Source organism: Spermophilus citellus (assembly GCF_964194105.1).
Source record: "Spermophilus citellus genome assembly, chromosome: 9".
Lineage (NCBI taxonomy): Eukaryota > Metazoa > Chordata > Mammalia > Rodentia > Sciuridae > Spermophilus > Spermophilus citellus.
The window spans coordinates 128,477,138-128,617,361 of NC_138191.1; the positions used below are offsets into that span (position 1 = coordinate 128,477,138).

The 140,224-nt window shown below is 50.9% G+C and overlaps 5 protein-coding genes across 27 annotated transcripts in view; all 5 read right to left on the reverse strand.

Moving 5' to 3' along the window:
• Positions 1-7,782: 7,782 nt before the first annotated feature.
• FBLIM1 (filamin binding LIM protein 1) lies at positions 7,783-29,238 on the reverse strand. Of its 11 annotated transcripts, none has more exons than XM_081308696.1 (9): positions 29,148-29,237; positions 24,371-24,428; positions 23,792-24,102; positions 17,591-17,769; positions 16,954-17,071; positions 15,821-15,990; positions 14,378-14,556; positions 13,567-13,684; positions 7,783-10,443 (listed from the first exon to the last, which is right to left on the reverse strand). In XM_081308696.1, exons 3-9 carry the CDS (start codon positions 24,039-24,041, stop codon positions 10,330-10,332), a joined length of 1,128 nt encoding a protein of 375 aa, XP_081164822.1. In that variant the 5' UTR covers positions 24,042-24,102; positions 24,371-24,428; positions 29,148-29,237; the 3' UTR covers positions 7,783-10,329. The 11 variants fall into 11 exon arrangements, with proteins under 11 accessions (XP_081164822.1, XP_081164832.1, XP_081164828.1 ...); XM_081308706.1 differs by having other exon boundaries at positions 23,792-24,061; positions 29,148-29,221; XM_081308702.1 differs by having other exon boundaries at positions 23,792-24,086; positions 29,148-29,213.
• Positions 29,239-37,411: 8,173 nt separating this feature from the next.
• Positions 37,412-41,897, reverse strand: TMEM82 (transmembrane protein 82). Of its 5 annotated transcripts, none has more exons than XM_081305173.1 (6): positions 41,171-41,897; positions 40,994-41,029; positions 40,692-40,866; positions 39,847-40,264; positions 38,141-38,331; positions 37,412-37,803 (listed from the first exon to the last, which is right to left on the reverse strand). In XM_081305173.1, exons 1-6 carry the CDS (start codon positions 41,329-41,331, stop codon positions 37,714-37,716), a joined length of 1,071 nt encoding a protein of 356 aa, XP_081161299.1. In that variant the 5' UTR covers positions 41,332-41,897; the 3' UTR covers positions 37,412-37,713. The 5 variants fall into 5 exon arrangements, with proteins under 5 accessions (XP_081161299.1, XP_081161298.1, XP_081161302.1 ...); XM_081305172.1 differs by having other exon boundaries at positions 39,847-40,267; XM_081305176.1 differs by having other exon boundaries at positions 40,994-41,066.
• Positions 41,898-42,045: 148 nt separating this feature from the next.
• SLC25A34 (solute carrier family 25 member 34) lies at positions 42,046-45,918 on the reverse strand. Its single transcript, XM_081305177.1, has 5 exons — positions 45,298-45,918; positions 44,677-44,742; positions 44,438-44,590; positions 43,979-44,113; positions 42,046-43,429 (listed from the first exon to the last, which is right to left on the reverse strand). The coding sequence occupies exons 1-5, from the start codon at positions 45,724-45,726 to the stop codon at positions 43,244-43,246; spliced, it is 969 nt and encodes a 322-aa protein (XP_081161303.1). The 5' UTR covers positions 45,727-45,918; the 3' UTR covers positions 42,046-43,243.
• A 1,425-nt stretch (positions 45,919-47,343) lies between these two features.
• PLEKHM2 (pleckstrin homology and RUN domain containing M2) lies at positions 47,344-87,493 on the reverse strand. The gene is made up of 20 exons (XM_081305171.1): positions 87,285-87,493; positions 64,294-64,400; positions 63,926-64,035; positions 63,378-63,477; positions 62,783-62,870; positions 60,364-60,550; positions 59,148-59,207; positions 55,848-56,076; positions 53,069-53,929; positions 52,837-52,906; positions 52,628-52,718; positions 52,280-52,344; positions 51,883-51,971; positions 51,172-51,304; positions 50,746-50,936; positions 50,255-50,320; positions 49,638-49,797; positions 49,155-49,334; positions 48,969-49,085; positions 47,344-48,313 (listed from the first exon to the last, which is right to left on the reverse strand). Exons 1-20 carry the CDS (start codon positions 87,342-87,344, stop codon positions 48,176-48,178), a joined length of 3,102 nt encoding a protein of 1,033 aa, XP_081161297.1. The 5' UTR covers positions 87,345-87,493; the 3' UTR covers positions 47,344-48,175.
• A 15,669-nt stretch (positions 87,494-103,162) lies between these two features.
• LOC308655976 (protein DDI1 homolog 2) overlaps positions 103,163-140,224 on the reverse strand; it is a 42,187-nt gene continuing 5,125 nt past the window's right edge. The window contains exons 2-11 of one of the 9 annotated variants that reach the window (XM_081306493.1): positions 133,859-133,988; positions 130,490-130,729; positions 127,952-128,078; positions 125,135-125,262; positions 120,525-120,653; positions 119,134-119,166; positions 114,836-114,939; positions 112,690-112,879; positions 110,350-110,409; positions 107,211-107,345 (exon numbers count right to left, since the gene is read on the reverse strand). In XM_081306493.1, coding sequence (XP_081162619.1) covers positions 110,393-110,409; positions 112,690-112,879; positions 114,836-114,939; positions 119,134-119,166; positions 120,525-120,653; positions 125,135-125,262; positions 127,952-128,078; positions 130,490-130,729; positions 133,859-133,988 — 1,098 coding nt within the window. In that variant the 3' untranslated portion in view covers positions 107,211-107,345; positions 110,350-110,392. Of the gene's footprint in view, positions 107,346-110,349; positions 110,410-112,645; positions 112,880-114,835; positions 114,943-119,133; positions 119,167-120,524; positions 120,654-125,134; positions 125,263-127,951; positions 128,079-130,489; positions 130,730-133,858; positions 133,989-140,224 lie in introns of those variants that run through there. The other 8 variants (XM_081306486.1, XM_081306492.1, XM_081306487.1 and 5 more) reach the window with 8 other exon arrangements.

Consider the following 140,224-nt stretch of genomic DNA (forward strand, 5'->3'; position numbering starts at 1 on the left):
TGGAATTTCTTTTTTTTTTTTAATTTTAAGTTGTTAATAGACCTTTATTTATTTATACCTGGTGCTGAGAATCGAACCCAGCGTCTCACACACGCCAGGCAAGCGGCTACCGCTGACCACAGCCCCAGCCCCACGACTGGAATTTCTTAAAGGTCAACCGGTGGTCCTCGGTAGTTAAGTATTCTACTTTGGTCTCTTGGCTAAAATACTTCTTAAGTCACCCCAAACTCCCCCCAGGAAGCCACTCATTCATTCTGTCAACATCTACTGGCCCCGTGCGGGCTGCGGTGGCACGACCTGGTGGCCAGGGGACCTCTCACCCTGGGAGCTGAACCAGCTCAGCACTCACGCCCACTCTACCCGGCTCCCTGCAGGTTTCACCCGCTCACCCCCGGCCCCTCCTCCCTCCTCTCCCTCTGACACCCAACGCCAGCCACCCACGGACTGTGCCCGTCCCCCCCCCCCCAGCTGTGGTGCGCTCTCCCCACCGTCCTCCTGGCCCACGTCCCACGTTGGTCCCACCTCCACTCCCTTCCGCATTCCTCGCACGGTTGTCAGTCTGACCCGAACTAGCCCAGCTCTCCACCTGCTCTGCACCTGCGCCTGCGCCGGGCAGCTGGATGCAGCTGGAGAGCAGCCTGCCTTGGTCCAGCCAGCCACCCCTCCCTGCTGCAGGCCCTTCATGGGGGTCAGTGGTCATCCACCATGAAGGCTGCCCTCGCGTCTTCTCCTCTCTAACAGAAGAATTCCTTCTCCTGGGGCGTTAGTACCTGGTGAGGTTAGAACAAAGGACAGGCAGTTAGGGTGGACAGATGTGTGGTCCGGAAGGTGGAAGCCAATTCAAAGGACCTTGAGGACACTTCCCCCTCCTCCTCACCGGTGGGGAATACCTGCCTCCAGAGAATTGTTCCTCCCAGCAAGGAGTTGTTAATGAGCACCCCAGGGTGGCTCCCTAGGGCCTTCCTGGGCAGATATGGAAAATAGGGAGAGGCACCCCCTGCAAGGCTCCTTTCCTGCCTTTTGGCCACAAGGGTGGGATGAGAGGAGGGGACAGGAGAAGAAAGAAACCTGGAAACTAAAAGAGGAGGAGACACACCCACCTTCCACGGATACCAGCTCTGGATCCCCTTCCAAAGCCACCCCCACCCTGCCCAGCAGTCTGTCTCTTCTATCCTTTACATAAAACTTCTTTTCGGCACCTGCCTCAGCATTTCTCAGGCGTTCTACCATCCACACAGGGGTAGATGGTAGAGGGCAAACGGGACCCACCCTGATCTTCAAGACCCGCATCACTGGCACGTAGTAATGTAATGCCAGATTCGTGGGACCCCCGATAGCCCTCCAGGAGCCAGATCGGATGCAAGCGCACAAGAGTCTTTATTGCAAGCTCGAGCCTGGACTCAGCTGGTTTCTCAAAAATGGAGTCACGTCAGTTTCTCATTAGGTGCTCCGTTGGTGGGTTGTTTTCTCTGGGCCTCTCCAGGAGTTCCCTGGTGACTTGGTCTCTGTGGAGCCCCACCCTCCAGCCATTTGTTTTGTCCCAGTGGTTGGGCAGCCTTGGGCTCCCTGGCATGTCTGATCATCCCCCAGACAGGAGTGGAATGTGCCAGAGGCCAGGGAATGGCATGGCTGAGCTCAGCCCTGGGAGAGGGCAGCTCAGCACTTCCTGCAGCCAGTGTCCTGGGAGAGGGGTCAAGCCTGACTCAGACAGTGAGGTCAGAAAGGAAAGTTACCAGGGGCTCAGAAAGGGTACCATGGGGGAGATCAGAGAGCCTGCAGATGGCGGCCACCCCGTCTGGGACTAAGCAGAGAGAGAACAGCTGCTGCCTTCAGGAATCCAGGTTCACCTCCCTCCAGGGAGCTGGGATCAAAGCCCAAAGGAGACGGAAGTGAGCCCAGCGACACCTCCAATGCACCTGCGCAGTCTGTTTCTCCACTCCTGCCCTCCTCCACAGCGGAGGTGTCTGCTGTGTCTACCAGGAGAGGGGTGCTAAAAGTCAGGACACCTGGGACTTGGCCACTAGCCAGAGTGAGGCTCCCACGCCCTCTCTGGGTTCCACATTCCACACCTCTGCAATCCCCGCAGCCAGACTCTGCCGAGAATTCTTTGGGGCCGCCGCCCTCCCCCGCCCCAACCTTGTCATGCAGCCTAGGGGACCTTGCTGATTTGGCTCCTGCCCCAGGCTGGATCTCATCCCTGGCCATGTTAAGCCGTGTCCTGGAACACCCTCCAGATGCCACCTCACCAGCCGACCCCAGGACCATCACTTTCTCCATGGCCTCCTTCTTCTGGCCCACCAGTGGGACATGTGCCCAAGAAACTGTTCCCTTTCCACTCTGCCCCATTAGACTGTGCTCTGTCCTCCAGGGCGGTGACAGGCATATAGAAAAGGTCAGTGAGCCAGGCAGAGCGGCATACTTCTATACCCCCAGCTACTGGGGAGGCTGGATCAGGAGGATTGCTAGTTGGAGGCCAGCCTCAACAACTTAGTGAGACAGACCCTGTCTCAAAGTAAAAGCTAAAAAGAGCTGAGGATGTGGCTTAGTGGTAAAGCACCCCTGGGATCAGTCCCTGGTACCTCAAAAAGGGGGGGGGGGCTGTCAATGAATGAATGAAAGAATGAACAAAATGGAAACTCCAAGCACAATGGCCTGAAACCATTGTTTGTCTCCTGCTCAAGGGATTTGAAGCCATCAGGAAAGGGGAACAGGGAGCTCTGCCGGGGCTAGGAACAGGTGCAAGGGAGAGGGTATCTGGCAAGGGAGGGGGAGGTCTGCTGGGCTCTCTGCAGTGCCACAGTCTGACTCACTGGCTCTGGGAAAGTTCTTTCACCTGTCCCTACCCCTCCTCTCTCTTCCTAGGCCCTCAGGGTAGCCCCTTAGGTTTCTCTCCCAGTGGAGCCTGTCCCTCCTACAGGCTCCAAGTTTCAAGGTCACAGGGGCTTTAAAAAGACCAGGTCAAGGGCTGGGGATGTGGCTCAGGCGGTAGCGCGCTCGCCTGGCATGCGTGCGGCCCAGGTTCGATCCTCAGCACCACATACCAACAAAGATGTTGTGTCCGCCGAGAACTAAAAAAAAAAAAAAAAATTAAATTTTTTTCTCTCTCTCTCTTAAAAAAAAAAAAAAGAAAAAGACCAGGTCAAGATTCCTCGGCTGTGTTGTGTTGCATATTTCAGAGGAATCCTCACTCTGTTTATGGAGGAAAAAAAAAATCATCTCCCAGGCTAGAGAAAGGGCCTCCTCCTCAGCCCTCTGCTCATCTGGTTCTACCTCCCAGAATCCCAAGGCATTTGGGGCGGGCGGAGGGAAGCCACAGCAGACCAGGCTCCCAGAGGCCTCCCGGTTAGAGAAGGGCAGCCCCAAATCCCTTGTCTCCTGGGATTGCCTGGTCTCCACTCCTGGGTCAGGGGCCAGGCTCCTTCCCAAACATCAGGTCTGATGGCCCCTTCTTGTCCTCACATCTGGCCATGCATCCCAGAGCTCGGGAACTCGGGGTCTTGGCTTTCGTCTGTATCCTGTGGCTTTGTTAAACAGTGAACTTTTATTGTGGACTTTGTATTCATAGAGACCTGGCAAAGGTCATTCAGAGTTCCTTGGGGTTTCCTTTTCTTGCTTTGTTTTGACCCTGGACATCAGCACAGCACGGCTGGGACATCGCATATACCACTCGCCAACCCCGGGCTCTAGGGGACTTCAACAGCTTTTCCTGTCCAGGATCCATCGAGGAAGCCACACGGCGCATGCCTCATCTGCCGTGTCCCTTGAAGTGCAATGAGGACCGTCATGATTCTTTCCTCTCAGGGAGGAAGAAGGCATTTGGAGGGAAGGGGACAGGGGACACCCAGTCACATCCAGAGGCAGTGGGTATGGGCTTAGAACGTGACCAGATTTGGAGCCAGTGTCCACTAGTTCTGTCCCCTTGGGCCTTTGCCTGTGTGCGTGAGGGGATCCCAGGACTAAAGGACACACAGGTGCGGGCACATGTAGCCCCTGAAACGGTAGCTGCTGCCATTGGGACTGTGGGTGTCATCTACTAAGGGTTCTGGGCAGGCTGCCATCCCACCAGAACCCAGCTTCCTGCCAGGCACCTCAGTCACCTCAGTCACCTCACTTTTGCAGCCACGCCCAAACAAGAATGCAAGAAATGTCCTTCCTCCCCTCAAAGAGATTGTGTTAAGGTCAAGTGGCCACTTAGGAGCTGAACCAGGGGAAGAACCTAGCTCTTTTTTTTTTTTTTTAGAGAGAGAGAGAGAATTTTTTAATATTTATTTTTTAGTCTTTGGCGGACACAACATCTTTGTTGGTATGTGGTGCTGAGGATTGAACCCGGGCCGCACGCATGCCAGGCGAGCACGCCACCTCTTGAGCCACATCCCCAGCCCAAGAACCTAGCTCTTGACCTTGTTCTGGCCACCTGAGCAGGCCCTCCCACTTTCCTTTCTCAGAGGCCCTGGGAGACCACTGCCTCCTGCCTGATGCCCTCAACTCTTCTGAGCAGAGATGCTCTGGTCCACCTCAGTGGTAGAATGCTTGCCAGCATGTTCAAGGCCCTGGTTCCAGGCCTAGCTCTGCAAAAACAAAAGATTGTTGTTGTTGTTTAATGAAAACCACTGGACATGGTGGTGCAGGCCTGTAATCCCAGCAGCTCAGGAGGCTGAGGCAGGAGGATGGCAAGTTCAAAGCCAGCCTCAGCAGTTTAGCAAGGCCCTAAGCAATTTAATGAGATCCTATCTAAAAGGGCTGGGGATGTGGCTCAGTGGTAGAATGTCCCTAGGTTCACTCCCTGGTAAAAAAGAAAAGAAAAGAAAAGAGAAGAAAGAAGAAAGAAAGAAAGAAAGAAAGAAAGAAAGAAAAGAAAAGAAAACCATGACTCATACACACCCATAAAAAGAATAAGTAAAGTATTAAGAATTTTCCTAGCCAGCCTCAGCAATGGCAAGGAGCTAAGTGAGACCCTGTCTCTAAATAAAATACAAAATAGGTAGGGCTGAGGATGTTGCTCAGTGGCCAAGTGCCCCTGAGCTCAATTCCTGTTACAAAAAAAAAAAAAAAAAGAAAGAAAGAAAAGAAAGAAAGAAAGAAAAAGAAAAAGAAAGAAAAGAAAGAAAGAAAGAAAAGAAAAGAATTTTCCTAGTTGGGTGCACACCTGTAATCCCAGCAGCTGGGGAGGCTGAGAAAGGAGGATCATGATTTCCAAGCCAGCTTCAGCACTTAGTGAGGCCCTAAGCAATTTAGCGAGACCCTGTCTCTAAACAAAGAATAAAAAGGGCTGGGATGTGGCTCAGTGGTTAAATGCCTCTGAGATCAATTCCTGGTGCCAGAAAGGATTTTCCTTAACTGAACTCATAACTCATAAGGGAGTCAGTGGATGTTATCACCAGCTCCAAAGGGTAGCCCAGAAAACCCACGTTTATAGGTCAGGAATACTGAAATCAAAGTGCAAATGGAGGCGAAACAGGTCTGCAAGTGGGGGATAAATGGGACAGAGTTTTCATCCACATGCAAGTGACAGAGCTGAGAAACAAGGAAAGAGAAGGAAGGTCCGGAATCCATGGCCTGGGCAGCTGTGGTGTAAGCAGCGCAGAGCTGCCCGCAGAGGCCCAGCAGCATTTTCTGCAGAAGCGTCACCTGACCCTGGTCCTCTGAGAATTGGCGTGATTCACGCACAAGATGCCAGGCTTTTTCTGGGTAAACTGGGAAAATGACAACTCTCTTGCAAGCAAGAGGCCCGAGGTCTAAACTCGGTGTTTTTAACAGGAAGCGTTCAACACATCAAAGATTTTTTTTTTTCTTCAGTCAGATTTGGGCCTCTGTTACATGACGGGCTTCTGGAACATTCTAGAACATGAATGTTTCTGAAGTGAGTCTGTAAAAGAGAGCCAGTTTCACTGGACAGCCTTGGGCAGTTATACCATCTCTCTGGTGTGCAACTTTCTTGTCCTGAATTGGGGATGCAGGGTGTGGGGGGTCACATATCTAAGCATCTGGGTGGGGCCCTGTTAAGAGGAGCCCTGGGACACAGTGACCAATGGGAAGGCTCAGGGCTCCCCAGCAACCCCATGCTGTCCTTTGCTCCTGCACTGGTTCTGGCTTTGCCCTTGCTGAGCCAGGTTCCCAGGTGTCAGCGCGGGGACTTTCTGGCCAGCCCCTGACGTGTGTGGGGCTCCTTAGAGGGCATTCCCAGGACAGTGGCAGCAATTCCGTGGCCACCTCACTCGCTCTCTGGTTTTGCAATTTGCTTTCTTGTCTCAGCCGCACTGCAACCAGGTGCTGGGGCAACCAGGGGCGGGGGCGGTGGCCAGCCACAACACCGTGCCCCTCCTGCGTTTGGAGAAGCCAGTGAGAGGCGTGAGAACCGTGGCGCAGGGGCCACCCCAGTTCTCTAGCCCATGCTGCCCTCTAGTGGCTGTGCCCCACTCCTGCCTGCGGCAGTCCAGGGCCAGATCCTCGCAGTTGGGTTTGCAGAGAAGCCTCAGGACCCCACATAGCGGGTCATGACCCCTTGTCAGGACTCCTACAGCGAATTGGTGCTTTATCAGCTCCCCTCCCTGTCTCTGAGTATCCATTTTTAGGTACACATATACATATATGGGTATTTTTGTTGTTGTTTTGTTGCTAATGGTGGGATGATGGAATCCAGGGTCTGGCCCATGCTAAATTTGGCTCTACAATTGAACGGCACTCTCAGGCGCAGTGCGTGCGCATGCCTATATGTATTTTATTTATTATCATCACATATTAATTATCATCACATTTTAATTTACAAATGAACAGGATTCTCTGTGTTATTTCCACACATGCGCACATCGTGCGATCCTGCATTGATCACATCTACTCACCTTCTCCGCCCTCTCCACTCCCCCAGACCCCTTCCCAGTCCCTTATGATCCTTCTTCTACTTTCCATCTTTTTTTTTAAAGAGAGAGAGAGAGAGAGAGAGAGAGAGAGAGAGAGAGAGAGAAGAGAGAATTTTTTTAAATATTTATTTTTCAGTTTTTGGTGGACACAACATCTTTATTTTATGTGGTGCTGAGGATCGAACCCAGCGCCCTGTGCATGCCAGGCGAGCGGGTTACCTCTTGAGCCACATCCCCAGCCCCTTTCCATCTTTTTTTTTTTTACCTGACATGACATCCTCTAATTCCATACATTTTCCTGCAAATGACAAGATTTTGTTCTTCTTCATGGCTGAGTAATACTCTGTTGTGTCTATATACTGTATTTTCTTTATCCATTCATCTGTTGATGGGCATCTAGGCTGAAGCCATATCTTGGCTATTGTGAATAGCACCACAATAAACACTGGGATGGTAACATTGCTTACTTCATAGATTGTTATTTTGCTGGAACTCTTGCCTGCCAGCACAGCCTCTCCCCTCCCCCATAACAAAATTTGCTATCACTTTTTTTCTGGGGTACTAGGAATTGAACCCAGGTCACTTTACCACTTTGCCCCCTCCCCATTCCTTTTCATTTTGAGAAAGGGTCTCACTAGTTTGCTGAGGCTGGCCTTGAACTTGCGATCTTCCTCTCCCTCAGCCTCCTAAGTAGCTGGGATTACAGGCATGCTCCACTGAGCTGGCTTGTTCACACATTTTGGCCACAGTGAATAACACTGCTATGAACGTGGGTATAGAAATGTCCCCTTGACACTAGACAATATTTTATCATTTTATTTTTGCAGTGGGAATTGAACCCAGGGGCATTTTACCACTGAGCTTTGTTCCCAGCCCTGTTATTATTTATTTTGAGTCAGGGCCTTGCTAAGTTGCTGAGGCTGGCCTCAAACTTGTGATCCTGCCGAGTCCCTGGGATTACAAGGACGTATTGTCACACTCAGGCGTACAGTGGATTTCATCTGTGCCCATGAACTGCATTCAAAGGGAAGGGAAATTATTTTTGCCCAAGTGCTCTGTCTGTGCTTGGGACATGGCACAAGCCCTCCTAGGGACAACAGAAGGAGGGAGAAAAGAGGACTGGGGGGACAGGAGGGATGCAGATAAACACACAGCAGAACTCTCCCTAGAAGGGTCCCCTGATGAAGTCATTTACAAATGCGTAGCCTGGAAGCCAAGGCACCGCCCCCAGGGTTTCAAGAGGAATCCCGCTGGGCTACATTTCACTAGGAAAACCCCCACCAAACTTGGCTACTAAGACAGCGCCGCTGAGGGCAGGCCACTGGCCCCGTACTCTCAGCTGCCCAGCTCAGACAAGGCTCCTCTGACCTGAGGACGTCTGTCCAAGTCAACAGCAGCAGCACTCAGCAGACATATCCAGGGCCCTGCGCCTCTGGGCCCACCCCCGACATGGACCTGAGCAATACCTACACGGACCCCCCAGGGCAGCCTCCGCCCTTCCCTCCCAGCCACAGCTGTGGTGCCCCACAAGGAATCCACCCACCCAATGGAGATCCCCAACTCCTGACAGCACACACCAGGCGCAAACCCCACTTCTGAAGTCCCCCCAGTCTCTTCAAGCTCTGGAGTCCCTTCTCACACCTGCTGACCAGGACACCTGAAGTCCCCCATGTTGTGTGGCCTAATAAACCCAGCTTTGTTGACGAAGAAGGTGTGCTCCTGATGTTCTCAATGACAGGCACCAGCAGGACCCAAGGGGCTGTTGACAAAGGAGCGTGGGCTGCATGACCCCGACTCGGGGCCAGGCACAAACCCCACCAGCCTGACGCTGCTTTCCTGCTCAGCAACCTGTGTCCCCAGCTGACAGAGGGGTGTCGAGGCCCACACCCTGGAGCAGCAGAGGGAGGTGGAGGGCACCGGCCCCTCGATCTGGTGCTCTTTCCCACCATGCACCCTGCTCCCTGGAGCCGGGCTCACCAGGCCACCCAGTGGTCACTGAGCTCGCAGGGAGATGGGCCTGGGCACGTGCAGCCCCGAGAATGCAAACTGCTCCTCCTACAGGGTTGGTGGCTCTGAAGGGCTCCCTACAGCAAAGGCTCCCCCCGGGCCCCCTGTAACCTGTCCACTACGGCACTGAGGTGCCAGGCACGGGGAGGGATGGGGCTTCCTGGTCTACCGAGCCCAGTTCTGGGGGAGGAGGTGCGGGCACTCATGCCACACACATTTTTCCAGGGCCACTACCAAACCCAGCACCCACCCCTCGGGTCGTGAACGGATCACAGGCGAGCTTCTGACAGCTGCACATTTATTTGCAAGGTGTAGGAGGGGAAGACACACTGGCGCTGTGTGGACTTCAGTGCAAGGACTCACTGCTTAGCACGAGGCCCGACTGCAAGTGAAAGAAAGAAAACAGGACATGGAGCTGGCGGAGGTAACAGGACACGAGGTCCTCGGTTACCGTGAAAATTGAGGTGACTGTGAAGGCTGAGGCTGGGTCTCGCTGCTCTAAGCTTAATGCAGGAGACTGAAAGCCGGTCACAGGTGAGCGTGCGGTGGGTCGAGGACCCCAAGGAGAAAAGCTGGTGTTAATAATCTGTTCTACGGGAGCCTGGTGATGTTAGGAAGCAACAAGTGATTTTCCTGAAAAGGGAAGAACCTTCTAGATGTGGCCTTGTGGAGGCAGTGGTTACAGGGCAGCCTGGGCTGCAGGGTTGGAGTGAGACGTGGGGGGGAACCGGGGGGCTGGAGGGACACCTGCCCCGAAACCATCCGGAGGGGTATTTGTGTGTGTGTGATGTGCACAGCCCCAGTTAAGGCTGCAGGAAGGACGCTCAGCCCCATCCCTGTCCCCCAGCACACAAAAGGCACTTAAACCATGTCCTGATGACTGGCTGCAGCACAGGAGGAGGCAGAAGGCAGGTGAGGGGCTGCTGACCTCTCCCCTCTTGCCCCAACCCAGCCTCATTCTGGGGTGGGAAGTCCAAGGCTGTGTCACCAGCAGGTGACATTCTTGTACATTTATGGACCAAGGGGGGATTTGTCCTAAGACTTCGTCCCACCCCAAAGCAAGTTATTCAAAGAAAAAAAAAAAAGATTTATCTCCTCAAATCTGAAGAATATCATTTCCTATCACCTGAACCTTGAAATTCTTAAAAAGCACTTTTAAGTGACATTGGAGTTATTCTTCACCCCACCTGGCCCCTTGCTCCAGGCTGGCCTCAGCACCCTCTGCTACATAGTTAAGTGTCGGTGACACAGGTGCCAGCTGGGTCAGCACTCAACAGGGGCCAGAGGGGACTCTGGGTGTAATGAGCCTTCGGGGGTAGGAGGAGGAATTGAGAGCCTCGGGGACACTGTGCACCAGCACCCAGGTGGCTCAGCTCCCGGCATCCCCCACAGGCTGGGCTGAGCTGCCTGTGGGTCCCAGCGAGGCTTGGAAGGGAGGTTGGGAGACGAGGTCAGGAAGGGCCCCTCAGCAGCAGCCCGCGGCACTGCGCTTCACGTGGCACGGCTTGCAGAAGAGGTGGTCATTCAGCGGGTAGCAGCCTTGGTCCGTGGGCTCCACAGACAGGAGGATGCTGCAGTCCTGGGGAGACAAAGGCATACGTGGGTGTCCCTGGGGCTGGGAGCTGGCCGCGTGGAGCCTGTCCAGGGGAGGGACTTGCTTGGGATGTGAAGAATAAACCCACTGGGGGTGGGCCTCCCCCAGGTTCCCCATATGCCCAGGCTCGGTGCCTAGCAAAGACCAGATACCATATGTGGGGGCTTCGAGCCACAGGGGCTGTGAGTGACAACAGCAGAGTCACTGCAGGGAGAGCCAAGGACACTCAGAGAGGGAAAACCTGGTGACCCCTTTGGAATTTGAGTAGTGCCAGGCAGGAACCCTGCTGATGGCCAGATTGCAGCCTGGACCAGCCGGGCACAGGCCTGTGTGATGTCTGCTGAACGAGCCCCTGAGTCTAGTCCAGCTCCTCGTTTTGCAGGTGGGGAAACTGAGGTTGAGGGGTGGGGTCCGCCCCAGGTCACATTAGCTGGTTCTAGAGCTGGGACCACGCTGGGAATTGAGCTCAGGGTCTCACACAGGCTAGGCAAATACTGGACCTCTGAGCTAGAACCCCAGCCCAAACATTAATATCCCCAATTTCTCAAATCACAGAAGAATTTCAGAATGAAAAGGAGAGGAGGAATTCGGGGCCCAGACTCGACCAAGTCTGCCCTTTTGCCCCCAGTCCACACCTTTGGTGGGCCTCACCTGGGCACCTGCCAGAGTAACCCCGGGAACCATCCCCGTCCAGAGGCCTGGTCTAGGGCACAGCCAACTCCCTTTGGAAGCTGCGCGGATCCAGTCAAGGGGACTAGTCTTCCAGATAGACAACTCTGGGCTGGCAGGTGGCCATCCTGACCCAGCGGGAACCAGATGCACACCTGCCTCGCTCTGTGGCCAGCTGGGCAGGGCGCCCTCGCGGGGATCCACCCGGAGGCTCTAGTGGAAACCGGCTGCTAAACCCCAGAATCTGTGTCATTCACAAAGGCGGCTGTTGGGTGTTGTGAGAGCATCAAGTGACAAACCTAAATGGGGACAATGAATATCATCTCCCCAGAGTGTCCTGAGGATTAAATAAGACGGTGTGTACGAAGGCATTTAATTATAAAACCCTACCCATGTGTGACAGTACTGTCACCCTTCCAACAACCATCATAAATACAGAGCCCAAGGCCAGCAGGGCTGTGGACAGTCCCGGAAACCCAGGTCCTTTCCTAGAGAAATGGCACCTCACTCCATTCCCGGCTGCGTGGGTCTGGAGCTCCACCTCTGAAACGTAACTGCTACAGACCAAATGCTGACTTACTTCAGTAGCCACGGTCAAGGTCACCAAGGACAAGCAGGGGGTTACTGCTAATCTAAATCACACAGGAACCAATAAGGGCCGTGGTGGCGATAACCACACCTGCTTTTCCTCATTGGCCCTAACAGGTACACTATCAGTTGGACCTTGAACTACAACCAACAAAGACAACCTCAGTACAAGGCTGTTTTTCTCCAGGTCCTCGGATGCCCTCAGTGAAAACAGGCTCTTGGGTCCATGTATCTTTTCTGTTTTTCTCCTGGGCTGGGAATGGACCCCAGGACTCACCCGTGCTAGCTGGGCAGGTTTCCTACTGCTGACTGAGCTGCATCCCCAGCTGTTTTTTGTTTTGTTTTGTTTTGTTTTGTTTTGAGACAGGGTCTTGCTAAAAGTTTCTGAGACCAGCCTCAAACTTGCAATCCTCCTGCCTCAGCCTCCTGAGTTGCTGATAACAGGATGGTGACACAGGACTCTGTAGCCTCCATGGGGCCCTGACTCCTTGGGCATTTCTTTTTGATCTCTTGTGGCACTGGGGATTGAACTCAGAGCCCCACAAGGTAGGCAAGCTCTGGATTACGGAGCTGCACCCCGGGACTACACTCACCACTCCCTCTCTGCTCCAGACCCACCTGGGGACCTCCATGGCCGATTCCTCGGGCTTTCTGCTGCTGCGGGTTCCATAGGCCCTTCCTGTGGGAAGCCATTTCTGACACGTGATTGGGTGACTCCCGTTAAGGGCCTGAGGCGCTTTGGCTCTGTCGGAGCTTTCCCGGCCCTTTCCTGATGAGAGAGCCCATCTGTGTGGGGGTGTGCCTGACCACTGACCCCGGGGGCCCAATCACTGACCCTGACCTTGGAGTGCAGCCCCCCCTCAACCTTCATTGGATGGAATTCTCCCCTGAATCTCTTGTTCCCCAATAAAAAGCTACTCCAGGTGTGTTCACTCTCTCTCTCTCCTGCTAGCCCTGAGTAATCCTTGCTGCCCTGCTGGGCGGTTAGAGGAGAGAACCAGAGAGGGGAGCCGTCTCGGACCTAGCAATAGAAATAAGGTAACTGAGTCTGTGTTTTATTTCGATCTCTTCTAACTAACTTTTATGCCAGGAACCTCATTAATGAAACCATTGCGCTGGCCGCATGGTGGACCTTCCCTCTTTCTGTTTCCTGACTCCATCTCTCAATACCTGGCAGCTCTGCTCACCCTGGCCGCCTCCGTTTAGGCACCGCTGCTCTGTGAGGCTGCCTCGCCTCCCACCATCCTGCTCAGCCTCCATCACTGCCTTCTCCCCAAACCCACCGATAAGTGCTCTCTTCAGCACCCACACAGGACCCAGGTGGCCTTACTCTGCCCAGTACCTGCTCTCCCTGCCTAGGGTGGTAGCAAGCCATCTGCTTCATAGGATTCTGCCTTCCAGTGCCAGGGGCTGTCAATGCTGCTGTCAATCCTGGCACCCAGGCACAGTGATTGGCTCCGAGGGGCATGCCTCCCAGGCTGGGCCAATCAGGGGCCTTCTTGGGACTGTGTGGATGCCCTGCGTGGGGTTCGCCCTCGGCAAACATAGAAAAGGCAGAACCGAGAGACGGAGAGACGGCCCCGATGCTAATCATCAAAGAGGTCACCACCGTGAGCTGACAGGTTTGCTTTCTTGCGGGAAACAGTGTGACTTTGTGTCTGTCCTGGACACCAGGAATGCTGATGGACGGCTGTCTTTCTAATTCTTCCCATTCTCCTTTGTCTCTGCCACTGCCCAAAGGAGAGCTCCGCCCCCAGCCTGACCTGCCCCCGTGTCCAGCCAGGGCAGGTGGGCGTGGGCCTCCGAGGGTCCAGGCAGACAGCGCGGTCAGGTCACTGCTGCACCACTCACCTCGCACCGGTAGCAGTTTTCGTGGAAGTTTCTTCCCATGCACTCGATTTTGAAGGCATCCTTCCCATCCTGGGGGATGATGGGATTCTCACAGATGCTGCACACGGGGGCAAATTTCCTAGAGGGGAGGGAACCCACACTCAGGAGGCGTTCATGAGGACAGCCACCAACATTTGCTGGCAGAACCGTGGCTGGCTCAAGTTCACCTCCCAGAGCTGTTCCACACCTTGGGTGTTGACGGCACCTAAAGCCCCAACCACAGCGACCCCCGCTTCCCAGGGGGTAATTAGCTTGGAAGGTCCCTCTCGTTTGACTTGCATTACAGGTCACTATTTTTTTTTCTTTCCTTCCTTTTTGGACAGGCACATCTGCCTCTCCCCTTGGACAGGGAGCAACTCCAGGCAGGGAACGAGTCTCCCGGATATCCACCTTCGCATGGCTTGGTCCGGCTCCCAGGGACAGCGCTGGGGACTAGGGCCCCGGAGCAGGGCTCTGAATTGAAGCTTCGGTGCTTACCAGGAGGAGCCTGGGTACCCAGTGGCTGCGTGCCTCAGTTTCTGCATTTGGTAAAAGGGACCCCTCGATTATACCCACCTGGGAGGACTACTTTGAGGATTAACTGGGCCGACTCAAGGGAAGTGCCGGGCAGTTAGGGGCACGGCCAGGTGTGTGGCCCATGGAAGCACTAGGCTCCTCTGGCCTAGAGACTGTAGAGAGCTCTGCCTGGTCCCCAGCGCTCAGCAGGCTCCTCTGCTCTGCCGAGTCCCACCCTGCCCCCCCACAGCACCCAATGCCCAGTCCCCTCCCGTACCTGTAGAAGTCATCGAGGCAGTACACCTGGTTCTGGCTGTCCAGAGCAAAGCTCTCGTCCCCGATGCACCGGGCGCAGCTCACACAGGTGAAGCAGGTGGGGTGGAAGGCCTGGCCCAGGGCCCTGATGATGTGGTCCCGGACCACCTCTCCACACTGGCCACACTTCTCCAGGGTGTCCTGGGACAGAGGGCCCCTATCTCAGAGCCGTCCATGGGTCCACCCATCCATGGACCTCAGAGTCTTCTGACCAGCTACCCACAGGGGACCAAAAGGCCAGCAGTGCAGGAGCGGCCTGTGATCAGCCCCGAAGCTACAACCCAGACTCCTCCACGATGCCCTGAGCATCGCTCCTTGGCTTATAGCCAGGCACACTGCTGCGGAGCTAGGACTGAAGTCTTGTTACTGCGCCGTGTTCGAGGCCAGGGACTGCCAGAGCTCGGGGGAGATGCTTCTCCTGAACCTCAGAACCAGGCAGAGGAATCCCCAGGGAGTTGGCATGCTTTATCCTACACATGATGGATCTGGAAATTCTTTCCCTTTTCTACTTAACTACCTTTTAGCATTATAGGCATTCCTTTTTAAAAATTCTGTGTTAAGAATACTTAACTTGAGATCTGTCCTCTTAAATTGTTAAGTGCACAATATCACTGTGACTGGAGATATTTATAAATAATAATAATAACATTATTATTATTATTATTATTATTATTATTATTATTTTGAACTCAGGGGCACTCAACCACTGAGCCACATCCCCAGCCCTATTTTGTATTTTATTTAGAGACAGAGTCTCACCGAGTTGCTGAGGCTGGCTTTGAACTTGCAATCCTCCTGCCTCAGCATCCTGAGCTGCTGGGATTACAGGTATGTGCCCCCATGATCAGCATGAATTATTTATGTTGCAAGATGGAATACTGGCTCCTTCTTTTATATATATATATTTAAATGTTGTGTTAGACCTTTTATAATTATTATTATTTATTTATACCTGGTGCTGAGAATTGAACCCAGTGCCTCACACATGCCAGGCAAGTGGGCTACTGCTGAGCCACAGTCCCAGCACTCTTTCCTCTTCTTTTAGTTCCTGGCTATGAGGTGAGTGGTTTAGTCCACCACATGCTCCCAGCATGATGTGCTGTCTCACCACATACCCAAAATAGCAGGGGCAACTGATCATGAGCTGGAAAACTGTGAGCTAAAATAAACCTTTTCTCTTTATAAGTTGATCATCTCAGGTGCTTTGTTATAGTGATGGAAAGCTGACCATCACATTATAGCACCTCCAGGAAACTAATTCATCATGGCTGAGCTCCATCTTTTTGAGTCTCAACTTCCTCATCTGTGAAATGGGCCTACCCAGGAGTATTGTAGGGAATGAATATAACATCTCCCAAGCACCCAGCTTGGTGCCTGACAGCTGGAGGCTTGCCTCAGGGGTTACCTGGTAGCAGGATTCACAGAGGGGCCGCCCATCCTTCTGGTAGAAGCTCTGCCCGGCCAGCTGGCGGCGGCAGGTGCGGCAGGTGAAGCACTGTGCGTGGTACTGTTTCTTCATGGCCTCCACGGCCAGCTCTCGGGGGGACACAGTCTTGTGGCAGAAGGCACAGATGTCTGGGATAGAGGAGACACAGGCTATCACAAGGAATGTAGGTGGCCTTTGCAAAGCTAAGATCAAGAACAATAGGGCTGTGGGGTGGCTCAGCAGCAGAGCGCTTGCCTAGCCTTTGGGAGGCCCTGGGTTCCATCCCCAGCACTGCAAAAAAACCTAAAAGACAAATGATGAACTGAGAAAAATAGGTGCATCTCCTGCCTCAGACAGGACCCATCTCCCCGCAGGCCCAGGAGCAGGAGCTTTGCACCCAGCACTCCCATCCCCAGTGCCTGGGGCAGGGGTCTGGGTGTCAGGAACTTCCTGCTGTGCTCAAGGAGTAACAGGCAGCCACCATGGGGGGAGGGCAGGTCAGGATGACTAAGTGGGCAATTCAGCAAAAATACCCCAATTACAATCCTACCTACCCTTGGCCACAGCACTTCCTCTTCTAGGAATGTAGCTCAGAAACACGTGTGCATGGGCAAGTTACCTATCTGTGTGCAAGGTGACTCATCTCAGCAAGAAACCACCTAAGAATCCAGCAACAGGGGTCGTGGCACAGAGCTGTGACCCCAGGCACTCAGGAGGCTGAGGCAGGAGGATGACAAGTTTAAGGCCAGCCTCAACAACTTAGGGAGACCCTGTCTCAAAATTCAAAAAAGAAAAAAAAATTAAAAGGGCTGGGAGGTAGCTCAGTGGTAAAGCACCCCCGGGTTCAATCCCTAGAACCAAAAAGAAAAGAAAGAGTAAGAAAAAAAAAAAATCAGCACTTTTGCTGTCATAGCAAAGGGCGTGGATGAATAGTTAGAAGAATTTTAATGATGAAGAAAACAGGTCACGGCAATAGAAACTAGATGGATGCTCAACTATTAAGCCCATGGCTCCCAGGTGAGCCCGGGCAGGCAGGTGGGTTGCTGTTCCCCTGGCTCTTGCCTAGCAGCCCATCTGGCCCCAGGGCTCCGGGGAGCAGCCTGTGGCCATACCTGTGGAGGTCTCTCTCTCCGGGAAGCTGACAGGCTCTTCTGGGGGAGGTGGCAGCTCCTCGTCTGGGGGCCTGAGGTGACCAGGCCGAGGCTGGGCTGAAGGGCCCTCTGCCAGAGCCTGTGGGGACACAGATGGGAGGAGATGGTCCATCAGGGACTCCCTGGGCCCTCCCAGCTCTGCTCCTACCTGGGTGGTCCCAGCCACCCTTGACCCCACTGTTCAAAGGAGGAAACTGAGGGCCTGGGAGGAACCAGCAGGGAGTCGTGGCCACTGGAGCCGGGTCTCCCCACTCCTTGCCCTGGGCCCCCTCCACCAGGCAAAGCTACTTCCATTTCTATGGAATCTCCCAGAAACAGGTTCCCCCAGGATGTTGGGCTAAAGTGGCCTCAGCCCTGGCCCTGGGGCACCTCCCATGTCTAATGGTCCCTTCGAAGGGCAGAGGATTAAAGCAGTTTTCTATGCTACAAGGGATTTAGGTCACCAATCCTGACCACCCCCTTGGGGACTTCAAAGGGTCTTAAAGAGGCACTGGCCTCAAGCAGAAGGGGCCACACCACCTCCAGTCTCATAATTCTGGAAAGGCCTGGAAGACCCAGGCACCCCCACCCCCCACCCAGGGGACCCCAGCTTCAGTACCTGGGGTGGGGGTGGGGGCAGGTGCAGCTGCTCCAAGTCTGAAATGAGGGGTGTCCCCATTGGGGGCGCCTCATCAGGAGGCAGCAGGCACGCAGGAGGGGGTGGCGGAGGCGGCGGGAGGAGGTCCAGGTCACCAAGTGCGTCCTCACCATCTGGGGCGGGAGGAGGGGGAGAGCATCCTGAAACAGCAAGGGGATAGGGGGTTGGCCAGAGTGCCACAGGGGGACAGAGGAGGCGTCTGCTGATCCAGAAGGCAGAAGAGCAGGTGGCCAAAGGCTCAGGTCCAGGGGCACCCGGACCTGGGTTCCATCTGGCTTGGCCACTGACCTGCTGTGGGTCCTTAGGCAAATGACATGATCTCTCTGAGTCTTAAATTGCTCAGTTGGAGCATTTTAAGGGGCTGGTGTTGAGGACATGACAGTGGCAGTGAGTGGTACACGCCAGGACCAGCAGACAGGGGCTGGGAGAGCCTCTGGAGACCTCTGGGGGACACAAGCCCCTCTGGCTGCAGATCTCAAAGCGCTCTGTGCAAACTGGCATCACAGTCACCTGGGAGCTGGTCAGAGGTGCAACTCCTCCGTCTGTGTCAGGCCTGCAGAGTCAGACACTCTGAGGGTGGGGCCACCACAAGGCGCAAAAGAAACCCTCCAGGTGTCTCAGATGTGGCTCAAGAGGGAACCCCACCCTGACTACAGAAGATTCCAGTAACAATTGTAGGGTGTTGAAAGCATTCAGGTGGAGAATTGATGGGGAATTTTTTTTTGTTGTTTTTATACTGGGGACTGAACCCAGTGGTGCTTACCACTGAACTTTATCCCCAGCCCTTTTTGTTAATTTTTTTTATTTTGAGACAGGTTCTTGCCAAATTGCTGAGTCTGGCCTCGAAATGGCGATCCTCCTGCCTCAGCCTCCTGAGTCACTGAGATTGCAGGTGTGCACTGGACCCAGGTGATGGGGAGCTTTCTGAGGAGCCCCGTGGACATCATCTGAACCCAGCGGCTACCTCGGCAGACACAAGGGTCTCGAGACTCCTGTGACACTATAGGAAGCTGTGGGGTACCTCCATGAAATGTCCCCACCCAAAATCACCCCCCAAAACAACCCCTGAGCTGTTATTATAAAATAGAAGCTGACTTCCACTTATAATAAATTTGGGACACAGAGAAGGAAGCTGAATGAGACCACAAGGCACAAAGGGACAAACTCAGCAGGTGGGTTGGGACACTGTACAGACCCAGTTCCTATTTCTGCAACAAGTCAACAGCCTGAGGAGGAAGGGGGACTTCCCTGGAACTGAGACTGCAGAGAAAAACCACCACACATGAGAAATCTGTCCCATTGTCCAACGGTGCAGCTTACGTGTGGCTAAGGAGCTCTTGACCTCACAGAGCGGTGCTCCAGGCCTCAGTATCAACAAAAGAATGTGAAAAACAGAAACAAACAAAGAAAGAAGAATGCGACCTGGTGGTGCACGCCTGTGATCTTAGAGGCTCAGGAAGCTGAGGCAGGAGGATGGCAAGTTGGAGACCAGCCTCAGCAACTCAGTGACACTCTGTCTCAAACTTTTAACAACAACAACAACAACAACAAAAAGAACATGAAATATCTCATCAATGATTTTTTTTTACAATTATTTCATGCCGAAATAATATTTTAATATTGGATTCCATAACCCATTATTAAAACTAACACTGCTTATTTCTTGTAGCTTTTTTCTTTCTTTCTTTTTTTTTTAAAGAGAGTGAGAGAGGGAGTTTTTTTTTTTAATATTTATTTATTTATTTTTTAGTTCTCGGCGGACACAACATCTTTGTTGGTATGTGGTGCTGAGGATCGAACCCGGGCCGCACGCATGCCAGGCGAGCGCGCTACCACTTGAGCCACAGCCCCAGCCCTTGTAGCTTTTTTCAATGTGGATATATTAGAACATTTCAAATTACATACATGGGGCTGGCTGGCAATTGGGACTTGACTTCTGTTTTTTTAAAAAAAATATATTTACTTGGGCTGGGGCCGTAGCTCAGTGGTAGAGCACTTGCCTTCTACATGTGAGGCTCTGGGTCCGATCCTCTGCACCACATAAAAATGAATAAAGATATTGTGTCTATCTACAACTAAAACATTTTTTAAAAATATTTATTTACTTTAGATACTAAGTTTTTTTAAATACTTTTTTAGTTGTTGGTAGGCCTTTATTCATTTATTTACTTTTGTGCGGTGCTGGGAATCGAACCCAGGGCCTAACACATTCTAGGCAAGTGCTTTACCGCTGAGCCACAACATACCAGCCCCATTTTTATTTTTTAGTTGTAGATGGACACGATACCTTTATTTTATTCATTTTTACGTGGTGCTGAGGATCGAACCCAGGGCCTCGAAGGTGCTAGGTGAGCGCTCTACCGCTGAGCCCCAGCCCCAGTCCCTGACCTGTTTTAGTTGGACAGCACTGGCACAGACCTTATGTGGATCCTGAATGAAAGAATTAGTCACCTCATTTAATTCTCATTTTCTAGACAAGCAGAAGCTACATAGTCCACTGAATTATACAGCTCCAAAGAGAGATGAGAGTTGGGCGTGTAATCGCAGCAGCTCAGGAGGCTGAGGCAGGAGGATCATGAGTTCAAAGCCAGCCTCTGCAATTTAGTGAGGCCCTAAGCAATTTAGGGAGACCCTGTCTCTAAATAAAAATAAAAAGGGCTGGGGATGTGGTTCAGTGGTTAAGCACCCCTGAGTTCAATCCCTGATAACCCCCCCTCAAAAAAAAAAAAGACTACACATTGCATAATCCATCTGTTCTGCTACAGCAAAAAAGGCATTTTCATGACAATCAGAGGAATTTAGTTATAAACAGAGTATTAGACCATCCTGAGGCATTCCCTTAAATTGATTAGGTGTCTGCATGGTGGCCATGTAGGAACACGGCTACATTTAGAGACGCACTCTGCCAAATGCATGAAATGCCACAATTATGGGGGTGTCTTTTAAAATATTCCGCAGGGGCGTGCTCAGCAGGCGAGAGGCCCTGGGTTTGATCCCCAGAGGAAGGTAAACCAAGAAAATAAAATACTCCACAAAAAGGAAAAAGAAGAAGAGAACAGGAATAAACAAGTGTGGCCAGATCTTGGTGACCACTGAACTGATGTGGGTACTCGGGCTGCAGGTGCTGTCGGCCCCACTATCATGAACGTCTGAACACACACACACGCGCGCGCGCGCACACACACGCGGGCACACACGTGCACACACGCTCTAGCACAAAGTCATTTCTGTTATTAGCATAGCTGCTCCTGAGACCCAGGCTGACGAAGGCAGGAGACTGGGTGGGCCCCGGGGAGTGGACTCGATCCTGAGTCTGGTCAGTGGACACAGACCTCCGCGTGCTCCCGAGGTGGGGTATGAGGGCTCCCCAGCCCCTCCTTTCTCCTGTAGAGACGACCATGCTCACTACCGTGTAATGCCAGAAGGCGGCTGGGGGTCAGGAGGGAAGCTGTAGAGGGGCTGTGTCTTGCCCATGAGAACCTTCTGCCCACGGCCAGGTTCAGGGCAAGCACTGTTATGGAGGCCCAGTGAGAAAGGGACATGGGGGACATTCTGCCCACCTCCTGTCACTGGGCACAAGTTAGACCAGGGTCTTGTGAGCTCAGCCTACTCGAGATGCCCATGGAAAGCCAATGGAAAATTCCAGAAGCCCAGGAGCCTGAAGACCCAGGCCTCGCTCCGTTCCTAGCCCTGGACACCCCGGTCTTTGGATAAAGAGATTAACACAGCTTCCCCGGGCTGAAGGCACTGTGCGGAGGGGAAGGGCGTGCTGCACACCTGGGCGTGCATTGGGAGCACCTGGGGGCTTGCCCAAACACAGATGGCTTCCCCACCCTGTTCCTGACTCAGCAGGGTTGGGGCAGGCTGCAGGAATTTGCATTTCTGGTAAGTTCCCTGGTGAAGACAGGGCTGGTGCCAGGGCCACACGTTGAGAACCACTGTTCTAGCCCAGAGGTCACACCTCCTTGACCTCTTGGGACCGGAACAACAGTCCCACATCCATTTATCCAAACATGGGACACCCAGGGTCAAGGAGTTCTCGGGGGTGGGACAGGAGAAACACTTCTAATACTCTAAGGCACAGGGGACTACGGTTGACAAGGATCCTACATCCCCAAATAGCTAGTAGAGAGGGTTCTGAACATTTCCAGCACAAAGAGACAGTACATGAGTGAGGGTATGGACATGTCATTGTCCTGACCACACTGTAGGTTTGTTCACGTGTGACACCAAATCCCATGAATATGTACAATTATTGTTCCAATTTTTTTAAAATGTTGTGCCGGGCCTTGCAGTGCACACCTATAATCCCGGAGACTCTGGAGGCTGAGGAAGGAGGATTGTGAGTTCAAAGCCAGCCTCGGTAACTTAGCAAGGCCCTGAACAATTCAGGAAGACCCTGTCTCAAAATAAAACATAAAAAGGGCTGGGGATGTGGCTCAGGTACTGGGTTGAGCTCAGGGGTTTGAGACCAACCTGGGCAACACAATAAGACCCCCGTGTCAAAGTTCACCAAATGTGGTCCCCAGACCAGAGCATCAGCTTGACCCAGGAAGGTACAAGAAATGCAAATCCGTCCTCAGGAAGCCCAGCTGGGTCAGAAGCACCCTGGGCGGGCCCAGCTGTGTTGGAACAAGCCCTGGGGGACAGGGATGATGGACTGTGGGAATCGGGCTCTGGATGAGCTCATGAGTCAGGACTCAGAGCTCCGAGGCAGCAAAGAGCAGTGGTGGCCTCTCCCAGGCCCTGCCTCGGGTTTCCAGGACACCAGCTGAGGAGGGGGGGCAGGAACGCGGGGGCCCCAGGTGCTAGGAAGGTGAGCCTGTCCAGGGGCCAAGGGCAGGAGGAGGGAGAGCAGGTTTTAAGAGAAGCCAAGAGGGGAAAAGCACCTCAGGTGTGAGAACCAGGCAGTGTATCTGGGGAACGTGCATCTAGTAGATGGTGGGCGTGCGGGTGAGAGGGCAGCAGGAAGCAGCAGATGGCAGTCTGCTGCGGAGATGGCCTTGTCCTCAGCACCCCGAGATGTGGGCACCCCAGACTCAGGACTGAGTTGCTCATCTAGAATTTTCCTTCAAGATTCCCCATGCTCTGCTTGAGGGTCCCAAGTTGGCAAATGGCCACCAGCCACACTGACCGGTGACCATCAGGCCACCCCCTCCCAACAGTCTGCTTTTCTCTCACACTCCCGGGGTCTCCTGCCTGTAACTCCAACAACCCCCGGACTGTGGCCAGGGCCATCCGGCACCTCAACTGTATTTCCCGAGCGCCTCACCCACTCTGAGGGGCTGCGGGATTTTTCTCCCATTGGATCGCGTGTCCTGACGGTGAAGTCGGTCAGTGTGGTCCTGGTCTCTAGAGGGAACACGCTGTACCCGTGGGATGTGTGGTCAAGAGGCACACAGGGAGCGTGTCACATGAACATCCCTGCACACTGTCCCTGAGCCCGTGTGTGGCACTTCTGACCACTGTCTGGTTCCTGAAACTGGAACTTGCTATCGGTCTTGCCCCCTGGTTTCCATGGTGATGGGTGAAGGGCTGTCCCAGTGTTGCTCTCGGGCAGCAGGACACCTGACCAGGCACCTGGGGGGCTCCAGGGACTGGGCTGCCATCTTAGGCTGGCCTCCTCTGCAGTGCCCTGTAGGACAGCGGGCAATGCCCTGCCCAACACTCTGGAATCACCTTCCTCACTTCTATCAACCCAACAGCTGACAATTTCCGTGAGAGCGACAGGGACAGAGGACTACAGCCTTCCTGTCACTTTTTCTCCTTTTTTTTTTTTTTTTTTTGGTACCAGGCATTGAACCCAGGGGTGCTTAACCATTCAGCCCCATCCCCAGCCCTATTTTGTATCTTATTTGGAGACAGGGCCTCACTGAGTTGCTTAGTGCCTTGCTGTTGCTGAGGCTGGCTTTGGACTCCCGATCCTCCTGCCTCGGCCTCCTGAGCTGCTGGGATGACAGGCGGACACCAATGTGTCCTTTTTTACAGACTAGAACCCGAGGCACAGAGAGGGTGAAGCAGCTTGTCAACATCACACAGTTGAGAAATGGCGCCAGGATTCGTCCCAGACAGACGGGTTCCAGACTCTGCCTGCACGTGGTGGTTCCTTCCTCCCCACCTGGTGCTGCCTCCGCCCTGGTCCCCCTGAAGTCACCCTCTTACCTCCGTTGGAGAGCTGAGGTGGTCCAGTTGGCACAGGGGCTGCAGCCCTGCCGGAGGGCACCCAGGGGCTGGGCTTCCCCACCGAGGCAGCCCCCACGGGCTTCGCGGAGGCAGGGGACTCCCAGGGGCGGCCACGCCGGGCCTCACAGGCCGCCTGCCTCACTCCCTCCGTCACAGCCACGTCGCGGCGCGGGGGCGCCAGGGTGATGAACACGGACGAGGCCACCCTCTTCTCCGGCTGGGAGGCCATTGCTTCAGCTCCCGCTGGCGCTGGGGACAGAGGGCGGCTCAGGCTCTGGCGGGACACACACCTGTCAAAGAGAAGTCAGGGGCACGGAGTCTCCCTCCTCCCAACACAAGGGGCCATGGCCCGCCATGCTGGTGACCCACCCAGTCCAGCCACAGAGGGGGCAGGGCGGGAGTCCACCAGGTGACTTGGCCACAGGGTGGGACCCAAAGCCTGGACTGCCCCTCCCCCAAAGCCTGCACACCTGGGGAGCAAAGGGCAGCCCCGGGTGCTCCACAGTGGCTACGGCACCTGCCCATAGGGCCACACCCCAAGTCACCTCCCTCACCTACCTGGACCCCAGTTCTCCTGGGACAGCCTAATCCCTCAGAGGCTGTCAGGCCAGCTGCCCTGTGGGGGCAGAGAACAGGAACAGAAGTTCAGACGGCAGCACGGGGATCCCAGAGACAGAGGGGGCAGAAGGACAAATCAAAGATACCTTTTACCAAGACCTGCTCTGTGCTCACGTTGCCCTGAGCACTTGATGCTTATGAATTCAGAAATCCTCAGAGAGGTAGGCACCATTATTACCCCATCTCACAAGTGAAGAAATTCAGAGAAGTCAAGTCACTCATCCAGGGTCACACAGCAGTAGAGACAGCATTTGAACTTCAAGCCCATCACTTGGCCACTTTGTTCTGCTCCACCCACAAGCCAGTGTCCTTTCCTCCCTGCCTTCTATCGCCCAAATCTCTTCCTGCCCCATCTCCAAAACCATGGCCTCTGTACAGGCCCCAGCAGTGTGGGGGGAAACAGCTGGGTGGCCTCCAGTCCCACCTCCTCACCTGATCGTTCATCTGATTTGAACCCACCTCTCTAGGTCTTTCTCTCCCACCTGCCTTGGAGGGTTCACCATTGGCTTTTCCTCTCCGGCACCGCCCCCATCCCGGGGTGAATTTCCGCTTTCCCTTAGAGGCCAGCTCCGGCCACATGTCCTCCATGAGGCTCCCTAGAGTCCAGCCTCAGCCGGGGCAGCTGTCTGCTTTCTCAGGACCATGATGGCTCCCCACAGGACACACAGCTCCCCATCAATGTGTCTGACCCCCATGCGGCGCCACCTGCCTTCTGCTGCCTGCACGGTGCCTGAGCACAGCTGGTCTACAGCACAGACCTGGGAGGGGACAGCACCCAGCCTCAGGGGAAGGCGTCCTCCATCGCCCAGGCGGGTCCTGCAGACAGCAGCCTCTGGTGCCCAGGCTGAGGTGGGGCCACGGTGGGGAGAGTTGATGGCCCTCACCCAGCAGTGCTGCCAGGGCTAAAAATGTCCCCTTTATCTCTCTAGTTCTGTCTGGGCCACCTTGGATGACCCTGAAGTCCAGCCTTGGTACATGGGGGGAGAGTAAACAGAACGGGAACCCTGAGAAGTGGGCTCAGCAGGCAGGAGGGGCAGAGCCTGAGGGACGCTGATGGTGGACAGGAGACTGAGTGGCCCCTCACAGCCCTCCTCTGTATCAAGTGCACCATGGGCTCTCTCTGTGGCTGATGGAGCAGCATCTGCCCCCAAGTTCCTGGTTTATGTTTGGCTAAAAATAAAGATGCTTTGTCTGATAAGGAAATATCTGTTTGCAGTCAGGTGTGGTGGTGCGCGCCTGTAATCCCAGCAACTCGGGAGGCTGAGGCAGGAGGACAAGTTCAAAGCCAGTTGCTGAGGCTCTAAGCAACTTAGCAAGACCCTGTCTCAAAATAAAAAAAAAAAATAAAAAGGGCTGGGGATGTGGCTCAGTGGTTAAGCACCCCTGGGTTCAGTACTGGTTACCAAAATAAATATATAAAATAATAATCTGCCCTGAATAAGCAATCCATATAATAGGAAAGAACTTTGAAAGTTATTTAAAAGTGCCTCCCTTTTGTTTCTTGTTTTGGAGGTGATTTTGGAAGTATGTATGCTTATAGAGGCTGCCTTAGTCTTTGATTTTATGCTTTGTTATGAATTTAAGAATCTCTTTTTACCCAGGACTACAGCACATGCCTGCAATCCCAGTGACTCAGGAGGCTGAAGCAGGAGGATCATAAGTTGGAGGTCAGTCTCAGCAACATAGTGAGACCCTGTTTGAAAATAAAAGTAAATTGTTCTTTATCCTGGTGGAGTGACTCTGAACCATGTACAGCCAGAGGAATGAGAAGTTGTGCTCCATTTATGTACTATATGTCAAAAGGCATTCTACTATAAAATTAATTAATTAAAAAATAAAATAAAAATGGGGTTGGTAGAGATCGCTTGCTGAGCATGTGTGAGGCACTGGGTTCGATTCTCAGCACCACATATAAATACATAAATTAAAAAGGTCCATTAACAACTAAAAATAAATAAATAAAAATAAAAACTTCTAGGGGTGTAGCTCAGTGGTAGAATGTCCCTAGATTCAATCTGCAGTACTGAAAAAAAAAAATCTAGTTTTCTACTTGGTTTTCAGAGTGCATCTGAAATTTAAAGAATAAACATGGCACCTATTGAGTGCCAACCACTGTGCTAAGCGTGCTATGTGACTCAAACTCACCTGGTTCTCAAGGCAGTTGGAAGAAAGGTCCATTATGCCCCCAATTCTCAGATGGGCCCCATGAAGCCCCAGTAGTTCAAGTGAATGTCACAGGGGGGCCAAAGCAGGCAGGAATTCTAACACAGCAGGGTCCAGCCTGGAAGTCCAGGGGTGTCCTAGGACCTGCGGTGGCTGCCCGCCCAAATTCACAGGCCTGTTCTCAACCCAGATGGCCCTACCCAGACTGAGTAGCTTGTGGTCAGCACACTCTAGACTGGTCCCCAGAGACTGCTTCGGACCTTCAGGACACAGCCTCCACCCCCCTCCACAGCTCTGACCCCTCCTCCATTCCTCCAGGAAATCAGATCTCCTTGCTTTCTGGGAAAATGTCCAAGGCTGAGGCCAGATGTTCACAGCTGTGCACCCCCCAACCCTCCCAAAGGTCCCCAGCAGGGACTTCAGGTCCCACGGGAAGGAGCTGAGCTGAGGCCTTTAAAAGAGCTGTCAAGTCCCATCCGAGAAAGGGGGCCTGGGCCTGCCCCTGGTGTCCTGCACCCAGGTCACCCTGGAAGGGCTCAGGGAACCCTCGCCCCACCCTGCTTCCCCGCAAAGGGCGAATCAGAGCGTCAGTTGGGAACGCAGAGAAAGTGGGAACAAAGGGAAGGAAAGCCATTTCCTGTCAAGAGGAAGGAAGGAGGCTGAGACCAACCAGCCACCGGGCGGCTGCAGGCTTGGGCCCAGGGGCGGACAAGAGCTGGCTGATGGGGGGGCCGCCCCGCCCCCGCCGGCCCCCTTCCTACTCCTAATTCCCCTCCAAACCACCTCTGAGCTTTGTTCTTTAATACCTTGATAAAGCAGGCCATGTCGGATCCAGAGGGAACTTTGCTGAAGTGGGGAGATGCTCCCCACCCCGCTCCACGGTCCTGCAGCTGGCGAAGGATTCCCTCCTCCTCCTCCTCCGCCTCCCCCACCCCCGGGAAGAGCACGGAGCTGCGTTGGCTGCGCCCCACCTCTTTCCCGACGGGTGACCCTGAGCAGTCACCCCACCTCTTTGGGCCTGGTTTTATTTTATTCTCCCTCTTTGTGCAGGAGAATCTGAGCCTGTCCTGAAGGGTGGCTGAGAGGACACGAGGAGAGTGAGCGCAGAGATCTGGGCACTTGAGAGGTGCCCCGAGAAAGACCGCGGGTCACCCGCCCGGGAGGAGGGAGGAGGCGCCCGAGGACAGCTTTCCCATTATTAGGAGCAGGGATCCGGGAGCTGCCCAGCCTCTTCCGGGGATTCTCAGATCTGGGCTGGAGGGGCCCCACGCCACGATCGCCCCAGGCACACACCTTGGGGACCGTCCCGGCACTCGCCGTCCCAGCCTTCCCAGCCGGAGGGGCATCTGAGGCCTCGAGAGGGGCAGCCCTGGGCCGCTCCTCCCGCAGGGACCCCGTCTGGGAAAGGCACCCCGAGCTCCGGGAGCTCCAGAAACCCGGCCCCCTCCCTCAGGCGGGGAGCAGGGCGGCTGGCCGGGTCACCGTGGGGCGCCGCCGGGGACTTTAATTCGATCCATGTGCGGGACGCTGCCCTCTTTGTGCGGGAGCTTCCGCCCTGCGCGCCCGGTCCCTGGCGCCCCGCTCCGGGGCAGGGACACGACCCCCGCCGTCCCTCCCCCCTCGGAGGACACACACGGAGACGGAAGGACAGAAGGACAGGACAGCACCTCCCCGCCCCTCCTCTCGGAGCGCCCAGCCGGGGTCCGGGGCGCGGGGTGGTCTCCGGCCGGGCTGCCCGCGCTGTCACCCGAGTGCAGCCGGGACGCGCACGGGGACGGGACCCCCCCTGCCCAGCCGCTTACCTGCGCCCGCGCCGGCGGCTCCAGCCCGACGCCCAGCGCCCGGCGCCTCCCGCCGCGCTCCCGCCCTCGCTCCCTCCGCCCCGCTGCCCCGCGCCGCTACCATAAAAGGTGACGCTCGGGGGAGGGGGCCGGTCCCCGCCCCGCGGAAGCGGCCCCTACCTGCCCCCCCACCTGCTCGGCCGCGCCCCGGCCGCCCCCTCCCCCTCCCTTTGTTCCCGCGACCACTCCTCCCCGTCCCCTGCGCCCGGGCCCGGGGGTGGCGTCCTCCCCCGTCCCCCTCCTTTGTGCACCCTGAGTGGTCCTTATTCTCCCCCTCCCCAGGGTCACCCTGGTTGACCACCCCACCTGCCCGGTCTGCTGGGGGATGGTGCTCAGCCAGGGACTTAAGAGTCAGACTTAAGTTACTGACCCATTCCCTAAACATCCCTGGGCGGCAGGCCATCTCGCTGAGCCTCAGTGTCTTCACGGGAATGTCCCTCTGCCTATCCCTGCGGCAAGGCCTAGGGATAAAAGGCTCAAAGCCAGTGAGGAGCACACAGTCAGTGCTCAATATATGCTGGGTTTGGGACTTTTTGCAGGAAATGCCTTGGGGAGGAGGGGGCTCTGAGTCTCCAGTGGAGCTGTCTGGTTTGCTGTCTCCAGCTGTCACTGCTGGTCTGGATCCCTTAATCCCCCTGCGGCTGGGTCCCAGGGTCCTGGAGGGGTGGGGTGGATAGGTGGGAGAGGCAGGGCCCAGCTGGCAATCAGCTTACCTGGTTTGCTACCCTGCACCAGGCCACTGACCCCTCCCTGCGCCTTGCAGTTCCCACCGGCCAGGCAGAGCAGATAGAATGAGGTGGGGGGGGGGAGCAGCCTAGGCTCTGGGGCCCGTGGGGCGGGGATGGGCCGCTGGTCCCTGGAGGCCAGAGAACATTGCTGGGAAAAGGAATCCGAGTCTGATTCAGAGACAAACAGATTGTTCTCTTGATTAAAACCCACAGTGGTGGAGGCCAGGGGAGGGCCGGACCCAGTGCCATCTGGGGTGTCCAGGCAGGTTCTGGCTCTCTCCTGCGCCCCACAGCTGGGGCTACTACTGAGGGGCTCACATGATGGAATTCAGGAGGGGTTTGCCTGGATACCTGTTTCCTTCCTCCCCGAGCCCTCGCCCCAGAGAGCCACCCCTGTCACCCTTTCCCATTTGATCCTCACAGCCTCTGCAACAACAAAGGCCGCGACCAACAGTAGATGCCGTTTACAGAGGTCCTCTGTGCCCAGGTACAGGGCTCTCATTTCAACCCCCCCAGCCCTGGGTGCTGAGGAGTCCTGCAGGACTGATGCCCCAGAGGCTCAAGGCCAAGCAGAGCTGGATTCAAAACAGAGCCCTGGGTGCCCCTAGGCACGCTGCTCCGCGGGTTCTGGGGTGCGAGACGCGCCACGCAAGGTGATGAGAGCTACCCACTGCAGATGAGGCCACCTGTGGCCTGTGGCTCCTTCTGGCCTGGCAAGGTGGCCACTCTGTAGCACTGTTAGGAGTCCCAGCCTCCTACGCTGAAGGAAGGAGGAGCCACTGAAGGCAGGGATGGGAGGCAGCACCCAGGGTTTCAGACACTTCTGCTGCAGAACCCCTTCTTCAAGCGCTGGGTGACCCGGAGGCCGGTTTCAGTCAGGTCACAGGGGAGGTGGCATTCCCTAAAGCTACCTCACCTGCACTGCCAAATGGGACAATGAGGCCCTGAAGGGTTGACTTGGGGGCTTGCGTAAGGCCATAGTGACTCAGTCTAGGGTGTCCCTGTGTCCCCTCTAGACCACTGAGGGGAGTGTGGGACGCAGCTGCGCTGCTCACCAGCTGCCCAGCACCCCTGGCCACCTCCCTCAGCTGCTGCTCCAGATGGGGGGGGGGGGCGGACCGCCCAAGCTAAGGCTCCCACACCAGCCCCAGGATCAGTGTCACCGATAGGCAGGTGCCAGACTTCCTGCAATGGAAACCCAGGAAGTGCGCTGGGCAGAAAACACGCCCTTTGTCTGCCAGCTCCAAGAACCCTCTCCCTCCTCCCTCCCGGCCAGGTTCTGACCAGCCTTCTGCCAACCCAGATGCCCCAGCAGGCAAGGGCCTCAATCTTCCACTAGTGTTGAGACCCTGGGTGGCAGGAAGCAGGTGGGAGAGAGGCCGAGGGACAAGGTCCAGGGCAGCAGGGAGGTTTGCTACCATCCGGGCTGCGGGGCGTTCGGCCCCTGCCATCCACAGTGGAGGGCTTTGACCATGGACACTGGCTAGGCACTTCCTGCATGGGGGAGATGAGTCTGGAGCCAGGGGAACCAACCCAGATGCCTTCAGTCCTGTAGCCACAGAACTTAGAGGGAGGGGGGGAGATGGCGGCTATAAAGGGAATTAATATCAGAATTGCCGATTAAACTGTGCAATGAATGGGCTGGGGATGTGGCTCAAGCGGTAGCGCGCTCGCCTGGCATGCGTGCGGCCCAGGTTCGATCCTCAGCACCACATACCAACAAAGATGTTGTGTCCGCCGAGAACTAAAAAATAAATATTAAAAAAACAACAACTGTGCAATGAAGGGGCTGAGAGAGAAAAATGGGCGGCATGGGGCCAGGGTCTCTCTGAGGAGGTGGCACTTAACCTGAGATGGGTAGGAGCCAGGGAGGGGGGAGGACAAGAGCTTTGAGGTCCGACCTGGCTGAACAGCTCTGGTGCTGACTGTGACCTTGGACGTTCTGTCCCTCCCTGGAGAGGCATTTCCTACCTGTGACCTGGGCAGCGCCAGGTGGGTGCAGGCTTCCCTTTACATAGGGAGGAAAGGGCACACCTGGGTCTGGCCCACAGCGCTGAGGATTCCCGAGTCGCTCTAGCCTGTGTCTGGAGCTTTAGTTTTCCGCCCCCCCACCCAGGGCAGGAGACCCCGGGAAGCCTCCACTCTGCCTTGGGCAGGCTTCTCTGCCGTCAGAGGGAGCCGCCAGCCCAGGCTGTTGCGGGAAGTGCAGGGGGTGAAGAGTGTGGCAGGGTGGGCCCCGGCACCCCTGTGGCCTCCGTCCTGCAGCCTGCCTGCTAGGCCTCAGGGCAGTCCTGAGCACCCCTGTGGGCAGGGCCCTGTGCTGGGCAGGGCTGCGGCAGGACAGGACAGTGGGAGTTCCCACAGGGTGGCCCCGAGCACCCATCAGGATCTGAGGGATTCCACTCCTGCTGTTTTCTCTGAGCTCCCTTTCTCCCACAGCCCAGGGCCAGCAGCGCCTTGTGGCCTCCTTGTGAGGATTCGTTTTTTCCAGGCCTGGAGACGGAACCAGGGTGCTGGACCACTGAGCTCCATCCTTAGGCCTTTTTGTTTTTTTATTTTGAGACAGGGCCTCACTAAGCTGTTGAGGGTGGCCTCGAACTTGCAATCCTCCTACCTCAGCCTCCCAAGTCGCAGGGACTATGTGTGTGTGCCACTGCGCCAGGCTCAAACTCTGCACTATCATCACTTTTTGGGGGGAGGTGGGGTGGGTACCAGGGATTGAATTCAGGGGCGCTCAACCTCTGAGCCCCATCCCCGGCCCTATTTTGTATTTTATTTAGAGACAGGGTCTCACTGAGTTGCTTAGTTCCCCCACCGTTGTTGAGGCTGGTTTTGAACTCAGGATCCTCCTGCCTCGGCCTCCCTGCATGCTGAGATTACAGGTGTGTACCATCGTGCCCAGCTCGTCACCACTTTTAAGACTCTACTGAAGGTTCTAGAGGGCTTGGGGCTTCTGTACATCCCACGGCTACATCCCAAGGCCGCTGCCTTGCGATTTGCCTTTAGTGAACCCCAGTGTCCTAACCCTGAGAACAAACAGGTGAAACAAAGGGAGAAAGATAAAGAAAGGGCCATGGGTCAGCCCTGGAAGGGTCCCCTGAGGTCATCCCACGGTCAGGATCGAGGGTGGTGGGCTCCTCAATGTATTTCAGGAGAGACCATCCTGCAGCAGCCCAGGCTGGTGTGGGACTGACTTGTGGAGGGAGCCCCCACCCCACGGGATGGTCACCTTGATGGTTGTGAAGAGGACCAACTCGGGTCAAATCCCCCTGCCCGACTTGAAGGAGGGGATAAACTAGTGACTCAGGAAGCTGGCAGAGGGCGCCCGGCTCTCCTGGCAAGGTCACCAGCAGCAACGGGGACGCAGTGCTGTTTCCCGCTCGTCTCTGCTTGGAGGTCCCCCCCTCTCAGTCCCTCTCTCGAGCTCTTGGCTTGCGGCCTCCTTCACCTTTCACTCAGAATAAATTCTCTCACTTGGCTTTTTGCGTCTGACTCTGAGGGTTTTTTTCATCTGGACACAAGAACCCTCCTGTGACCCACGACCTTGAGGAAGTCACTTACTCCTGCTCCGCCTCAACCTCGGCTTTGTCCTGGGGAGGCAGACCAGCATCCGCTCCCTGCAAGGCCGTGGAGAAGGCCAGGTCCTCCCGCTGGGAGAACGCTCCTCCAGGGTGGCCAGGCTGAGGCAGGAGGAGGGCAAGTTCAAGACCAGCCTCGGCGATTTAGTGAGACCCCGTCTTCAAATAAAAAAAAAAAGGGCTGGGGACGTGGCTCAGTGGGGAGTGCCCCTGGTTCCCTTCCCAGTGCAAAAAAGAAAAGGAAAAAAAGCAATTCCTGACGGGGAGTTGGCCCATGAGTGACGAGCTGCCAGGGACTCAGCTGTCCCCCTGGGAGAAGCCTGGGGGAGGCGGGAGAGGGGAGGTCTGGCCTCTTCCTCCGTGTCCCCTCTGACATGGCCCCTGCCTCTGCCTCCCGCCTGGGCAGGGTCTCCTTCCTCAAAGTGCTCCCTGGCCCTTCCCCTAGAAGGGCATGCTGAAGCCGAGTTGTGTCCACTGTGGGCTCTAGAGGCCCTGGTCAGGGTCCAGGCTTAGTATCCTACCTCCTCATCTTCTCCAATATCTCAGCCAAGGGGGACCGGGGGCACAGAGTGACTCGCTCAAGGCCACGTCCACTAGTGAGTGCGCTTTGTTCAAGTCCAGGCTCCTTTCTTTACCTACTGGGCCAAGTTTGTAGGGAAGTGTTCAAAAGCCCAGGGGGATGTGACCTGGCCCCCTCACCCCAGGCCCCAGGCCTGTGTCCCCCTGCCGCACCCAGCAGGGCCCCGGCTTCCCCAGACCTGGCAGTGACCAGTGTCTGGGCCTTAATCCCCTCCGAGCTGGGGGCTGAGCCGGCTCTGGGAGGCTGGGATTCCCATGGCCTCTGTCCAGAGCCAGTACAGGCTCCAGAGAGGGTGACAGTGTTGGAGGGCCAGGAGGGTCCCTGAGGCTCAGGACTGGGGAGGCTTCCCTGACGTGGGCCAGTGGGCCAGAGCCCCTCTGCCGCAGAGAGCAAAGAATTCTGGTGTCAGCCGCATGGGAGGGTCCTAGAGACCCCAGTTCTCAGTTATTTGCCTCGGCAGAGACCCTGTTCCAATCCCAGCCTCCTCCTCCTGAAGCCCCATCCTCTTGGGAACCTCTGCTCCTAGTAATATCCACCCCACCCCCAATCCCTGAGACCCCTCCTTCCAAAAGTAGGATGGGCTGGCCCCTGGGGGTGCCCGTTGCCCTCTCACTTCTCTCTTACCCCAGGGTGACCTGACTGAGAAGCTAATGAGACCCAGGCTCAGGCTGTCCTGGCTCCTGTGAGGACTGGGGGCTGCTGGGAGCTATGGAGTGTTGTAGGCAGGGAGGGAGGCCGAGTTCTGCTCGGGAAGCATCTCCTTGAAATGTTCCTGGCAAACTTCCCAGAGAGATGTCAGGAGGACGGACTCAAATCTCTGAGTCTCCAATAATTAATTGTGCTTTCCTTTCTCATTCCAAATAAATATCCCTTTTCAGAAGAGTTTCATATTATTTTTCCTAAAGGGGTCCTTAAAATGGATTTGCCCACCTCAGCGACAGCCACGCCAACCCTTCCCAGTCCCTCAGAGCACTCTGGGGTCCTAAGACCCCCACGGGCTTCAGCCCACCCCCTTGGCCTATGAACCTATCATCTCACCTGGGTGATTCCAGTTGCTCCCAGACTGGTTGTCCTGTTTCCAAACTGTCTATTCCAAAAGCAGCTTTGAGAGGAATCCTTTGAAAGTGTGCATCAGCTTTAGTCACTTCCGTGTGTTAAACCCTCCCCTGGCTCCAAACATGGGGGAAAAAATCCCAACACTGGCTATGTCTGGCCCTGCCCTCCTGCAACCGGGTCCTCTGTGAGGCTTCTATAATGCTCCAGTGCTGCTCCTGCCCCAGGGCCTTTGCTCATGCTGATCCCTCAGCCCTTGACAGTCTTGACGGGTTCTTGCCTGGCTTGCTCCCACACTCCGCACAAATATCCTCCTCACCTCAAAGTGGCCCTCCAAGGAAGGCAGCTTCTGAACTGTCCCCAGGACCCTACCTCCTGGGATTCACCATGTGGCAGTTCAGAGGATGATGGAGACCAGACTTACTTAGAATATGGCAAAGACACTGGGATGCACTGTCAGTATTGGGTTATCCCTGAGGGAATCCAGCTGCCATGTTCTGGGACAAGGAATTGCGGGAAGTCCCCAGCCTTGATGGCACTGCAGCCCCAGCTGACCCCTGAGTGCAACTGGTGAGAAACTCTGAGCCAGACGGTCCAGCTGAGCTGCACCCAGATTCCCGAGCCAAAGAAAAAGCAAGACAATAGTGTCCATTGTTTTGCTTCTAGATTTCTGGGGCTATTTGTTACACAGCATGCATAACAGAGACAGCCTGGCGCCCGCCATGCGCCCTGACCCCTTACCCAGCTTGAGGCCTCTCCAGCAGTTCACCTTGTTTCTGTCCTTGCAGGGGGACCTCCGTGAGGCCAGGGCTGTGCCCAGGAGGTCCATCCAGTGGTCCATCCATCACCTCAGCGTTCTGGCCACACAGCTGCCCAGCAGCCACTGACTGAAGGGGTAAGTGAAGGAACGCAGGACCCCCGGGGGCAGTGCAGTGCATAGCTCATAGCTCAGAAGAGCCCCCCCCCGGGGGGGGGGTCTCAGGAGGGGCAGGCCAACTCACCCAGTCCCAGCCCATAGCAGGCACCACCTACTCTAAGCAGGGACTGGGGACCCTGGCCTTGCACCTCGTCTTTATCTCTGCCATCTGGGAGGGGAACCCAGGGCCTGGGGCCTGTTACAGAAGGATGTCACCCCATTGAGAGCCAGAGCCCCGGGGTCCCTGGGGGAGAACCAGTCTGCCCCTCGGGCTTCACCCATACCCTGTGGTTCAGATTGCCCGAGCCCTCGGGCCCTAAGGCCATCTTTACTTCATGTGGTGTGGAGATTTGCTAAACGCCTCACCGAAAAATTGGGACCCGAGGCTGGAATAGAATTCTTTTCTTATCAAATTATTCTGTGAGAGTTATTTTGTGTCTGACGAGGGTCTAAAAATCAGATGGCTTTGTTTGGAAAACAGTCTCTGTGCCCATAAAAGGGAGAAGACTTCTGGGTCCAGTCGCCACCCCCCAAACCCTGTCCCCAATGGGTCCCAGTCTGTGCCAGGGCCCAAGAGACTGGGTCACCTTCCAGCAAAAACACCCAGCCCTGGTTGGAGCCCAGAGTCCAGTCGGGGTTTGGCGGGGGCTGGCCCTGCATCCACCCAGCTGAGCCATTTCCGCCTAGATGGCCTGGTTTCCTGCCCAGAGGGAAGGGGGCTCTGGGTTCTGTCCTGGAGGAGGGGCTTCCACAGGTACTACCCACCCTCCCGACCGGCCACACCCTGTCCTGGGGGAGGGTTGTGCCAGAGCTGTCCAAGGGCGGCCATTCATGGGGGAACGGGTGGAAACCTCCGGGTCCAGCCCTGGGTATAGCCTGTCCTGAATCCCCACACTGGGGTGCAGAGTGGAGAATTCAAGGCCACCCCCACCCAGCTGCTCCCAAGCAGCAGCCTACAGGTGGCCATGGTGGTTTTGCAGAGAGGACTTTCCCCCTCGGAGCCTGGAGTCCTCTGGTACCTTCTCCAGGTTTCAGTCTTCCCTGCCAAGCCCAGACGACCTTGACTCTCCCACCCGTGGAGGCTGATGGCAGTGGGGTTCCTCAGTACCCTGAGTTGGGGCCCTTGATCCCCAAGAAACCCAATCACCCTGTGGGCTGGATGTCCTGCCCCTCCAGGGGCCTCAGGCTACCCTGGACAAAAGGTAGCCAGAACCACATTCCAAGAGCATGCTGGCTCTGTTCGCTTCCTGGATCCCACATCTCCAACCAAGAGAGGGAGCCAGGAACCCACAAAGCACTTGAGCCCTGGAGATAGACTGCCTGCATTCAAATCCTGAAGCTTACTCCCTCCTGTGTGCCCTTGAGCAAGTCCTGTAACCTCTCTGGGCCTTGGCTTCTAAATCTGTAAAAAAGAGATAACAGTTATGGCCTCTTGGGGTCGAGGTCAAAATAAAAGGGGATAATGAAAGTACCCAGCTCGAGGTAAGCCCCCACACCTGGTAGTAATTCTTCCCACAGGCGCAGAGAGCGCCCTACGAAGGCAGGCAGAGGAGCTGTGCCCAGGGCCTTGGTCTCCCTGATCTTGGCCCTGAACAGGAATGAGATGGGAAGGACCCTCATGGTCTTATACAGTCTTGGGATTCAGAGCAGGCTGTATCCAGGGCACCCAAGAGCACGAGAGGCCTTAGGGGGCCCTCTCCAGCTGGTTCTCAGTGTGGGATGGGACACTGTCCACCTAAGACTGCAGGTAGGTGGCCAGACTATGTGTCCAGCCTCCCACCTCCTCGGCCACCTCAATACTACACCCTCCACGCCACCCCTGAGCGCCCTTCCTCTGTCTGCAAGGAGCCCTGTTCCCCAGGAACACACGGAGCCTGAGCCAGCCCTGAGGAGCCTACCCCAGGGCTCCAACAGAATTGCTGTGTGGCTTCTGAAAACCTCTTTCCCTTTCTGTGTCTTTGTGATTCTGAGCACTTTAAGAAAATCATATTTAGGGGCTGGGGTTGTGGCTCAGAGGTAGAGCGCTCACCTAGCACAGGCGAGGCCCTGGGTTCGATCCTCAGGACCACATAAAAATAAATAAGTAAAGCAAAGGTATTGTGTTCATGTACAACTAAAAGAATTTTTTAAAAAAGAAAACCATCTTTATTGTTCACGGAGGGGTAAAGGGGTAAACCAACCTGATGCGGTTGGCCCCGGTCCTCCCAACCCTGCGCAAGAAGTCAGTCCTGTCCATCAGAGAAGGATTAACTCAGGGCCTCCAGGGCCCCCATCCCCCAACCCTCCCCTTCCTCTAGGGGGTGGGGGCAAGGCCTAGGTGGGGGCCAGCCCTGTGGCTGTGGCTCCAGGCAGTGTCCCAAGGTCAGGCCTTGCTGGTCAGCCAGCCCGGGCCTGAGACAGGCTCCAAGTCCTCCCGGAGGCAGGTCAGGAGGGGGCGGTCTTCTGGGACCCAGGGGGTGTGGAGGGCAGGGGCTGGCTGGGAGCTGCTGCGGAAGGCCTCTGGGACGGAAAGCCCTGGGGAAGGCGGGGGAGGGGATCAAGAGGCCACCCACTTCCCCTCCCCCTGGGGGCCTCAGACCCCCACTCATGCCAGACCCTCCTCCCCTGGGGCCTCCCCAGACCCTCCTCCCCTGGGGCCTCTGAGTTCAGGCTGCTGCGGGCAGTGGGCGTTCCTAGTGACCTAGAGGACGGCTCAGGCTGGCACGGATGGGGCAGGAGAGATCTCAGCTCCCTCCGCCCTCCACCAAGAGAGGTCACCCTGGCTCTCTTTCAACTTGGGCCTCTGGAGGCGCCAGGGACTGTGTGGGGCAGGGCGCTCGGGCCTGGGGGACCTGGGGTGCATGGGGCCCACCTGGATCTGGCAAAGGTCAAGCAGGGCGCGGACGCCCACCAGGCACCAGAGCTCGCCCAGCAGGGAGACAAGGATGCCCAGGAGATCCATCCAGCGACCGACGGTCAGCAGCAGCACGAAGAGGCCGCCCATGCGCACCAGCACCGTCTGCACCTGGCTCTGCAGGCTGAAGCGCTGCTGCCGCTGCTCCTCTGTGGGAGGGGCGCACCTGTCACCGCCTGCCACGCACCTGGCCCCACTCAGATGTCCCGCTGGAGCCACATGGGCCTCTCAGCTCTCGCCCCCCCTTGCTGCCCCCCCCATCCACCCCTCTCTCTGAGCACCCACGGGGTGCTGGGCACGCTGGCCAGGGCTGACCGTTCACTGCTGGCCTCCCACTGGCCCAGGACAGAGCCCCGCAGTTGTGGGGTTGACCCGATTCTCTTTCCCACACAGCCTCGTCTGATCCTTCAGCAAGCCCAGTCCTCCAGGCGCGTCCCCAACCCCCATGGCTCCTCCGGGTCCCAGCCACCTCCCAAGGCAGCCCCTCCCAGGGCTCCTGTTCTTTTTTTTCTTGGGGCTGAGGATGGAACTCAGGGTCTCCTGCATGTATACCCCCAGTCCTTTGGCTTTTGTCCCTGCCCCTACAATCCAGTGTTGCTAAAGTGACCTTCTAAACATGTCCAGGAGATGAAATCATCCCTCTATTTACAACCTTCTCAGGACTTTCTTCTGCATTTGAAAATCCAAACCCAGCCCTGGGCCTTACCAGATCCTGCCTGATTTGGCCTGAGCCCACTCCCAACGTCACCGTGTCTCTAACTTGATCCTGTTCACTACCCCAACCATCCTGGCTTCCTTTTAGTTCATGGAGTATGCCAGGCTTATTCCCACCCCAGGGCCTTTGCACTTGCAGCTCTCGCTGCTTGAACACCTCCCTCCCCCTGCCTTTCCTATACTATCTCTATTCTTCAGCCAGGGCTCTTCCCTAGAGACCAGATCAGACCATAGCACTCTCCCCTGCTGGGAACCTTGCAGCGGTCTCTCAGCAGAAGGCCCAACCTGGCTGGCCAGGGCCTTCAGTTAGGCTCTTAAGAACCTAAGCACGCCTGTAATCTCAACAGCTCAGGAGCCTGAGGCAGAAGGATTTCGAGTTCAAAGGCAGCCTCAGCCACGAGGGGCTAAGCAAAAACAGGGCTGGGAATGTGGCTCAGTAGTTAAGGGCCCCAGAGCTCAATCCTGGGAATCAACATAAAAGGAAACAGAGCAGGCTGGATGTGGTGGCACACACTTGTAATCCAGCAACTCGGGAGGCTGAGGCAAGGAGGATAGCAAGTTTGAGGCCAGTCTCAGCAACTGTTAGCAAAAAGAAAAAAAGCTGGCCAGCCTCACCGCTTCCCAGTGCCTTTGGGTGACAGCTGCACTGGACTTCTGTCCAAGCTTCGATGGTGCGGTGCCCTCCCTCACTCTGGGCTTTGGCACATGTGGCTGTCTGCCCACAGTCCCCCTCAGCCTCACCTCTCAGAGGGCTCTGCCCAGCTTTGGAGACCAAACCAGGCACTCGCTCCTGGGGGCTCCCCCGGCAGGCTGAAGGCTGAATCTGCCCTGAGTGGCCTGTGCGCCTTCTGCTCCTGGGTCGGTGCCCTGGGATGACAGGGCTGGGCCCGTGGCTGGGCCAGACAGTGGGCTGTGCCTACAATCAGAGGAACCCCGCCCCAGGCCCTCACCCTGCATGTGGATGACCAGCAGGGTGTAGCAGATGGTGAGTGGGGTCCAGAAGCGCACGGCCTCCGAGGTGCTCAGGAAGTCCTGGTTGATGAGGACCACGGCCGCCAGGTCGCCCACGGCAAAGGCCACGGCCAGGGCGCGGCCTAGCAGCCGGGGAAGGCCGTGAGCCCCCGCCAGCAGGCCCAAGCAGACCCCGCAGTAGCGCTGGGCGCTGTGCAGCTCGTAGAGGCGGCAGACATGGTGGTGGAGGCGCCGGGCGCCTGAGCTGAGCAGCGTGGCCAGCCCGAGGCTCAGCAGCAGGTTGAGGGTGCTGTGCGGGGCGCCCTCCTGCAGGACACTCAGGGTGCAGGCCAGCCCGCAGCCCAGCGAGAACTGGCTCAGCAGGAACAGCTGCAGCCGCTCCGCGCTCCGGGAGCCCTGCTGGGGCGGACAGGAGGAGGGTGGCCGGCAGGTGGCAAAGGCGACACTCTGTGGGAGGCCAGAGCCCCCAGGGACCTTGGGACCATTCCCAAAGAGAGCCTGTTGGTTCAGGCCGATCCCCGGCGGGACCCTTCCTCTCGCCCGCGTCGCAGCCTCCAAGAGCTGCTGTCACATCTGACGCTGGATGTTGGCCATGGATGAGCCGATGAGGGTCACAGCGACCCCCTGGCCTCGAGTACTTAGTGCAGGGCCTGGCACGCGGGAAGCTCAGGTCACGGAACTGTCCCGATGTGCTTGGGACTGGGATCTGGGCCGTCAAAACCCGAGGGAACCACCCGCAGCCTCTTCTCCATCTTAGGGAAACGGGGCCCAGCTTCCCTGTTCTAGGGGTGACACGAGGGCCTGCAGGGACCCCCAGCCTCACCTTGCCCAAAGACAGCAGCGTGGACACAGCCCGGAGGGAGAACTCGAGCACCACCAGGGCGGCCACCCGGGACCCCACCACCGTCAGGAGCAGGGCCAGCCCGGCCAGGTGCAGGGTCTCCAGCCAGGCCCACGGGGCCCGCAGCCGCTCCTTTTCGGGCTGCCGCTTGGGGTCACTGTGGAGGAGAGTGGGCAGAGGAGCAAGACCACCCTCCCGGGCCTCAGGAAGGGTTGCGAGGCCCCAGGGAGGAGGCCAGGGAGGAGGGTGGAGGGACTCCAGTGGGATGGGGCGTGGGCACTCACTTGGCACAGCCCACAAAAAAGTAGACTTTCAGGAGGCTGTTCAGGACGGAGACACCGAAGGCCCCCACGAGGCCTGCAGGGGGGCGGGGAGGCAGCAGGTGTGGGCTGGGAGGGAGGGACGGAGGGAGGGAGGGAGGGAGGGGGGGACGCATGGGGGTGCGGGGAGGAGGGACTCACCTTGCAGGAGGCTGTCCAGGAGGCTGGAGCCCCACTCCAGGGAGGGGAGGCTGGGGAGCCAGGAGCGGAGGGAGAACATGGCAGCCGGACCTGGCCCCAGCCCCCAGCCAGGTCTGCACAGGGACGGACCCAATAATGACGCCACCGGCCAAAGGTGTCATTGGAGGGCAGGGGAGGAGCCGAGAGGGTCAAAGGCCCAGGGAGGGAGGAGAGCTGGGGCGTTAACCCTCCGGGCTGCTTGCAGGAGCGCAAGGCCCAGCCAGCTCCACAGCAGCCTGGGGTGGTGAAGGGGTGTCCCTGGGCTGGGCCCCAGTCTCTGTGCCTGATAAAGTCGGTGTCCACTTGCCTTACCCTCCCAGAGGGCTTGGCCATACCGTGCTTTCCTGAAGTCCCGGGGCCTGCGCCTGCCCTGCCTCTCCTCTCATCCTAGGGGTTGAAGTAGGGGCTCTCTCCCCGACAGCCCGAGGTCTGGGACCTCTCCCCTATGGCCTGAGGTTGGGCTCTGCCCTCTTATCCTGAGGTCTGGGGCCTCCCGCATGCTGAGCTGGGCTCTGTGGCTTTCCCACGAGGGCGGGTAGCCCAGCTTCCTGAAGCCTCAGCTCTGGCTCTGCCCTTTCAGCGGGTGGCCTCCAATCTCTGGCAGCCTGAGCTGGGGGTCCTGCCCAAGCCCTCCCCTGCCTGAACCCTCCCCTGCCTGGGCCCAGGGCTGCCCATCCTGATGTTCCCCCTGTGTCCACTAGGTGGCAGCCTTGCCTGGCCAGGCAGGGTGGGGCTGGCCACTGGAAACCCTTCTTGGGCTCCCTTCCCTGATGGGAGCTGGTAGCCCTGGTGGGGACTCAGGGGTGGGGCCACTGAGGCTGCGGTGGAGGAAGTCCTTGAGGTAAACAAAGTAGAAAACTTTATTGTTTGGAGTGTGCAGTGGGGCTGCCTCCAGGGCCCGCTCTTCACACCCAGGGTGTGGCAGGGGAGGCCAGGGAGGCCAGGGAGGCCAGGGAGGCTGCACCAACCAGGCCAGTCCTGCCGGCCAGGGAGCTGGGGTTCCCTTGGAGTACCAAGGTCAGTTCAGGCCTGTGGCAGGAGTGTGGCTGCCGCTGGAGGAAGGGCTGGGGCCTGCTGTTGGCCCTGCCCCTGGCTGTGCCCGCCACTCACCTGGGCAGCCATCCCTTTCCTGGGCCTCTGCCTCCTGGTCTGAACCATGGGCTCCCTGAACTTCCTTTCGGAATCATCCGAACATATGCAATTGCGGGGTCTCAGCGCGAGCTCTCAGGTGAGGTCTAGGCTGAATCGTGTCCCTGTCCCCCGGCCCCATACATACTCTGAGGTCCCACCCCCAGGACCTTGGGATGGGCCTGCAGTGCAGACAGGGCTAATCATCCTTTAGTAAAGGTGAGGTCACTGGAGTGGGTCCGAGAGCCATGTGACCTGCATCCTTGTCAGAGGACATTAGGACACAGTTACACCAGGGGACACCTATGCGGGACCCAGGGAGATGGCAGTTGGCTGCTAGCCAAGGGGAGAGGTCAGGAGAACCCAGCCCTGGGCTGGGAGGTGGTGCAGCGAGGCCCTGGGCTCCCTCCCCAGCGTGGAGAGGAAGGAGGACCAAGCTTCGGCCCTGCGATCTCAGACTTCAGGCCTCCAGGTGGGAGAAAAGGATTTCCCAGTTCAAGCCCCTGAGTCTGTGGCCCCTTCAGCCCTAGTGAACAGCTCTGTGTCCCCAAACGTGGGGCCCCACGTCCCGCACACCAGTCTCAGCCGCAGAAGTGAAGGAGGGTTCGCTGGACTCGCTGCTGTTGGGGACCCAGGGGCCGAGACAGTTCGGTCACTCGGCTCGGTGCTGCTCACCCAGGTCATTCACAATGAACAGGGCGTGGGCTGCAGTCTGCCAGGACTCAGAGAGAAGGACAGGGGCCACTCTGAGCGGATGCTGGGTTGGCCACCGTTGTCCACACGCTGCCCCCACCTGTGGCAGGGCCGGGCCTGTAGTCTGCTCTGGGATGGCCGGTCTCATGGAGGAAGGACATCACTTCTGGCCAAGTGCCAAACTGTGCCAGGCTGTGGGGTGAGGGACGAGGCCTAGGTGCCCTGGTGTTGGGCCCCCCGCCGGGCCAGTTTCCGCAGCTCATCCCAGAAGAGCATGCTGAGGATGGTGTGGGGACCCAGGCGCAGATAGGCAGGGCCCAGGCCCTTGTAGAGAGCCAAGGGTCCCTCCTGCTGACAGATCTTCACCAGGCAATCCACGAGGCCCCCATACAGCTGGCCCTGTGGATGGACATGGACGGGTCACTGTAAGGGCTGTGAGGCCCCAGCTGGCACAACTGGCAAACTGGCATGTCTGTGTGTCCAGGGCTTCTGCTGGTACATCAGAATGCATGGTCCCCAGCGGGGCAGGTGCAGAAAGGTGATGCTGTAGGTTGTGACATTAGGAAGGAGGCCTCTTCCTTCAGGCAGACACAGCCCGCTGCCAGGGCTCTCAGCCTGTCTAGAGGCACATGGGCACCCTGGTTTTGGGCACATCTGTGAGACTGGCAGTGCCATGGGAAGACCATGATTCCAATCCCAAGTCTCCCACTTAGCAGCTGAGTGACTGCAGGCAAATCACTTGACCTTTCTGAGCCTCAATTTCCTCTTCAGGAAAAAGAATAATAGCTGGATGTTGAAGTGGCGGTGCCTGGGACACAGCTGCTCATCAAACAAGCCCAGGTGACATGCGTGTGTGCCACATGTGTCCCCCAGGCTCTGCTGTGCCTGTGTGTATTGGGGGGTTGATCCCAGCTCCCCACATCCTCCCCAATCCTGTTCCCTGCTCACCCTGCCAGCTCCATCCACAGGCTGATTGTACAGCCGCGTGCTGACCACGTCGAAGGGGGTCATAACAGCAGCCACCGCTACGCTGCTGATCATGCCTCCAGCCAGGGCCACGAGCCAGCTGTCCTCTGGGAGCCACTGTGGGGACAGCACAGACATCTGACCCCAGCAGCCGCCCTCATGCACCCACATGGTGACCCCCAGCACACAAGGTGGAGGGGCTGGTCAGGGAGGAGGCCATGCCCCCCAACACCTGAGCTCCTTCACAGCCTCAGGGTCACACTGCCCTCAACTCCTGCTGGGCCCAAGGGTCAGGGTCACAACATGGATGGCAGAGCCAGGGCTCCCAGCTTCCTCAAGGGGCCCCATCTGTCACCACCCTGGATTTCTTGTGGGGAAGGAGGTAGGTGGCCCTCCCACTCCTGTCTGTGCCGGTAGGCCCAGGAGTCCCCCAGCCCTCACCTGCTGCTCCTGCACCCAGGCCTTGGCGGAGGCAAAGGTGGCCAGCTGGGTGGCCGAGCCCACCATCACTCGGGGCACAGCCCCCCCCACGCCCCGCCACAGCCCCAGCAGGCCCTGCTGCCGCCAGATGGTCTCCAAGGCACCCAGGACGCTCTGCGGGGAGAGGGTGGGAGGTCCCTGGTCAGCTCCGCCCAGCCTGGAGCAGGAACAGCCCAGGGAGTCCAGGGCCGGGGGCTCACCTGGTGCTGGTGCTGATGCCCCACTGCCATCACAGCCACCGTCTGCGCCTGCAGCTGTGTCTTGACCTATGGGAGCAGGGACAGAGCCTGCAATGCCAACTGGCCATGGGAGGGGCCTCTGCAGTGTGTCCCCGAAACCCAGATGTCCCTGGTTGCTACACCCTGGCCTGTACATCCTGGGCTCCAGGGCGAGACTCCAGTCTGCCTGTGTTGCTTCTTGGTGGGACTCAGGGCAAGTCACTTAACCTTCTCTGGGACCAGGTTTTGTCACTCCTGGAGGACTGAGTGACATGGTGACTGCAGAGTGCCCAGGACAGGAGGCCTCACCCAGTGCCAGCTCTCATTCTTAACTCACACCAGGCCATGCAGAGGAAACAGGACCAAGCCAGGTTTGAACTGGCACATCTACTGCCACCCTCTGCCCCCTTCCTTGGCTCAGGAGCAGCAGTGTAGGGACCCCAGGGGAGCAAGGGTAAGGGCAAGGGACGGATTCCAGGCCTGGGCCAGATATTCCCAGGCAGCCGCCCCACCCAGCTTGCCCCACCCCAGTGGGGCCACAAAGCCCAGGTGACTGCAAAGTCCCTGTGGGATCGAGTCCCAGGGTGGAGAGCAGGCACTCACCAGGTAGGCAGGGCTCCCCACGAAGGCCCCCAGTGCCCCAGCCACGGCGCCAGCGACCACGATGCCACCTGGCTGCTGGGTGAGGCCAGCTTGGCCTGCCAGGCTGTAGCAGTAGAAGCGGACACCGTTCATGAGGCCCTGGTAGAGGAGGCCGGCGGCCAGCCCCTTCTGCAGGCCCCTCAGCCCATCTGCGCGGGCCACAGCAGCCACAGAGGTTATGAGACCCCGGTAGGGCCGCGGGTAGGTGCCCCGGGCTTGCAGCTCCCCCTGCAGCTGCAGCCGCGTCTTCACCACCTCCAGGGGGTTGGTGAACACGCAGGCCAGGCAGCAGGCCGAGGCGCCCAGCACCAGGTCCACGGCCGGGGGCACCGTCTCCTCGGCCTCCGGGCCAGCCGGCTGAGCCTGGGTCAGGGGCGAGGCGTGAGCCATAGGGTGGCGGTGTTTAGGCTGTCTGCACCCCTGCTGGACCACAGGGCTGGGGACCGAGGGGGTTCGGGGCCATGTCTAGAGGACAGTTCCCGGTATGTCCGGCAGCTCCGGTTCGCCCTTGGTCTATCTTGAAATCCACCTGCTCAGCCTGCTCCACAGACCAGGGTCTGTTGGAGCCCAGAACACGCCCCCTCCAGCTCCAACCAATCCCGGCCTGCTCTGGCTGGGGCGGGGCTGGACCCTGGGATCTGGGGGAAAGTTCACTTGGGACTGGAAGGAGAGTAGGGGCGGGGCAAAGCTGCCCACTAGCAGGGCACCTCCTCCGGCCCCATCGTCTTCCTGTCCCCCTCTAGGCCCGTCCTGCTCCAGCTCCGAGCCCCAGGCACAAGGCAGGTGTCCTGGGAGACTCCTGGCATGGGGTGTGAGCGCCGTTTTGGTAGCTCTCCTATCTCTATTCTGGGGTCTGTGCGACTTCCCCTTCCAGGCCTCGGTGTCCCAATCTGGCTCCTGTGACCTACCGTCCCAACTTCAGCAAGAGCAAAGGGAAAGAGAGGAGTCTGGAGCCCTGCGTGTGTGCGTGTGTGCGTGTGTGCGTGTGTGGTGCCTGGCATGGACGCGGCTCCTGCAAGCCTGACAGCGCACTGTCCCTGAGCCATGCTGGCACAGCGCCTTCTCATTCAAGGGAAGCACTTCATAGCTTCTCTTTGGCATGTCCAAATTGCCAGCTATCACTACTCTTGAGCTTTGGGGCTACCGTCAAGTAAATTAAGGGCTACTTGAACACAAAATGCCGCTATACCGCCTCAGGCCATCTGAAAACCAAGGCAACTACAAAGCCACTTGTGGGAAGTGAGTGTACAGCACAGGTATACGTGGGACAGAGGGAGGATCCTTCACCCTCCTCAGAATGGTGCACAGCATAAAACTGAAGACTATTTATCCCTTTGATATTTTCCTATTTGCTGGTACTGAGGATTGAACCCAGGGGCGCTCTAGCATTGACCATCATCCCCAATCGTATTTTTAATTTTGAAACAGGCTCTTGCTAGGCTGCTGAGGCTGGTCTTGAACTTGTGATCCTCCTCTCTCAGCCTCCTGAGTAGCTGGGATCACAGACTTGCGTCACTGCACCCAGCCTGTGTAATATTTTTCAATCTGTAGTCAATCTCGGGTATCTGAACTGTGGGAGGCGACACCTCAGATGGGGGGACTGCTTCACTGATGGCCTGCTCCAGAGGGGCCTTGGAGGGCAAAGGTGGAACAGCTAGAGCTGCACTGCACTCAGTAAAAGGCGGCCCCACGCCCACGGCATCTGCGCCATCCCCCCACCCCTGCCCACCCCAAGACATCAGGGCCCCTGAGTGCGACGGAGATAAAAAAAAAAAAAGAAGGGCATTGTTTGAGGAGTGACCTGTGGTTGCAGTCACTTGGCCAGGAGGACCTGCCCACTGTCCCAGCCCCTCCTCCTGGGAGTCAGGCCGAGACTCCTTGGGCTGCACACTTCTGGATGGTGAGCACCCATGGGGGAAGCCGAGACTGATGGGTGACAGGCATGTTGCAGAATAGGAGGGTTTGGAGACGACCCTACCTACCTTGCTCAAAAAGGGCCAGTGAGAGTCTTGGCAATATAACATGTCTATTTTATTTTAAAAAACAAAACCCACACCACCTGACCCCTTCCCCAGGACTCTGGACAAAGATGCTCAGGAAGCCCCAGGCCCCAGCCAAGCAGGGGACAGTTGGGAGATTCAGCGTGTGGTGGGTCCTGCTCTTCTCTCCCAGTCTCTCCTGCCCTCCTCTTTGCTCCTGGCCAAAGGAGCCACCTGATCCCTGGGTTCTGCAGGCTCTGCTGAGGTGGGGGAGGTGGTCAGGGCCACGGCATGCAGGGCACCTGGTGGCCTGGGCCGGGCTCTGTGAGGCGGGCGTGTGCATGGGGTAGGTTAGTGAGAGGGAGCATGCGCAGATACCCGGTGCTCCAGCTTCCCCGCACAGCCAGGAGAGTGTTCAAAAATGAACAAGGGTGGCTGGGCACTCAGGACCTGGGGGCCCTGAGCCTCTGCCCAGGCCCCTGACCTGGGGCGGGGAGCTCCCGCCTCCTGGTCCTTCCACTCCTCTGTAGATGGACATTCCTCTTGTCACCATCCTGAGGTCCTGCCCTGGGAGGACAGCTTGTGTCTGCAGAACCTGCCTGGTTCAGATCCTCTGTCCCCAGTAGCCTCTAGCCACTACCCATTGGGCAGGATACCCAGGTGTGTTGGGCACATTCTGGATCCCTGGGAGAGGACAGATCCTGCCTCAAGCTGAGTGGTTCTGCCACCTGGGGCAGGAGTGGGCTAAGAACGTGTGTGGAGACCTGGCTCCGAAGCAGCACAATGACCTCGACCCTGAGCCTGCTTGCTGGTCAGCCTGCCTCCACTTCCCTGACTTCCTGGAACACCACCCAGCTGCCTTAGCACCAGGGGTCCCGGGAGGCTCGGCCACGGCAGAGGCTATCACTTCGTTGCCAGGCGCTGTGGATGAGGCTCAGGGCATCCTCAAACTTCTGCTTGTTGGAGGCTTCCTGGATGGTCTTGTGTGGTAGGTCCACCTGGGTTGGGGCAAGACGGGACCACTGAGGGCTGCAGGCTCCATGCTCCCACAGGACTCCGGGGCTCAGCCTTGGCCATGGACGCCTATCAGGCCTTCCCCAGCAGTCCCTCCACACCTCTCCCAGGGAACCGCTTCCACGCTGCCAGATCCTCCTGCACTCTGGGGAGGGCCTGAGCTGACGGGGTGCTGCCCAACCACCTCGTCCTGGGAAGACCTCTCTCCTCGGTGGCCAGGGAGGTGGCCCTGTGCTCCCAGCAATGCTGCCTGGTGAACCTCTGTCCGAGCCCTTCTCTGACTCAGGCCAGCCTGTGTGGGCTCAGTGCAGGCGGGTCAGTCCCCGGCTCCAGGCCAGTGAACTCCTCTCACTCTGGGGTGAGCTGCAGGGCAGGTGAGGGTCCTGCCCCTCCTGTGCCCAGCCTGTCACAGCTCCAGATCCACCGTGAGCACTGTGACTAGAGCCGGGTTAGGAAAGGCAGCTCCTGGACCTGCATTCAGCTTTCACCCCAGCCTCACTGGAAGCCAGGGCTCTGCCCCTCTGGCCCTAAGTGTCTGTCCCTGTCCCTGTCCCAGAGTGCTGGCACATTGCTGTCCTCAGGATCCTGGAGGGAAGGTCAGGTCCTGGGAGTGGCCAGGGCTTCTGGGCAGCTGGGTACCTGGTAGATGGCTCTCCACCCGGAGCTCAGTGCAGACAGGAGCCGGTCCAGTTCAGAAGTGCAGCTCAGGTAGATGACCCAGGGGGCGGGGGGCTGTGGGCCCTCCGGGGAGAACTCCTAGGGAGAGCGTGCGTGAGCACCTGGCCGCACCCCGGCAGGCCCCTCCCCGCCGCCCGCCCCACTTACCAGGACGCAGTACTCCTTGCCTGGCTCAGTGGAGACGGCGCTGATGTCGGCCAGGCTGGCCGTGCCCAGGGAGCGGAAGAAACTGGTTTGACAATCCTCATGGCACGTGAAGAGGCGGTCCTCGGCAACCACCAGGCAGCAGGGGATGCAGGGGCTGGGGGCGACTCCCTGGGGGATGACCTGAGGTATTGGCAGAGGTGGAGAGGCAGCTGCGTGTCCAGAGTGCTCAGCCCAGAGGCCCGGCTGGTTCTCTGCCCTCCCTGCAGGGTCCAGCAGGTTCTGCCCACCTCAGGAGTGTGGGTGGGGAGGAGGGTGGGACAGGTGGTCCAGTCCACAGGGGACTCTGAGCTCCAGGTCTGTTCCTGAGATGTCCCCTGGGTCCCCAGCTGTGTCCTCCCGGGCTGCCCAGGGCTGGTGTTGCGTGTGGGGATGGGCCCCTGGGGTCCTGCGTGGTCAGGCAGGCGAGGTGGGGGAGATGCTCACCCCCTTGGACACGGCCTGGCAGAGGTGCTGCATCCAGCCGGCCATCTCGGCCTCGCTGTCGGCGCTCAGCTCCAGGCAGGGCCGGTCGGCGAGAATGACCTGGAAGGCGTGGGGCCGATCCGTGGTGTTGGATCTCCGGCAGCCACCGCACTGCTCCCCCCTGGGCCAGAGGAGGAGGGTGAACTGGGGGCGAGGAGGCGGGTGGCAGGAGCGGGGCCCTGGGGACATGGGAAGGCTGCCTAGGCCCTCTGGTGCTGACAGCCCCACCCTTGCATCCCCAGAATTGCCAGTCCTTTCTGGACACCCACATGCGGCCAGGAGAGGGAGAGGACCCGTCAGCCGAGCTCCCCATGGCGAAGCTGCCCTGCTCGCCCTCCCTCGCCCTCTCCGGGGGCCTGTCCCCACCAGGCTGCAGCTCCCCCTGCAGAGGCACCCTCTCCAGGCAGGCAGCACCGCTCGGTCTCTGCCCTGCCTCCTGTGGGTTGCCCTCAGCCTCAAAGTGGGCAAACCCCAGGGCACCAGTCAGAGCAGCTGGACGGGGCTGAGGACAGACACCTCACAGGGGAAATGGGAAGGTCCCAGGCTTAGCCTTGATGCCCTCAGGCAGTGACACTCACCCCATGTTGACGGAGAGCAGGGGAATGACGTCGGTGCGGTCAGGGTACTGGTAGAGGATGCCATTGCTGCAGGGACACGCACAGTGGCGGTGAGCCTGGCCAAAGAGGGGGCGGGCTCCATGTCCCAGGGCCCCCAGACTAGCCATAATCCCAAAGGCAAAGGAAGCCAGGCCTGCTTTCCAGGAGGGAGGATGAAAGGAACTGGAGAGCGACAGCGGAGAGCACTGCCTCAGTGGACCTGGGCAGCGGCAGGCCCTCCGTGGCTGGCCCTGGTCCCCAGCTGAGGCCTGGGGCACTCCTGGGCCCGGCTCACTCACTGGCTTTATAGAGAAGCCCTACAGCTCTGGACCGTGTCCACCCCAGGGCCCTGTAGAGGGGAGGCACCTCCCTCAGACCTCTCTTCCCAGTGAACTGCTGCAGGGGTCCCTGCTGGGGACCTGACAGCCCGATGCCCTGGCCTGGGCCGGCAGCACAGAGCCCAGGGCTCCCACCTGAGCACTACGAAGCAGGTCTTCCAGTGCTCCCTGCCCAGGTAGGAGGTGCCCGCCTTGTAGTGCAGCATGCCTTCTTTGGTGATGGCACCCTCAGGGGGTGAGCAGCGGCAGGGGACAGGGCCCAGAGACTCATCCGCGGGGTCCTCCCAGTGCACAAGCCCATAGAAGTGCACAGTCACAGTGGACGCCTGGGGTTGGGGGCACAGGACAGAGTGAGCAAGGCCAGGCAGGTAGCTGGGCCAGGACTGAGCTCACCCATGGCACAGTATCAGGAGTACCCGCTGAGAGAGAGGCACAGGACGGGGAGGGGGAGGAAGTGACCAAGAGATGCCAAAGCATCACCTGCTTCACTTGTCTCGAGCACCAAGGCTGGCCACCACTGGCCCCTCATGGACTACACCGAGATCCTCTCCAGCCACTCACCTCACACTTGGATTCCTGGGCCACGAACTTGGCCAGTGCCAGCTTCTCCATGGTGGCATCAGTCAGAATGCTGGGGTAGGGTGGTTCCCGGCAGCCCTTGATCATGGCTGACTTCAGAGAGGCCAAGAAGAACCTGCACAGGGAGTGGGTTGTCAGAGGCCTGGGGACAGGCTTCGTCCTGAGAGCTCCTGACCTGGAGGGGTCACAGAAATGTGGGGGAGGGGCCTGGCCCACGCAGCGCTCAGGGCCTTTTGGGGCAATGATGTGGCTGGGTCTGTGCTCATCCAACAGTGACCAGAAAAGGCCTGACCCTTTCCTAACAGCCCAGGGCCTTGGATCTTGGCAGAGGAGGAAGACCCAAGATGCTACCAGCAGGACTTGAATGAGGGACCTCGAGTTGGTGCCGTGACGTGACTTCATGCATGTGACTTCCATGTACTGGCGGGCAGGCCCCGGCCAGCAGGGCCCCGCCTTCCTCCCCGTCAGATGCTCACGCCAGTCCCTTTGCCCTCTGCAGGCCACAAGGCACTGAGAACACCGAGGCTGCCACATGAGTGGTGGGTCAGTGACCGTCCACTGTCCTGCCTCTCTGACCAGACTGTGGGCTCTGGAGAGGACACACTTGTTTTCACTTTGACGTCTCCATCCCATGCCAGGGCCCCTCAACGGCAGGTGCTGGCTCTCCGTCCCGGGGGCGGGGCCCACACTCACTCAGCCAAGGCCACGTCAGCTGTGTCCAGCAGAAACTGCTTCCTGCGATTGGTGCATACCAGCCTCACCGTCTGCTGGTCAAGGCCAACCTGCCAGAAACCACACGGGCTTGGCCGCTGCCTGGCGGAGGAAGCAGTGCGGCCAGGCAGACTGGCAAGGGCAGGGAGGGAGGGAGCACCCAGGGTGGCCACCAGTGAGGCCTTCAGACAGAGCCCCGCAGGAGCTGCGGGCAGCCAGGCCTCACGCTTAGCTCTCGTCCCCAGCACGTGTACAGAAGCTTCTCTGAGAGTCAGGTTAGTGCCCATCCTTGGGACGGGCCCTGCTCGGGGCTCTCAGGGTGGGTGGCCCAGGAAGCCCTGCGCCTATGGTGGTCCACCAACTCGGAGCCTGAACTCACCGACACATAGTCAAGTTCATTGTAAGAAACAGCCTCTTCCACCAGGTATGGCTTCTCTGTGGCCCCTGAGAGAGGAGACCCCAATGCCTATTACCCCCTCTGGCCTCTTGTCCCTCCGGGCCCCATTTTCTAAGGGCTGACCCCTGGCAGAGAGGACCCCTCCTTGCCCTGCAACCTGAAGTGATGGCGGAAGAGAATGACATGGGTGCGAGTGGCGGGGTCAGGCCCACCTCAGCCAGCCACACCCTCCTCGGAGGCCTTTCTACTCCTACATGCCACTGGAGGGGGGGACGGCTAGGGAACAGGGGTCTCAACCTCAACCCGCTCTCTGTCTGGGGTGGCAGGCACCTTTCCGGAGCAGGTAGACGTAGCAGTCCGTGAGCAGCACGAACAGCAGCTGCAGGTTGCCCTCCATGTGCCCAGTGCTCATCCGGATCATCTGGGGGCCAGGCAGACAGAGGTCAGGGGCAGGCCTGGATCCTCGCCTTCTGGGCAGGCTCAGGCCATCTGCCTGGCCCTTGCTGGGTCTCGCTGGCTCCTGAGTCCCCTAGACTTACTTTGAAGAGCTGCTCTTCGTTTTCCCGAAACACGTGGATCATCAGCAGGAGCAAGTGATTGTTGTCCACCCTGTGAGAGGGATAAGTGTCAGGAGGACGAGGGTCAGGCTGGGTGGGGAGATCACGTCTCTTCCCACCTCCCACATGGGGCTGGGTCCTCTGGGAGCTGGACTTAATTCACTGGGAGGTCAAGGACTGGCGGGGTCCCCTACCAGCCACAACTGTCCCTCACCTGAACTCAGAGGCGTGTGTCACCTCGGAAGGGCTCCCCTGGCCCTCATCTACCCCAGAGTCCTCAGCGCTGCTCAGGCACGGGCTGGGCTGGTCCCGCTTGAGCTGGCAAAGAGCCTCCTGTGTCCCAGGCTCAGGCTGGGACTGGGGCTGGGGCTGGGGCTCGGGCACAGGCTCCTTGCTGACCAGGGGCACCTGGGTGTCCAGTTCCTGGGTCTCCAGCTCCTGATCCTCCCGTGGCGTGTCCTCTAGGGGCCCAGGAGTCTCTCTCTCTTTTCTTCCTCCCTCTTCTTCTTGGCCAGCAGCCGCAGGGCCACCAGGAACATGCAGCGGTTGGCCAGGCCCTGCAGCGTCATGGTTGCCACCACCTGATGTAGCAGTGCTTGGACTCTCAACGGTAAAGCGGTAGAAGTCCATGGGGGCCGGAAGCCCCTCACTAAAGTCGCCAAATGGCGGCTTCTCCGGGGCATCCCCGGGAGAGCCGGTCCGAAAGGACTGGTCTGGGGGCTCAACATGGGAACACCAGGTGCTGGGGTCCAACTGCCCGTGGAGCTGGTCGATGACCTTGCTCAGGGGCTGTCCCAGGCAGTCCATGGAGGTGTCCTTCATCTCAGGGATCAGCAAGCCCATCTGGCCAAACTCCGAGTGCTCGCTGCTCTCCACTGCGCTGCTGGGCCCCTCTCCCTCCTCCTGGAGGACGGCCCCGGGGTCCTGGGTGTCCTGCCCCAGGCCTGGGCAGACCCGGCCAGCGCCATCACCCTGTGTGCTGAACTTCTGTTGGCCGGAGGCGGGGTGCAGCGGACTCGCCTCCTCATCCGATCTGGTTTTCTTCTTCTTGCCAGTTTTCTTCTTCTTGGTGACCCTGGATCAGCAGTAATGGGGAGGGACTTATACCCGAGTGCTGGGGACCAAGGGAAACCAGCCTGGGTCAGAAGGGCCAGCCTGGGCACATGCCCTCCAAGGTCAAGACCAGAGCCTCTTGGTCTGGGCAGTGTGGGGCCCTGAAGTAGTCCCTGGTGCTGGCAGAGGCAGGGGAGGGCCATGGGCTGGGGACAGCACAGGGAAGCAGAGGTGGCAGTAGCCAGGGGGTCCCCTAAACAGATCCTACAAATTCCAGCTGATAAAATTAAGCTGGTCTTACCCGCCTAGGGAATGAAGCTAGGCCGTGGGCAGCCAGGCCTGCACTCCCCTGGGCTCAGGTCTTCTCTTAGGATGTAGGCATTGGTCCCTGCTGACCCCACTACCCTCTAGGTGTCACCATGGATAAATCACCGAGAAATATACTCAAGTTTCTAGGCATAAAGTCCTGCCCCACCCTGGTTCCATGTTAGTGGAATGGGCCTGGCCAAGCCACCCCGAGGCTGAGTGGCTAAGCTGCTTGCTTTTTTTTTTTTTGGTACTAGAGATTAAACTCAGGGCACTTTACCACTGAGCTACATCCCCAGCCCTTTTTATTTTTAATTTTGGAATTTTGAGGCAGGGTCTTACTAAGTGGCTGAGGCTAGCCTTGAACTTGCAAACCTCCTGCCTCAGCCTCCCAAGTTGCTGGGATTACAGGCGTGCGCCACCATGACCAGCACAAGCTGCTTTGTTCTGGAACTAGCCTGTGGGTTGGGACTCCTGGGGAGCAATGTCCCTCCTCAGGCCAGCATGTCTGACCAGTATATGGGGCTTCTCTTCTCATTCAGAGTGGAGAATTCTAAGGACCGGGCCCAGGGAGGTCAGGCAGCCCCCACTCTGCTAAAGCTCTGGACGAGCCCCCAACTTGTCACTGACCTCCTCCCTTGCCCCATGTACCTGTCCATACGACAAAGATACTTTTCTTCCAATGAACCAGGCTGGACTAGGTCTCTGAACTGGCTCACTGACTTCTAACAACTTCCTCAAGAGGAAGTCCAATCTGAAGGTGTTTTTTGATCTTTGTGTGTATGTGTGTGTGTGTGTGTGTGTGTGTGTGTGTGTGTTTGTGTACTTGGGATTGAACTCAGGGGCACTCAACCACTGAGCCCCATCCCCAGCCCTATTTTATATTTTATTTAGAGACTGGGTCTCACTGGGTTGCTTAGGGCCTCACAGTTGCTGAGGCTGCCCTTGAACTCCCCATCCTCCTGCCTCAGCCTCCTGAGCTGCTGGGATTACAGGTGTGTGCCACTGCGCCCGGCTGTTTTTTGATCTTGAATGGACCAAACAAAATGCCCCAGCAGCCTAGGCATGGCCTCAGAAGCCATCCATGGTTGTTGTGTGTACAGGCCACCTACCTCCAGGGTTTGGGCCGTGCCCTGGTCCCAGTGTTTGTTTCCCTCCAAACTTCCATGTGGAAGCTATAATTCCCATGGGATGGGATCAGGAGGTGGGGGCCTTTGGAGGTGAGAGGTCCCGAGGGTGGAGCCCTCTTGTGCCCACACAAGAGCAGCTCCAGAGAGCTCTTTCTCTGCTCTGCCACGTGCAGGCAGTGGTGTGGATGTCATCGAACTTGGAAGAGGCCCTCGTGGGAACGGCCCATGCCGCACCCTGATCTCCCGCTCCGAGCCCCCAGAACCTCGGGAAGTAAAGGGTGCTGTTTAAACCGCTCTCTCCTTGTCCTGGTGGCTGCAGGAGGACAGGCTGCCGACTCCTCTGGCTCCAAGATCTGCCTGGGGCTGGCAGGGCTGCTTCTCAGCCTCGAGAAAGGGGCTCCGCCACCATCAGGGGACACCCGCCCGCCCTGGTCTCAACAGTGAGGCAGGAGTGGACACAGACGCGGGGACACTTGCAAACTCCCCAGGCCCCTCCCTGCTGACCTGATGACCTCCAGCTCTGTGCAGGCGTCCAGGAGGCCCAGGGCCTGGGACTCCCCCTTCTCCTGAGAGCTGGTGTGCACAGGGGTGGTGTCGGAGGAGGACACGGTCTCCGCCTGCTCCTCGTTGAAGGGGTTGTGGCGCTGGGTGGGGCTCTTGGTGGACGCCTTGCTGCTGGTCAGGTCCGAAGCAGTGGAGCGGGGGCCGCTGACAGTGTCCGTGAGATCTCCATCTGGGAGGACAAGGAGACAGGGGACGGCCCATCAGACCCCCGCTGGGCCCCAGAGGATAACCACTCAGGGGGAGGTGAGTGACTCCTCCAGGGAGGCCTGACAAGGTGGCCCTGTTTAAAGAGCTGAAGCCCCAACCCAACAAGTCATGGGACTTGAGCTCTAGGAGCAACCTGGGGGGACCGCCATCTCGCCACCCCGGGACCCTCAGGATCTGGCCTGTTAAGGTCAGTGGTGAAGCAGCTTCTAGGCCCAAGGGCAGGGTGACCTTGCTGCCTCCAAGGGAGCCAGGAGGGACAGGCCACACACCTCCTAGATGAACCTAAGAGCGCTCCTGCCAGAGGACAGGCGCCCGCCACCTCCTGCAGCCCACTCCCCGCTCGCAGGGCTGAAGGAGGCCCAAGTCCTCTGAAGGCCACAGACAAGAGACACAAAGGAAGCAAGGAGAGTGAGGAAGACACCGGAGAAGACAGGGGGGCTGGGGGGAGCCAGAGGGGGCCTGGTGGGCAGAGCGCAGGGGGAGAGTGGGAGGGCCGGATAGGAAACAGGACCCGAGGCGAGGGGGGGGTGCTGCTCAGATGCCTTGCAGGCCCTTCAGAGGGTGTGGCTTCTCTTCCCAGCACCCACCAGCACTCCCAGGGGACAGGCCAGGCGCCCCTTTAAGGGTGGTGCTGAGAGCCCGGTTCCATTCAAACCTCAGCTTGCTGATGGGTCCTCTTGGGGTCACCCCCTCACCCACTGCCCCTCCAGCGCTGGCCTAAGCAACCTCCCCCGACCCCCTTCAGCCACTTCAAGTCACTGGGACAGGCAGGGGGCACCGCCATGACAAGCACCAGGCTGCAGTGGCAGACGGGAGCTGGCCAAGCAGAGAACTGAGGCCAGATGGTGCAACCACATGGGCAGGTCAGCGGCCAGGGACACAGCTCTTTCTGCCCCATTTGCAGGCATATGGACAGCTTGCTGGCCATTATCTGTCCAGAAGAGAGGTGACAAACACGCTCCCCTAGCCCCACTGGCAGGGCCCAGTCTGCTGTCACCTTCTTAGTGGAACTTGGAAACCATGGGCAGCTGCCTGCTGAGCCTGCGCATCAGCCTTTCTTTTTTTAAAGAGCACCATCTTTTGCTATAGGAATCAGGAGGGAGCTGGCGTAATCTCCAGCTATGCTGAAAACAAGAGTGACCCACGAGGCTCATCAGATCCCTGGGACTCTAGGGCCTGGCTGTCAGAGGCTTTTAGGAAACCATGCCCTGACTCCAGAGCCGTCCCCTGCTCGGCATGTGAGCTGCCCACGGGAGGGGTTCTAAGAGGCAAGGGGGCAGACCCTGAAGTGTTGGGCAGCAGGGCGAGATGCCACCAGCCCTGCAAAGAAGCCAAAGACCACTGAGCGTGGGGGCTCATGCCTATAATCTCAGAGACATAGGAGGCTGAGACAGGAGGATCACAAGTTTGAGGCTCTCTTCAGCAACTTAGTAGACCCTGTCTCACTAAAAATTAAAAAGGGCTGGGATGCAGCTCAGCAGTGGAATGCCCCTGGGTCCCTAGTACACACACAAAAAAAAGAAGCCAGAAGAGCTTGAAATGGCCACCCCCATCCCACCCAGGGCCCTGAAAAAAATTTTTTTTAAATGTTGATGGACCTTTATTTTATTCACTTATTTGTATGCGGTGTTGAGATCGAACCCAGCAACTCTCACATGCTAGGCAAAAGCTCTACCCCCGAACCACAACTCCAGCCCCCAGGGCCCTGAATTTTGAGGTGCCCCGAAGTCCAGCTCTCCTCCAGGCCCCTGGGGAAGACAGACCCTCCCTAGGCGAGTGCCCCAGCATGCTCGGGAACTCTTCAGTGCTCAAGGAGCTTTGGAAAGCAGGAGGTTATGGTCAGTGGAGACACATCTCCCCCTGCCCTGGGCCTGAGTAAGCACTGCATCTGGGCAATTGGTCCTCAGGCCCCAGGGAGCTCTGAAGGGCTACAGAGGACGGTCAGGCCCTGCTTGTCAAATGGTGTAACAGGCACGTCAGGAAGGGTTAGTTGTTAGAGTCAGAGGGAAAACCAACGCCCGGCACGTGTGCAGTAGACAGACTGAGAGGTGGACCAAGTCCTGATGGAATTCTGGGTTCAGGCTGATTAAACTAGAACCACTCACTTGGCCAAGTGACATGATTTATTTTTCCCAATGCTGTATCCTATTTCCTTCAAAGTTAAGCTATTTCATACTAAAATTACTTGGGAAAGATCTTCTGCCACCCATTACTCGGAGATCATGTTTTTAATGTAGGGGAGCCCCTGCTCCTCATCCTTGGGATGGGACCACCTCTGGCTCCCGGCAGCAAGCCCTTCAGGAAGAGGGTCTGAGATGGCCCGAGATGTAAGGAGGATACATTGACCTATCAGAAACGCCAGCTCTGCTCGGAGTATCACAGCAACCTGGGCAGCTGCTTTATGAATTTATGTAAGCCCAGCAGCAGGTGGCAGGCAGAGAGGTGCCCACACGCTGCCGCTGCCCAGCAGATAGGGTGGGAGGGTTGGTGGATTTTATTTTTAACTGACTTAAAACTCCTAAGAGAACCTCCTGGAGGCCGTTTCAGCTCTGCCTGGGCAGCTCCCTGACTTGGACCTCAGTCCAAGTCTTCAAGGCGCCATCAGGAGTGGACCGCCATGGACAAACCCTCTCCCAGACCCTCATCTAGCCCAGGGAGCTCACAGCCCACAGGTTTAAGGGCCTCATTCTCCAGAACAGCCTCTGCTCACTGGGTCAGGCCACTAGGCCCCACAAATGAGCCACTCCCTCTGTACCCCAACTGCCCCTGGAATCAGGAAGGCGGATCTAGGAGTCCCGAACAATCACTAGTGACCCCCGACCCCTGTGCAGAGGCAGGAGCTCCCTGGGGAGCAGGGGTGCGCCTGGGCTAAGGCCAAGTTCTCCTGCAGAATTCCATCGACAGAAGGCCAGGCCTGGCTTTGTTACGATCAGGGATTATCGTCAGTAATAAGGAGCTGATCTTGAACATGCAGCAAGCTTGGCATGGAAACATCGCACAACAGGAAAAGAGGGTCACAGCGGACTGTCCCACCTTCCCAGTCTGTGCTGGGTACAGACGGCACTGCTGGAAACACATCTCCAAAATCATAATCTACAAAAACGAGGGGACAAAACTGAAGATTAGAAACACAGGAGTCGAGGGGGGTCACGAGGGGTCATGGGGGGAAACAGGAGAGGGAGCTCCCTACCTCTTCCCTAACCAGGAGTCCGGAAGCCCAGCTCCTGGCCAGGAGCCTCTGGCCAGCTGTGGGGCCTCTGGGGGCCATTCCTTTCCACACCCAGAACCTGCTCTGGCAGAGACGAGCCGGGGGGCCCTCCGCCTAGCCTCACGCTCTGCCCCTTGCCTCCTTTCCCTCCAGGCCTGGGGGGAAGCAAGACCCCCCCCAGTGCCTGCGTCTACTCTACAAGCTGCCAGGATGAGGCGGCTCGTGGGGGTCTGGCGGCTTCTTCAAGGCCGTGCCCTGACTGCTCCTGAGGCGGCCCACGCGGCCAGCAGAGCAGCTGGAGCCTTCCCCTGGCACAGGAGAGTGCAAGCCGTGCCCCAGCCGGGACAATGACCCGTGGCACAGCAGAAGTAAAGAAAGGGGAAGGTCAAGGCCCCGTGCTGAGGCAGTTCTACGGAGGCCGAGGGAATCCCCTTCCCTGGAGTGAAGGGACCACGGCCCCACAGACTCCCAGTGAACACCCAGCCCTAAGGTTTGAGAAAAACCAGGTTGCTCTGTCGGGTGTTGCACTGAAACAGAATGACCAAAGGCGCCTCTCGGTCTCAGCACCCACGGTGCACCCGGCCCTCACACAGCAGCAGTGTAGGGGAGCTCAGTGGACTTGGGCACACACAGGGACCTGGCCAGCGTCCCTGCACGTCTGACCTGCCGGTTCTCTCCTCCTTCCAGAGGTGGCTCGGCCCGTCCTGCCCAGGACCTTGTGTGGTGCAACCTCCCCAGGGAGGCAGCACTCGCCCCGCCACGGGAGGCAGGCGTCTCCAGGACACACCGCAGCTAACCCTCCTTGCTCAGAAATCTGCCCTGGGACTGCGACAGGAGCTTCTGGAAACGTGTCTAACACTCATAAAATCTTGTTTTGGCTCTTTGTGCCTGGAATCCATTCTTCAGCCACCACAGGCTTTGCTGGACTGCAAGTCTCAACCACTGAATCAAAACCACCAAGAGAGATGTCACCAGCCAGGCTCACACGGCTCCAGTCCATCTGGGCAGAGGCATAGTCCCCTTCTGCCCAGGGCCACTCACCCTCGCTGGACGGGGCGATGGCACTGTCATCCCACTCTAGGTTGGTGGAGGTGACAGAATTGAAGGAGTTGAGGGACAGGCTGTCTGAGCCATGCACGGAGCTGGGAAGGCGGTCTTCAAAGTCCAGCAGGTACTGAGGTTTATAGTAGTCAGGCATGTAGGGGGCCAGGTCCAAGTAGGGGGCATCCTGGGGAGAGTGGAGAGGACGTGGGGTGGGAGGTCAGGCGGATCAGAAAACACCAGAGTCCAGGCAGGGAGACTCGGGTCTGACACCCCCGCCCCGGGCTCTTTCTCCTTTGGGAAATCAGGGAGCCTGACAAGTGAATGCAGAGATGAGCTGCTAAGAAGAGTAAGGTGAAGGGCAGGGGCTGGGCTCAGTGGGCCGATCAGCAGCACCACATAAAAATGAATCAACAAAGGGGCTGGGGCTCAGTGGTAGCGCGCTTGCCTAGTATGCATGAGGCACTGGGTTTGATCTTCAGCACCACATAAAAATAAAGACAATAAAGTCCATCAACAACTAAAAAAGGGGCTGGGGATGTGGCTCAAGCGGTAGCGCGCTCTCCGGGCATGCATGCGGCCCAGGTTCGATCCTCAGCACCACATACCAACAAAGACGTTGTGTCCACCGAAAACTAAAAATAAATATTTTTTTAAAAAATCACATTGTTTAAAAAAAAAAAACAACTAAAAAAATATATTTTAAAAAAATGAATAAACAAAATAAAGATATTGTGTCCATGTATAACTACAAAAAACAAAAGAGTAAGGTGAAGAGTCTGACTCTTCAAGCTGCAGCCCCGGCTATGGAGTGCAAGCGCCGTCAGGGGTGGAGCTGGCCCAGAGAGAACGAGGCCATGTGCTCCCTTCCCAGCCTCCAAAAAGAGAGGAAAGAGCCGGTACGGCATGCACACCTGTAATCCCAGCTACTTGGGAGACTGAGACAGGAGAATGGCAAGTTTGAGGCCAGCCTTTACAACTTAGCAAGAGCCTAAGTAGAGAGACCTTGTCTCAAGAAAATTAAAAGGACTGTGGATGTGGCTCAGTGGTAAAAGCACCCCTGGTACCAAAAAAAAAAAAAAAAAAATGAAGGAGAAGAGCGAGCCGTCAGAAGGCAGCTGCGCCTCCAGTGCCTTGCGGGTCTCTCTCACTGTCAGCACCCCTTCCCCTTCTCTACCACTGCTGGGTTCCCTTTTCAGTCTGTGCTCATAGGGAGGGTGACGTGACTAGGTCAGGGCAGCCAGGCCCCCCTGGACAGCCAAGTCCATTGGTGCTGTGGTCACCACCACATCTGTGCTGCAGTCGACCCTCGTCTGTGGTTTTGCCTTCTCTGGTTTTAGCTACTGTGATTCAAAAAATATTAAATGGAAACTTCCAGAAAAAAAAACAATTCATAAGTCTTAAATAACTTTCATTACAGGACATCGTTATAATTGTTGTACTGTACTATTAGTTGTTATTTCTTTATTGTTTTGTGTATGTGTGTGTATATGTGTGTGTATGAGAGAAAGAGAGAGAGACTGGGGATCGAATCCAGGGGGCCTCAACCACTGAGCTACATCCTGGGCTCTCTTTTTCTTTCTTTTTTTTTTTTTAAAGAGAGAGTGAGAGAGGGGAGACAGAGAGAGAGAGAGAGAGAGAGAGAGAGAGAGAGAGAGAATTTTTTAATATTTATTTTTTAGTTCTCGGCGGATACAACATCTTTGTTGGTATGTGGTGCTGAGGATCGAACCCGGGCCACACGCATGCCAGGCAAGCGCACTACCACTTGAGCCACATCCCCAGCCCTTTCTTTTTCTTGAGACAGGTCTTGCTAAGTTGCTGAGGCTGGCCTCAAACTTGCACTGTTCCTGTCTTATGAGTCCCCAGGGTTACAGACATGCATCACCACGCCCAGCTGATATCCCTTACTAAGCCTGATTTACAACTAAACTCCACCTTGGGCACATTTGTGAAGGAAAAACCACTCTCTAGAGAGCTTGGTACTCTCTGCAGTTTCAGGCCTCCATTGGGGTCTGGGGGTCAGGGTGACCACTGTACAGTGCCTGGCTGGAGAATTTGGAGAGAGCAGCAGGGGGCACAACAGCTGGGAAGCCAGAATCCCAGGAAACACAGGTGGACGGGCCTTGTCCTTCTCAGACACACATGCCCTAAACATGAAGGCCAGTGCTTCTGGGAATGGGGTTTTTTTCCATGTTGCCTGGAGAGGGAGAAGTCACCTATATCAGGAATCCTCACCACAGGGAGCTGGGAGCGACTCTCTCCTCTGCCTTCACTTCTGCCAACCCCGAAAGCTTCTCTCCCTCTCCTGAGCAACAGAGCAATGCTCAAGCTCAGCCACACCCTTCGCACTCCAAGCACTTGAAAAAAAAACAAGCCCTCTCTGGTCCCTTCAGCAGCGAGAGCTATGGTGTCTCACCAGATCCAGGTCAAACCGAATGAACTCCAGCCCAGACACCAAGGTCAGGAAGAGCGTCAGGTGGTCATGGCTGCAGACCAGGGCGTTCCTGAAGGACATGGAGGAAGCGACACTGGTGTTCTGAGTCTGGTTGCCAGCTCGGCCCAACTTCACCAGCAACCAACTGTGTTGCAACGAGACATGTGACCCCACTCCCTTCTTCCCAGCATTCTCCTGGGTCTGAGCCACATGGCACTCGCCAGCCACTGTCTCCAGAGCTGGGCCTGTGGCATAAGGCTTGTCAGACTCTCAGCAGTTGCTGTAAGCAATCTGTCCCTGCAGTGACCCCAACAAGGGCTGAGGCAGAGGTGGAACACAGGCTCAGTCTGAGGCAGGGCAGCAGTTGTGCACAGGCCCCGCAGGACCCAGAGCTGCCGGAGGAAGCCACCACACTTCCAGCAAGCCCCCCAGGGCTCTTTGGCCATTGCCACTGTGTCCTCAGCATGCAGTGCCAGGCTAGGTCTCTGATGTGGCCCAGTATGGTATCCACATGTGACAGGAAGCTTTGGGAGGAGGCTCAGGGGAGCTGGAGGCGATGAGACAGCGTCGCACTCACCTGACGTAGTACTTCTGCAGCAGGCCCAGGTTCTCCTGGAACAGACGCAGGTAGCTCTCCAGGGAGTTCTCGTTGAGGGCCAGGTACAGCCAGGCCCGGCCTGTAGGCCAAGGCAGAGAGGAGAAAGGGCCGCTGAGGACCAGGTTCTCCGACGGCCCTCAGGCCCCCCCATGGCCAGCCAGGAACATCTGAGAGAGGGCGGGGACACACTCGGCCAGGCTGAGCTGTGCGCGGACTCTGTCCTGTCCTGCAGGCTAACCCAGATCCCAGCTCGGGGACAGAAACCAGAGTCCTCCCCATGCTCAGCCTGGGCTCTAAGAGCAGTCCAGTTCTCGTCTACGTCACGCACCCCCTCATCCCCAAAGCACCCACAAACTGTCACGTGCAGGGAAAACGGGGTCTTGTGGAGCATCTTAACGCCCCTGCCACCAGATGCCACAAGGCAGGCAGTCTCCCAGGGCTGACAGAGCTGAACCTGAGCCCGAGCTGTCCATGGTAGGGTGTGTGTGTGACTGGCCTCTGCCCCGTGTCTCCCTGGCACTACTCACTGCGCCCCAGGTTGGTGGCCACGTGCTGCAGCACCTCAATCTGCTTGATGGCCTCTCTCCGGGTGAAATGCACGACAAGCACCCAGTAACCAGAGGAGAGGTCCTGCAGCCTGTGAGGACAGGACGGCAGCGCTGGGGCCTGGGTGGGGCTGACCCACCAGCTGCCACCAATCAGGCCACAGGCAACCTGTGCGTGGCCCTGAGCCCTCCCCTAGGCGGGTGCGCCTGCCACATGGGTCCACAGAGCTACCTGGGATAGCTGTGGCCCACTTCAGCAAGACCAGCCTCCCTTGGCAAGGCAGACAGGAACTAAGGCAGATGAGGCCAGGCATCGCCTTCTGCAGGCACCGGGGCCAGGCACCACTCACCCGTACAGCAGCGCGTGGTCCAGGTGCTCGCACAGGCGCTGCAGGACCTTGTCGTGGTTGCGGATGGCAGGGGTCTCGTCCTCACATGCGGCAAAGTAGCTCTGCAGCTGGAAGAAAAAACGTCAAAAGTGGACAAAGAGCAGGGCTACAGAAGTTCAGGAATCAAGAAGGCAGCTGAGAAAACCCCTGCCAGATGACATCCCCACAGTGACCGTCAGTCTGCCTTAAAAGCCCGGCCCTGCTGCCGATCCGCCCTGGAGTTCCAGAGGATAAAGCCCGACTCTTCACAGCCCTGTCCCCAAAAGTCCTTCAGTAAGCACCCTGCATGACAAGATGATGCTGGTGAGGGAGTCCCAGGCACACACCGGGTCTGACCAGGGGCACCACGCAGGGTGCCATCCTCACAGCTCACAGCGCCCACACCTGCACAGGCACCCGGAGCTCAACAACAGTGGCCCTGTGTGGAGCTGGCTGCCCTCTGCACACACCAAGGCCGGTGTCCTTGCAGAAGGCTGCTCAGGGGCCATGGTGGCCTGAAGACATGGCAAGGCTGAGCGTGGATCTGGGCGCGTGCCAGGCTCATGTCAGGCCCTACACCAAGGAGAATATTGTTCCCAGGTCCAACCGATCGATGCAAGGAGATTTGGAGGGCAGGTGGGTGACCCGCAGCACAGAGGGGGCTCTGGGAAGACCGCGGCAGCTGGGTCAGCCCCTGAGGGCCAAGAAGCTGCGCTCAGGGTCTACGTCCCCTGCAACTGCACAAAGCCCTGGGAGAGACGTCTGACCAGGCTCAGGTTAGCACGTCCTGGTTGGCCGTTGCCAGAGGGAGAAGCTCGCAAGACACAAGAGCACAGACCTGGTCTCAGGTTTGAACTCTGGGGACAAAGGTGTTCTGAAGCGTTTTCTGGAAGCAATGGCAGCAAGGGCTGCAGCAGGCAAGACGCCTCCACACACCAGGAAGCATGTGCTCCTGGAGGGAGGCCAGCCATTCAGCCCCACAACAAATGGCCTCTCTACCCCGTGGCCCAGAGCAAGCCCAACAGCCCTGCTGGCTGGGGACAGTCCTGTGGGGTCTGCCCATCCCCCAGGCAGGCAAATGTGCCTCAGGAGGAAAGGCTTCAGGAGATACAGATAGAGAAGGGAACTGCCAGATCTGCCCTGTGCCTCTGCAGTGGCTGGAGGCACTCCTGCAGGCTTCAGGGTCAAGTTCAACACAGGTATTAGGGAAAAAGGTACTTTAATTTTTAATTTCTTTTCTTCTTCTTCTTCTTTTTTTTTTTTTTTTTTTGGTAGCAGAGTTTGAACCCAGGGGTGCTTAACCACTGAGCCACATCCCCAGCCTGTTTTATTTTTTATTAGAGACAGAGTCTCCCTGAGTTGCTTAGTGCCTCACTAAGTTCCTGAGGCTGGCTTTGAACTTGAGAACCTCCAGCCCCAGTCTCCCAGCCACTGGGATTACAGGCTGCACCACCACAAGGGCTTGTTTTTAAATTTCAAAATGTGAGATCAGAGCATCTTAAATAGATGAAAGGCTCCTTAGAGATGCAGCATAACTTCCTCATTTAAAAAGCAAGACCTGAAAGAGGCAGGGGATTTCCATGAGAACAGAGGAGAGATCAAGGCAGCAGAGGAAGGGGACAGACTGAGGGGGACGAGGGGGATGGGAAAGAGGAGGAACAGTGGGACAAATCTGATCAGACATCCATGACACACATAAATACACCACGGTGAATTTCACCTTGATGTATATCCATAATGCACTAATGTTCTAAGAACTATAAATAAATAGAAAAAAGATCAGCAGAGAAAAAGGGAACAGGAGGGAGGGGAGAAAAAAGGGAAGTACTGGAAATTGACTTGGAGCAAATTATACTCCATGCATAATTATGTCAAAATGAACACCAATATTATGCATATCTATAATGAACTAATAAAAAAATGTAAGGGGCTGGGGATATAGCTCAGTTGGTAGAGTGCTTGTCTTGCATGCACAAAGCCCTGGGCTCAATCCCCAGCAACACACACACACACACACACACACACACACACACACACACAAATTTAAAAACCCTGTAATCCCAGATGCTCCAGAAGCTGAGGCAGGAGTATAGTAAGTTCAAAGCCAGCCTCAACAACTCAGCAAGACCCTGTCTCAAAATGAAATGAAAAATGTGGGGGATGTGGCTCTGTTGTTGAGTGCCCCTGAGTTCAACTCCCGTTACTCCCCCCCAAAATTAATAAAATTTCAGAAAAGGGGGGCTGAGGGTGTAGCTCATGGTAGAGGACTTGCGGAGCAGGTGAGAGGCCCTGGGTTTAGTCCTGCACACTACAAAACATAATTAGCTAGGAAAATAAAAACATCAAAAGCAGAAGAAGGGTTATTCCTCTTCTTGATTATGAAAGTAGCCTCAGCTGTGGTGACACTGGAGTGAGGGGGCCAGGATGCGTGTGGGCGTGTGGTAGGTGTGAACAGGGAGGTGGTCCAGGCCAGGAAATCCCGCAGGCAATGCGATTTTTAGCCAATAGGCAGGAACTAGGATTCCTTTCTCAAGCCAAGGTAACAAAATTAAATGATCCACAGACAACAGCCATTTACTGGGAAAATATAGGCAACATGAAGGTGCGCATGATGCCTCAAGTCCTCCTGCTGTCCTGGTCCCCTGTGGACAGCAGGGTGCTGTGCCACAGAGCCACACCCTCAGCCCGTGGACAGCATGGGGCTGCACCATGGAGCAATATCCTCAGCCCTTTTTACTTTTTTTTTTTTTTTTTTTTTTGAGACAGGGTCTCACTCAATTACCCAGGCTGGCCTTGAACTAGAGATCCTCCTACCTCAGTCTCCTGAGTAGCTGGGATCGCAGTGTGCACCGCTGCACTGGTTTCTTTTACAGCTTTAAGACTTTATATTTTATTCCATTTTTTTGTAGTGCTGAACATTGAACCCAGGGCTTTGCACATGCTAGGCAAGCGCTCGACCACTAAGCTACACCCCAACCTTTTTTTTTCTTTTTTTTTATTACATTCAGATCTTTATATATTATGTACAATAAGGATCCAGCTTCATTATCTTCTGGAAGGAAACCATTTCCTCATATTAATGAATGGACCAGCCCTCCCTATTGAGATGTGACTTGATACGCCCCTTTCTAAACTATTCTGCGTTATTGATCTGCTGTCATTCTGTGTCTGCACCCTGTTTTTAATTATTTTCACTTTATTCATTACTTGGATGTGGGCAGATAAGTCTACTCCTTCCCCTATCTCAATTACTCTTTTTCAAAACTGTTTTGATCATTCCAACCCATTCTTTTAGAATCAAATTTCATTATAATTCCCTTCTGGGTTTTTAATAGATTCATGCTGAATCCAGAGATTATCTGTGGAAAGAAATGAAATCTTTGCAATATTGAGTCTTTCTATTGAGGACCGTTGACTCTCAGCCCATTTATTAAGGCCTTTTTTGTTTTCCGGTTCTGGGGATTGAACCCACAGATGCTCTACCACTGAGCTACATCCAGCCCTTTATATTTTTTTAATTTGAGACAGAGTCTCGCTAAGTTGCTCAGGCTGTTCTGGAACCTGCCATCCTCTTGCCTTAGCTTCCCAAGAAGCTGGGATGTGCTGCTGTGCCCAGCTATTCAGGACTTCTTCACCTTGACCATGAGGAGAGGGCTCAGGAGGTGGGACACAGGGTGCTGCTGCTACAGAGCTGCACACTTTTGTTAAATTACTTGACACTTTAACCCTAATTTTTTGTCGTCTATAACACATGTTAAAAGGATTTTTTAGAGCTGAGCTGTCAAATCCGTAGCCTCTACCGCATGAGGCTATTTAAGCTTAAATGTAAATGAAACAAAATTTTAAAAATCAGCTCCAGTTGCACTAGCCGCATTCCAAATGCTCAGTGGCCACGTGTGGCCAGGGGCCACTGCATTAGTGTAAGTCCAGAGCACGTCTGTCACCACTGACACTTTGCTGGGACACTACTGCACAGGTCAGGTGAGCAGCAGGTGCTCACTAAGCAGTGGAGATTATTTACAATGTTGAACCCATTTTCTTGGTCACAACAGTGGCACAGCACTGGGTAAACATAAATTCAGATGCAAGCGCACAGCGCTGCCTCTGCTCTGTCCCTCACTTCCTCTTCACCAGCAGGGTCCTAACTCCTACTCTTGGTACTGGTGCTTCACCACTGAGCCACATCCCCAGCCCTTCTTATATTTTATTTAGAGATAGGGTCTCGCTAAGTTGCTTAGGGCCTCACTAAATTGCTGAGGCTGGCCTTGAACTCAGCCTCTAGACCACTGGGACCAGGGCCCTCTTTAATCATTCTTTACTAAAAGAGTAATCCCATCATCTCAGGTGATAGAATGAGCCTGAATCAATGCTGTAGCCCAACACAGATCTCCTACTGAAAAGGAAAAAGAAAAACAATGTCCAGGAATCAATAATGCATAGGGCTGGGGTGCGGCTCAGGGGCAGAGCACTTCTCTGTCAAAGCCCTGAGTTCATCCCCAGCACCAAAAAAAGAAGAAGATGATGATGATAAATGATGCAAGAGCTCGCGGAGCTGTGTCAACAGCTTGGGCTTGTGCCTTGGGATCTATCTGGTCAGCAAAGCATGGCAAGGTAAATAGAAGCAGATGCGCTGTCCCTTAGCCACAGAGAGGCCACAGCCATGGCCACCAGCAAGACTCTGAAAGAACAGCTGTGGAAGAGAACCCTCACATGAACAAGGACCCCTGGATGACAGGACTGGGACGAGCACAGCAGAAAGCCCAGCCTGGAAGACAACTGCCATCTTCCAGCCCAGAGACACTCGTGGGGAGCCGACACCGGCTGTGGCACGAGCCACATTTACCAAGCACTGCTCAGTGTGTGGATTCTAGGGTCAGATAATATGCTTGAATCCGACTCTGAAACTCACTTGCTGTGTGACCTGTAAACTCAGTCTCCCCATCTTTAAAATGGGCTTAGTACCTTCCTTGGAACCCCTCTAAAGAATGTCATGAGGGTTCAGATGATGGTCGCACTGTATTGATCAAAGGGCGTGACACCTCGTAAACACTCAGGTGCCAGCAGCTGTGATGACAGTGCAGCTCAGGAACATACTTAACCATCAGAGCAACCCCATAAAGTGGGTCACCAAGCGAGTAAGCAGCAGAGCCAGATTTTAAACCCCGGTCTTTTCTCTCTTTCTCTTTTTTTTTTTTTTTGAACCTAGGGGCTTTTTACTGCTGAGTTACATCCCCAGTCCTTTTTATTTATTTTTTAAATTTTGAGCCTCATTAAGTTGCCCAGGCTAGTTTCAACCTGCCATCCTCTGCCTCGGCCTCCCACGTAGCTGTGATTGCAGGCCTGCGCCTCATACCCAGCTTCCCAGGTCTTTTCACCAAATGTGAGCTCCAGAACCTGAGGGAATAAGTACACAAATGTTAGGACATCTGCATTCCCTCCCTATATGTTTAGGAGAATTTTTTAAAAAAATGCAGTGTCCCTTCCCAAATCAGGAGAATGAAGAGCCGTGGTTGATATGGACTCTGGGTCGTCTGTAGCTGGTTCCTTGCAGGCACTGAGGCCCGCCAGGCCGTTTCTGAGAAGGTGTGCCAGTGACCCTCCCTCCTGTGCCCCACACCAGCTTCCCCCAGAAGCAAGGAAGTGTCTTTTGAGTCACAATAAGCCCTAGCTGCTCGGAGGAGACCCCACTCCTAGGAAGAAATTCACCCTGCGGCTCAAGACGGTCAAGTCGCTCTGCTGTTGGCCTCTGTCCATGTGGACCTGAAGAGGGCAGAACACTCCTGGCATTGGGTGAGCGGAGTTGGCCAGTATGGCCAGGGGCTTGCTCTTGTTTTTGCCAATAAAGTTTTATTGGAACCCACATCTACACCTGCTCTGGCATTACAACAGCCAAGTTGAATAAAGGCAACTGAGACTATATGGCCTGCAGAGCCTGAAATACTGACTATTCAGCTCTGTAAGAAGAAACTTGCTGCTCCGCTGGGTAGAATTTGGCAGTGGGGGCAAGCACCCTTGCAACAGGTTGGGCTGGGGAGGTGTCTCTTGCTCAAAATTCAGTTCAGCAGTGGCCAGAGAGGGTGGCTCAAGCCTGCAGAGTCAAGTCATACAGGTCAAAAATATAACTGAAGGGCTGGGGTTGTAGTTCAGTGACAGAGCACTTGCCTAGCACATGTGAGGCCCTGGGTTTGATCCTCAGCACCGCATAAAAATAAATAGCCCGGCGGCGGCCTAGTGGCGCTCGCCTGTAATCCCAGCAGCTTGGGAGGCTAAGACAGGAGGATAACGAGTTCAAAGCCAGCCTCAGCAATGGCGAGGTGCTTAGCAATTTAGTGAGACCCTGTCTCTAAATAAAATACAAAATAGGGTTGGGGGTGTGGCTCGGTGGTTGAGTGCCCCTGAGTTCAATCCTGTGTACCAAAAATAAAAAATAAATAAATAAAAATAAAAAATAAATAAAGGTATTGTGTCCATCTACAAAGAAAAATATTTTTTTTAAAATATTACTGACGGGGCTGGGGATGTGGCTCAAGCGGTAGCGCGCTCGCCTGGCATGCGTGCGGCCCGGGTTCGATCCTCAGCACCACGTACAAACAAAGATGTGTCCGCCGAAAACTAAAAAATAAATATTGAAAATTCTCTCTCTCTCTCTCTCCTCTCTCACTCTCTCTTTAAAAAAAAATAAATAAAATAAAAATATTACTGAGGGCTGGGGCTGGAGCTCAGTGGTAGAGCGTTTGCCTGGCATGCGTGAGGCCCTGGGTTCTACCCTCAGCACCACATAAAAATAAATAAATATGTGTCCATCTATAACTAAAAATTTTTTTTTTAAATTACTGAGCACCTACTTCATGTACATCAGGTACTATTCCTTTTATTTATTTACTTCACAGTACTAGGGATTGAACCCAGGGGTCTTCTGCCACTAAACTACTACATCTACATCCCTAAAGCCACTGCTGCTGCTTCTTCTTTTTCTTTTTTTTAAACAGGGTCTCACTAAGTTGCCCAGCTAGGCATGAACTTGCAGTTCTGCCTCAGTCCTTGGAGTAGCTGGGATTACACATGTATGCCACTGTGCCCAGTAGATACTATTCTTTTACAAAGTCCTTAAGTCCTTATAAAACTTACATTCTTGGAACAAGACAGGGATGCCCTCTATCACCATTTCTATTCAATATAGTTCTCAAAACACTGGCCAGAGCAATTAGACAGACGAAAGAAATTAAAGGCATAAAAATAGGAAAAGAAGAACTTAAATTATCACTATTTGCAGATGACATGATTCTATACCTAGAAGACCCAAAAGGGTCTACAAAGAAACTACTAGAACTAATAAATGAATTCAGCAAAGTGGCAGGATATAAAATCAACACGCATAAATCAAAGGCATTTCTGTATATCAGCGACAAAACTTCTGAAACGGAAATGAGGAAAAACACTCCATTCACAATATCCTCAAAAAAAATAAAATACTTGGGAATCAACCTAACAAAAGAGGTGAAAGATTTATACAATGAAAACTACAGAACCCTAAAGAGAGAAGTAGAAGAAGATCTTAGAAGATAGAAAAATATACCCTGTTCATGGATAGGCAGAACTAACATCATCAAAATGGCGATATTACCAAAAGTTCTCTATAGGTTTAATGCAATGCCAATCAAAATTCCAACGGCATTTCTTGTAGAAATAGATAAAGCAATCATGAAATTCATATGGAAAAATAAAAGACCCAGAATAGCAAAAGCAATTCTAAACAGGAAGTGTGAATCAGGCGGTATAGCGATACCAGATTTCAAACTATACTACAGAGCAATAGTGACAAAAACAGCATGGTACTGGTACCAAAACAGGCGGGTGGACCAATGGTATAGAATAGAGGACACAGAGACTAATCCACAAAGTTACAACTATCTTATATTTGATAAAGGGGCTAAAAGCATGCAATGGAGGAAGGATAGCATCTTCAACAAATGGTGTTGGGAAAACTGGAAATCCATATGCAACAAAATGAAACTGAATCCCTTTCTCTCGCCATGCACAAAAGTTAACTCAAAATGGATCAAGGAGCTTGATATCAAATCAGAGACTCTGCATCTGATAGAAGAAAAAGTTGGCTCCGATCTACATATTGTGGGGTCGGGCTCCAAATTCCTTAATAGGATACACATAGCACAAGAGTTAATAACAAGAATCAACAAATGGGACTTACTTAAACTAAAAAGTTTTTTCTCAGCAAGAGAAACAATAAGAGAGGTAAATAGGGAGCCTACATCCTGGGAACAAATTTTTACTCCTCACACTTCAGATAGAGCCCTAATATCCAGAGTATACAAAGAACTCAAAAAATTAGACAATAAGATAACAAATAACCCAATCAACAAATGGGCCAAGGACCTGAACAGACACTTCTCAGAGGAGGATATACAATCAATCAACAAGTACATGAAAAAATGCTCACCATCTCTAGCAGTCAGAGAAATGCAAATCAAAACCACCCTAAGATACCATCTCACTCCAGTAAGATTGGCAGCCACTATGAAGTCAAACAACAACAAGTGCTGGCGAGGATGTGGAGAAAAGGGTACACTTGTACATTGCTGGTGGGACTGCAAATTGGTGTGGCCAATTTGGAAAGCAGTTTGGAGATTCCTGGGAAAGATGGGAACGGAACCACCATTTGACCCTGCTATTGCCCTTCTCAGACTATTCCCTGAAGACCTTAAAGGAGCATGCTACAGGGATACTGCCACATCGATGTTCCTAGCAGCACAATTCACAATAGCTAGACTGTGGAACCAACCCAGATGCCCTTCAATAGATGAATGGATAAAAAAAATGTGGCATCTATACACAATGGAGTACTATGCAGCAATAAAAAATAACAAAATCATAGAATTTGCAGGGAAATGGATGGCACTAGAGCAGATTATGCTTAGTGAAGCTAGCCAATCCCTAAAAAACAAATACCAAATGTCTTCTTTGATATAATGAGAGCAACTATGAACAGAGCAGGGAGGAAGAGCAGGAAGAAAAGATTAACATTAAACAGAGACATGAGATGGGAGGGAAAGGGAGAGAAAAGGGAAATTGCATGGAAATGAAGGGAGACCCTCATTGCTACACAAAATTACATATAAGAGGTTGTGAGGGGAATGGGAAAATAAACAAGGAGAGAAATGAATTACAGTAGATGGGGTAGAGAGAGAAGATGGGAGGGGAGGGGAGGGGGATAGTAGGGGATAGGAAAGGTAGCAGAATACAACAATTACTAATAGGGCATTATGTAAAATTGTGGATGTGTAACCGACGTGATTCTGCAATCTGCATTTGGGGTAAAATTGGGGGTTCATAACCCACTTCAATCTAATGTATGAAATATGATATGTCAAGAGCTTTGTAATGTTGTGAACCAATAAAAAAGAAAAACTTACATTCTGGTGGCAGAGATAAACTATGTGCAAATATATAAAATAGCATCCGGGAACCATAAGTGCTATTTAAAAAAAAAAGGCGGGGCTAGGCACAGTGGGGCACACCTGTCATCCCAGCTACTGATGAGGCAGGAGGATTGCAAATTCAAGGCCAGCAGGACAAATTACCAAGGCTCTGGCTCTAAATAAAAAAATTAAAAGGGCCAGAAACAGTTCCGTGGTAGAGAGCATGCCTAACATGCACAAAGTTCGATCCCCAGAACCAAACAACCCAACAAAAACAGAGGCTGCGTATGCAGGCCAGGCGTGGTGGCACACGCCTCTAATCCCAGTGACTCAGAAGGCTAAGACAGGAGGATCAAAAGTTCAAGATAGCCTCAACAACTTAGGGACACCCTGTCCCTAAAATAAAATGGAGCTAAGGTTGTGGCTCTGGGATGGAGCTGAGGTTGTGGCTCTGCGGTACAGCATGTGCCTAGAACGTGCGAGGCCCTGGGGTTCAACCCTCAGCACCACATAAAAATAAATAAAATAAAGGTATTGTGTCCAACTACAACTAAAAAATTAATATTTAAAAAAAAAAGAAGGGGCTGGGGCTGGGGCTGTCACTCAGTGGTAGAGGACCCTGGGTTCTATCCCGGTACAGCAAAACAAAATAAACTGAGCCGGAGAAGGTGCCCCCAAGGGCAGGGCTGTGGGGGTTTCTGGGGGCAGAGTACCCCGGTTAGGGAACAGCAGCCGCAGCATGGAGGACCTTTAGAAAGGGAGATGCTTGATGAAGGAAACCTGGGTGAGGGGGAAGGACACAGGGAGGAAGGGCGGGAAGCGTGAGGGGAACCTGCTTAACAAAGGAGCATGTCTAGAAACAGCCTTAATGAATGAAGCAATTGGAGCTGAAAAACTCAGCAGAAATTTGATAATATTAAGGAAAAATTTTTAATTTTTTTGTACCAAGAGGTGCTATAAACTGGCCTACAGCCACACACCTTTTCCTTTATTTTTTTACAATTTTGAGACAGGGTCTCGATAAGTTGCTGAGGCTGGCCTTGAACTTGTGATCCTCCTGCCTCAGCCTCCTGAATGAATCACTGGGATGACAGGTGTGTGCCATGGTGCCTGGCCAACTTTTTAAAGATGTAAAGGTGGGATTGGGTTATATGAGAAAAGAGTCCTCGGGCTGGAGATGTGGCTCAAGAGGTAGTGCGCTCGCCTGGCATGCGTGCGGCCGGGGTTCGATCCTCAGCACCACATACTAACAAAGATGTTGTGTCTGCTGATAACTAAAAAATAAATATTAAAAAATTCTCTTTAAAAAAAAAATAAAAGAGTCCTCATCTTGGAGCAATAGATACTGAAGTATTTATGGATGTCGGAATCTGTTTCAAAATAATGGAGGGATGCGGGCATAGCTGACGCAAGACTGTCCATGAGATGATGAGAGAGATGGGAAGAGGAGGGGGAAGAGGGAGGAGAGGGAGGGAGCTGCAAGGAGGGAGGGAGAGAACAAAGGAGCACGTGACAGGAAAGCAAATACGGAAAACTCCTTGGACCAGTTTTGCCAAAAGGGTGTTGGGAGAACAAGAACGGGTGGAGTCAGCCAGAGAGTTCCTTCCCGAACAGGAAAGACGAGAGGGGCTCCCCTGTCCTGGGGAGGTGGCCACAGACGTGAGCCAGAGGCAGGTGGGCTGGTTCTCCTGACCAAGGGAGGATGACAAAGTTCTCATCAGAAGAAAATCTAGAAACAAGCAGGGTCAGTTGAGGGTGCAGAGGCCGCTCATTCTTACAGTGCCCTTTAGAAGCTGGGCTCCCCAAGGTCCGGGAGCGGCCTGGCCTCCGTCTCAACACCCAGGATGGGCTAAGTGACTCTTCTGTCTGGTTTTTTGGGGGACTCAGGCACCAGGCCTGGGGACAGCTGGTTCAGCTCATCCCAGAGCCCTTCCCAGCCAGGGGGTGGGTGCTCCCTGAGCCCCCTGGGAAGACTGGCCATCAGGAGACTAAGCCAGACCCCGTGGCTTCGGGGAAATGTGGGCGGCACTCTCCAGCAGCCAAGAAAGCCTGACGCAGAGCCTTTTAATCAGGGTTGGTCCCACTCTGCTCTGGGCTGCCCTTGTTTTGTCTCTTTCGTAGACACACAAACACAAAACACTATAAGTGCCATAGCTAGTACCAAGCAGCCCTTCCAGATTGTTCTGTAATAGGTAACTCAAAGGCAGCTGTGAAAGATGAAATGGGCAAATGAAAAGATGGTTACAGCCGGGCACAGACGCACACACCTCTAATTCCAGTTCCTTGGGAGGCTGAAGCAAGAGGACCACAAGTTCAAGGCCAGCCTGGGCAACTTAGCAAGACCCTGTCTCAAAAAGCAAAAAGGGCCGGGAATGAAAATAAGTAGAGCACCCCTTAAACCAGTCCCCTGAGCTGGGGAAAAAAAAAGAAGAAGAAGAAAGTAAGGAAGAAAAGATGGTGACCTCCTTTCTCTCTCCCAAGTCAGTCAAGCCACAGGATTTGATGCTGCCAGCCCAACAGATGGGAGATCTGGATCCAACTCTGCCACTGACTCCCAGGCTATCCTGGGAAGGAGGAGGGGTAACACCTCTATATTTATAGAGGACAAAATCCTGCTCCAACAACACGAGGAAGTGCTGCAGGGCTGAGAGAGCGGGCTGCACGCACGGGTGCTCCACCTGGTGACCACTTCAGGCTCCTCTGCGGCCCCTGCCATGCCTGTCCCTGCTCACCCACAGAACGCAGGCCTATGGCTATAGGAAAAACTCAGCCTGGTGCCACCTGAGGCATGCTCTCTCGGGCTACCCATGGGGGAGATCACCAGGTAACAGGCTCCAAGGAGACCAATCGTATTTAGATGACAGCAAGTTTAGGACAGCCTCAGCAGTTGAGGTCTAGGAGACAGAAATCCAAGAGCAGAAAAGACCCCAACCAAAGGGCTGCTTCCTCACCTCAAACTGTCCCAAGAATTAAATCAGCCATGCACAGTGGCACACACCTGTAATCCTAGCAACTTGGGAGGCAGGAAGATTCCAAGTTCAAGGCCACACTGGGCAACTTTGACTCAACTGAACCTTAGAGACAGACTGTAGCGAAGACCCCCAGGTCCCCTTAGTCTACAAGGCCTGTCCTGAGACCCTGCAGGAGCACTGTGGGCGAGGACAAGCCTCGGGAGAAGTGACAGGTGCAGCCAGCCTTGTGTTTTGGAGTCCTACCCCCAGCATGGCCACTGGTTGGGCAAACCGCCCCCAGATCTTCTGGGACATTCTTCCTCTCCAGGCCAGGTCCCCAGAGGAAAGGCAGAGTTCAGGCCACTTGTACCTCATAAGTTGGGGTACCCCTAAGCCTTGATGCATGGACTCCTCAGTGGGGGACCCCAAGAGGACTAGTGTGGATCATGGGAGCTGGACAAGGGCTGCTGTGGTCAGAGCTACCTACTGTTCCCTTGGGGAGTCCAGCATGACACCTCACCCCCGCCCTACCTTGCATTAACCATATGGGCCAGCCTCAGACAGATCTGAAGGGAAAGGCCAGCGTTCTTGATTGCTTCCCCTCAGAAATAAACAAGCAGACAAGCAATAAATGCCTTCATCTTAGACAAGCTTCTCAAGAGCGATGCCTGTTACACCTCCCAGGCCTGGACCCCCACTGCCAACGGCATTTCTGTGGAGGATCTAGCAGCGTCCAAGGCAAGGCCGGAGCTGGCTGGAGAGCCCTTAGCTTTTAGCAGCAGTTTCCCAGGATTCAGTGAGAACCTCCGTGCAGGAAGCGTGAAGGGAGCCAGAGACTGGGGCGGGGTGTCCGTGAGTGGAACTGACTGCTGAACCTGCTGGAAAGGCAGAAATAATCGCTCAGCCAGAGCCTCCCATTTTAGGAGGGAGACTGGGGCTCAGGCTTCGCCCAGTGTCCCTCTGCTTCCTCCAGGAGAAGGCCAGTGCTGGAGGCGGCCACCCACCTGGGTGAAACAGCTGTTGAGCCGGGGTGGGGCTGGGTGTACCTGCCCAAACCCTCAGAAAGTGCTCCTCCCTGCACCCTCCCCAGGAGGGCAGAGCGCGGGGCACTGAGCCATCCCAGGGCTTCAGTGACTGAACAGAACGGGGAGGTAGGGCTGGGCAGGAACACTCTAGCTGCTTCTTCCTACATAGCGTGAGGGTGTCAGCAGAGGTTCCGGTTGCTGGTGACTGCTGCTCCACCAACCCAGGCAACCGTGATGCTTCTGCCTTACTCTAGTGATTCTAGAAACCCTAACCTGAGATCCCACCCCTTCTTAGCCAGGACATGTCAACCAACCACAGGACAGCGGACTATGGGGCAGAAGAACTCGGAGCCCTCCCTGCATAAGAACCAGAGGTCTTTGATTTGGAGAAGATGGTCCTCTAAAAGGGCATGAAAAACCATGTCCTTCAGCTGAGGTCCCTGGGGGATGGCCAAGCCCCTGCCCAGGAAGGACCTGTGCCAGGCCGTGGGGACTGGCTTGGACTGGCTGGATCCCTCCCCCAGCAGAGCTGTCACAAAGGGTTGGCCTGCCATGGCCCCGCACTGCTTCATAAGCAAGACTGGTGAAACTGAGGCTTCTAAGCCACTTATTTGCCACCAAATACAGTACCAGCTCCACATTTTCCTTCTCGATCTCCCAAATCGCGGCTGCTGGTCCCTTTGCTGGAGACCTGTAGGTGCTCTGCTCTGACAGCTCTGCTGAAAGCAAAAGGCAGGTATGGAATCATTTGTGGGTTTCCTTTTCCTGTGCTTCCTTTGGGGCGCAGGAAGGATGATGGCCAAGAAGGCCAGATCTCTCGGGTACTTGGACCCAGCGCAGTTTCCACAGTTAAACGCTCCTCCCTTCAGGAAGGAGACAGCACAAGCCTCAAGGCACTGTGACTGCTCTGCCCTGGAACCTGGGACCAAGGATGTCTCTCAGAGTGGGCAGAACATGGCGAGGCTCTGCCAAGAGGTTCCTAGCAAACACCAGAGGCCCAGAAGCCACGCTGGCCTGAAAGCCACGGGCAGGCCCCCGCGCCATCCCGTTCTCCCACTGGGGCTGGAGTCGGGCGTCGGCAGGAGCCCTGCCTGGGGTTCTGAGCACCCCATGTTCAGGCCTGCTCCCGCCCTGACAGGAAGAGGGCAGTTTCTCAAAGCCTCATTTGAGCCAGGCCTGTGGAGCCTGGAGCCGGCTGGCTCTGGGTTGTCTTTCACTTCCCCTTTCCTGGGGCTGTGCCTGTGCAAGACCACTCAAGCAATCCCACCCAGACACCGGGGTGCTGGAGGAAAACAGTCCCCAGAGTCCCTGTCTAATCACATGGCGGGGACCCCGATTTTACTCTAAGGCCTGGGCAGGGTAATCAGCTACCCACAGGGTGAGAAAGCATGGGGGTGGGGGGGGACTTCACAGATCACAATCCATGGTTGATTGGTTGGTTGGTTTTTTTCTAGGAATTGAAGCCAGGTGCTCTACCACTGAGCTCCTCCTTGGTCCTTTTCATTTTGAATTAGGGCCTCACTAAATTGCTGCGGCTGGCCTTGAACTGGCCATCCTCCTGCCTCACCCCCTCCCCTATAATCCCAGCGACTTGGGAGGCTGAGGCAGGAGGATTGCGAGTTGTTTGAAGCCAGCTTGGGCAACCTGGCAAGACTGTCTCAAAATAAATTTTAAAAATTAAAAGGGTTGGAGGGCTGGGGTTGTAACTTGGTGGCAGAGTGCTTCCCTAGCATGTGTCAGGCCCTGGGTTTGATCCTCAGCACCACATAAAAATAAGTAAAATAAAGGTATTTTGTCCAATTACTACTAAAAAAAAAATTAAAAAAAATAAAATAAAGGCATGCTGTCCATCAAAAAAATTTTTTTAAAAAAGGGCGGAGATCGGAGGGCTTGGGCTGTAGCTCAGTGGTAGAGCGCATGCCTAGCATGTGTGAGGCACTGGGTTCTATTCTCAGCACCACATATAAATAAATAAAATAAAGGTCCATCAACAACTAAAAATATATTTTAAAAAAGCGGGGCAGGGAGTTGGAGATGCAGCTCAGTGTAGAGTGCCCGGTGGTCAAATATCATCAAAAGACACAAAAACAAAGAGCAAGAGCCAAAAAACCTGTCTCTCATCTCAGTGGCACCCCTGCAGGCCTTCTGACTTTGGACAAGTGGCTTCTCCATTTCGACTGTGTGTCGACAGGCAGCAGAGCCATTATCATGCCCTCCTGTCCTCCCACAGCACTGGGCTGTGGAGATTCTATTGGTCACCACAGTTCCCGGGGAGCGGGATTATAGGAAACGAATACCTCCTCGTCACTTCTATAATGAGAGCAAGGGGAGATGATAAGTCACAACACACAGATGGCGAAGCTGCTCTGGTGGCGAGAGAGGAGACACTCTCACACCCCGAGTTGTTGTATGACCAATGGATCAGTGGCCCCAACTTTTAGTTCCAGCCTGAAGGACTCTCCCAGAAACTGTCCCGATTCTCTGGCCTCAGATGGAGCTCTAGGGCGTCCCCTCAAGCAAGCAGCAGGGAGAACTGTCTGGAGAGCTTACCCAAACTGGCCAGCGCCACCACCTGGCCCTCCAGGAGGCCAGCTCTCCGCTTCACCCCGCAGGGCAGGGCTCCAGATGCCACTGAGAGAGCCTCTTCGTGGGCAGCGAGGCCACCCGTTCCCCTTGCACACAAGGGCACTGCCAGCTCTGGTGGCAACATGGCCTTCCCATGGTGGTGATCCTGAGGCCCAGACGTCACCAGATTCCTGGGGGAAGAATGACCCACCCGGGATCCCGAGGTACCTGCCGACGCAACGCCAGCCTTCTCCCCTCAGCACACCTCTGATCCCTAGCCCCTCCTCCTGCCCTCCTATTTTTCCAGCACTGGGGACTGAACCACTGAGCCACATGCTCAGGCTTCTGTATTTTATTTTGAGTCAGGGTCTCGCTAAGCTGCCCAGGCTGACCTTGAACTCCTGGCTTAGCGCCTGAGTACCTTGCGCCACAGCCACAGCGCCACCCAGCCCCTCCCTGCCTTGGCATTAAAACCTGCCCTGACCTCTCTGGCCTCTACTCCAGGTCAGGTCTCCAGGCCAATGGCTCCGAGAGCTGGCATGGGATTTTCAAGTTTTCTGTGAAATTCTCTTCACACTGGGTTCTAGCTGGAGAATCTGGAGGGAGACTCACAGGAACAGCCACTGCTCCACTGGACACTCTGGGGCGTGATCTGTGACTACAGAGTGACCACAGTCAGCCTTGGTCCTCCCACTTGAATGTGACCTGCTTCTCTCTAGCCCCAGATGCAGGTGAGCTTCAAGACCTCACAAGGCCTTCGGATCTGGAATGGCCTGAGCTCGGGCCACACCACGGAGACAGGCCTGGGAATGCCTGAGCCGGGCTGGAAGGACGGTAGTGACGAGCTTCCAAGAGAAACCTGATGCCAGAGAAGGATTTCAGAAAAGGAGAACCAAATCCAAACCAAGCCAATGGGCGGGGCTCAGAAAAAAAAAAGTCCTCACTTGGCCGGGCGGGTGACCTAGATTGGCGCTCTCTGCCCACACTGGGGCTTCTGGTTCCTCCTGGCCTCTATTATGCAAAGCCAGGAGCAAAGCTATGGCCAAGGCCAGGATCCAGGGAAGAGGAAGCAGGGAAGAGGGCCCTCCTTATAAAATGCTTGGGTAGTATTATTTTATTTAGATCTTTGCCCTGGAGATTCGGGTCCTTGGGGACTTCCAGAACAATTTCTCCTGAAGCCAGTGAGTACAAAACTATTGATCTAAACCGGTCGATATAATTCCCACACATACCTAGCAACCCTCTCCAGGAACAAGCTGATTTAAAGTACTGCAGACCCAGCTCTTGGGGACAAGGAGAGGGAGGAAAGGCCCTGCCCTCAGATCTTCACCGACAGACCAGGATGGCCAACAGCTGCGGCCAGTCACTGCTGCCCCCGGATTCCAGACTGACAAGGAGCCCCCTGCTCCACGAGGCACGTCTGCTAGAAATAGAGCCTAAGGTACCTGACCCAGGAGGACCTGAACAAGTCACTTCTGGTTAACCACCGCAGGACTCAGGGCCGGTTCCTATTCATCTAGGTGCTTCTGAGGCGAGTTTTTTTTGGCTATTGTTTTTGTTCTTTGATACTAGGGATTGAACCCAGGAGCCCCCAACCTCGGAGTCACATCCCAACCCTTTTTATATTTTATTTTGAGGCAGGGTCTCCCTAAGTTGCTTAGGAACTGGCTAATTTGCCGGGGCTGGCTGTGAACTCGCCATCCTCCTGCCTGAGCCTCTGGGATGACAGGCCTGGCCACCTCACTACCTATTTTCTTAGATAATGTCCCTTCTCTGCACCTGACCAAGATTCCTTGGGAAGGCAATGTCACTGTTTTGGGGAGTGCTCCCTGGTCACCTCCTCCACAGACTTCCCTGCCCATGCCCTGTCACCAGGTCTGTGTGACGCCTGTGTATTGCCACAGTCTGAAATCCTGTTTGTCCATCCCTTCATTTATTTCTCATCTCCTACAAGAATGTCACTTCCATGAGGGCAGAGACCTTATCTGCCTCCACAGTGAGTTCCCTGGGGCCTGGGGACAGAGGGAAAGAGCTCAGCAGTGTTTTAAATAACTGAACACAGGACCATGGGACAGAACTCAGTGTCCACGTCCACTCCACAAGCCTGATATGAAGTGCGACGGATCAGGTCAACCACAAGCCAGAAGGTGACCCTGCACCGGCCTCAGTGAGGACTTTTTTGGGTGCACACGTGTGTAAATAAAAATACCTAAAAATACTGCCTGTGGGCCAAAACAGCCTGAGGCCTATTTTGGTAAATAAAGGTTTACTGGAACACAGCCACGCCCTGCATGGCGGTTGCTTTTGAGTTCCAAGGGCAAAAGAGAGGAGATGGTTCAACAAAGACCCCATGTCCCCAAATATTTACCATCTGGTCTTTCAAGAAAAAGCTTACAGGAAGCATAGTGTGGGGCTGGGGCTGGGGCTCAGGGGGAGAGCACTTGCCTAGCATGTGGGAGGCCCTGGGTTAATTCTCAGCACTGCGTGTAAATAAATAAAATAAAGGTCCATTGACAACTAAAAAAAGTATTAAAAAATAAAAAGCACGGAAAACTGCTCCCAAGGCATAATGGTGGCTTCCTTTGGTTTAGGCCTCACAGTGCACAGGCGCCGGCTGCGTGCTGAGTACCACAGGCAACTGAATTCTCCTTAGAACACCAGTAGGTTCTGGCTGTCACCAGCCAGGACAGACACAGTCAATGACAAACCCCGACTCCAGGCCCAGAGAACCTCTGAAGCCTGTGTCTCAGCTTCTAGGCTGGATGGCTCCCCAGAGAGCACCTTCCGGCCCCACCCAGCAGGATCCCTTGCACACTCCTCACTGTCCCCAGAAGACCACCTGGAGGGCTCTAGTCGTTGGGATGCTCCTAATTTGGATGCCTGCTTCTTTTCCTTCTCTAAATTCTACCAATTTATCAGGACTTGGTGAAGCCTTCCTTCTCTGAGGGCTTCTCCTTGCCCTAGCTATTTTATTTAGTCAGTTATTTTTTTTTTAATTGTAGATGGACACAATATCTTTATTCTTTTATGTGGTGCTGAGGATCAAACCCAGTGCCTTACACATGCCAGGCAACTCAACCACTGAGCTACAGCCCCAGCCCCTTATTTAGTTATTTTTAATTTGTGGTTCTGGGGACTGAACCCAGGGGTGCTTTACCGCTGAGCTACATCTCTGGCCCTTTTTTAAAGTTTTTGAGACAAGGTCTTGCTAAATTGCCCAGGCTGGCCTCAAACTTAGGATCTTCCTGCCTCAGACCCCGGAGTCCCTGGGATTACAGGCAATGTGCCACCACCCCCAGAACCTTAATTATGTTTAAAATTTCCCCCCCAAATTGTTAGAGGACCAAGGCTGCTTCTTACAGCAGATTATTTGCTTAAACTGCATGTGTACTTAACAGACTCACTCCTCAAAAACAGGACAAAACTCAAAACTGAAAACCACTGCCTTCCCTTCCCTGGAGATGATGCTGTTTAGCAGAACCACCTGCCATCCAAAATGCCAACACGCAGGGCACAGTGACTCAGGAGGAGGATCTTGCGCAAGTTCAAGGCCAGCCTTAGCAATTTAGGGAGACCCTGCCTCAAAATAAAAATAAATAAAAGGGCTAGGGATGTAACTCAGGGGTAAAGCGCTCCTGGGTTCAATCCCGGGTACCAAAAGTTGATAAATTATTAATAATATCAAATAAAGAAAGAAAAGAAACAAAATGCCAACATCATCCCTGCTGGGGTGCTTCTCTATTAACAACTCAGCAACCACAGGCTTTGTTAGCCTCTGCTACTCGCTCCCTGCCCAGAACCGTGGAACCATGGGGTTTGTTCCGTCCTGCTGACCGTCTGACTCTAATAGCCCCCAAATCCTATCTCCATCCAAGAACACGGTTCCCTGAGATTCAGGTAGGATAACAGCTATGTCACCTCTTGGGTGCTAGAGTATGTGCTGCTCATCACAAAATCTAGGTGTGACAACAGTGGAACTCAGCTGGGCACAACTGCACTCGACTGTAACCCCAGCAACTTGGGCTTGTCTCCAAATAAAAATGGGCTGGGGATGTAGTTCAATGGTAAAGCATCCCTGGGTTAAATCCCCAGTACCAATACTACTACTACTACCAACTACTACTGATAGTGATAATAAGACTACTGATAATAAGATAAGAAGAAGGAAGGAAGGAAGGAAGGGAGGGAGGGAGGGAGGGAGGGAGGGAGGGAGGGAAAATTGCTGAACTCAACTGCTTGGGGTGGGGGAGCACTTGAGGACACAGCTTCTTGGGGTGGAGGGACTTCTGGGACGATGGTCACATTGTTTCTAGTCCTAGGGGTCAGATATGTGAGTGTGAGAACATACTAAGCTGTTCTTTTAGGCTCTCTGTACTTCTCTATATGTACTTTTCTTTTTTAAAAATATTTATTCTTAAGTTTTAGGTGGATATAATATCTTTATTTTACATTTATGTGGTTCTGAGGATCGAACCCAGTGCCTTGTGCATGCTAGGCCAGCACTCTACCACTGAGCCACAACCCCAGCCCCCATATGAACTTTACAATAAAAAGTTTGAAAATGGCCAGGCATGGTGGCGCATGCCTGTAATCCTAGTGACTCAGGAGGCTAAGGCAGGAGGGTCTGTGGGTTCAAACCCAGCCTCAGCAACTTAGCAGGTTCTCAGCAACTCAGAGAAACCCTGTCTCTAATAAATACAAAAAAGGGCTGGGGATGTGGCTTGGTGGTTAAGCACCCCTGGGTTTAATCCCTGGCACCAAAAAAAAAAAAAAAAAAAAGTTTGAAAATACTCTGTAAACACAGTAATACACAACACACCTTTCTTTTTTTTTTTTTTTTTTTTTTTTTTTTTTTTGTGGTGGTACTGGGGATTGAACCCCCGGCAGGCCTTGCTCATGCTAAGCAAGTGCTCTACCACTGAGTTTTTTTTTTTTTTTTTTTTTTTTTTTGAGAGAGAGAGAGAGAGAGAGAGAGAGAGAGAGAGAGAGAGAATTTTTGTTGGTATGTGGTGCTGAGGATCGAACCCGGGCTGCACGCATGCCAGGCGAGCGCGCTACCGCTTGAGCCACATCCCCAGCCTCTACCACTGAGTTATATCCCCAGCCCCAACACAACATTTTTTTTGCAGAAATATACATCTCATTTTCTTCCTGCAACATCCTTTAAAAAGAAGCAGTAATGTACTCCCAGTTTGAGGCTGAGGCAGGAGAATCAAAAGTTCAAGGCCAATCTCAGCATTTAGCAAGACCCTCAGCAATTTAATGAGACCTTGTTTCAAAATAAAACGAAAAGGGCTGGGGATGTGGCTCAGTGGTAGAGGGCCCCTGGGTTCAATCCTCAGTACCAAAGACAAACCAACAACAACAAAAACCCGTAAGACCATTTTACTGGTGGCAGAAGTGGAACAAAGGCAAAGCAACTTTCAGGGTGCTGTATGACAAATTCAGGTGAGACTGGTATTCGAGGACAAATCTGACCTGCAGACTGCTAGCCTGCGATGGCTGTTGCTGTAGCTGAACTGATTCCCATTAGAAGCAGATACCCTGATTCAGAAAACCACACACACTTCAGGATGCAGGAATCCTATGGCAGTTGTCTGAAACAAGCACACAGAGGAAGTGCTACCAAGTACAAATGGGTTACATAACAATCTGGAGGGCGAGAGGCGCCTGGCCCGCCTCAGACCTTGAGAAGCAGAGCTGGTTCTACCACAAACAGAAAAGTACCAGCACCATGCTAGACACTCTCATACTTCTATTAAATCTTCACAACAACTAATTTTATTCCTGTGTTAACAGATGAGAAACTGAGACAGGGAGAGGTTAAGGTTATGGGTTACTAATTGTCAGGGTGAGGATTCAATTCCCCAGGAGCAGGACTCTAGAATTCTTGTTCTCAACTGTGATGCTAGATGGGCCTTGGGTTGGGATGCACCCAGGGATGAGTTTCCAGTTTCTAGTGAGCAACTTATATTTTCTGGGATGCATTACAGCTCAATAAAATGTGCCTGGACAAACACATAATTTCTAAGCATCTTGACAAAGCACACCCAACTCCTTCACAAACAATAGCTGGATGTAAAGAGTGGATCTCTGCCTTCAAATGATCCATGTTTTACATGGTTGGTGCCCATGTCTACCACCTCTCTGTCTAGGACTTTCCCCAAGTATTTTTTTTGAAGTTTAAAAACAAAATTGTTGGCCTTCCTGGAGCCATAGTTGGCCCAGATTAGACTGGAAAGGTCGGCAGTCTTTTCTGTTGTGACAGATGCACTGCTTGTGCTGTATATGTGTAATAAGAATTGCAATACATTCCGCTGTCATTTATTTTTTTAAAATCAATAATAATAATTTTAAAAAAGATGCTCTGCTTTTTAACAAAGTCCTTGCTCCTCCTGCACTCCTCCCAGTGAGCAAGACCAACCGAGACCCCATTGCATTCGCAAAGCTCAGGACAACAAAATAAAAGTTCATTGGACCAGCCCACCCTGGGCTTTTTGCAAGATTATTTGGGGTCTACTTTTCTTTTTAAGCCACACTTGTCTTTAGGAAGGGTAAAACTGCTGGCCCGGGTCACTTTCTGAGGCATGTCAGTGGGATAGAGCAGTTATTCACACACAGGGTGGTTTCACGAGTCCCCTTGTCTGGTTCCCTGAAGTGGGGAGATAACCTAGTGAGTCTTGTCCCCACCAGGTCGTCCCCAGCTCCCAGATTCGGGGCTGACCAGGTGACCCAGGGATCAGTCATAAACAGGGGACACCCACTCCGGCGGCCCCGAGGGTCGCAGGATGAACTCCACCTTCTTTCCTGGGATGGCCCCCGACGCGTGCCCTTGACAGGTGCTCCGCAGCACCTGGCCCCGCCGAGGGGCCCTGGCTGGACCGGCCCGGGGTGCGGGGACCCGCCGCCGGTGCAGGGACGGGACGCGGCGGCTCAGGCTCCGCGGCTCCGAGGCCGCCGCCCCAGCCCTGAGGCCCGGCGGCGGCCGCGCTCACCTTCTTCACCGACAGCGAGATGTTCTCCAGGATCCGGTCCTTCACCTCCCGCGGCTCCATGGCGCCGCCGCCGCCGCCGCCCCGCCGCCGCTTCCCGCGCCGCGGGCCCGGGGCTGTCGCCAACCGCTGCCGCCGGCCGTGCGGGGGCTCCGTCGTGCCGGCCGCGGGGCCCGGCGCCCGCCGCCCGGCCCTCGCCTCGCCCGGGCCCTCGCTCCGCCGCGGCCCGGCGGCTCCCGAGCGGCCGGCGGGGAAGGAGGCCGCGGGCGGTGCGCGGCGGCGGCGGCGGCGGCGGCAGGAACTGATGTCAGGCGGGGCGGCGCCAGGGCGGCGGCGGCGCACGCGGGCCTGCGGACGGCGGCGGACCCCGGCCCGGACCCACCGCGGCCCAGGGACCCCGCCCACACCGCCACCTGGGCCCCAGACCCGCCTGTGCCCAGGACCCCACCTACAGACCCGCCTGCGCCTAGGGACCTCCGCCCCCAGACCCGCCTGTGCCCAGGGACCCCACCTACAGACCCGCCTGCGCCTAGGGACCTCCGCCCCCAGACCCGCCTGCGCCCAGGGACCTCCGCCCCCAGACCCGCCTGCGCCCAGGGACCTCCACCCCCAGACCCGCCTGCGCCCAGGGACCTCCGCCCCCAGACCCGCCTGTGCCCAGGGACCTCCGCCCCCAGACCCGCCTGTGCCCAGGGACCCCACCTACAGACCCACCTGCGCCCAGGGACCCCACCTACAGACCCACCTGCGCCCAGGGACCCCACCTACAGACCCACCTGCGCCCAGGGACCCCGCCCCCAGACCTGCCTGGGCCCCAGACCCGCCTGTACCCAGGGACCCCACCTACAGACCCACCTGCGCCCAGGGACCTCCACCCCCAGACCCGCCTGCGCCCAGGGACCCCACCTACAGACCCACCTGCGCCCAGGGACCCCACCTACAGACCCACCTGCGCCCAGGGACCCCGCCCCCAGACCTGCCTGGGCCCCAGACCCGCCTGTACCCAGGGACCCCACCTACAGACCCACCTGCGCCCAGGGACCTCCGCCCCCAGACCCACCTGCGCCCAGGGACCCCACCTACAGACCCACCTGCGCCCAGGGACCCCCACCTACAGACCCACCTGCACCCAGGGACCCCCACCTACAGACCCACCTGCGCCCAGGGACCCCGCCCCAAGACCTGCCTGGGCCCCAGACCCGCCTGTACCCAGGACCCCACCTACAGACCCACCTGCGCCCAGGGACCCCCACCTACAGACCCGCCTGGGCCCAGGGACCTCTGCCCCCAGACCTGCCTGGGCCCAGGGACCCCACCTACAGACCCACCTGGGCCCAGGGACCACCACCTACAGATCCACCAGGGTCCCAGACTCAGCCTACAGACCCACCTGGACCCCAGACCCACCTCTGCCCAGGGACTCCCACCTAAAGACCTAACTGTGCCCCGGGATCCCCACCTAGAGGCCTTCCTGGGTCCCAGACCCACCTGTGCCCAGGGACCCCTGCCTACAAACCCACCTGGGCCTGGGACCCCAGCCCAGAGATATACCTCTGCCTACAGGCCATCTGGGAGCCCAAGACCCCAGCCATAGACCCCCCTAGCAGCCCTGGACCCTGGTCCACAGACCCACCTGGGCCCAGACCCACCTTGCCTGGGAACCCTGCCCACAGACCACCTGTTCCCGCAGACCCAGCTGAGCCCAGGACCCCTCAGCCAGCAGACCCCACCAGAGTCCCCCTAGGCCTCCTCAGTGCTCAGACCCAGGCCACTGGGACCCCTCAGCCAGCAGACAAAGGCCCCAGCACCCTACCTTGGCCCTGCCTCCAGAACCCAGGCCACCTGGGCCCCATCAGGTGGCCACTTCCTAGTTGCTCATGCTCAAGGAGAGCCCTAACCTTCAAGTTGCTCCAGGTTCCTGGTGACCCTCTCCACCTCCAAAATACACCCTCTTAACTTCCCCTTCAGGTCTAAGGCCCTTCCTACCCAGATCCCACTTTTTCAGACCCACTATCTGGAGAGCCTCCGCTCCTGCATCCCTACCTCCATCCCATCCCAAAATTCACCAAATCTACACTTAGGAATTCTCAGTCTCCTACCTGGCTCAGTTCTCTCATTTGGTTCCCAAATAGATATGTCCTCACACATTCATTAGTCTCCTCTTTAATTCTTAGCCCAGTTCTGAGATCTGGCTCCCCAGTCTTTCCTTGTCCCTTCTCAGGCTGTCTTATCCCTACAAGTTACCCCAGCAAACATCTGAAACTCCCACAGGTCATCCAAGAAGGGCCCCGCCCCACATACATGCAAAAGATTCCCCATTTCTTAGTTTTCCAAGGAAGAAACCCAAAGTGGTGATGGTTTGTTTTTGTGAGACTGGGGGTTGAACCCAGGTTTTTATTTTGTGACAGGCTCTAAGTTGCTTAGGGCTTTGCTAAAGTGCTGATGCTGGCCTTGAATTTGTGATCCTCCTGCCTCAGCCCTGAGTCACTGGTATTGCAGGCTTGTGCCACCGCACCTGGCAGTTATTTTGTTTTTATGTGACTGGAGAAGGGGACAAAATAAGCTTGGGAAAAGGAAAGAGAAGCTCTTCTTAGGAAGCTGGGATCGCTGCATTCTTACCACTTCTGGGCGAGGACAGAGTTGCCAATACCACCAGTGATGAGGGCTGGCGTGCGCCAAGTACACTGGGCTCCCATCGCCTCCTGTGGCCCCTCTTGTACACATGAAGAAGTTGAGGGCTGGGAGTTAAGTCATTTGCCTGCAATCATACCACAGTTGGTGGAGCCCAGACAGCAACCCAGGCATTGGCTCCAGAAAACATTCCTCTGCTTTTCTGGGCCTTTACATTTTTACAAACTATTCTAGGAGGCAGCCCTGGGGGCTCAGGCTAACCTTTATGGAAAGAATCAAAGTCTCTATAGTAACAAAATTACTTATTCTTATGTAAGAATAAGTAATTCTTAGGGCTGGGATATAGCTCCATTAGTAGAGTGCTGGCCTCCCATGCACAAGGCCCTGGGTTTGATCCCCAGCACCAAAATAATAATAATAATAATTCTTCAGACTGAATTCAGGAAAATAAAAGATGGCTCTGTGGAGCTGGGCAGAAGGCAGAATAAGGACAGGTGGAAATTAAGGCTGTAGTTCCTAGGTAGGCAGAGGAAAGATTGAGGGCAAAGGACAAAAGAAGTAGCCAGGTGTCTAAAGGTGTTTGTGGCAAGGAGAAGGGAAGTGTACTTCCCTTCCCTCTCCGTCCTGGCTGGGCCTGCACATCCCAGTCTGCCAGATGCAGTAGCCCTGGCTCATGAGGACCCACTCAGCCCAAAGTCGAAGCAAGCTTTGTGATCCTTCTCTGCTGTGAATCAAGCCACCTTCTGCCAAGCAAAACATTCCTATGATTGGCTGTCTGTGGCAGATTCAACAGGTATTTTTATTTCTTGGTTATATACCTGGGGTTTCTACCCAGTGTCTGTGCCACCACACCCAGAGGAAGTGACATCTCTGCCATATTGTTTTCATCTGCATACATTGGGAGATGGTCCCATTCAATTTTTTGGGGGGGACGGGGGTACCAGAGATTGAATTCGGGGACACTTATTTTATTTAGAGACAGGGTCTCACTGAGTTGCTTAGCACCTCACTTTTGCTGATGTTGGCTTTGAACTCGCCATCCTCCTGCCTCAGCCTCCAAAGATGCTGGGATTACAGGTGTGTGCCACCGAACCCAGCTCCCCATTCAACTTTTAACAACATTGGGAGGAACATTCAGTCTCCCTGCCTCCCGGGTCTCTAAGGTTTGCACAGATATGTGAGTGTGTGGCAGAAGAGAAGCACATTTTAGTCCGACAGACTTCTTACAGGGAAGGAAAAGAGGCCAAGTTTGCGTTCATGTGCAGATAATTGTTCCATGTATAGAGTTCAGACACTCGGGATCCATCCTGTTTGTCACAAAGAGGGCAACTGAAAAGCACAAGGTGCCTATCCGCCCTGTGCTGGGAGTCACTTAGCCTTCAACTTGAAGCCCATTCATTTCTTGCACAAGAGTTCACCAGTCACATGGGACACGCATGAGACTCTGAGTCAAAGGCATCAAGAATCAAAAGCTTCTGCTGATTCATGACAGGGCCTCAGGCAAGTCACCGGCAGTAGTTCCCAAATCAGTGACACAGAAAAATGATTTTGTTCTTGTTTATTCTTGTTTTTGTTTTTAAATATTGTCTTCCCCAAGTCTCATAGTGCTAAATGCTATCAGGTGAGGAAAGACCCCAGCGAGGGGCACTAGGTCTCTTTATTCTTCTTTCCAAAGATGTATGTGTACTACCTCAGAGAAGGAAAAATAGGGGAAGAAAATTCTGGCAGCTTCATCCTGCCACACCCCTAAAAAGTCATTGGACAGAATTTTTTTTTTAAATGGGGGTGACCGGGGTGTAATTTGGTGATAGAGTTTTGTCTAGGGTGTGAGGCCTTGGGTTCCATCCCCAGTAACAACAACAACAACAACAACAACAAAACACGGAGGAAAGGAACTGATTCCTCCCTTTTCTCGCAACTCAAGGCAAATATATATTTGTGTTTGTAGAGGAGGAGGGAACACTTGCTTGGCAAGTTTCATCCCCACTGGAGAGAAGACAAGGGAGGCTGGTGGTTATAAACACAGCCATCTGAGGTCTCAAACCTCATCCCCAGCACCTGAGCGCAGACACTCTACGGTAAACCAAAGCAAGATGGTTGGAATCTAGGCTATTTTACTTTATCTAATTTTTGGTACTGGGGATTGAACTCAGGGCTGCTTAATCACTAAGCCACATCCCCAGCCCTTTTTTATTTTTTTTAAATCTGGAGACAGGGTCTCACAAACTCTTCTAATTTCCTCCTGAGTTACGAGGATTTCAGGTGTATGCCATACCCAGCCCTTTATATTTTTAATTTTGAGACAGGGTCTCACCATGTTGCTGAACCTGGCCTTTGAACTTGCTATCCTCCTGCCTCAGCCTCTTGAGCCGCTGGAATTACAGGTGTGCGCTATCACATTGGGCTTGGCCATTGCATTTTAAAGCGTTAAACATCCAGTTCTGCTGGACACAATGGCGCACACCTGTAATCCCAGCGGCTCAAGAGGCTGAGGCAGGAGGATAGCAAGTTCAAAGGCCAGCCTCTGCAATTTAGCGAGGCTCTAAGCAACTCAGTGAGACCCTGTCTCGAAATAAAATACAAAGTAGGGCTGGGGATGCGGCTCAGTGGTCAAGTGCCCCTGAGAGTGCCCCTGAGTTCAATCCCTGGCACCAAATAAATAAATAAATGCCCAGGTCTTTCCCATTTTCATCTAGTCAGCATGATGAGCTGCTAAAAATTGGGACATCAGCTGTCCCCAATAACTTCCTGTCACAGAATTTGGAATAAAAGCCGTGCTTGCACTGGGTGTGGCAACTTTAGAATTAGTAATAATTTTTAAAAACCCTCTTGGGCGTTGTGGTGCATGCCAGATACTTGGGCAGCTGAAGCAGGAGGATGGCTGGCACCCTATCTCAAAATCAAACATCGAAAGACTGGTGAGGCAGCTCCGTGGTAGAGCATCCCTGGGCTCCATACCCACTACTGAAAACAGACAAAAACAAAAGCCACATCTTCTCTGGCCTCCAAGGCCACGGTGGCTGATCTAGCCTCCCTCCACTGACTCATCTCCTGATCTCTCTGCTGATATGTAGTCACCCGAAAAAACCTTCTGATAAACATATTAGTCTGTTCACACCTGAGGGCCTTTGCTGAGAATGTTCTTCCCAAGCGTGGCCAAGGTCTATAGCTGTTTGCCAAAGTCCGTACTTTGTACAGCAGTAGCATCCTGACCAGGTACGATGCTGGATGACATTTCCCAGTCCCCTTGGCAGCAGACATGGCTGTGCAAGAAAGTCCTCTCCAGTGGAACATGGTCAGCAATAAATGATCCCAGCCTGAGTGGACGCCCCTCTTCCCTGCTGTTCCATCTTCCATCAGGTGGGAAGAAGCGAAAGGGAGGTCAGATTCACAAGAGGGAGGAGCCTTGTTCCCTGAATCACTACATGGAGGAGAGCTGCCCACCAACCAGGACCGCCTGCCTTGGGCTACGACGTACATAAGATATAAACCTTTGTTGTGATCAATTTCCTCAATTTGGACTGGGCGCGGTAGTGCACACCTGTAATCCCAGGGACTCAGGAGGCTGAGGCAGGGTTGTAAGTCCCAGAGCAGACTCAGCAATTTAGAGAGGCCTGGTCTCAAAATAAAAAACAAAAAGGACTAGGGACAAGGGTCAGTGGTAGAGTGCTTGCCCAGCCTGCCTGGGGCCCTGGGTTCAACTCACAGTACTTCATAAAGAAAGAGAGAGTCGGGCCTCTTTATTCCTTCCGCCTAACCTAATATACCCTAAGCCCTCACCTGGCAGGAGCCTGCCCATCAGTCAGCGCTCAATTTAAACTTTATCTCCTCAGAAGACTTGTTTCTTGGTGACCTTGAGTCCCTCCCAGCATCAGTCAACTTTAAGTCCCCCTTTCCACTACCTGGCATTCATTGTTTTGCTCGACGAGGCTCTCCAGAGGCTGTTACGATGCCAGCTCCCCGGGGACACCACCCTGGCTCAGTGCTGTGCCCACAGCGCCAACTCAGTGTCAGGCACATGTGACTAAATGTTCGTTAGATGAATATCTCCTGATTATTTTTTTCTCTTTTTGGGGGACGGGGGTACCTTGCTGGGGATGGAACCTAGGACCTCAGGGCTGATAAACATGAACTTTACCACTGATTGATTACCTGTCCCCCAGCCTGCTGATGAGTTTTTAATTCTTGGGATACAGAAAAATTTGAGTTGGCCACGGAAGCAAAAGATCAGAAAGAGAATTGAGAACAAATGTAAGGTTGCTTCTCTTTGCTCCAGATGGGGCCTTTCTATTCTAGGGAGACAATGGGTGAGGGACTCTGATCACCATTTTCACAACCATTAGCAGAGGGTGCTGTTGTCCTAAATGACTCTTACGGGTGAGTATGATAATTTTTTAAAAAACCCCTGCTGGGCGCATGCCTGTAATCCTAGTATCTCAGGAGGCTGAGGTAGGAGGATCACAAGTTCAAGACCAGCCTCAGCAACTTAGCAAGGCCTTAAGCAACTTAGTGAGACCCTGTCTCAAAATAAAATAAAAAACGCTGGGGATGGGCTTAGTGGTAGAACACCCCTGAGTTCAATCTCTAGTACTAATAAATAAATAAATTTTTAAAAATGCTATTTCCCATGGAAGCCTGCACACTTACTAACCTTCGTATGTCCCCTGCCTGTCTTTTAAATCAACCAAACTCAAAGTCAGCAGTCCTCAAGGGTTGGAATCTCTACACCTGCAAACTGACCTCACCAACCTGGCCAGGTTCCAGCCACAGTTCTGCCATTAGCCATGCCACGCCACCGGTGGCACAACCCGTTATGGCCTTTGTTTTTTTTTTATTTATTTTATTTATTTTTATTTTTATTTTTTGAGAGAGTGAGAGAGGAGAGAGAGAGAGAGAATTTTTAATATTTATTTTTTAGTTCTCAGCGGACACAACATCTTTGTTGGTATGTGGTGCTGAGGATGGAACCTGGGCCGCACGCATGCCAGGCGAGTGCGCTACCGCTTGAGCCACATCCCCAGCCCCCGTTATGGCCTTTGAAATGAGGAAACTGAGGTAGTATAATGGTGTTCGTGGATTTATTTACTCAAAACACACTTAAGTGGCTACTTTGCACAAAGTACGGTTCCTGGGCACTGAGGATGGAGTGGTGGAAAGGACCCTCCCCTCCTGGACCTTACATTCTTTTTTCTTTGATATTAAGGGGTTAAACCCAAGGGTGCTTAACCACTGAGCCCCATCCCCAGACCTTTTTTGTGTTTTATTTAGAGACAGGGTCTTACTGAGATGCTGAGAACCTCGCTAAATTGCTGAGGCTGAGTTTGAACTTGCGATCCTCCTGCCTCAGCCTGCAGAGCTACTGGGATTACAGGTGTGTGCCACCATGCCCGCCTGGCATTATTTTTTATGTAGAGACTGAATCTCACTGAATTGCTTAGGGCTCACTAAGTAACTGAGGTCGGTGATCCTCCTGCCTCAGCCTCCTGAGCACTGGGATTACAGGCGTGCGCCTGGCCTGGCGCTGACAGTTTAGTGGGGAAGAGAGTCGTGAGTGCCATGCAGAGAATGCCAGGTGGCAGTTGGTGCAGAGAAGGGAAGTGGCGTCGGAAGTGAAGGTGGCCACAATTTTAGATTAAGTAGCAGGAGAAGGCCTCAAGGGGTGACACTGCAGACCAGGAGGTTATGAGAAAGCCGTGAAGGCACCTGGGAAAGAGCGTTCCAGGCTGAGGACCAGCAATTCCAAGGCCCGTGGTGGAGTAGGCATGGTGTCCTGGAGCCGGGGTAGCTTGGAGCGGGTGGAAGGGGGGCAGGAGGTGAGGCAGAGAGGTGAATAGGGGCCTTGGCGGCATTGAGAGGACTGGCTTGTGCCTTGAGTGAGATGGGAGCCCACTGGGGGTTTTGAGGAGAGGCCCTAATCTAACAGAACCCAAAATGCAGGTGGAGAGAGGAGGAACCGGAGACCTGTCCCAAAAGTCCAGGACAGCGGGGAGGGTACCTGGGACCAGGCTTGTAGAAATGACCAGACTGCTAATATATTTTCAGGTGGAGCTGACAGGATTCAGGACAGGTCTGATGCAGGAGGCACGGGCTGGGTGACGAAGTACTGCGGGCTCAGCACACTTTGGTTTCAAATATCTGGGGCTGGGCAGGGAAAATTTGGCTGTTAGTGACTTTCTAGGAGGAGCCAAGCCACACTAGCTCTGTTGTTCTAGGACAAACTCCCTAATCAAGGATTGGTGATTGGTTAATCCTGTTAGCACACGACCAGCTCTGAACCAGTAAACAGTACCCACAACAATTTAGCCCTTCCTGAAAGATGGAGGTAGTTCGCCTTGCTATATATCTTGAGATTTAGATCTTTTTTTTTTTTTTTTGGTACCAGGGATTGAACTCGGGGCACACAACCACTGAGCCTCACCCCCAGCCCTATTTTGTATTTTATTTAGAGACAGGGTCTCACTGAGTTGCTTAGGGCCTCACTAAATTGCTGAGGCTGACTTTGAACTTGCAATCCTCCTGTCCCAGCCTCCCGAGCTGCTGGGATGACAGGTGTGCACCCTGACGCCCGGTCAGCTCTGTCTCTCTCTTTTTTTTTTTAATTTTTTACTATTTATTTTTTAGTTTTTGGCAGACACAACATCTTTGTTTGTATGTGGTGCTGAGGATCGAACCCGGGCCGCACGCATGCCAGGCGAGCGTGCTACCTCTTGAGCCACATCCCCAGCCCAGCTCCGTCTCTTCTTATCGGACACCAGCAAGTCCACATTTCCCAGCTTCTCCTTCTGCTGGCTGAGGCCAGGTCTGTTTGCTGATTTGTGTGAGAAATGAAAGCACCATTTCCAGGTCTGGCCCATAAAGACCCTGGAGCTTCGATTATCTCCCCCATCATCTCTAGTTCAATGAGAGAAATGGCATAGCTGCTGCAAGCCTGGCTGCTGAATGGCAGCGTGGAGGACGCTGCCCTCCCTTCCCACTCTCCTGACCAGGGCCAGCTGGACTGTTGGTGAAGGAGAAGCAAGGCTCTACTGGTTAGGCTACTGATATTTGGGGTTGGTTTGTTCTAGCAGCCCACCTTAACTAGTACAAACATCTAAAATATATTGTGCTCCCAGGAGCTGTAGGCTGGGGCCAGGCACTGCCTAAGCTGCTGTTCTCCGGGGGGACCGTGTTCCCAGCACCCAGCTCTACCCCAGAAGGCATCTTCCCTCCTGCCTGCCTAGGGTTGCAAGTAAAGAACACCTGATTTAGGTAAAAGAGAACCCGGGAAAGGCCTTAAACAAAGACAGACTTATAGTTTACTTTGTATTTTTTTTTTAAATAAATGCACTTTACATTTAAAAAAAAATTTAAATAGGCCTGGGGATATAGCTCAGTTGGTAGAGTGCTTGCCTTGCATGCATAAGGCCCTGGGTTCAATCCCCAGCAACACACACAAAAAAATTAAAAAATAAAATATGATACTGGTTTGGTTGTTAAAAAGGAAATTGAGCCAGGTGTTATGGCTCATGGAGTATCACAAGCTCAAAGCCAGTCTCAGCAATTTAGTGAGGTCCTAAGCAACTTAGCAAGATCCTGTCTCAAAATAAAAATAAAAAGGGCTGGGGATGTGGCTCAGTGGTAAAACATCCCTAGTTAAAAAAAAAAAAAATTGGGGCTGTGTGTACAGCTCAGTGGTAGAATGCTTACCTAGCCATGTGTGAGGCCCTGGATTTGATCCCCTGAAACACACACACACACACACACACACACACACACACACAATTTCCTTTTTCTATACTTCAGGTAAGAGAGAAGTTTGAAATAAGCCTTTGAATACCAAAGCCCAGTAAGACACAGCCCTATAGTAAAAATCTCATTAAAGTTTAAAGTTTCCCCAAATATATTTCAGATGAACTTGAGGCAGGTGCCATTGAGAGCAGAATGGCAGAGAGCCAGCAATGAATCAGGCTGGAAGGATCACTGGCATCACAGGTACGGTTATTACAGGTGTGGTTACCACCACGCAGAATGGACCCAAAGCAAAAATTCCAAAACTTACTGAGTAAATAAATTGTTTTGTCAAAGAAACCACCAAACCTTCCAAGCCTCTGGAGACCGTCAGGCCCCTAGATGTGCACCAGCTTACATGTTTTTTTTAGTTGTAGATGGATCCAATATCTTTGTTTATTTTTATGTGGTGCTGGGGATCGAACCCAACGTCTCACACATGCAAGGCAAGCGCTCTACCACTGAGCTGAAGCCCCAGCCCAATAATCAGAATCAAAGCTCTTCATAATGCCTTTCCGGTGTGATTTCTAATTGCTGGGGCCAGGGGCCAGTGACAGTTGAATTTCCTGATTCTCGTTTCCTAGTAGGATTTGCTACTGCAGTCCCTGCTCCATCACTGTCTACAGGGAAAGATCAGGTTAAGTTACCCGAGTTCAGTTTGTCAGACCATAGGAGTCGCAATCAAGACCTGAAGGAGAGGATAGGGCACCACTGGCGACTGTGACTTGTCAGTGGGATGCCAGGACTAAACATAGGGCCACGTCCTTTGGGGAAATGGTATGTGTGGTCTGTGAGTGAGGAGAAACTGAAGGACTACTACCTGACCACCAAACTACTCCTGGTCTTCTGGGCACAAAAGTAGATCACACATCACAGGGCCTTGCAGTCTGGTATAGCCACCTGACCGAGTTGCAGCCAGTGAATTATGGGTGGGGAGGCCATGTTCACCACTTCCAGGCCTGGTCCACACCGCATCTCCTTCCCTGGCACATCAGCTGGGTGGTCATGTCCACGGAGACTGGGAAGCCACATGCTGAAGAGGGCCGATCCTGGCAGCTCGCCTAGGACACTGCCTGCCTGCACACGACTAGACAGCCATCCAACCTCTGGGATGTCAGCTTAGCATCCTCCAAATCCTGAGGTTAACACTCTGAATGACACTCCTCACATCTAACGAGCCCTCTGGGTGCTATTCTCAGCACTTTACATGCATTCACTTCTTTGATCCCAGCACCACCCTGAAGAGCCTTTGGCTTACAGACAGGAAACTGAGGCACAGAAAGTCAGGCAACTTCCCAGTCACTCCTAGCAAGCAACAAGCTGGAGCTCACACCCAGCAGCCTGGCTCCAGACACATCTCAGTCACCACACCCAGGGATACAGAGGGCATGTCTTTTGTATCAGAAGGTGGCTCTGGGCTGCTGATTTTTTCTGTGTTCAGACACACAGTCACAAATCACAGTGCCTGGGTATAAGGGGCAGGGACACGGACAAAAGTGAAGTCACCACCTCAATTTAAAAGAAACTGATCCAACAAAAACTCTTATGATAAAAACTTTATTGTCTTAAATATCAAATGTTTTTACACACCACTTTTTTCTTCAGAAAGTTCCTATTAAAAAAGAAAATAAAGTGTTTTAGATTATTTAGGGCTGACTTACATTTCAGTATGTGACAAAAATTCAAACTCAAAGGCATCTATTTCACTCAGCTGCAGACAGATCCTATGTTCAGCCCTAAACCCTAAATGGCACAACGCAACCGACTTTGGGATTCCTGAGTTTGGTTCCCTTAAGTTCTCAAGAGTTTTCCTAACTCTCAAAACCAAAGCATTTGGGAGTGAGTGAGCCACTGGCAACCTGTCTTGCCAGCCTAGTTCTTAAGATGCAGTAGTCTCAAAGCTCAAAGAAAAGTCAAAACATCTTGCAATATATGAGCAACTGCAAGAATAAGGGAAAGAAAAGAAGGGTCTCGTTTTACTACAGCTTGCCAAATATGGCTATAAAACTGGTAAACGACTCCTTCTTGAGTGCAAAGACCATTAGCCCAACTTGCCACGAAGACGAGATTTGGAATAAAAACAGAAATTATTTTTCATGATAGGTACACAGTGACAAGGCAAATTCAGTCAACGTGTTGAGTTGCTGAGTGGATCACCAGGATTATCTCAAAAGGATGATCAGGACAGTGAGAACAGAAATCTAAACAGTCAGATGGTCATGTTTGGGATGGGGAACATAAACTCAAAATCTGTGGGGCTTTAAGGAAGGAGTAAATGGTCTGGCTAAGGAGCGGACAAACCAATCTGACTAGCTCTGGCATGAAATGCAGGTCCACCCTGTAGGCTACAGATGTGTTCCTTCAAGGTAAAACAAACTCTTGTAAAGAAAATCATCTCCCTTAGATGCATTTTCCCAGGAAAAAAAAATGCCCCAGCACAGTTCCTCCCTGTAGCTAAGGAAAACCTTTGCATGGTTGAGAAACAGTTCTGTGAACGGCTCCTCATCTAGTGTTCTGTACCACCTCCCCATCATCTGCACAATAACCTCTTTAGGTAGAAGAAACATTCTCTTATGCTTACGCCCAGGGACATCTCCTTGACAGGGTTCCTTCCATAAGATGGTGTCCTAAAACTTATCAGCGGGACCCTCTCCTGTTGTAGAGCTCGAGGATCTGGATTGGTAACCAATAAACCCTTGGGAATGTTCCCTAGCTGTAAACCTCAGAAGTCACCAAGAGCTTAAGATTCAGAAATTCTACCTCTATGCTTCAGGACTACAACATATATTGTGACACTTTAAATACTGGGTTAGAGAATGTCTCTTTGATGGAGCGGTCCTGAATCCTTCTATATATTAATCCTCCCTGCCACCCGGTCCCAAACCATCACTTGCTACACTTTCTAGAACATTTTCACATGTGGCACTTGGCTGCTTTAAAATAGCACTGTGCTCACTCCTGGGAGCCCAGATGGTCAGTACTCCAGAGCAGCTGCACTCAAGGGGTGTGGGAGGGCACTGCGGCATGGAAGGAGGTCTGGGCAGAAGGAAGAGGTGCACACGCAGGGTCACCTTTCACAAACTGACTTCAGGTATTTCTAACAGATGTCACATTTTTTCTTCCTGATTTTGCTCTTAACATAAAAATTTAAAGAGTAATTCTAGGTTCACAGCATCTGATTCCACTATGAGCTTTCCCCTCAGTTGACTGAATTGGAACCAGCTGACTTTTAAAATAAAAAAGCATGCTATTAAACAAAAGATATGTCTTGCTTTTGAAGCTAAAATTTGCTTCGTGTCTCCCTACCAAAAGCTTCACAAGGGCAGGGTATTCCCATCTGTTTTAGTCACCCAAGTTCATCACTGCCTGGCATGTGGGCATTTGGTGTTTGATGAATCAAGAAGTAGCAATAAATTCTTGTTTAACCTGATTGCATAGGCTTGAAGGGAGTAGCCAACTTCCTTTCCAACATGTATGATTTGATGGTACAACAAAAAACTTCTAGGAAGTGCTTTTGGTATGCCTGATGTAAAAACCTACGTAGCAACCCTCCTATCCAGGAAACCCAGTGATGATGGTGAGCCAGAAAACCACACTGTGCCCTCCATCCCCAGGAGGGCTTCTTTCAAAACATTGGATTCCCGCGATATTCCCACTTTTATTCCCCACCAAAACTTGATACTGCTGCTATTTGGAGAAACTAAGGCACAAAGGAAAAGCAAGTACATCAAAAGGCCGCCCTAAGTTCTTCAGTTTATTCCATGAGCTCCTAGGACACTCTATAGAGTATAAAACTTGAACCTAGACTTCACCTCTAATTCTCAACGACAGGTTTTGAGTTGACTTTGTTAAGAGATATTGGCATTATTCTCAGGGGAACAAAGCCATTTCTCTTTTATAGACCAGTAAGAAGTATGTTCATCTTCTAGGATGAAAACTTGTTGATAACTGTATTTCTATTTCAGCCGCAGACCACACTGTCACCAATCTCAAACGAGAAATTTTGGCCTTTTTGCTAGAGAATGCACATTCCAGCTGGCATTTCTTATTTATATGCTTGTATTTTTTGGTGCTGGGGATTGAACCCAGGGCCTCATGTGCACTGCCGCTAAGCTACGCTCCCAGCCTGGTTAGCTGCTAATGGTGCTTGCCCCTGGTTGGAAATCTGAGCTGCACAGTCACCCTGCTCACCCCGGACCATGGCAGCTACAGGAAAAAGCATTCAGAATACAGTGACTCTCCAGGCTGGTTGCTTGCAAGGCAGTTTACTATACAGATGGTGGGCAAAAGCCACCGTAAGTGAAGAATGTGTCTAGATATCAAAATTGCTTGTTTTTAATCTATGTAAAATCAACTGTAAGACATCTGTCAATCACTGTATGTATGATAGCTGACACATGTATTTATAGACATGAGCTGAAAAGTCAAACCAACTAAATTTCTATGGCTTCTGCTAGAGGTGAGAAAACTGGTGAGGGAAGAACAGGCAGCTCTCACAGGAACTGGAAATATTGAAATCAGTCTCATGTGTCCTTCCTAGGCACCCCCCTGCTAGAGAAATGCTTTAGGAGAAAATGTGGGGACTAGGAGCCTGCAGCCATGAGGCTGCAAGATAGAAAAGTGACCTTTTTTGCTGGGGTGGAACCCAGGGCCTCACTGGTGCCAGGCAAGTGCTTCTCCATTAAGCCACCCACAGCCCCTGGAGGGAGTTCCACGCGCTCACCATCTGTGCAGTTTGTTTGACCAAGCAACTGGTGACCTGTCACTGGCTAAAACCTAAGCTGCAGGCTGAAGGTTCCTGGGTGGCTGAGCCCTGAACAGGCACAAGTGGAAACAGTTCATACTGCTAAAGAGCCCAAGGAAGAGCTGTCTGGTTACCAAATGCACCTTCCACACAGGAACCCAAGAAATAGCCAAGTTTTACAGGAAAACCCTCTGCTCTTTGGTGAAGAGACCACCATTGGAGATAAGTATTGGCCACAGAATTGAGCACTGTTAGTCATGTAAAGGAACTACCCACTGCTTCTTATGGCTGTTAGGTCAGCTGTTAGGCCAACAAGGATTTTTTTTTTTTTTTTTTTTGTACCAGGGATTGAACCCAGGGTCACTTAACCACTGAGCCACACCCCAGCCCTTTTTTATTTTTTCAGACAGTCTAAGTTGTTTAGGGCCTTGCTAAGTTGCTGAGGCTAGCCTTGAACTTGCAATCCTTGTACCTCAGCTTCCTGAGTTGCTGGGACTGCAGGCAAGCACCACCATGTCCAGCCCAATGATTTCATCTTATTCTTAGAAGCCTATGTAGAATCTCTATATTCCTGGAGTTGGTGGTTTTTTTTTTGGCGGTACTAGGGACTAAATCCAGGGGCACCCTTACTGAGCTACATCCCTAGCCCTTTTTGAGACAGGGACTTGCTATGTTGCCCAGGCTGGCCTTAAGCTTGCAATCCTCCTGCCTCAGGCTCCTGAGCTGCTAGGACTTTAAAAATCAAAAGCAACTATGAAAGAAAATGACAAAAGGGACGAGGATATTTGGCAAGTGGGTTAAGCTCATTTATAGTACTCCTAATAACTATATGACTACAGGTCTATTTGATTTTCTCCTAAAAATAAATATACATATACATACATAAAAAGCTACTGTAATGAAATCTTTTTCCAGACTGATATTACATATCCCACTTGGAAGTAATTCCCAAATATCCATGTTGTAAAAACTCAGTGGCCATGGCTCACCAAGCAAGCTGCGAGCCCATCTTCCCAGAGGGCCTTTGGAGAGAAGTCTACTATCAATAAATTCCCACCCCCCCACCCTGCGGTCCCAAGGATTATAGGCTTGAGACACCCCCAAACCACTACCCATAAAGCAGACAAGGGGCCCTGCTGCACTGCTGCTGGAATTTGTCTCAATCATAGCACCAACTCCTCAGTACAATCACAGCTTGAAGAGTCGGCCAACAAACCCTCTGAGCAGTTTCCTAGTGCATCTCCCATCTTTGGTGTAGGGCAGGCAAAGGGTCCACAACATGCGGCTGTCGACAGGAGCACCCTAAGGACAACTGGCTGACCTGCTGTTCAGGGCACCCTCTGGAAAGCAGTGAACCATGACTCTTTCCGTCAGCCTTTTGTTCACTTTAGAAAGGATCATGTATGTGACTTGCCATCCCCCTGCTGAACTCTCTCAGCACACATACAAACACAGCAAAAACAAACTGGGATGGGGAGTCGGGAAATGCCTCTAAGCACCCCTAAATTAAAGTTCTAATCAAAAGCTCCTGAGATATGAGCCTCCATTTTGGTTGTGCTCAATGACTTGAATTCTGATGGGAAGAATGAGTTTTCAGAGAGAGATTTTAGACAAAATTATCTAACAGGAAGATCAGAAATCACTCTTTGAAAACTTCTGGTTCAAACAAGTTGCAAACTATAACCTGAAGTCAGGGATTATCATTCTCAAAATTCTTTTCAAGAAAACCAAGATTTCAGATTCCTGCTAGGTCCTAGGAGAACAGTTTATTTTCCAGAAAAGTTACCTAAAACCTATCCAATAGGATTATTGCACAGTGGGGCCCACAGGACAATGACTTCCAAGGGCTAGTCTTTATATTAAAAAAGGCCACAATAAATACGTCTATATATTATGCCCCACTCTAATTGACATGGTAAACATAAATATAAATCTTGCTTAAAAAGAAACTCCTGAGGAAAGAAAGGGATGGAAAACTCTACCAAGGCCACTTGGGTCAGAAACTACAATTACTATTTTCACTGCCACAAAGGACAAACAGACTGACCATTCTAAACACCAAGATGAACCAGAGACAAGGTACCTATCACTCTTCAATGTTATGCTCAGATCACAGTCCAAAGCGAACTCTTAAACTTCCTAGAAGACAGGTTAGAAATGAAGTAGGCTGCTGGCATTCAATTCTTGGTGGAATCTGCCTTCTTCCTCAGTCATTAAGGGCTGAGATGTCAGTGAGATGCTCACAAACCCAATCTCTAGTAAGTTCCAGTGTTTACCTATTCACTCAGTCCTTGACATTTACAAAGGGAGCTACGATTGGGTCTTTCTTCCTTCCCTTTTTAAATCTGGGTAGCACCGTGTTTCACACTAACATTAATCCCTCCACCATACCCCATCCAATGTCGTAAGATACCTGGCAAGCAACTCACGCAGCAGCCTGTGATGCTCAAAGCAGCCTGAGCTTCAAACCCTTCTGCTCACCCTATTAAAATGTCAAAGCCTGAATACACAAATAAAAACATACTGCTCTAGGAAATATTAACTGAATTATTTGTTTCCTATTATAATTGGTTAATCATGACACACAGACAATGGGTATGATTCCAAACACCAAACTGTGTGGTCAAGTTTCTACACTGACGACTGAGTCAACAAGCCATCCCTGCCTACAGCACGGCCGCGGCATGAAGCCGGGCAGTCTCTGTTGCCTGGGTGGTGGGAGTTCTCATGGCTTCTGCTTTTCAAAGCATTCACTCTCATTCTAAAATGGTATGCTATACACAAAACCTCCATTTTATTCCAGAATACATCATCTTCAGAGAATAAAAAGCTTTTGTATGCACATTCTGCCAATACATTTAAAAAGGCCCAAATTTTAACAAGTAATATAGACAAATTCATCAGACAAGAGATCATAAATTACTTTGGCCGAAAAAAATCTTTAAAAAAAAAATCTGGCTCAACATTCTGCTTGCAGGTCTCTACATGTACTGCGTGTGTGTGTATGGTGTGTGTGTGTGTCGGGAGCTTCGGTTAAGGGAATGGAGTACGGGCTAGCCCACCTTCCCATAGTTACGTAGGAACTACAATGTTCTTTGCTAGCAAAACAAGAAGTGCAAGGTCTGCATTTCCACCGACTCGATGCAGAGCCCCGAGAGCTTCCTGCAGAGTAAAGCCCGCGCGGAGAATCCGGTCAATATCTGTGGCAGGAAAGACTAATGGTGGAAGAATGGAGGGACTTGATGGATGGCTGGTAAGTGGCTCTAATTCGAGAAACGGCCTTGCAGCTTCAGGGCAGACATTTTCTCTGGTTTCAGGTCTGGCTGTTATTGGATTCTGTCTGCCCTGACCCAAGTCTTTAACCAAAATGAAACTGGATGGCGAAGTTTGCTCAGAAGTCTGACTGAGTGCATCCTCCTCACCTGCTACAAGTTTGGATGAAATTTCTGCACCTAAAGTACAGTGTAACTGATTAGATGATTCAGCTGAAGGTACAGTGACACAGCTGCTCTCACTTCCTGACTCCTTAGATTTGGGGACACTTTCCTTGTCAGCCAACAGGCTATCACCTGGACCCCTGAAGTTAGTATTTCCTACACCTTCTATTCCAGTTCCAGGGACAGTGCCCAAGTTTTCCATCTCGGCTGATACAGACCTGGCCTGATAAAAGGAGACTTGTGAACACTGTTCACTGTGGCTCAGATGCTCATTTTGGGTCCATCTTTCTGAAAAGCCCTTAATACCTGTTTGGCTCTTGGCTCCTTTTTCTGATTGACAGACAACTTCTTCAGACACACTCTCAGAAGCTGGCTTATTACTAATGACTAAAAGTTCATGAAGCTCTTTCAAGGCTGCTGTTACAGATGAACAAGACTCTTCTGCTGACTCCACAGAGGGCTCGCAACTGCCACAGAGACTCAGAGAGTGGGGGTAGCTGCTACATTCGTTGTTTGTCCCAAACCTTTCAGCACTGCTTTCTGGGGGCTGTAAATCCTGAGTGGAAACAGAACTATTGAGACTTCCCGGCAAGGGGTTACATTTTGATGTTTCTACTTCCATCAGGGGGTTACCTGAAGGGAGGTCACATGCACCAATGCTTTCGGGGCTGCCTGCTGAGTTAAGTACAGCAACTAGGGACTGTTCGACTACATCTATTTCCATAAGCGTTTCTGAATCTGTGCAGCCAAAGCGTCCTGAAAGTAGGAAACTTTCTTTTGTACTTTGAAGATCCACACTCTGCTGAAGCCCATCTCCTTTCATTGTAGTTTCCAAAGATATTTCTTGTTGGTCCTGCTGCCTCTCTTCAGGAAGTTCATGAAGGTCCCTCATGTCACAAAGATGTTCTTGGTCACGTGGAGCATCATGCTGTACAGCTTCATGTAGTTCGTTCTCTGGTTCTTCGTGAGGCTGAAAGCCACTTACTTGACTCAGGTTCTGATTTTCTGGAGGCCGACTCTTTTCACCTACAGCCACCTGTGACTCATGCATCCTTGTAGCTGTGACACATAAACTAGCTTCCTGTCTTGTGTGGAGACAACATTTGAGGCCCTGGGTGCTTCTTTCAGCAGATTTCTCCAGATTATCTGCAAAAACTGCTTCTTCTGATGAATTATGCAAAGGCATAGCTGGACACTGGTCTGTAGAGGAAGCAGGACCAGAAAAATCTTGCAGAGAAAGATGTTCTCTTTTTTGGGAGTTTATCTGGAATTCAGCTGAAGCTTTCAAAGCCTTCACAGCTTTAGGTTCGATGCTATCTGGGTCACTGGGCTTGGTAGGGCAGACCGAAGCAGAGACAGAGCGAGCAAGACTCGTAGGATTGCCAATCTCAGGACTCTGTCCTGAAGAAGGGGCTGGATGGTTCAATCCATCTGAAGTTGGTAAGGATGACATTCCCAGTGAGGTAGATTCTTTACCACTTTTTTCTGTAACAAAAGGGAAACCAATAAGATTAATTAACAGATAAGAAACGTCACTAAATTATCAGATACAAATTTAAACAGGATAATAAAATTGGGACCCTAGGGTCTGGGGTTGTGGCTTAGCAGTAGAGCATTTGTCTAGCACATTCAAGGAACTGGGTTTGATCCTCAGCACCACATAGAAATAAATAAATAAAATAAAGGTATTGTGTCCAACTGCAACTAAAAAAATAAATATTTAAAAATAAAATATAGGGCTGGGGATGTGGCTCAAGCGGTAGCGCGCTCGCCTGGCATGTGTGCGGCCCGGGTTCGATCCTCAGCACCACATACCAACAAAGATGTTGTGTCCGCTGAGAACTAAAAAATAAATATTAAAAATTCTCTCTCTCTCCTTTCTCATTCTCTCTTAAAAAAAATAAAAATAAAATATAATATAATATAATTGGGACCATAAACCTGGAATTCTCTTTTATACTCTTTTAACACTCATTATGCTAGGTCAGCACTCAGGTCTGAAGGACACTTACTTGTCTTTATTCCAGTTAGTCTAGAACTCTAGAATCCTCAAGAGTGTTTTCTTCACCATTCACCCTAAAATTGCCTGAACACTTGTTACGCATGCAAACTCTGAGGTACCATCCTCAGAGCAGACCCAAGAATCTACATTTTCAATAAGCTCCTTAGGTGATTTTTTTTTTTGAGGGGGGGGGGTTGTGGGGGAGAAGTACTAGGGATTGAACTCGGGCCCTTGACCACTGAGCCACATCCTAGCCCTGTTTTGTATTTTATTTAGAGGCAGGGTCTCACTGAGTTGCTTAGTGCCTTGCTTTTTGCTGAGGCTGGCTCTGAACTCTCAATCCACCTGCCTCAGTCTCCATCAGGGATTACAGGGATTATAGGCAGGGGTGCGCCACTGTGCCCAGAGCCTCGCTTCCCCAAGTGATTCTTAAGCACATCACGGATCTCAGGAATCCTCACACTAGAATGATTTGTGGGTCCACACACTTTTTTGTGTTTCAAATGTGAACACTGAAATTACAAAACAGAGTCCAAAACCAGGTATACTTGAGATGGAGCAGGAATTATAAAAAGAAAGCAGAATTTACATAATGCTTGCATTGCAGGCCTCCAGAATACAAAGAAGCAAATGTTCTGTTTTATTTCTAGCCAGACTCTCCCAATCATGGTAAAACTGTGTGAGCATCTGACTCAGAAAACAAAAGTAAAGAACAGACATTAAATCCCAATCATTATCCTAAGAAATACTGCAACTTTAAAAGGATCATCAGTTATCACATTAATAGAGCACAACTAAATTAAGACCACTGAAGTACATTAAGGACAGGGGATTCCCCAGGGACAGCAGCATAGGGAGATCATCACAGTGTGTCAATAGGCAATCTAGGTTCGCTGAAATTTACTCAAGTAAGACACAGGCTTAAACACTAGCTCAAGTCAGATATCATAACACCACCATAAAGCATCAGTTTCAACCCTCCTGATGTGGATCCAGTTAAAAGTTCACCTCTATGAAGATTCTAGTACCTATAGTTAAAAGTCCAAGGGCTGCTAAGAAGGCTGGCCACTATGTTATATCTGGTTAGATGCAATTCAAATGATTTGGGCTGAATGTTAGCTTCTAATATGGGAGCTTAAGAAGGCAGTCATGATTCAAACAGCTTTATGTCATTCCAAATACTGGTTAACAGGAAACATAAAGCACTATGTCAGGAAGTTACTAACTTCTTATAAAACAGTCTTACCTTATTTATAGTTTAGTAGTAAGCAGGAAAACAACACGTCTCAGTGTAACCTGTTATCATTACAATCTAGGAAGTTATTATTTTTATGAATCTAAGCAATAAGGCTGCCTCTAGAAGAAGTCCAATTTTGTACTAATGCTCACATAAAAAAGTGCACTGTATGGGGACAAGGACTATGGCTCAGTGACAGAATATCTGCCTAGCAAGAGTGAGTACCTGGGTTTGATTCCCAGAACCACACATACACACAAATGCATTGCAATGAAATAGCCATATCAGCAATATGCAGCGGTATTACACAGGCCTGGTATGCACTTTTATTTCTCGCGATCCTCCTGCCTTAGCCTCCCAAGCCGCTGGGATTACAGGCATGCACCACTGTGCCCAGCATGCCAATTTTATAACCATGTGAGGTGAAGGGGAAAGCAGCCTCACTGGGTTTCATACTGACCACGAGAATGGCCCACAATCCCTCCTGAAGCTGAAATATCAATTTCACCAGCCTAAGTAGGGAGGGATGGGCCAGGACTACAGGATGATTAGGAGAAGAGGACAAAGAAAATGGATATTAAGAATAATGAAATTATGAGGAATTTTATCCTGTTCTTACAAGGCAAGGGTTGGGAGAAGGAAAGTAAATGCTATGAGTTAATTACAACCAGCCTGTAAACCTTAGAAAAGAAAGTCCTATTATATCACAAGAAATGGAAGTGGCTTGTTATTAATCCATGACCCTGGACAAGTCACTTGGCTTAAGTGTCCATTTCTTTTTCAAAGACAATGAAAATATCTGCATGCTATAACTCCAGGTAATTATGTGCAGTATTATTCTCAGGAAAGAGACTCATGAGCTCCATAAAAACAGACATCTCCAAAGACGAATATATATACATATATATATTTTTTGGTGGCACCGGGGATTGAACCCAGGGGCACTCTACCACTGAGCCACATTCCGAGCCCTTTTTTTGAGACAGGGTTTTGGCTAGGTTGCCTAGGCTAGCCTCAAACCTGCGATCTTCCTGCCTCAGCCTCCTGAGTAGATAGGATCACAGATGTGCACCAACACCTGGTGGTAGGGATAATGGACAATATACATACAAATGTCTATACAGGCCAGTTGTAAACATAACAGGGTGAAATGGTAAATGGCAGAAGCTAACTTCTAAAATTGCAGATAAGAGACTTTGAGACCACAGACATCAACTGGATGGAAGGCTGAGCACGACGTCTGTAAATACCTGGTCTGGGCCCACTCCAGCCGCAGCACACACACCACATGCATCATGGCTTCTGACGCTCTGTTTGGATTAGGAAACAGACAAGCAAACCTGGGTTAGCACTGCAAGCTACACAGCATGCAGGGTTACAGTCTCCACGCCTTGGCCATCTTGAGACCAGGAACGAGCACAAAGTTGGGGAATGTTTCCACAGTTTGGGCATCCAAAAGATTTGCTGGCTGCTTCAATTCTCAACAGGTAAAGCCAATGTGTCAACTTCAAGATACTTTAATTGAATGTGTAAAGAAATCAATTTTACACATCTACACATAGAGAACTTCAGCAAATGTGTGAAAAGAGAAAAAAAGGAAATCCATTAGATGGAACTAGATGATAAGAAAATCGTCTCCGGGAATAAAGGTTAGTGAACATGTGTAAAAATCATTTTCCACATTTCTTAGTTGAGATTCATTTTTAGAAGAAACCAAAACTGACTTCTATCCTGACTTATCTTCTTTAATTTTCACCATTAGAAAACATTAGATATAGATCCTACTCTAAATTAGTTTTCAATTCCTGGAAAAAAAATAAGTAGACTTTGATATAAAGCATGTATCAAAGAAACAGCTTTTCCAAAATATGTTCACCTAAAAACCAAGAGTTTTGAGGGGCCGGGGATACGGCTCTGATGATAGAGGGCTTGAATTGCATGTACAAGGCGGATTCAGTCCCCAATACCCCCCTAAAAAATTGATTTTGGGGGAGTGGGGGTACAGAGGCTAAAACTAGGAGTGCTTAACTACTGAGAAACACCCCCAGCCCGTTTTTATATTTTATTCAGAGACAAGGTGTCGGTAAATTACTGAGGCTGACTTTGAACTTGTAATCCTCCTATCTCAGCCTCCTGGGCCACTGGGATTACAGACATGTGTCACCACACCTAGCCATAATTTTGATTGTGATGATACTGAAAAGTCATATTTCCAAACAAATAGGACCTGATATTACAGAATTATTTCACTAATTAAACTTAAGAAAAAATAAAGATACTGTGTCTGTCTACAACTAAAAAAAAAAAAAAAAAAAAAGAAAAAAAAATCTTGAAAAATGACCTGGATAAAAAGTGATTTCCTTTTAATTCTTTAAAATTGATACATACCCTTCACTGAGCTTAAAATATCTGTGGTATGTATTTTAATCCCCTAAACTTTTTATTAAAATAAGGTAATTACCACAGAGGGTAATTATTACTTGCAGGTTAGAAAACACTGTTATCATTAGCTAGTATTTCTCCAATATTAGCATCATAACTATGAGAGAAGAAATGGTAATATATCCTCTCATTAAACATGGTATTATCATTAAGCTGACAAATTACGCCCCCCCAAATGGATAACTATGTATGTCCAACTCACTTAAGCTTACAGTACTGGGTTTAAGAATAAAATGACTGCTTGTTGTTCAAAATTCTCCCCTTCCTTCAAAATATTTACACTGCAACTACAACTACTTTCCAGTAAAGTGTGGCAAAATCTGCTTAAATTTTAAAGTTCGTTATCTCATCCACGGGAGAAAGCTATTCCCTGAACTGATAACTCGAGTACATTTTACTGTATTAGAAAAAGCAATGCGTGAGATTAGTCATACTTATAAATTATTCTGGCTCAAGACTTTCAAATAACCCAAACTTGGAAGTTAATTCTTTTTAGCTTCTAGAAAATGAATCCCAGAGACACTGTTCTATTACAGGTGGGGATTTCTGCAAAACCGTATTGTTCCATTTTACCCAGCAGTGTTGGCTCTGTGTTTAGGTTTAAACAGACTAAAACACTATAGACACTGAGAAAAAAGCATGGGTAACTTGACTACAATAGTTTATATACCGTTTTATGGCCTGACAACACCACTGTGATCTCAGAGCACAAAATGCTACATTTTGATGACTGTTCAGCTGTGATTCTCATTGCTTTTTTTTTTTTTCCTCTTTGGTGGTAGCATTTTCAGTAAATTTTAAAACTTAAGACTGCTTAGTCATAATGACAATGCTACTGTCCAAAATAAATGGATTAAGGAAAGGAAAGAAAGTTTTAGGGAAATACTGCTGAACTTCAAAGTGTCTGTTTACTGTTACAATTTCCTTTAGGAAAAAAAGATGTCTTAAGAAGCCTACTAAAAACTGAACTTGCTATTTCTTGATCTGCTAACATAGAGTTTCTCTTTATTGGATAAAGAGATGGGAGGAGGCAGTTAAGAAGACAGACAATGAGCACATCTAAAACCGATGGTGAGACTCATTAAAAATGGAAAAGGTCCTTACCCCCACTGATACCACAAGCAATAAGAGCTTGGCCATCCAAATACCTGCATCCTCTGCTGATTTTTGAATGGCTTCTGCTAATTCCTGGTCTGCAATCTCCTCTGGCCGCACATCCTCTCGCCCAGCCCCATATGCCAACCGGGCACACTCTGGTAGCTCTCCCTCAGGAAGGAAGGTGGTCTGTGAGCCTGTGGTGCCGATCACCAGTACATTTTTCTTGAGGTCAATGGAACACTTAGGAGGAAGAAATGAAATGACCAGAGCAGATAAAGCACCAAGCAGAAAAAGTATGATCCCGAATTTAAAACTCCATTCACAAAAAGCAACAAGGACAGGGAGAGATGGCTGCAAAAAACACCCTATTTTTATCTGGAAACCATTTAAATTTTAACCTTGGTGACATTGTCTGCTAAGTTAGATCTTTTTGTTTATTTTGAGATGGGCTCTTGCTATATTGCCCTGAACTTCTGGGCTCATGGAATCCTCCTCCCTTGGACTTCTGAGTAGCTGGGACTATAGGTGTGTGCCACCATGCACCATTTATAATTCTTTTTAATACTCAAAGTTTATAACAGGATAATTGTTACAGGATACACTTTTATATTTATTTGCCTTTAAAAAAGTATTTGATCACTTCTGATTATAAATTGAGACCATACTATTCATAGTTTTATACATTGCTTCTTTCACTTATTATACAAATTACAGCTTGAATTCTACACCAATGGTCTCAAAAGTGATAGATGTACAAGGCGAATTTTAGAAAATATTTTTTATATGTATGCTACCCTTTTCTGTGTTGTTGCTTAGTTTTAGTTACCATACTGGAGATTGATCCAGGGGTGCTTTGCCACTGAGCCACATTCCCAGTCCTTTTAAAATTTTGAGACAGGGTCTTGCTTAGTTGCTGAGGCTCACCTCAACTTGTGATCCTCCTGCCTCAGCCTTCTGCGTCAGAGATTACAAGCATGCATCACTGTGCCTGGCCATTTCTGTCATTGTTGTATCAACTTAACATAGGATAGTTGTACACACATATATTTATAAAATTGGAGAGTTTTGGTTTATGCTATGACTAACATACAGAGAAAGATAGTAAAGGTTAATGAATTAGGATTTATGTATACATATATACATAATGTTAAGTCAATATGATGCAAATTCTTTTCTAGGATTTTGGGTGTATGTGTGTGGTGTTGGGAATCTGACTCAGGGCATCACACACACTACGTGAAAGCTATGCCACTTAACTGCACACCCAGCTGGAATTAAATTTTTAAATATTCAAAAATAACACATGGGGCTGGGGATGTGGCTCAAGCGGTAGCGCGCTCGCCTGGCATGCGGGCGGCCGGGGTTCGATCCTCAGCACCACATACCAACAAAGATGTTGTGTCCGCCGAGAACTAAAAAAATAAATATTAAAAATTCTTTCTCTCTCTCTCTCTCTCTCCCCCCTCTCTCACTCTCTCTTTAAAAAAAAAAAAAAAACACATGAGGTACATGCCTATTATCCTAGCAACTTGGGAAGGTAAGGCAGGAGGAACACAAATCCAAGGTCTAGGCTGTCTGAAAAAAATAATAATAGTAAGTCAAAGAAAAATGCTGGGCATAATAACTCAGTGGTAGTATGCCCCTGGGTTCAATCCCCATTACTGAAAAAGAAAAAAAAAAGAAAAAAGACATAAAAATACTGACTACATATAAAAGCCCACTATGAAAGTTTTATTACCTAGTGAACACTATTTCTTTAATCAGGGTGAAATTATTAGGCTTCAGGCTAGAAATAAAAATATGACCATGAATTAATATATATTCAAATTATTGTCTCTATAATAAAATAAGTTTAATCTTGACATCATCTATTGTACTTCCCTTAATTTGGAAGTTCTTCCAAGCACTATTTGATCAGCATCTAAGAATTACTAAAGATTTACTGAACTTAACACTCACAGTAAAACTTATTGAGTTCTAATCAGAATCTTAAAGCTACACTAGGAAACCAAATTGTCCATTAACATGTGAACACAAAAAAAAAGACTCAAGATTCCCAGAGAGATTTCACAAAGACATGCTATTTCTTGGAACGACATTGACGTTGTGGGTATGAAAGTCACGCTTCTTGGTTTTGCCATAGAGATAATGGCCATAGAACACACAAGAAGTAGGTGCAAACGAGTTCTTCATTACCTGATGCCGTTTAAGCATGTCTAGTCCCAGAAGCATGTCCATGGGCTGCTCCTCAAGTATAGAGAAAGAACATGCCAGGAAATCACCTTCAATCTGAACCTGAGCTAAAGCACAAAGAGAACAGGTTACTGATGTTTGCTTCAAAAGACCCAGGTGAACTCTGGAAATGAACTGATCATTATGTGTCTCACATCCTGCAATCAATCAAAGCCAAGGCAAAGCATGTAAACAGTTGAGTTAGCCTGAAAATCATCTGGGCAACTTAGCAGAACTGTCTCAAAAATAAAATAAAATGTAGCTGGGCATGGCGGTTCATACCTGTAATTCCAGCAACTCAGTGTCCAGGCAAGAGGATTGCGAATTCTAAGCCAACATTAGCAACTTAGTGAGATCCTAAACAACTTAGCAAGACTCAGTCTAAAATAAATATAGATAGATAGATAGATAGATAGATAGATAGATAGATAGGGAAATGTGGGTCTGTGGTCAAACATCCCTGGGTTCAATTCCCAGTACCAAGAGAAACAGAAAATAAAAAAGGTATTTCTCAGATTTTAAAAAAAGTATTTTGCTATCATTAAACAGCAAGCTGTAGAATATATAAAATTTATTATAGTAGAAAGTATAATAAACACCCACGTCAAGTGCAGGGCACAACTTGGGAGGCTGAGGCAGGAGGACTGTCAAGTTTGAGGCCAGCCTCAGTACTTCAGTGAGACCTTGACTCAAGTAAAATAAAAAGGGGCTGGAAGTATAGCTCAGTGATACAGTGTTCAACCAGTACCTGGGCTCAAGCCCTAGTACTGCAAAAAACTTAAAACTGAGAGTTGGGACTCACTGTCTATTCCTCTAATTAAGAGCCTCATGTACACCCACTCACCCTCCTCACTATCCTGGCTTTGTGTCAATCATCCCCAGCTTCTCCTTGTTTTTTTGCCAGTTTTGTATGTATTTCTAAGCAGCATATTACTTCCCAGTTTTGAACTAAGATTTACCTCTTTTATTTAAAAAAGGCTGGGGGGGGGCCGCGGGGGCAGCTGGAGTCACGGCTCAGTGGTAGAGCACTTGCCTAGCATGTGTGAGGCACTGGGTTCGATTCTCAGCACCACATAAATAAACAAATAAAGCTCCACCGATTACTAAAAAAATATATTAAAAAAAAAATTGAGATACAGCCCAGCAGATGCGCATGCCTCCACTACTCTCACTTTCAGCCCCCCGAGAGCACTGCAAAGGCCAACAGCCCCCACTGGTGCCCTCACTCGCAGTGACTGGGCTCCTTCGGCAGCTACTGGTCTCTGCTGACCTGAGCAATGGGACTGTCACATCGTGTGTGGCCCCCTTGTCTACCTGAACCTCTCTAAAATGCATTTTATGAAGTCAAATCCCCAGGTTCTGGGGGTGCTATCAACCTCACTAGGTGGTAGTGAATTATCCTCAAAAATGATTCCAGCACAATGAGCTCCTGCTGCTCCATGTTCTCACCAACATTTGATAACAGATTTTAAATCTTTGCTAATCTGGCAAGTGAATTTGTATTTCCTGTATGAATAATGAGGTTGAGCAAATTTTCATATAATCATTAACTATTTGCATTTCCTCTTCCAGTGGAAAGATAGCTGAATTTCCTGTTCAATTACTGCCATAAATGTTCCTCTTTTCTCTCCTACCAAACTGGAGAACACAGATACAAACACAAACCCTTCATTAGTTATGTTACTGAAGTTCTTTCTCAGGTTGTTCACGTTATTTGCAGTATTGCCCCTGCCCACATACTGGGGATTGAATCCAGGGGTGCTCTACCACTGAGTCACGCTAGCAGCACTTTCATTTTTTTAATTTGAGATCAAACTTGCAATCATCTGCCTCAGCCTCTGTCTGGAGTTGTTAGAATTATATGCATGTGCCACTGTGCCCAGCTCAAGTTCTTAATCTTAATGTGACTAATGGAACATAGTAAATAATTTCCTTCCTATCTTTTAAAGAACTCCTTTCCTACCAAGATATCCTTCTACATTCTCTTCCCAGAGCGCTGACTTTGCCTTCCCAGCTCTATCTTTACTCCACCTGGTCTGACTTGTGTCTATGGGGTGGAGCAGGGTCCAATTTCTAATCAATCCATTTTCCCACATGAACGCCCAAATGTCCCAGCAGCATTTTCTGAAACATGACCCCTGCTCTGTAAGGACATCATCTCCAATTCATCAAAGTTCAATTAAGCATGAGTATGTTCTTTTTGGTATTTTCTAGATTGTTCTAGATATCAAGTCAAAGGACTAAGATTTATTCCAGAGCATCTTGCCTTTCTTGCTAAGTAATAGGCCCACACGAAATTTAAAATTAGCATACATAATCTTATTTAAAAAATCAGGATTTGGATGTTATTGTGACTCTGTAGACAAATATGGTAATTATGATCTCCAACAGAGTGTCCTAATCCATGGGAAAGCTTTTATTTAGATTGCTGTACAGGTTTTCTTTATATCTGTCATGCTAGAATTGTAAAACAGTCCACTCACAAGGACACAAGGGACTGGTATTTATTTTGTCTCTTGGGGTACTAGAGATTAAACTTAGAAGTGCCTTATCACAGAGGCACATATCCACCTTTTAAAAAATTTATTTATTTATTGGAGACAGGATCTCACTAAGTTGCTGAGGCTGGCCTTGAACTTGTGGTTCTCTTGTCTCAGCCTCCAGAGTGCCTAGGATTACAGCCTGCCTGGTATCTCCTGTTATCGTCTCACAACCATGAAAAACCTGAGAATTCAGCCTCTAAAGCAACCAACCTGTACTATTTCTGCTCAATTCTTCAGTCCTACTGTGTTTAGGACATGTAAGAACAAGGCATTTAAACTCTATTCTACACAAATCCTAATATAAAGCCCATATAGTTCAAAACACAGGTTCAATTGAGCATGAAAGGAAAAGATGAACAGGAAGAAAAGCTACCATTTGCAATAAAAGTAACAATAAGAAACCACATTTTTTTCCAAAAAAAATTTTAATTGTAGACAGGCACAATACCTTTATTTTATTTGTTTTTATGTGGTGCTGAGGATCAAATCCTGTGCCTCACACATGCAAGGCAAATGCTCTGCCAACTGAGCTACAACCCCAGCCCCAAGAAACCACCTTTTTTAAATTTACAAATTTAAGGCAGAAAATGAATAACATTTAATGGTATAGGACATTAAGATGAATATTCATAAAGTGGTGGGTAAACTAAACTGGTACAAGTTAGCAATATATGAAAAGCCTTAAGGCATACATACATACATACACACACACACACACACACACACACACACACACACACACATATTTTAGGGGGCAGGTGGGTACCAGGAATTGAACCCAGGGGTGCTTAACCATGAGCTACATTCCCAGCCTTTTTTTTTTTTTTTTTTCAGGGACAGAGTTGCTAAGTTGCTTAGGGCCTCATTAAACTGCCGAGGCTGGCTTTGAACTTGAGATCCTCTTGCCTCCTGAGCCATTGGGATTACAGGTATGCATTACCATGCCTGACTTTGCATTCATTACTTTCACTTCGTAATCTCACAGGAATTTAGGCTTAGGAAAAACACTCAAAATGTGCATAAAAATCTACTGTCATGTTATACTAACAAAATATTGGTGTGTGTGGGGGGGCATATCCCAAAAGCTGATCATTTAGCCCATAACAGAAAGCTATGCACTTATTTGACTGATTCTTATGAAACTTAAGAGTGACACTGGGAAAATGTTATGTTATTTTTTCTTAAAGCTGAGCAGAGCTGGATGTAGTGGTGCACACCTGTGCTCTCAGCAACTTGGAAGTCTGAGACAGGAGCATGGCAAGTTCAAAACCAGCCTCAGCAACTCAACAAGGTCCTGTCTCAAAATAAAAAATAAAAAGTGCTGAGGATAAGGCTTAATGGTTAAGCTCCCCTGGGTTCAATCCCTGGTACCCACCCCATAAAAGCTAAGCATAAAACTATATCCATTATATGACCACCTTTCACAAGCGTGGGAGGGCACAGGGCTGAGGATGTACCTCAGAGGTAGAGCACTTGCCCAGCATGTATAAGGCCCCTGAGTTCAATCCCCAGCACCTCAAACCAAACCACAACACAAAACAACTTTGGAACTGGAAAGCAGATGACAGTGAAGAAAGTGGCCCAGTTTATATCTCAGACCCTATAAGGTCAAAGGCAGCTCTGCAAACAGGCAAAGGTGGCAGAAGGAGAAGACAGACCAAGTATGAACAGGTCCAATCAGCTCTTGGGATGCCTCTTGTACTCTGCCAGGCTGGTTACCTTTCACTCCACTGGCAGAGTTGGGTGTATCTCCTAAAGAGGCAAAATGGGCTCTTTCAGCAGAGGTGGGTACAGAGAACAGCAGATACAAAGCAAGCAACTGACTGGAAACCAGGAGGATGAGGGAAAGATACTAGACTGACTTTTTGATCCACTTTCAGACCATCCTTCAGTTAAGATACCAAGCACCATGGATGCCCACCCAAATAACCATTCACATAGACTGGAATGTCTTGAGAACTGAAGGACGTGAGTTTCCAGATTAAAAAGTTCATCAAGTAGCCAGTGCAAGAAATGGACAGCCGTACCTAATTACATCAAAAGACTCAAGTCAAAGAGAAGGTCTACAAGCTACAGAAAAAAAAAAAAGAAAAAGAAAAAAAAAAAAAAAAAAAAGGACCAAGACCATACAGCTGCTCTTCAGCAACACCGAAAATGCTAAGGGTAAGGCACAATGTCTCAAAACTATGGACGGAAGGACTGTCTCAGTTGTACATTGCTTGCCTGGCACACACAAGGTGCAATCCCTAGTACAGCAAGAACAAATTTAAAAAAGGGAAAGACATGGGATTCATGTTAATACAACACAGCAGAGGAAAAAGGATTCTCAGGACACAATCAAGAGAAATTCTCAAACAGCAGCCATGGAGCAGGTCTAGAACCATTATCCAGGCTTTGAAAGAAGTGTATAGAACACTTGCATAATGAGGAAGTGTCTGGAGATGAGTGGTACATAACAAATAAAATGACACTCCCCAAAAGGACAATTAGTAATTCCAAGAAAAAAAAATACTACACATAAAAAAGAAAAGCAATTATATTTAGTCAGTCTACCTCTCAAAAGTGTTTGCATAGTCATATCAGTAAACAACAGTATAAACCCATTATGTAGAAATACGGAGGTAAACTCAGGATGTTGAAGCTGAGGCAGGAGGATCTCAAGTTTGAGATAAACCTCAGGAATTTACTGAGGCCCTAAGCAATTTAGTGAGACCCTGTCTCAAAATAAAAAATAAAATCTGCAGGGGATGTGGCTCAGTGGTAAAGCAACTCTGAGCTCAATCCCCAGTACAAAAAAGAAAAGAAAGATGGGAGTGGGAGAGGGAGAGGAAGGGGTGGGGGTGGGGGGAGAAATAGCCAAAATAATAGGGGTGAATACCTCTGGGGAGCAGGAAAGCAGGAGATACAAGTGTGTAGTCTAGTTTTTTGGTAACCAATGAAAACATGTACATATAATCTTGGTAAACACAGGATTCAGGGGAATTAAAGCTTGCTGAATCTGAATCCAATGTACCCACAAGAAAGATAGTTAGTTTGTCCAAAATCTTAAAATCTATCGTTCTATACATACCATACCAAAATACAGCAACACCCAAGCAGCTTTCACTCACCTAGATGTACCCTTCCAATAATCTTCTGGGTGCCCACTCCTTTGGCAATCCCTGCCCACCGACGGTCCACCAGCCTCATTATATTACACCTCTCCGCACAAGCCTGGCTCATTATGGTCATCTGGGCACCTGAAGGGGGAGAGAAAAACATCAAATGATAAAAAAAAAAAAAAAATCCATATTTGTGGTAAGATTCACAATACAGCACTATGAACAGGCAGAAGAAGAATTTATGTCATTTGCAGGAAAAATGAATAAAATTTGAGAATATGTATTTAAGCAAAATAAGCCCAAGTCAGAAAGTCCAGGGTCATGTTTCTCTCATATGCAGAAGCTAGAAAGGAAAAAAGAAAAGAAAGGATCTCATGAAAATCAAAGCTAAACCAGTGGAGGAAAGGATCCAGAGGGAGGGAAGGAGGGAGGAGGACCAGGGGAAATACTTGGGAATGAAACTAATCAAATTATATCGTCCTGTCATGTGTATTGGTAACAACGAATCCCACTGTTTTTAATCAATAGAGAGCTGGGGTCATGGCCTAGTGGTAGAGCACTTGCCTAGCATATGTGAGGCCCTGGGTTCGATTCTCAACACCACAGGTAAATAAATAAATAAAGGTCCATCATCAAAAACAAACTAACAAAAATTTATCAATAAAAAGCAAAAACTACCGGGGCTGAGGTTGTGGCTCAGCGGTAGAGCGCTCGCCTCGCATGTGTAAGGCCCTGGGTTCAATCCTCAGCACCACATACAAATAAATAAAATAAGTATATTGTGTCAAACTACAACTAAAAAAAAAAAAAAAAAAAAAAAACTACCTAGAAAGGGCCTCCTAAAAGTTCAAACCATGACTACTATTTCTATAAACAAAAATGATAAAATACCACTAACAATTTACATGAAGCCTCCCTCCTTTTATTTTGGAGGCACTGGGGATTGAACCCAGGGGAGCTCAAACACTGAGCTACCCCTCTATCCCTTTTAATTTTTTATTTTGAGATAGGGTCTTGCTATCCTCTAGCCTCAGCCTTGCAAGTCGCTGGGATTACAAGTGTGCACCACTGTGCCTAGCTTCACAGAGTATTTCTAAGCATTTTATCACTTTATTTTTATTTCAAATGTTGGGACACTAAAGCTCATCAATAAAAAATACATCCTGGGCTGGGGCTCAGTGGTAGCACACTTGCCTGGCATGTGTGAAGCACTGGGTTCAATTCTCAGCACCACATACAAATAAATAAGTCTATCAACAACTAAAAAAATAAAAAAATAAATATATCCTAAGGCTAGGGATATAGTTTAGTGCTAATAGTACTTGCCTAGCATGCTGAAGACCCAGGTTTGATCTCCACTAACACACACACACACAAACACACACGCACGCACACACAAAACCAACCAAACAAAAAAAAATCCAAAACACACTAACCCGAAAAACTATATTATCCCAAGAAACAGAAGTGAAGTCCTCATTCTGTGGGCCCAAATCAGGCCTTCTTCCTGTTAAAGTTGAGGCCATTTAGGGTATCTTCTCCTGTATGTATAGGTATTTAGCTGAAGTTGGCCCACATAAAAGACAACTTCCCAGGGCTGAGGTTGTGGTTCAGTGTAGAACGCTCACCTAGCACATGTGAGGCACTGGGTTACTGGGTTAGATCCTCAGCACCACATATAAATAAATTAAATAAAGGTATTAAAGACAACTTCCCCAATTTTCACCTATAATCCTAACATCTCCCTTGAACTCTTGTTCCACATTCTTATGTGTTGGACATGTCTATCTCAGAGCCAAAAGGTATAAAATTTTTCTCCCTGCAAATAATTCTCACTTTGGATTTCTTTTTCTTTGCAATGAAATCATTTCCTTGTAGTCCTAAAACCTGGGCAGAACTCACTGTTGATTTCTCCCATGTTCCCTTTGCTCTCACACTCTGTCCTAAACGTATAAACAAATAAATTCTATTTCTGACCTTTCCCTTTATTTTATTATCATTTTTTTTTTGTAGTTGTGTATGAACAGCATGCTTTACTTTATTTTTATATGGTGTTAAGGATTGAACCCAGTGCCTCACAAATGCTAGGCAAGCACTCTGCTGTTGAGCTACAGCCCTAGCCCCAACCTTTCCCTTTCTAACCATAGCTATTGACCTAGCTCACACCCTCTCCTCTTGAAAGTGGACTACCTCTCTGGCTTCCAAACCACTCTGTGGATGTGTAGTTTAAAGCAAGGAAATGACCCTTAGGGGGTACAGATTCTCCAGATCTGTCTCCGCCTTCTATTTTACTAAACTATCACCTTCAAATCACTTTTTCTCTCTCTTTTTAGTTTTTAGTAGTCCTCAATGGTTTCTGCTCTGCGTTAGACTGTCAAACCACACCCCAGTGTTTCTATCCAAGTCTTGCACTGCCCCTCCCCAGGTTGCCAGGAGCAGGACCGTGATCCCTTTGCCTCTAGCTCCCTTGGGTCCCTACCCTGCTACCTCCAAGGCCCAATTCAAGACCTACTTTCCCCTAAGCAGCTCCACGTCTCATTCACATCTGTTCAGTTCACCCATTAGAACCCTACCCCTGACTAGCACGGAGAGCTCCTGGCATTTGAGAAAGGAAAGACTCAACAAGGCCTAGAAATAGTCAAGAAAAAGAAATTTTAAGAGGGCAATCCTTTTTATTTCCTCCTTCCACACCTTACTTCAAAATAGTTAATTAATTGTTAATTAATTAAATAGTTACAATAATTAAAGTAAGCACTCCAGGGTGAATGCCCCTTTCCTTGCTCTCCTGCCTCTTCCCACGCTTCAGCTTAAACATCCTCTCTTTGGGATATGCTCTGCACGCTCCAGTCAGAAGGAGAATATGATCTTTATACCCACCCAACACTCAGCTGGCTTGGCGCAATGGTGAAGAGTTCTGGCAATAAGCAGACCTAGGCATGAATCACACTCCACCACACATCAACTCTGCATGCCTGGGAGAGGACTTTACCTCTCCCAGCCATTTCCTTTCTGAAAAACAGGAACACAACTCTTGGGATGGTCTGAGGATGAAAGACAATGGCCTGATGGTACTCATGAATAGCTGGCTTGGCGCTTGGCACAGTACGGATGGGTGGTAAAGCAGGTTCCCACATGGGTTTCTCTCTTACACTCACACCGGAGCCCTCTGAACCCTTCCCACCGAGCACTCAGCACAGACACTTTATCTCTAAAGCCCAATCATTAGATTTACTTCTCAAAGGGCGCAGTGGCTCATGCCTGTACTCTCAGCGGCTTGGGAAACAGAGGGAGGAAGATCACAAGTTCACCCTAGTCTCAGCAGCTTTGCAAAGCCCTAAGCATGAACCTGTCTTCACCGAGACCCTGTCTCTAAATAAAATATAAAAATGGGACAGGGATGTGGCTCAGCTGTCAATCCCTAGTAACCCCCCCCCCCAAAAAACAAAAACTCCCAAGAATGTTTGCATCTCAAGACACAAATTCATGACCACAGCTAAAGCAAAGTATATGCTCAGGGTCTCTGGTGAACAAAGGGAGGCCACTCATCTGAGCAGGAGCTTCTCTGTTCCAGGACTTGCCCTACTCTACAGCCTGGAGTGAAACACAGGAACCAGGATGCTCAAGACACTTGGTCACACCCCAGGGGGCAGTCATAGTGTGCTCATGCTAAAAAGCAAAGAGTTACTATTGGGAGAAGAGGTGCCAATTAATACATAAACTACCTTCAGCCTTGAGAGGCAAGCTCCCTTTCCTGCCTGGCCGCTAAGTTCTTTTTTTTTTTTTTTTTTAATATTTATTATTTTTAGTTTTCGGAGGACACAACATCTTTGTTTGTATGTGGTGCTGAGGATAGAACCCGGGCTGCACGCATGCCAGGCGAGCACGCTACCACTTGAGCCACATCCCTAGCCCTTGGCCGCTAAGTTCTGTACCCTGTTTGGCCTGATACTCCTCACAGCTCCTGACCAGGTGCTGGCACACAGACCAGGTTGAAATATTTTTTTTTTGAATTTTTAATATTTATTTTTTAGTTCTCGGTGGACACAACATCTTTGTTTGTATGTGGTGCTAAGGATAGAACCCGGGCTGCACGCATGCCAGGCGAGCACGCTATCACTTGAGCCACATCCCTAGCCCCTGGCCGCTAAGTTCTGTACCCTGTTTGGCCTGATACTCCTCACAGCTCCTGACCAGGTGCTGGCACACAGACCAGGTTGAAATATTTTTTTTTTTGAATTTTTAATATTTATTTTTTAGTTCTCGGCGGACACAACATCTTTGTTGGTATGTGGTGCTGAGGATCGAACCCGGGCCGCACACATGCCAGGCGAGCGCGCTACCGCTTGAGCCACATCCCCAGCCCAGGTTGAAATATTTTTTACCTATACCTTACACAGCTCCTCCCTGCAGCTCCTTATTCTAAATCTATTACTCCCAATTTCTTATAGAATTGCCTGAGAAAATTAGGGGTGCTAAATAAGGGGAGGCAGGAAGATAAAGGAGACACTGCAAAATAGAAAACTGGTTAAGAAGCAATTTAATAAATAATCTGTCTAAGCAAACACTCTGGGTCAGATCAGGATGTGGGGGCACTGAGATACAAAAGATGGAGCCATCACCTGAGTCAACAAAGGCTTTCACAGGGTGTCCGTTCACCTTGCAGTTGATATAGAGCATCACTACTTGGCCAAAGCTCTCCGGAGCCTCTTCCATGGCTATGGTCATGTTCTCCTCAATGTTCTGTTGCCTGTAACAAACCAAAACCAGGCACACTGAAGCACCGTTTCCAAGAAGAGAGATCTGTTTCAAAGTCACGATGTTAACAACAGGTTTGTACATGATTCTGCGCTAACGAGAGCAGCTGAGTCATGGGATAGAAACTGGTGTTCTATCCTACAGAAGGGTTTAGTAGGAGGTGATGAGATCTGCAGCGGGCAGAAAATCTAAAGGCACCAAAATTACCCTCACGTAAAACAAATATGCTCAAAAGTAGGAAAATAAACTTCTGGAGGGCAGGGTCATGACCATCTTTATACTGTACAATGTTAGAATTTCATAAAAGCTCCAATTTTCACTGAGGACTTACTGGGCAGTAAATATACTCCCCGTACCCAACCCATTTAACACACTACACCCAACACACAGGTACTTTGACTGTCTGAACTGTACTGGCTGTGTACACCTAACTCTATCTATAAAATGAGGATAATAATAATTTCCTCCCATCACAGGGGCTGAGACGGGTAAAGCAACTAGTGGTGGAAGAGCAGATGTTCAAAACATGCCTCTATCTATTGCTGAAAACTGCATATACTTACTATGGGTTCACCAGGCTCATCAAATCATTTCTTTAAAAATTCAGCGTAACTAATTCTTATACAAGAGAAGCATGTAAAAGGGAGTCGCGGCTCACTCCAGCAACTCCCAACTTCTTCCTACAAGTACTACCAAATGCCACCAGGTCAGCAGTTGCACAACTTACCTGAAGAAACAACAGTGTCCAAGATTGGTGGTAAACTACACTATCAACCACGGGCTGCCAAACTGCAGCCCAGTATCTGTTTGAGTTAACACATTTTTATGTGAAAACAGCAACACCATGCATTTTACATGCTGTCCCACTGTCTATGGCTGCTCTTAAACGGCAGAGGCAGAGCTGAGTCTAGGCTCAGAGATTGTATGGACGACGAAACCTAAAATATTTACAACTAGTCCTTTATGGAAAAGTCTGCTGACCCTTGCTCCAACCTACAATACTTGTCCTTTCTGTAATGACACTCCAGCTCAACTGAGCTGACTGCTTAATCAGCTGTTCTATAATAAAATATTAAACTTCCCAGAAAGTCAAAGGCATCCTTGTTTAATTTAGTTAGGCAAATAAGAAGGCTATTACAGCTCAGCGTACACATACCCTATGTGACATGCCAGATAAAACTTTAATAGGCATTTGATATAATTACATAGATTTTATCCTGCTGCTCATTATTAATTTTAGAAATAACCTAAAATTAATTGTGTACCCTGATCCTGAATTGACTCCAATTCCAATTTAAGTTTCATCAAAAAATCCTCTAAGATAATACCAGTTACTTTGGCTATTCTGGGTTCTGTATATGAAGAGCTTCTTCAGAGGAACAAGGTTTTCTCCTTTCAAGAATGGATGCATTACTCAGTTTCCTTTACCCCACCCATGGAAGGAAACATGAGCCATATGGACATGCTCTATTTCACTTCTGTTCTTCAACAGCTCGGTATTGTAGTTTGCCTATGACGCCTTCCCAGCCCTTCTGCTTCCTGGGCTAAGCGCAACTAATCTTGACCCGCCAGGTCTCCCTTATACCTTCAGTGCAGTATCTTCTATATTGTGCTCTCCCTGGGTAGCTTTACTAGTGAGATATTTCTCAAAGATGCTTACTATCTATCTCTCATACAATTAACAGAAATCAACAAGAACATGAGTGAATAGCTCAGAACTATCAACTGATTTTGGCACACAATTCACATTTCTTTGATTTCAAGTGTAGTCAAAGAAATAAGAAATAAAAAAGCATTATTTGACTTCCAAGTAAAAGAAATACAAAAACCAAGTTAGGCCTCATTTAAGTGATCAAAGATAAGAAAATAGCCCCATAAAAGCTGCTATCCTACACAGTCTAACTGGCATACTGGTTCAGTTATGTGCTTCATACTTAAACTAAGACCTTTATAATTAGTAACATAAACTAAATTGGTGGGGAGGCTCAGCCGTTCTTCTATTCAAATAGCACCTTACTTGTGACTAGTGATGTGCCATGGCTGGTACTAGCAGACTGCACTTGCTTAGGCTCCACTCCTGAGGAATTCTGATCCATTAGAAGGGCCCATGCATCTGCATTTTTAAAAGCGGCTTGTGTGCTTTGATGCAGTCCAAGGTGAGGACCACTGCACCATAGAACTGGAGCTAGAAGGGAGTCCGGCTGTCAGCTAATTGGCCAGCACAAGAACAGCAAAGGAAGACAGACGGACAACAGGGCCCCACCGAGCAAAACTATATTGTTAATCTAATCATCTTCAAGCCCTGAATTTAATCAGGACACACACAACATGTCTAAGGAAAAAAATCAAATCAGCCTCTGTAATCAGCCTAGCCGTCTCACCAGATGGGGTTTCTACTTAGTCCTGGGGTCCCCAACCTGGAGCTGAATCTATCTATGTGCTAGTCCGCTATCTTTGTAACACTTCTTGGAAAAAATGAAAGTCATTAAGTTAGACACCTGGACCTTTGTAATGTTGGATCAAAATGTGAGGAAAATAGAATTACCTAAAAGACAGGTTATTATCTCAACTTTGAAACAGGGAAGCTACCTCCAAGCAGATGTCCAGCCAATGCCAGATGTCCTGCAGTGTGGGAAACCTGGATGCTCTGAGGCTTGCTCTTAAGGTGAACAGATCATTACCTTATATCTTCTTCTATCTTTGCCTGAGCTTCAAGATCAAAGGGGTCAGCAGAAAAGAGACGAATTCTTTCTTGTTCTCTCCGGGCTCGGTCCTGCTGCTGCTCTACTAGAACCCTGGAAAATTTGTCTTCAAAAATAAGGGAGAAAAAACTTAAGCTACACTCTATTTGTATTATTTACCAGTAATTTTCCACACCAATTTTTTATTTGAGTGGTACTGGGAAGTAAACCCAGGGTTGCTGTACCACGTAGCTATATCCTCATCCATTTTAAGATAGTGGTCTTGCTAACTTGCCCAGGCCAGTCTTAAACTTGTGATCCTCCTGCCGCAGCCTCCTACGCAGCTGAAATTACAGGTGTGCAGCCACCATATCTAGCCCACACTAAACAATTTCTCAAAATTTGACTGTAAAAGATGTGAACAGAGGGGCTGGGGATATAGCTCAGTTGGTAAAGTGCTTGCCTTGCATCCCCTGGGTTCAATCCCCAGGACCACACACACACACACACACACACACACACACACACACAAGACATGGACAGGATGCCTAAAAATTTTTTGAAATGAGCATTTTCTTTCTAATTTCTGAGGCATCACTGTTTCTTCATTTAAATTCAGTACAGGGGCTGGGGATGTGGCTCAAGCGGTAGCACGCTCGCCTGGCATGCGTGCGGCCCGGGTTTGATCCTCAGCACCACATACCAACAAAGATGTTGTGTCTGCCGAGAACTAAAAAAAATAAATAAATATTAAAAATTCTCTCTCTCTCTTCTCTCTCACTCTCTTTAAAAAATAAATAAATAAATAAATAAAATAAATTCAGTACAAAGAAACAGTATTTTCAGATGAGTGTGATAGTGCACACCTGCAATCCAGTGACTCAGGAGGCTAAAACAGAAGAATCTCAAGTTCAAGTTCAGCCTCAGCAACTTAGTGAGGTCCTGCCTCAAAATATAAGTTAAAAAAAAAAAAAAAAAAAAAAACTGGCTCAGTGATAGAGTACCTAGGGTTCAATCTCCAGTACTGTTAAAAAAAGAAAAAGGGAAAAAACAGTATTATCAAAAATCTTTCATTTTTGTAACAAGTTGCCCATTGTGTACTGTTTCTACTCAGATAACTTTTCAATTTAGCCAGTAAGGAATGACTATCTGAATGGCACATAAGTGTCTCCAAGCTTCCCTGCCCACTGTCCTCATTATCCTGTTACCTAAGAAAAAAAACGGAGCACTCTATAATCCCCTTTCTCCTTTTCTATCTTCATTTCCTTCGTAACACTGTGCCTTAGGCCAGATAAATTAAGTGCAAACCAATGTTAGTCCACCAGTATTTTGTGTGTACTGATGGGGAAAAAGTAGGAAAATTAGCAAACGGAAAACAAAACAAAAAACTACTGCTTGCTACAACAAGATGTAAGTATTTTGCCATTTTTTAAATGGTGGTGCATGAAATGTATAAACTTAAATGTGCTATCACCATCGTCTCTGGTCTCTGGCAATTAGGCATGATAACCAAAGAAACCAAGGTCATGGTCATTTGAACTATTAGCACACACAATGTGGCCAAATCCAAGAATTCAGTGAAGTAAAAAGCTAACACAAGGGCTGGAGATGTGGCTCAAGTGGTAGCGCGCTCGCCTGGCATGCGTGCGGCCCGGGTTCGATCCTCAGCACCACATACCAACAAAGATGTTATGTCTGCCGAGAACTAAAAAATAAATATTAAAAATTCTCTCTCTTTCTCTCTCCTCTCTCACTCTCTCTTAAAAAAAAAAAAAAAAAAAAAAAGCTAACACAAAGGGGGCTGGGGATGTGGCTCAAGCGGTATCGCGCTCGCCTGGCATGCGTGCGGCCCGGGTTCGATCCTCAGCACCACATACAAACAAAGATGTTGTATCCGCCGAAAAACTAAAACTAAAAAAAAAAAAAAAAATATTAAAAAAAAAATTCTCTCTCTCTCCCTCTTAAAAAAAAAAAAAAAAACTAACACAAAGGACCATACACGCTATGATTACATATACAGCAAGTTCAAAAATATACAAAACCAATCTATACTGAGTATCCATTGCAGCCTCCGGGGGAGGAAAATGACTAGAAGGGAACACAACGGAGCTTTCTAGAGTGAACGACAAGTTCTGTATCTTATTGGGGTTACATAGCTTGTCAAAACACAATGAATTAAAAACTTCAAATCTGTGTACTTCTCTGTAAGTAAACGCCACCTCAACTGAAAAATAATCAATTGAGGAAGGAGTTATTTTGGTGTCCTAAACTAAAAGCTCTTTGGCTGGGATAAGCTCACTTACTGGAGATCTTGAACTTGAAGATCTACCTGAGCAGGTCAAAGTATCAGAACCTGGGTCAGCTGCTGCTAAAACAATGAGAAACAAAGTAGAGACCAGTTCAGAGGGTCTCAGTTCTAGAGCCTACTACTGCCCTTCACCCAGCCTCGAACACTAGCACTGAATCACACCTCACACAAGACCACCAATATGGCCAACTAATCACCTCACCTCCAACCCTCCACACGTAGAAGCTTACCAAGATCTCCACTGAGCAGCGCCTCCGCCAGGGGCGGGTTGCGCTCCTTCAGCAAGGACAACTCGTGTGGGTTGGCCAGCAGCATGTCTCGGAGCAGGGCAGGGTTGTCCAAGCCCTGAGGAGAGGATGTCGTTTCTCCAGGAGATGAGTGGGGCTGCTGTGCTCCTTGAGGCAGGCGCTGCCGGGGGCTCGATGTGCCAGGCACGGCTATACTACTGAAGTCTATCCGGGGTAGGTCTGCTGCAGGAAGAAAATCAAAAAACCAATCACCTTTATCCAAATGACTCCAAAAAACAAGTACTTAAAGGAAACAGTCAATACTTGCTCAAATGTGGTATGCAGTGGCCAACGGTAATGGCAGACAGGAATGGATTTCCCCATTGTTCTTTCTCACTTGGAATCTCACTAAGAGTCAACCAACAATATAATTACATAACTCTGGATGTGGGTCTTGAGAAAAATCCTAGTCTGGTTTAACATGCTTCGAAGATTTCTGCCACTTGAGGTAGAACACTATACATACCAAATGAACCGCATAAACACTGGATGCTAAACTCTGCAAGTCTGTGTTAATTACATTGATTTGGGGAAGTCCCTCCAACCTACCCTAGGAATTGAACCCAGCAGCACTTTACCATTGTGCTATATGCCCGGTTCTGTTTTTCTTGTCTTTCTTTTTTTTTTTTGAGACTGAGTCTTCCCTAGGTTTCAAGGCTGGTCTCAAACTTGCAATACTCCTGTCTTTAGCCTCTAGAGTCACTGGCATTAGAGATCTGAGCCACTATGCCCAATGGAAGAGCTCTTAGTAGTTCTTTGAATTTATACACTCATCTGTACATCACCATTTACTCTTCTCATTATCTTGGAGCTAGTGGGTACAATCACTTTATAGGAGAGAAAAACTGAAGAAAAGGAACTGCACAGGCTCTTGTTGCTGGGTCCACCAAAAGCTGTCACAGGTTTAAAGACTACAATTCCCAGGTGCTGTACTCTAGGCTGAGCTGATCTTATTAAAAAGAAAGAGCAGGGCTGGGGCTAGGGCTCAGTGGTAGAGCTCTTACCTCACATGTGTGAAGCACTGAGTTCAATTCTCAGCACTTCAAACAAATAAGTGAATAAAATAAAAATAAAGGTCCATCAACAACTAAAAATTATGTAAAAAAAAAAAAAGTGCAGAAGCCCTATTCCTTACACAAAAGACCTACACATTGCACAAAATGTTCAGAAAGAGTAAGTACAAAGAGACAGAGAGCAGACTTGTGGAGCATCCGGAAAATATGAAAGACTGCTAGTAAGTACAGGTGATAAAAATGAACTAAAATTACTTGTAGTGATAGTTGCACAACTGTGAATATACTAAAAACCACTGAATTGTGTCCTTTAATGGGTGGATAATATGGCATATGAATTATAAAGCTGTTATAAAAAAAGAAGAAAAAGAAAAAATAAATAAGCAGAGCTAGAATGGGGCAACAAGCTTGAGTAAATATACATTTTTCAATTTTTTTTTTTTTTTTTTTTTTAATTTTGAGGCAGGGTCTCACTAAGTTGCCAAGGCTGGTCAGGAACTTGCGATCTTCCTGCCTCAGCCTGCTAAGTCGATGAGATTACAGGTAATTGCCACCACATCTAGCCCCCCCCCCCAGAATATATTTAATGGTCAAACTTGTCCAAATTCTGGCACAAAAGGACTTCAAATACAAAAAAGGACAGGTTAAACTCAGGCCTAAAATTTTGGCCTTGCAGTATGAGTTCAACAAGCTACTGTCTTCAAATAGACTTCAACTGATGCATATTTTGGAGAGAGAGACACAACTACTGAAAACAAACAGCACAATCTCTGTGAGGTCACTAATCTACACCAACTAGCAAAACATATGGACGGGCCTTCTTGGCAGGTCAAGAAATTTTATCTCTACCCCCGTTACACATTATCTTGAGAGACCACTCACTTCAAAACTATTCTGAAAAACTTGTTTACTTTGTAAACCAGATCCCTCCCACTAACAACATATTGACTGTCTTGTCCACAAGGAAACAACACAGAAAAAAAAAAAAAAAAAAAAACAGTGACTCTCCAGTACTAACAACCTCAACAAATTAACCAAAGAAAGATTTGGTTTTTGTTGATTAGCATACTTGAACCACTACTCTTTGTAAAGTTTAGCAGTAGCCCCAAGGGACTAATGCAATCCAGATCTGAAGAAGTCAGTGCTTAATTGTCTTACACAGCTCCAGTTTCAGGCTGAATGGAAGCACTGTGTTCCAGGCTGAGTCTCATCACCCAAGACTCCTATCATATGTTACCATAGACTTTAAAACCAAGTGACCTGCTGGTTAACACTGTTTAGAGAATGGTGACAGAATATGGCAGAGAGTGGAAAAAAACAGTACCTCCCAACAAGCAGTTCGACACAAGGATCTAATAAACATTTTGTGGATCATGAGTATCTAAGGAAACTATGGATCTTCTCACCAATGAAAGAATGTACAGGTGGATACCCACAATTCTGCCTGTTATTTCAGGGACACAGAAATCTCCTAAATCTAAATGCAGACAGCCAAGACACATAACAATTTCTTCTCACATGATTAATACAGTTCTGGTATGAAAGAACCAGAACTTGATGGTTCAGCTGCTTAAAGTTTACCAAGTCTGGTATAATGGAAAAAGCACCACATTTTAATTCCTGTGTCTTCTGCTTACTAGCTATGTAAAATATAAGCTTCTTCTGTTGATGAAAATTGTAAAGAGAGACCACAACCAAGTTCTATGAGTGCATATGAAGTATGGATGCCAATTCCTGCCTGGCTATAAGAAGCTTCACAAAGGCAGAACACTGTTGGCCAGACACAGAGCAGCAAAAGAGAACTGGAATGACAGGCTACATAGTCCCAAATTCCTCCCAGGATAAAGACTATCATCATTGGCAGCAGAGTAGAAATTATGATTGATGTATGTACATTCCATGTATGTATTATATGTCAAAATACATTCTGCTGTAATGTATATGACTAAAAAAATAAAATTAAATCGTATGGTTTAAAAAAATCCAATCAAAGAAAAAAAAAAGACTATCATCATCACCGATAACAACAGAAGCAAACATTTACTGAAGGCTTGCTACGTGCCAAAGGTGTTATTCTCACTTCAGCTCTAAGAGCTAAAGTTAAGTAATTATGGCACCTTTCTTATAGAAGAGAAAGCCAAATTAGAAGTCAAACCACGTCCAAGGTTATAAAGAAGCAGAGTCAGGATCTGTACCCTAGTAGTCTGGCTCCATGATAAACCCCAAACTCAGAACCACTATACTCTGCTAACTACTGTTGCTCACATGAGGGGATGCTAGACAGGAGGCGCCATCTTACTTGGGAACTGCACTGAAGGCCGAGGGTCTGCATTCTCCTTCTGTCGTAAAATCACAACGTCCCCATCTTTCAAGCCGTAAGACGCCAATGATCTGTGGTTGTCTGTGAGAGGCCTTTCAGCATAGACGATCTATAACAAGAAAAGATTGAGCAGCATAAAGCACTGGAAAGTAACATGGTGCAAAGCAAAGGACCACCCTTCCCACGCAAACCCTCTGATGGTTCTCATCCCACCTAAGAGGAAATATGAAGGCCTTCCTGTCTGTCCCCTAGCAGGCCTTGGGCAGTCTGCCCTTACCTCATGCAGAGACTGCTATTCCTCAACAGGGTCTACTGTCCCTTAGGGCTGTTCCACTTGTTCCTCTCTCCCTTCACTATTTTAGGTCTTGGATAAAATATTACATCTTCAGAACTCTTCCCTAGTACCCTGTATAAAATGGACCCCACACAGGCTGGGGGTCTAATTAAGTAGCAGAGTGCTTGCCTAGCATGTGTAAGCACCACAATTAATAAATTTTTAAAATAAAATGTACTGTCACCTAATATACTATTAATTTGCTTTCTTGTTGTCTTTCTGTTCCACTAAAATGTAAGCTACTTGGGGATGACTTTGCTTCATTGATCATATCACAAATGCTTAGAACAGGGTCTCTTCTACAACTGATGTTCAAATATTTGAATTAAAAGATGAATTGCCTTTGAGATCCTGACCCCTCCCCTCGTTAAGATGGTTTGTAAACCCCTATTTCTAGCCAGTCCTTTGAGTCACATTTTTCTGTGAATTCAAGCATACCCACAGGAATAATAAAAAAAAAAAAAAAAAGATGAATTGGGACAGTGGCTGTGGCTCAGTGGTAGCGCACTTGCCTGGCATGTGTAAGGCACTGGGTTTGATTCTCGGCACCACATACAAATAAATAAAGGTCTATCAACAACTAATTTTTGTTTGTTTGTTTATTGATTGATTGTGGTGCTAGGGCTTGAACCCAGGCCTTGTGCATGCAAGGAAAGCACTCTATCAACTGAGCTATATATCCAGCCCCAACAAGCAAAAAAATATTTTTTAAAAAGATGAATTTATAAAATAATGAATGTAATTTTAAACTTAATTTTAATTCTGAGCAGGAAGAAAACTGGAATTATGTATTCTCAATATGCTAACCATAGTATTATTAAATAACATGTACTTTTTTTTATGTGTGTGTGTGGTGCTGGGGATTGAACCCAGGACCTAGTGCATGCGAAGCACACTCTACCAACTGAGCTATATCCCCAGCTCCATCACATACCTTTTTAAAGTGACTTGTACACTGGCAAGTCTAAAAAGTTCTCAAATACCAGCTTTCCTGCATTCTTTCATCTCACCATCCCCAAAGTTTTATTATAAATATTCTTATGTTTATAAGGGAAAAATAAAAAATTGAAAAGAAATTCAAAAAGAACAATTCAACATAGGTGGAAAAAAAATCATGTTTTTTATGATATATAAATCAACATTCAAACACTGAAGGCAAAGGCAGCAGGGTGTAGTGGCACAACTCAGGAGGTCGGGGCAGATGGATTTTAAGTTCTAGGCCAGCCTGGGCAACATAGCAGGACCCTGTGTTAATATAAAGTGAAAAAGGGTTGGGGATGTAGCTCAGGGACACAGCATTTTCCTAGCACATACAAGGCCCTGGGTTCAGTCCTCCACACAACAAACTAACAAAATAAAATCTTGAAAGCACAAAAAATATGTTGTGAAAGAAAAAAAAATGGACACACAAAAGCATACTATAATAAAACCTGTCCTGCATTATAATACTCCAAAGTGGCAGTCAGAATAAACTGGGGCTTTGAAAGGTTTTCTCCTTACAGATCTACTTTACACTGGCCCACATACAAACAGAGGAATTTAAGTTTTCCCCTGGCCCTGCCAATAACCAAAGGGCCTGCCACTCAGCTGGTACAGGCTTCCCATTACCCATTTGTCAGGCAAGCAGCTGGGCTAGATAATCATTACAGCTGTCCCTTTCACTTCTTTCTGCTACACTATCATGCTACAATGCTCCCTCACCTCTTCTCAAAGCTCTCCTCATAAAATTACCTGGCACAGAAACTAAAGATACAGCATTTAAGCCAGATGCAATAGCACATGCCTGTAATCCCAGTGACTTGGGAAGCTGAGGCAGGAGGATCATGAGTTCAAAGCCAGCCTCAGCAAGTTAGAGAGATCTTAAACAATTCAGTGAAAGCCTGTCTTTTAAACACAATTAAAAAAAAAAAATAGGAAAAAAGGGCTCCAATGGTTACATGCCCCTGGGTTCAATCCCCAGTACCAAAAAAAAAAAAAAAACAAAAAAAAAACAAAAAAAACCCCAGCATTTAAACCAGAGTTGGGGAGTGATTCTGTCTTATCTGCTCTCAGAACTGTGCTGAGCAGAAGAACTAACCCTCCATAATCAAACTCTTCTAGGGATAAGTGAAAAAACACATTTGCAGAACTTGAGGTCCAGTTATACTTCATGTTTCACACATGAATAGAGTAAATACTGTGAGTCTTACCTTCAACCTGAAGAGTAAGACTCCTTAACAGACTGTGACTGTCACTATCACCCTGGGCATATGCCTCACATCTCACAGTAAAAGTACATCAAGATCAACCCATCGAAAAGAAAAAAAAAAAAAGATCAACCCATCGTTTGCAATACAGCCAAGAGTCCTATTATAATTTGTGTGGCATGAAGAAACCACTGTAAGTCAGAAGTGACAAGTGTCATGGGTGAGGTATGCAATAAGGAAGAGGTTACCAGAGATATGCTCCATAGTCAGGCTTGTACTTGGTGGCTCCCACACTGTGAAGCCACTGTAATGAAGTCCCCAATATCTAGGGCCTACTTAACTTCCCAGATTCAGAAACACAACTGTCAGTATATGTAGAGATGTGACTGATCTCCCAAGACACGTTCTCAATCTACTGGTAAAAGAAAAATTATTTGGGCTGGGGATGTGGCTCAAGTGGTAGCGCGCTCACCTGGCATGTGTGCGGCCCGGGTTCGATCCTCAGCACCACATACTAACAAAGATGTTGTGTCCACCGAATACTAAAAAATAAATATTAAAATTCTCTCTCTCTCCCTCTCTCTTTAAATAAAAAATTATTTATTTACAATGAGAAATCAACTCAGGAAGATCGGGAAGACTATAGGGCTGAGGACAGAGCTCAGTGGGCTTGCCTAGCAAGCATGTGGCCCTTGTTTCCATTCCCAACACTGGAAGAAAAAAAAAAAAAAAGATGCTGGAATTACAAAAATATTCCTGCACCAGACCACAGACTGTGTGCTACGGTAATGGGACAAGTTGAAAGTTGTCCCATGGATGTCTCCTTTCACTCCTGCCTGGGAATATCAGCTACAGTATGTAACATCTGGTGCCCACCCATCTGGCCATCCAATCCTGTTGGATTAAAACAGGAGCCAGTTACCACTGAGTGAACCTCTACCAAGCTAGCAGCAAGCCAGGTTCTCAGCCTCCCACTTTGTCCCTTCATTTGGGTATCATAATCATTTTATGAAGCAGGCATTATTTGTCCCATTTTATGGACCAGGAAACAGAGGCCACATGGCTATTAGAAGTAAACGGAGAGAAATGGGTATGGAGGTGCATGCCTGTAATGCCAGTAACTTGGGAGGCTGACACAGGAGGATTCCAAGTTTGAAGCTAGCCTAAGTAACTTAGGCCCTAAGATCCTGTGTCCAAAAAAAGAGGGTATATTAGTGTATGGCTAGAAATGTTGCTCAGTGTTAAAGAACCCCTACCAAAAAAAAAGTGAATTGAGATTGGAACCACATCAACTTGACATTTAAGCCTCCAAAAATAAAGGGTGGGTGTACTTGTGTGTGGCTGGACACGTATAAAAAACCCCTCCTAACCCTAAAACCAAACCCATTCTCTTCTCTAGTACCATAAAACTTGCCAAACATAAGCCCAAAGTGAGCTGGTGAATTAATGACTTTTTTTTTAAATATTTATTTATTTATTTTTTAGTTCTCGGCGGTCACAACATCTTTGTTTGTATGTGGTGCTGAGGATCGAACCGGGCCGCACGCATGTCAGGCGAGCGCGCTACCGGCTTGAGCCACATCCCCAGCCCCCTGTGAATTAATGACTTTAACAAGGGATACTGAGCCATCCATCACCACTGAGAACCTATACTCTATACTTGCCAGGAGGATCAAAACGTTGCCCTTGCCCTGAATATAAAGAAGCACCTGGGCCAAGCACAGTGGGGTGTGCCTATAATCCCAGGCAGTAGGATCCCCAAGTTTGAGGCTAGTCTGGGCAACTTGGCCAGACCCTATATCAAAATAAAAAGGACTGTGGATTTAGCTCAGTGGTAACATGCCCTTGGGTTCAGTTCCCAGTACCAAAATAAACAAATACACACACAAAACACCAGGGCTGGTGATAATTCACTTGCTAGCATACCAAGTCTATGGATTTGATACTCAGCACCTAGCAGGAAAGGGGGCAGAGACACTGCCACTCTGGATTCCCATTTTACAAATGCTACACGTGGATCCATTGCTGCTTAGTTGCCACAACATTTCCTCAGGAGAGGATATCACTTTTTTTTTTTAAAGAGAGAGTGAGAGAGCAGAGAGAGAGAGAATTTTTAATATTTATTTTTTAGTTCTCGGCGGACACAACATCTTTGTTGGTATGTGGTGCTGAGGATCGAACCCGGGCCGCACGCATGCCAGGCGAGCGCGCTACCGCTTGAGCCACATCCCCAGCCCAGGATATCACTTTTTTAAGGAACAATGAAACTGTAAGGTCCAGACAGACACTAACATGAAGTGTTATTATTCATGGAGTGCTGCTAACACTCCCTATTTCCTAGAAATACAGGATGAGAACCCAGGGGAGGAGCAATATTCCTTACAGATGAAACAGCAGGTGTGCTCCATTTTAGTCTAAATACATGAGTAAGACAAACTAAACTAAAGCTTAGTTGATTGCAACAAAGAACTACTTCTCAGGAGACTGAGGCAGGAGGACCGAGAGTTCAAAGACAGACTCAGCAAAAGTGAGGCTACTGAGCAACTCAGTGAAACCCTGTCTCTAAACAAAATATAAAATAGGGCTGGGGATATGGTTCAGTGGTCAAGTGCCCCTGAGTTCACTCCCTGGTACACTCCCTCCAAAAAAAAGAAAAAAAAAAAAGAACCCATTTCTTTTTGTTAAAATGGGCTTAAAATTGTGGGGCGTGGTGATCCACACCTGAAATCTCAGCGGTTCAGGACGCTGAGACAGGAGAATTGCAAGTTCAAAACCAGCTTCAGCAATGGTGAGGCACTAGGCTAAGAGAGAGACCCTGTCTCTAAATAAAATACAAAATAGGGCTGGGGATGTGGCACAGTGGCCAAGTGCCCCTGAATTCAGTCCCCCCACAAAAAAAATATGATTAAAGTGTCTGGGGATGAAGATCAGTGGTAAGAGTGCTTGTTTTGCATGCATGAAACCCTGGGTTCAATCCCCTGTACTGTCAAAATAAATTAAGATTACAAGAAAAACAATTATTTTGTAGCCTGAGTACTAAAGCAAATCTGTGTTTTTAACTAATTAACAAGCATATCTACTGGACCAATGGTTTCAAATCTCTACCAGCCAAGCCGAACTCAAAGAGCTACAATGCTCAAGACTCCAGTTGTAAGAACATACCACAGGAACTTTATTCAGGTCTAAATCCACAGAAATGGCACAACTGCTAGTACTTACTCTAGAGAAGACACCCTAGAGACTGAATTCTATTCTTAACATTTAACAACAGGTTAATTAATACAACTCCAAACTTTTAATCATGAAGCCAATGTTTTCTGGTCTTATTTTTTTTTTTTTGGAAGGACTGGGTATTGAACCCACAAGTGCTTTATGACTGAGCTATATCCCCAGTCCTTTTTATTTTGAGAGAGGGTCTTGCTAACATGTTGAAGGTGGTCACAAACTTGGATCGCCTCAACCACCGAAGTAGATGGCATTAGAAGCATGTGCCACACCACACCTATTTTCTGGTCTCTGAACTAAAACCTTCAGTTAACAGAAATCTTTTTTTGTTTTGTTTTGTTTTTCAGTTGTAGATGAACACAATACCTTTATTTATTTTTATGTGGTACAAAAGATCAAACCCAGTGCCTCACACATGCTAGGCAAGTGTTCTTCCACCAAGCTACAACCCCAGCCCCAATTAACAGAAATCTTAGCAATATATTTCCAGCACTAACGACCGTGAACTGGCCACAAAATCTTAGAATTATATCTGGTGGCACCATAATACTACTACTACGTATGCCCACAATATGCCAAGTTATTTACATACACTATCTC

Coding starts and splice junctions, on each gene's coding strand:
- FBLIM1 (XM_081308696.1), bottom strand. CDS start 24,041: ATGGCCTCCCAGCCGGAGAAGAGGGTGGCCTCGTCCGTGTTCATCACC. Junction 17,770..23,791: donor ACCTCAGCTCTCCAACGGAG/GTAAGAGGGTGA, acceptor TTGCTGTTTCAG/GATGCTCTCCCCCTCCTCCC. Junction 14,557..15,820: donor TCTGTGAATCCTGCTACCAG/GTAACCCCTGAG, acceptor CCTCTGTCCCAG/GACACCCTGGAGAAGTGTGG.
- TMEM82 (XM_081305172.1), bottom strand. CDS start 41,331: ATGACACCTTTGGCCGGTGGCGTCATTATTGGGTCCGTCCCTGTGCAG. Junction 40,268..40,691: donor CGCTGCTGTCTTTGGGCAAG/GTGAGGCTGGGG, acceptor TGTCCGCCCCAG/CAGGGCTCCCGGAGCGCGGA. Junction 37,804..38,140: donor TTGACCTTTGCCAGATCCAG/GTGGGCCCCATG, acceptor CGCCTTCCCCAG/GGCTTTCCGTCCCAGAGGCC.
- SLC25A34 (XM_081305177.1), bottom strand. CDS start 45,726: ATGGCTCACGCCTCGCCCCTGACCCAGGCTCAGCCGGCTGGCCCGGAG. Junction 44,743..45,297: donor TGGGGAGCCCTGCCTACCTG/GTGAGTGCCTGC, acceptor CTGCTCCCATAG/GTCAAGACACAGCTGCAGGC. Junction 44,114..44,437: donor CCTGGGTGCAGGAGCAGCAG/GTGAGGGCTGGG, acceptor CTGTCCCCACAG/TGGCTCCCAGAGGACAGCTG.
- PLEKHM2 (XM_081305171.1), bottom strand. CDS start 87,344: ATGGAGCCGCGGGAGGTGAAGGACCGGATCCTGGAGAACATCTCGCTG. Junction 53,930..55,847: donor ACAGAGCTGGAGGTCATCAG/GTCAGCAGGGAG, acceptor CTGCTGATCCAG/GGTCACCAAGAAGAAGAAAA. Junction 49,798..50,254: donor CTGCTCTCCGTCAACATGGG/GTGAGTGTCACT, acceptor CCTCTGGCCCAG/GGGGGAGCAGTGCGGTGGCT.